This window comes from Pinus tabuliformis, chromosome 4_1 (assembly GCF_031772625.1).
Source record: "Pinus tabuliformis cultivar Carrire ecotype Pingquan chromosome 4_1, CPIR1, whole genome shotgun sequence".
NCBI classification, from domain to species: Eukaryota; Viridiplantae; Streptophyta; class Pinopsida; order Pinales; family Pinaceae; genus Pinus; species Pinus tabuliformis.
The window spans coordinates 997,535,260-997,679,438 of NC_142303.1; positions in this window are offsets into that span (position 1 = coordinate 997,535,260).

The following is a 144,179-nucleotide window of genomic DNA, read 5'->3' on the forward strand; positions in this document are numbered from 1 at the left end:
GCCATGGTAGCCAACGTGGAAGGACGAGGACCTCGGTCAAAGCGCGCTGATCGAGGCCCATGGAGACAGTGCAGGAGGCCAAAGTAGCCCTTGGGAGCCCCGGAATGGGAAAAGGAAGTGATTTTTGATGTGTGATTATAGTCAAACAGGGCCTTGAAGGAAAATCCCAAGCACTCAGTCACGCGGGGGAACCAGAGGACCGCGGGCGGAAAAGGGAAAAAGTGCTAAACACAAATGGCAGGACCCGCGCTCTGGAAACCAGCAGTTTTGATCAGGGCACCCTTCAACGATAAGAGGTTTTGTATGAAAGCATAGTGATTCCATACATCGATCGATGCCTGGCAAGTAGAGGTGAGATGAAACTACCATTGATCATGCGCTATTGGTCGAGCAAGTCAACCGCTCGAAACGTGTGTATGGCGTCCAATCTGGAGGGCTCAGATTGGACGGCTAAGGTCACGCCGGATGGAGGAAGCGGAATCGACAGGGAATTAAGTCGCGTTTTACAGGGATTTGGAATCTGTTTGACCGCCATGGTGGAGAAAGAACGCATCCACAAAGTAACTGAAGAAGCATGCTGGTGCCATTTAGAGGAGGACACGTGGCCACTCCCTGAGGGTTCATGATGACGTCGAACACAATGAACTCCAAGCACAACTATAGAAGGTGAATCAATAGGCGGAAGAGGAACTGAACATGCATTGATTCGAATGGCTAAAGCCATGAACAGAGGAAGAAGACAGTTAGTTGGAAGTCAAGTTAGACGCAGAGAGATAGAAGTCAAGAGACGAAGTGTAACAGTGAACCCTGAGAGGAGGACTGAACACAGTGAACAGTAAAGCAAAGCAGAAGAGATAGAGGACTGAGCTTACCAGAGGCAGCATTGAGCACTAGAGAGCTTGAAGATTCAAGCCTTCTCATAGAGGAATCTGTCCGGACTGAGCATCACATTTGGCTCTTTCCACTGTAGACCAAAAGGTCACAGAGCTGGTAGGAAGAAGAAGAGTCTGTGTACTCCAAGTGGCTTGGGGAATCCAAGAACCACCCTGCCAAGCAAAATCTGCTTCAGGAGAACTGATATTGAGTCTCTGTATTGTAATTTCTCTACTTGAAGACATAATAAAACAAGGCCACCACTCAAAGCTGGACCAGAGACGTAGCCCTGGAGAATAGGGTGAACTCCTTATTAAAATTGTTTGTGTCTTTGTGTTGCTTACTATATTTCTCTGTTGTCTTTCCATTTTATTGTCTGTGTATTGGCAATCTGATCGATCTGTTGCTTCAATAACACAGAACACACACCAGCACATGAGTCTGTAATACCTTAGTTTAATAAATCTTTAACTGAGGTCACTCATAGGGTGAATATCAGATCATATCATCAGCTCACATAGGATGGAAAAATTATTAAAAAAGGGCCACCATGGAGTTATAGCCCAATTTAATGCCATCCAGGCCTTCGAAACCACTTCTCTTCGTATTCATCCTGAGATGCAACAAGTCTTAAACAACCATCTGCAAGTCTTTGACAAGCCTCATGAGCTTCCACCCTCGAGAGGGGAACATGATCATAGCATTACTTTGGTCCTAGGGGCACAACCACCAAATGTGCACCCATATAGATATCCTTTCGCCCAAAACAATGAAATTGAAAAAATCATCAAGGAACTCCTAGAAGTCGGTGTCATTCGTCCTAGCATTAGTCCTTATTCATCGCCTATGGTCATGGTGCTCAAGAAAGATGGGGAATGGCGTATGTGTCCAGACTTCAAGGCCCTCAACAAGTTGACGGTCAAAGATAAATTTCCCATCCCAGTTGTTGATGATTTGCTAGATGAACTAAATGGGGCTCAATTATTTACTAAGCTCAACCTTCGCTCGGGCTATCACCAAATTCACATGAAAGAAGTAGACATTCCAAAGACTACTTTCCGAACTCATGAAGGACATTATGAATTCTTGGTCATGCCATTTGGTCCTTGTAATGCCCCATCCACTTTTCAGAGCCTCATGAATCACCTGCTCAAACCATATCTTAGAAAATTTGTCCTTGTTTTCTTTGATGACATCCTCATCTACAGCCTCACCTGGGAAAAACATCTTCAGCATGTAGATCTGCTCTTGCAACTGCTCCAGAAGCATAAATTATTTGTCAAATTGTCCAAGTGCTCTTTTGGCATGGAAGAAGTTGAGTATTTGGGCCACATTGTGGGGCGCGAAGGTGTCAGGGTGGATCCCAAAAAGATCCAGGCAATGCAGGATTGGCCTCAACCAAAGACCTTGAAGAGTTTGATAGGATTTTTGGGTCTCACCGGCTACTATCTCAAATTTTTCCACAATTATGGTCATATTGCTAGACCCTTCACTCACCTTCTCAAGAAAAATTCATTCCTCTGGAATGATGAAGCGCAACATGCATTTATAGCTCTCAAACATGCCATGTGTTCCACTCCCATATTAGCACTACCTGACTTCACCAAATCTTTTGTGATTGAATGTCATGCTTTAGGTATGGGTATTGGGGTTGTCTTAATGCAGGAAGGTCGACCCTTGGCCTTCACTATCCAACAACTAAGTGGGACAAATATGGCACAATCTACCTATGAGAAGGAGATGATGGCCATCTTACATGCAATGGATACGTGGCGACCATACTTATTGGGGCGGCATTTCCAAATTTGCACAGACCATCAAAGCCTTAAATATTTTTTGGAGCAACGCCTATCCTTGCCACAACAAAATAAATGGATAGCCAAAATGTTGGGATATGATAATGAGATAATTTAAAAGAAAGGTCGCAAAAATTTCATAGCGGTTGCTTTATCATGCCAATTTCAGGGGGAAAGCACCCTGCTAGCAATCTATCTTCCCATTCCATAGTGGATTGAAGAGGCTCGCAAGGAATGTTTTTCACATCCTTCACTCTCCCAACTCATTAATAAATTGCAGGTGGATCCAAATTCCACAGCGGGCTACTCTTGGCAGGATGAGATTCTTCGCTACAAGGAAAAGGTAGTGATATCACCAATATCCACCCTCAAAAGTCGCATTTTGGCAGAGTTGTACTCATCTCCCACTACATGCCATTTAGGCTTTCAGAAGACTTATGCTTGCACTCGATGTTCATTCTTCTGGACAGGCATGAAAAAGAACATTCTTACTTTTGTAGATAAGTGTGATGTGTGTCAGCGCCACAAAGGAGAAACAGTCAAATCCCCAGGCACATTACAACCATTGCCCATCCCTGCCTCAATCTGGATGGAGGTTTCTATGGATTTCATTACTAGTCTTCCGAAGTAAGGCAACAAGTCAATCATCATGGTGGTTGTGGACAGACTCTCTAAGTATGCTCATTTTTGCGCCCTACCCCACCCTTTTACACCAGCTTTGGTGGCTCAATCTTTCATGGACCAGATCTTCAAATTGCATGGCATGCCCACTTCCATTGTGTTCGATTGTGACTCGATCTTCACCAGTAACTTTTGGGAGGAACTCTTTAGGCTACAAGGTACCCAACTACAACTCAATACTTCCTATCATCCCCAAACTGATGGTCAAACTGAAGCAGTCAACAAATGTCTGGAGACCTACCTCAGGTGTTTCACTTCAGAAAAGCAACATCTATGGGTACAGTGGTTACCTCTAGCCGAATGGTGGTATAATACTAACTATCATGCAACCACCAAAATGACTCCATATGAAGCCATTTATGGTCAACTCCCTCCTTCACCTACTTCTTATATCCAGGGATGCTTGAAGGTACAAGCAGTGGATCAACTCCTACAGAACCGTGCAACCATGTTGGCCCACCTCAAAGAGAATCTCCATCAAGCTCAAAATCACATGAAGCAATAGGCAGACCAACATCATTCAAAGCGCAAATTTCAAGAAGGGGATCAGGTATTCTTGAGGCTGCAACCATATAAGCAAACATCACACAAAGACAAGGGTTGTCAGAAATTATCTCCAAAATTCTACGAACCGTATCAAATACTTCAGCGCATCGGAGAAGTAGCCTACAAGCTAGCCTTGCCACCCACTGCAAAAATCCATCCTATCTTCCATGTCTCATGCTTCAAGAAAGTGGTTGGGAAACATTGTAGAGTTCAAACCAGTCTACCGGAATTGGATGAAGAAGGTTCAATCTGGCTCCAACCTGAACAAGTTCTTGACATGCGAGAACGGCACCTGCGCGGTCGCACAATCAAGGAAGTCCTCTTTAAGTGGAAAGACACCTCTCCAGAAGATGCAACCTGGGAACCAGCCACTGTTCTTCAACAGTTTCCGCAGCTTCAGCCTTGAGGACAAGGCTATTTTTATCGGGGAGGGCATGTTAGGGTCCAACCCTAACCCCCTTATTTATGTAATAGGGTCAAGTCATAGTTATAGTTAGTTAAAGAGTCAATAAAGCCCATATTAATAATTGTAAGTGGTTGACCCGCATTTAAAGAAGGGACCACAGTTAGTTGCAAATGGGCCATGGTATTAGATAGATGGTATTAATAAGAACCATGGTACTGACCCATGTTATTGCATGTATGAATTCTATATAAAGGATATAGACTCCCCTTGAGGAGAGTCGTGTCTTATTTTGTAATTGAGGCCAGCTCTATTGGAGGTTTCCCCCTCGAAGAGGCAAGTGAACATTGCTTTCCTTTCTGAATAATAAAATGCATGCTGTTATTTCTTATTGTTCTGTGTTCTGGGTATATTTCTTCACATATTTGGTATTCTAGTATCTTCTCGCAGGTCAAGAGCATAATAGGGGAAAAGGGCAGTAGAAGGCTTTCGATGAGCTAAAGAAGAAGATCAGTGAAGAACCAGTTTTGGCATTACCAAACTTGCAATGGCCCCTTGAAGTGGAGACAAATGTGAGTGGGTATGCTATGGGAGTTGTCTTGATGCAAGGAGGAAGGCTCATTTTCTACCATTCTGAAGTATTTCATGGGGCAGTTCTTAACTACCCTACCTACGATAAGGAGCTTTATTCCATGGTGCAAGCTATGAAAAAGTGGAAGAACTATCTGATGGGAAAGGAGAAAATAATCCACACAGATCATCAGTCGTTACAGTACATGCAGGCCCAAAATAAGCTACAACATACCATGCATTACAAGCGGATGGGGTTTTTATATCAGTTTCATTTGGTGATCAAGTATAATAAGGGCAACACAAACAAGTTGGCTGATATGCTTTCAAGGCCACCTACATCAAAGATGACAGCATTCGAGAATCTTATTCACATGGAGTGATCCAAAAACAACAGAATTGACTATTTTCTCAATTTCTTCAAATATTAACTAAGGTTTATTTTTAAGTGAATTATTAAAGAAAATGGATCTTTATGTGCCTTAAACTTAGAAACTTGAAATCTGAAATCAACCATGAACAGCAGAAATAATAAGCAAACACAACAAATTTGATGACAGATTGCACTACATCTTTGGGTTTGCTTCCAATGGGCATCCGATGTATTGAAAATGCTCATAAAGTCTCTTTACATCAAAATTCTCCATTTTGGAATCTTCTCACATGCATCAATGGCTACTATCAGTTGAAAGGTATCGGCCTCAACTTTCCAACGCAACTTTCAGATTACAAAAAGGCCTAATATTGGCCAAGATATGCCTCAGAAGGCATTTGCAGGCATTGTTAAAAAAAATTACAAAATCACTCCTTCTAACTCCCTTGGCCGATGGTGCGATGGTAAATCCTTTTATAATACCCACGAGCGGTCTCGGGGTCAAACCCGCAAGCCTCTTGGGATTTGTTTGCAACCATATGTATTTACATATCAATTCAAATTTATCGTATGGCTAACATTAGAGTTTAGGTGCATCGACATTTTATATATGGCATGCCATATATATTGTATGGTTTTACATTGAATATAAAACCCGCACCATGGTATAAATTTGGCATATGGTTGAAACAATATAGTTTGATGGTGATATGCCTCGACCATATTTAACATATGGTTTGTAACATATTCAATAGACCAGCGGTAATATATATGAAATCTCCTTGTGGAATATAGTTACAACACATGGTATATGATTAATGGTATGTTTGGAGGCATTGTTGGATGCACGTTAAAACAATATGAGGGTTTGGCGGTCCTGTCGGATATGGCAGGCTCCGCCAACCCTTTCCCACCATTACAACATTACCATTTTTTAAATATAAACTTGTGCCCATCCTTAATAAACTTGACTTGTGGCTTGTTGGTAAGATTTTGGGCCGACAGCCTGAAGGTCACGGGTTTGACCAATGAGGTTCTCGGTGTTGGTTTGAACTGTGGGGTGTGCTACCCTACTACAATGTGCCCTGCTCTAGTGCTCCCACTTGGCCTGCCCTAGCCTCCCTTCTTTACCTATTTGGAAAAAAATTCAAAACGCAATTTCTCCCTCATATAGAGGCCATTGTGAAAATCGAATATACCACCGCAATTAGCACAACAAGCTCTTCGACTTGGCGTTGGTTTCATGAGCATCTGAGACTATTAAATTTTGAGCATTTTGAGGATCCTCCTAGATCATTCCTCCCCACTAGAAGCTTTTGGACCACCAAAAGTTTGGTTTTAGGAAGCTATGAGGTGAGGGCATTGTTCCCTCACCCTTCTGATCTCCATCCACCTTTCTTTGCTTGGATTCATGCCTTTGAGTCCCACTTGAAGATACTTTACATCTCCTCACCTGGAAGTGGGACCTTCCTATCCAAGATGGTATCTTCCTATAACTCACTCATACATTCAGGTGCAAAATCATCTACTGTTGGAATTTGAGAACTTTCCTCTTGATCCATGATCATAGGAGGTTCATACAACTTCAATTTATCAATATTTACAACTAAATATATATGCATGTATGGAGGCAAATTCAAACGAAATGCATTATGCCCAATATTTTCAACAATTTTAAAAGGACCATACCTTATAGGTTTCAACTTTTTACCTTCACCTTTCATCCTTTCTTTGCATATGTATAGCCATACTTGATCACCAACTTGAAAGTGATAATCCATCTGATGCTTGTCATAACGCATTTTGTATTTGGCCTAACTTTTCTCCAATTGATCCTGCATTGCTTCATGAATCTTTTGGATTCTTTGAATGAATTTGATTTCTTTTTTGACATCTCCATGTCCATCCTCCTTAGCTTCTTCACCAAACATAAAGTCCATTGGCGACTTTGGCAAGTATCCATAACATGTTTCAAAAGGAGATCTACTAGTAGAAGAGTGCAAGGCCCGGTTGTAAGCATATTGGACATAATGTAAGGATTCATCCCACAAATTTGGATGTTTTCTAAAATAACCTCTGAGAATATGTACCACTGTTTTGGTCACCACCTCTGTTTTCCCATCGGTTTGTGGATGAAAAGTTGTGCTCTTTTTCAACCTAGTGTCCATGAGTCCCCACAAAGTGGACCAAAACTCCCCCAGAAAACGAGAGTCCCGATCTAAAATTATAGAAGTAGGCAACCCAAAATGAACCCATACATTTTGAAAGAACATATGTGCAATCTGTTCAGCAATAACTTGCTTTTTACATGGAACAAGAATACACACTTTTCTAAATCTATCAACCACAACATACAAATAATCATGCCCCTTTCTAGACATTGGAAGCCCTCCTACAAAATCCATAGATATAGTCTCCCATGGCCGAGAAGGAACTGGAAGTGGCATATACAAACCTAACGTTTTGTTGTTTGGTTTGTTTGTTGAACACATGACACAACCTTTGATGTATTTAGTAATTGTTTCATTCATCTGAGGCCAATAGAAAAACCTTTTTAATTGTGCCATTGTCTTACCTAGACCAAAATGCCTTGAAACACGAGAAGAGTGTGCTTCCTTGATCGTATGCACTCTTTCTCCCTGTGGTATGTACAACTTGCCAAGATGGTACAATAACCTGTCATGAACATGATAATTCACTTCTTCCACCTGAGCACCATGAGTTAGTGATTCATAAACATCCTTAAAATCAATATCTACAGCATATTGTTTTATATAACTTTCATGTGCTAAAGAACTATTTTGTAGAATAACTAAAGCATTCAAAGAAGGTCTCGATAACATATCAGCGACTTTATTGGTGGTACCTTTCTTATATTTGTTTACTAAATGGAATTTTTACAAAAACCCCATCCATCTATAATTTCTAGACTGTTGCAACTTAGTTTGTGATTGAAGGTATTGAAGTGGTTGATGATATGTATGAACCACTATTTCTTTTCCCATTAAATAATGTTTCCATTTTTTAACACTTTCCACTAATGCATACAATTCTTTATCATAAGTTGGATAGTTAGCAATTTCTTTAGAAAATGTTTTTGAATGAAAAAAAAATAGGCTTTCCTTTTTGTAATAATACTGCACCCATTGCATACCATCTAGCATAAGTTTCTATTTCAAATGGTTGTTGAAGGTTTGGCAAAGCCAAGATTATATTTGTAACAATTTTCTTCTTTAAAGTATCAAATTCTTTTCGTTGTTTTCCTCCCCACTATAAGGAGACTTTAGAACTTGTTAAAGCTTGAAGTGGTGATGCAATAAAAGAGAAATGAGAAATAAACTTCCTCTGGTACTGAACTGCACCCAAGAAACTTCTAACTTCCATCACCTTTTGAGGTCTTGGCCACTTAATAATTACATCAATTTTAGTTGGATCTATTTTTAGTTGACCTCCTCCAACTATGTAACCAAGATATACTAAGGAATTTTTTCCAAATTCACATTTAGAGAGTGTGAGATAGAGTTTCTCTTTTTGCAACACATCAAAAACTTGTTTAACATGCTTTACGTGTTCTTCCCAAATTGAAATGAAAATAAGGATATCATCCAGATAGACTATGACAAACTTATCAATAAAAGGAATAAAAACATCATTCATCACTCTCATAAAAGTTGTTGGAGAATTGCATAACCCAAACGGCATAACCAACCATTCATAAAGCCTTTGTCTAGTCTTAAATGCATTTTTCCATATATCAGTCTCTACAATATGAATCTGATGATAACCACTTCTTAAATCCAGTTTTGTAAAATAAACAACCTTCTTTAATTGATCAAGAAAATCATTGATTCTAGGAAGCGAATACTTGTTCTTGATGGTGATTTTATTTAAAGCTCTAAAATCAACACGCATTCTCCAAGTTCGGTCTTTCTTTAGGACTAATATGATTGATGATCCACTTGGAGAAGAACTAGGTCGAATAAAGACTTTATCAACCAATTCCTAAATTTTTTTCTTAATCTCTTCACTCCTTATGACTGACATAAGATACATTCCAATATTTAGAAGAGGGGCATCAGATTGAAGTTGAATCTCATATTGTATTTCTCGTTTTGGAGGTAAACTTTTTGGTTCTTTAAACGATTCTTTATAAGAATCTACTATTTCAACCAATTTGTCCTTAAACTGAGAATCACACCCTTGAAAAGCATCATACTTATCTTTACGTTGTTCTTTAACAATCATGAGAATATACCTTTTACTTGAATTTATTAACCTCTTCATTTGACTGACATTGATTAAATCCAAGTTTGTCTTAGTTTTGTTTGCCCTAACAATGTATTCAATTCCATCTTTATTCTCCTTTCTATGAAATATGGCATCTCTATCATAAAGATATGAACTACCCAACACAACTCCACATATATCCAAAGGAATCACATCTAGCTCAACTTCATCAACAAAATTCGTTGTAATTGGAAACCTTAATCGACATTGTTTTGTGACTTTCATCTGAGTATTTTCTTTCAACCATCCTAAAGGGTATGGTTTTGGATTATACTTAGTTTCCAATCCCAATTTCCTTACTATTTCCTCAAAAATTAGATTTGCTTGGATCCACTATCGAATAATGTGTCTATCTTAGTGTTCTTGGATATGATCCTTATGTGAAACAATTCAACTCTCGTATTTTCTTCAATCACACTATTAGCTTTTGAAGAAGATGTAGAACAAGTAGAACTAGAGCTATTTTCAAAAGGAATACTTGTTAGACCCATAGCGGTAATCTTCTTTTCATCACCAGAGTCAAATCCCAAATCTTGTTGGATTGCAACATTAGCTTTCATTTCATCCTTCTTCTTAAGGAACTTATTTGGTTTAAGTTCAGGATGAAGCTTCCAACATTTGGAGTCATCATGTCCAACCCTTTGACAATGAGTACACGTAGGCCTTTCTCCTTCCTTGTTTGTTTTTGGCGATTTCTTCCCTTTCAACTTATTCTTTCCCTTGCCTTGTTTGAAATCTTTGTTCTTTGAATGCTTGAATGGTGTCTTTGAAAATTTTGACTGAAAAGGTCTGCCACCTAATTCAATATGAATGGCTTATACACACACTTCATCAAAGTCATTTGGATTAAACATAAGGAATGTATGTCGTAAATAAGAATGCAAACTTCCAATATACTTTAACAAGGTTTCTCGTGTGTCTAATGGAACATTAAGTGCTAATTCCTTTTTCGTGAATTCATGTGTAAACTCTTGCACACTCTGTCTTTTACCTTGCCTTAAATGTTGCCAAGCCATTACAGCCTGTTGCATATATCCTAAAGGATAGAATTTCTTTCTAAGAGCTTTAACAAACTTAGACCATGAAGAGATAATTTTACCTTTTTTCTTCAAATTTGATTAAGTTTTACTTTCCCACCAAATAAAATTTGTTCCTCCCATTCTAAGTGTAGCTAACTGAATTTTTGTAGAATCATCAACAACATTTTGAATTCTACAATACACCTCAATTTGTTTTATCCAATTATCTAACTTTTCAGGATTCATTTCACCTTCATATATTGGCAAGTCAAACTTAACATCAAGCTTCAAAAAAGGAGACTTCTTTTGCTTCTTTTGTGAGTCTAAATCTGAACTTGAATGATAAGAGAATAAAGAAGAAGAAGATGAAGATGGAGGAGAAGGAGGTTCATTACCATTAGCTTTTTCCTTACCCTTTTTATCTTTCGTGCCTTTAGAAGATGAAGTTGCATATATTTTCTTCTTATCCTCATAAAGCTATGCAATCATCCTTTGCATATTAAAGAACATTTGTTGATATTTCTCTTCTCCAATGACCTTTGTTTCAGGAGCTTCTCCATCATTTGGCTCTCCCATATTCAACTTTTGAGAGACTTTCCTCTTTCCAATCTCTAGATTTATCTTCTCAATTTTCTCTTCTCCACGTTGCAACCTGGATCTAGTAAACATTCACATTAGCAAACATCCTACTTATACATGATCAACCTGGCTCTGATACCAAAATATGATCCAAAAACAACAGAATTGACTAGTTGCTCAATTTCTTCAAATATTAACTAAGGTTGCTTTTTAAGTGAATTATTAAGGAAAATGGATTTTAATGTGCCTTAAACTTAAAAACTTGAAATCTAAAATCAACCATGAAAAACAAAATTAAGAAGAAAACATAGAAAATTTGATGATAGAATTCGTCCCTCCTAGACTACATCTTCGGGTCTGCTTCCAATGGGTGTCTGATGTATTGAAAATGCTCATAAAGTCTCTTTACATCAAAATTCTCCATTTATAAATCTGCTCATAAGCATTAATGGCTACTATCAGCTGAAAGTGATCGGCCTCAACTTTCCAACGCAACTTTCAAATTACAAAAAGGCCCAATATTGGCCAAGATATGCCTCAGAAGGCATTTGCAGGCACTGTTAAAAATAATTACAAAATCACTCCTTCTAACTCCATTGGCCAATGGCGCAATCGTAAAACCTTTTATATTACCCACGGTTGGTCTCGGGGTCAAACCTGCAGGTCTCCCAAGATTTGTTTGCAACCATATGTATTTCCATAGAAATTCAAATTTATCTTATGGCTAACATTAGATTTTAGGCACATCAGCATTTTATATATGGCATACCATATATATTGTATAGTTTTACATTGAATATAAAACTCGCGGCATGGTATAACTTTGGCATATGGTTGAAACAATATAGTTTGATGGTGATATGCCTTGACCATATTTAACATATGGTTTGTAACATAATTAATAGACCGGCGATGATATATATGAAATATCCCCGTGGCATATAGTTATAACACATGTTATATGGTTAATGCTATGTTTGGAGACATCGTTGGATGAACATTAAAACAATCTAAGGGTTTGGCAAGCCTACTGGATATGGCAGGCTCCACCAACCCTTTCCCACCATTACAACATTACCATTATTTAAATATAAACTCGCGCCCATCCTTAATAAACTTGACTCGTGGCCTATTGGTAAGATTTTGGACTGACAACCCGAAGGTCACAGGTTCAACCCACGAGTTTATTGGTGTTGGTTTGAATGGTGGGGTGCACTACCATGCTGCAACATTCCCTTCTATCATGTTACCACTTGTCCTTCTTTGGCGCTTCCCCTTTTTTACCTGTTTGGAAAAAACTTCAGAACACATTTTCTCCCTCATACGGAGGCCATTTTGGAAACCGAATATACCATCGGAATCAGCGTGAAGACCTCTTCGACTTGGTGCTAGTTTCATGAGCATCTGAGACTTCTAAATTTTGAGAAGTTTGAGGATCCTCCTGGATCATGGAGCCATTCACCCATGATCCATACAGAGAGGCATATTCAGAAGATGAGGACTTCAAGGAGGTGTATCAGCAGTTGTAGAGTCAGAGTCATGTGCACGATGGTGATAGCATTGTTGACTACCATCTCCAGGATAGGTTACTCTACAAGATGGATAAGCTATGTGTTCCTAAAGGTGAGATTTTACAGTTGATTAGAGAGGCTCATACCTCCAAGGTTGCAAGGAACTTTGGTGTAGAGAATATCATCGCTAACTTGCAGAGGTATGTGTATTGGCCCAAGATGCAAGAGAAGGTAGCTAGGTTCATAAGAGGATGCATGCTTTGTTGTATCAGCAAGCCTAGCATCAGGAAACAGGTTTTGTATCATCCCTTACATGTACCCACTTTTCCTTAGGAAAGAATTTCCATGGACTTTGTGGGAGATTTACCGATAACCAGGAAGGGACATGACTACATGTTCATTAGTTGACAAGTTCAGCAAGATGTGTGTTTCGATGCCCTGTAAAAAGACCATCAACAAAAAAGAAGCAGCAAACTTGTTCTTTGGACAGGTCTAGGTACACTTTAGGATACCAAGGAGCATCATTTCAGATAGGTATACAAGATTTCTCAGTGCATTCTAAACTACATTGTGGGAGAAGATGGAAACAAAGTTGAAGAGATCTATGTAGAAATTTTGAATAATAAACACTTATTCACAGAGATTATCCCGATTATACACTATTGCGAAATACATGCAAAATACATAACCTCCTCTACGTTGATCATCAATTTAGCAGCATCAAAAACAATGAAACATCAATCGCATGCGCACATTAACACAGTATGTAAACCGGGGAAAGCATACAGCTGAAAACCCCACACTATCTGTATATTATAATGATTGAGAACATGTAACAATACATAGTATAATACTCCTCACAAGTACTCAGTACTATCTCCACCTGCTACACACAAACTAGCTCAAATCTGATGCCTCAAATCTCCTCCACTGTTTGGCTGCCTCCACTGTGCAATTTTGCATGAGAATGAATGATGAATGGCTGAAGCAAACTCGTATTTACTTTGGCTGATCTAAAATCACGTGAACACAAGCTACAATTGCCTTGGTATTGGCCCACACTGCGCAGTCCTCATTGGCATAACTCAATCCATGCATGTGCAAATCTCATGCACAATTGATAGTCACAACTCACCCTTTCACTTACCTCTAACACCTGTCTCTGTTGAACTGTCCATGCACTAAGTTAACTGATGTATTATTTAGTTTCTTTATGAGTTAATAATTAGTGAATTAATTAATATTTAATTCACACAACTCATCACTAGTGTATTCTTTAGTTAAACTAAAATACAACTAGTTCAACTATGTCAAACTGAACACAACTCCATCAACTCCACATAACTCACATGCATGAGTTCTAAATGAAGTCCTCCATACAATAGCTCAACTAACACATAAGAAACCACGTGATTCCTTCTGTCAGCTACATGTTCCACATCCGTAGCTCGAACTGAAGTGCTCCAAGAGAATAAGATAATGTTTAGAGTCCAAATATTACTAAGGGCTAATAATATTTGACTGTTTCTATTTTTAGCCTGGCAGTCTAAAAATAGACTTTGATCACTCCGTTGTGAACCAAAAATAGAATTCCATCTATTTTTCCCAACATGACCAATCATCCATAAATAGCATCCTGCAACTCATAGACCATGATCCATATGTCTAAAAATAGACTTTGCACCAAAAATAGCCTACGGACCCACTTAGTGAAGGCAACTTCTTTTCACTAAGATCCATCATCTTGTTGCATTTTCAACACTCCCTCTCAACAAGATATGGATTACCTGCAACCCCTATCCTACAACTTTGGAATGTTCTGCATGCAACACATTTACCCGATCCACTTGCTCCAACAACACTTGGAACAAAAACACTCCCAACTAACCACTCTGTTGGGCTAGGAACATACTCTGATGGTGAAGCTCTACCTGCTACTGACAAGTGCTCCCTCTCTGACATCTACGCTACTACAATATCTCCATGCATCTCGCACCATTGCACACCTCTCTGTGCCACCTAGCACTATGCAAAACACTTGTGCCTCTCGCATTGCTGCAGCCTGCTAGCTATGCGCTGCATGGGATTCCCTTCACTGTCGCTCTCTCTCCCGCTCCATCTGCATCTGTCTCTACCCAATCAACCAGTTCTTGCTACTCCACATCGGGGCTCCCGTAGCAAGGTCTCATCCAAGAGGTTGGGTACCTCAAGGATCCTACCCCTCCTCCTTGGGACAATCAATCCACATCACCCCACCTCCTACCTGGAGGTATGGCTGCATGCAATCCCTCAGCCCACCTAGCTCGAAGTTTCCCCCTACTAGAGGTCTCTAGATGAGTAGATGTCTCTACTCGATCTCCACTCATCTCCCCCTGTTGTGGCTGCTCCACAACCTCCTGAAGTTGCTGCACCAATCGTGGCTCCTCCACAATTGTCTGAGACTTCTTCTGGCTCTGCATGTTGAGAGGTAATATACTCTCCCTCTCAACCACCAAGTCTCCATTAGTTGCTTTGCTGCTCAAGGATTTGCATGCATCTACATGCAACTAATAAAGGTTCCTGACTCGAACTCCTATCTTCTGAGTTTCTCTAGTTGTCTTGCTGCACAGGAAAGCCTTTCCCTTGCTGAAAACAACATCATATCCCTTGTCTTCTAACATCGCCAAAGAGATAAGATTCTTCTTCAATCCTGGAACATGCATCACTTCCTTCAATCTGAAGGGTTTACCAGACTCCCTCTCAAAGGAAATGAGACCGATACCGGTCGCACTGTATCTACCATCATCGCTCATCTCGATGTGCACTCCAAGATCTTTCTCATCCAGATCAAAAAACAAATCTCGATCTCCTATCATGTGAGAAGAACCATACCGATCCCATCACACTTGATACCAAGCATGCGATCAGCGAAAAATCCAGCTCAAACTGCGAGGCTAAGGACTCTCCCGCTGCAGATCCAACAGCTTGCTTATTTTTCTTCTTCTACGGACAATCTATGGCATCTCCATTCTCAACTTTGATGTTTCTGAGTTTATCCCTAAGCCCCATTCCACCAGCTCAAAACTCAACCGCTTCTGATCTAAAATTCGTGAGAACAAAGTATTTCTTGTACAGAGATCCACTGTATGGGCATTCACCGGATATCTCACCTTCCAAAAGAAGGATGAATCCAGAAGCTACTTGGCCCGATTACAGACTCTTCCTGAAGAAATAAAATGTAAACACTTTCTGAATAATAGATCTGATGATCAATCCCGCTTTGATATCCTGTAGAACTTTTTCTACAAATCAACCAGCTCTGATACCATGTAGAAATTTTCTACAAATCAGATAGCTCTGATACCATGTAGAAATTTTGAATAATAAACACTTATTCATAGAGATTATCCCGATTATACACTATTGTGGAATACATGCATTACATAACCTCCTCTACGTTGATCATCAATTTAGCAGCATCAAAAACAATGAAACATCAATCGCATGCGCACATTAACACAGTATGTAACCCGGGGAAAGCATACAGCTGAAAACCCCACACTATCTATATATTATAATGATTGAGAACATGTAACAATACATAGTACAATACTCCTCACAAGTACTCAGTACTATCTCCACCTGCTACACACAAACTAGCTCAAATCTGATGCCTCAAATCTCCTCCACTGTTTGCCTGCCTCCACTGTGCAATCCTGCATGAGAATGAATGATGAATGGCTGAAGAAAACTCGTATTTACTTTGGCTGATCCAAAATCACGTGAGCGCAAGCTACAATTGCCTTGGTATTGGCCCACACTGTGCAATCCTCATTGGCATAACTCAATCCATGCATGTGCAAATCTCATGCACAACTGATAGTCACAACTCACCCTTTCACTTACCTCTAACACCTGTCTCTGTTGAACTGTCCATGCACTAAGTTAACTGATGTATTCTTTAGTTTCTTTATGAGTTAATAATTAGTGAATTAATTAATATTTAATTCACACAACTCATCACTAGTGTATTCTTTAGTTAGACTAAAATACAACTAGTTCAACTAAGTCAAACTGAACACAACTCCATCAACTCCACATCCAACTCCACAGAACTCACATGCATGAGTTCTAACTGAAGTCCTCCATGCAATAGCTCAACTAACACATAAGAAACCACGTGATTCCTTCTGTCAGTTGCATGTGCCACATCCGTAGCTCAAACTGAAGTGCTCCAAGAGAATAACATAATGTTTAGAGTCCAAATATTACTAAGGGCTAATAATATTTGACTGTTTATATTTTTAGCCTGGCAGTCTAAAAATAGACTTTGATCACTCCGTTGTGAACCAAAATTAGAATTCCATCTATTTTTCCCAACATGACCAATCATCCATAAACAGCATCCTGCAACTCATAGACCATGATCCATATGTCAAAAAATAGACTTTGCGCCAAAAATAGCCTGCGGGCCCACTTAGTGAAGGCGACTTCTTTTCACTAAGATCCATCATCTTGTTGCATTTTCAACACTCCCTCTCAACAAGATATGGATTATCTGCAACCCCTATCCTACAACTCTGGAATGTTCTGCATGCAACACATTTACCCGATCCACTTGCTCCAACAACACTTGGAACAAAAACACTCCCAACTGACCACTCTGTTGGGCTAGGAGCATACTCTAATGCTAAAGCTCTACCTGCTGCTGACAAGTGCTCCCTCTCTGACATCTACGCTACTGCAACATCTCCATGCATCTCGCACCATTGCACACCTCTCTGTGCCACCTAGCACTATGCAAAACACTTGTGCCTCTCGCATTGCTGCAGCCTGCTAGCTATGCGATGTCCTGGGATTCCCTGCACTGCCACTCCATCTGCATCTGTCTCTACCCAATCAGCCAGTTCTTGCTACTCCACATCAGGGCTCCCGTAGCAAGGTCTCATCCAAGAGGTTGGGTACCTCAAGGATCCTGCCCCTCCTCCTTGGGACGATCAATCCACATCACCCCACCTCCTACCTGGAGGTATGGCTGCATGCGATCCCTCAACCCACCTGGCTCGAAGTTTCCCCCTACTGGAGGTCTCTAGCTGAGTAGATGTCTCTACTCAATCTCCACTCAGCTCCCCCTGTAGTGACTTCTCCACAACCTCCTGAAGCTGCGGCACCAATCGTGGCTCCTCCACAATTTTCAGAGACTTCTTCTGGCTCTGCATGTTGAGAGGTAATATACTCTCCCTCTCAAGCACCAAGTCTCCATCAGTTTCCTTGCTGCTCAAGGCTTTGCATGCATCTACATGCAACTAATAAAGGTTCCTGACTCAAACCCCTATCTTCCGGGTTTCTCCAGTTGTCTTATTGCGCAGGAAAGCCTTTCCCTTGCTGAAAACAACATCATATCCCTTGTCTTCTAACATCGCCACAGAGATAAGATTCTTCTTCAATCCTGGAACATGCATCACTTCCTTCAATCTGAAGGGTTTACCAGACTCCCTCTCAAAGGAAATGGTACCGATACCGGTCGCACTGTATCTACCATCATCGCTCATCTCGATGTGCACTCCAAGATCTTTCTCATCCATATCAGAAAACAAATCTCGATCTCCTGTCATGTGAGAATACGCACCACTTTCCAAGAACCATACCGATCCCATCACACTTGATACCAAGCATGCGATCAGCGAAAAATCCAGCTCAAACTGCGAGGCTAAGGCCTCTCCCGCTGCAGATCCAACAGCTTGCTTATTTTTCTTCTTCTGCGGACAATCTATGGCATCTCCATTCTCAGCTTTGATGTTTCTGAGTTTATCCTTGAGCGCCATTCCACCAGCTCAAAACTCAACTGCTTCTGATCTAAAATTCGTGAGAACAAAGTATTTCTTGTACAGAGATCGATTGTATGGGCATTCATCGGATATCTCACCTTCCAAAAGAAGGATGAATCCAAAAGCTACCTGGCCCAATTACAGACTCTGCCTGAAGAAATAAATTGTAAACACTTTCTGAATAATAGATTTGATGATCAATCCCACTTTGATATCCTGTAGAACTTTTGCTACAAATCAACCAGCGCTGATACCATGTAGAAATTTTCTACAAATCAGATAGCTCTGATACCATGTAGAAATTTTCTACAAATCAGATAGCTCTGATACCATGAAGAAATTTTGAATAATAAACAATTCTTCACAGAGATTATCCCGATTATACACTATTGTGGAATACATGCATAATACATAACCTCCTCTACCTTGATCATCAATTTAGCAGCATCAAAAACAATGAAACATCAATCGCATGCGCACATTAACACAGTATGTAACCCGGGGAAAGCATACAGCTAAAAACCCCACACTATCTGTATATTATAATGATTGAGAACATGTAACAATACATAGTACAATACTCCTCACAAGTACTCAGTACTATCTCCACCTGCTACACACAAACTAGTTCAGATCTGATGCCTCAAATCTCCTCCACTATTTGGCTGCCTCCACTGCGCAATCCTGCATGAGAATGAATGATGAATGGCTGAAGCAAACTCGTATTTACTTTGGTTGATCCAAAATCATGTGAGCACAAGCTAAAATTTCCTTGGTATTGGCCCACACTGTGCAGTCCTCATTGGCATAACTCAATCCATGCATGTGAAAATCTCATGCACAACTCATAGTCACAACTCACCCTTTCACTTACCTCTAACACCTGTCTCTGTTGAACTGTCCATGCACTAAGTTAACTGATGTATTCTTTAGTTTCTTTATGAGTTAATAATTAGTGAATTAATTAATATTTAATTCACACAACTCATCACTAGTGTATTCTTTAGTTAAACTAAAATACAACTAGTTCAACTAAGTCAAACTGAACAAAACTCCATCAACTCCACATCCAACTCCACATAACTCACATGCATGAGTTCTATCTGAAGTCCTCCATGCAATAGCTCAACTAACACATAAGAAACCACGTGATTCCTTCTGTCAGCTGCATGTGCCACATCCGTAGCTCAAACTGAAGTGCTCCAAGAGAATAATATAATGTTTAGAGTCCAAATATTACTAAGGGCTAATAATATTTGACTATTTCTATTTTTAGCCTGGCAGTCTAAAAATAGACTTTGATCACTCCGTTGTGAACCAAAAATAGAAGTCCATCTATTTTTCCCAACATGACCAATCATCCATAAACAGCATCCTGCAACTCATAGACCATGATCCATATGTCTAAAAATAGACTTTGCGCCAAAAATAGCCTGCGGGCCCACTTAGTGAAGGCAACTTCTTTTCACTAAGATCCATCATCTTGTTGCATTTTCAACAATCTACAGCATTCCATCCACACACAGATGGGAAGACAGAAGTAGTCAACAATACTTTGGTACAGCTTATGAGGGGTTACAACCAGAAGAATCCGAAGACCTAGGATGAAAATATGGTATATATACAGCATTCTTATAACAGAGCGATCCACACTTGTACAAAAAAGTCCCCATTTGAAACTTGTTTAGGATATTTTCCACCTTCACCTTTGGATATTACATATGGGCAACAAGGAGGAGTGAAGGAAGACATTACAGGACATGCTTTGAGGGCTGAAAAAATTATAGAGAAGATCAAGCATATCCATCTACAGGTACAAGAAACATTGCAGAAGTCACAGGTGAAGTATAAGGTCAGGCATGATCAACACAGAACAGAGAAATCATTCAAGGTGGGATACAGAGTATGGCTACAATTGAACAAGGAGAGGTTGCAGGGGCCTGGTAAGAAAATCAAGTCTCTAAGGTATGGTCCCTTTGAGATACTGGAAAAGGTGGGTGATAATGCCGATCGACTTAGTTTACCACCATATATGCACATTTACTCAGATGTAGTTGTAGATAATTTGAAACTCTATGAGCCTTCCATGCTAGATCAGGAAGAGGAATAGGTCCTACCTTCTATGGAGGATTTGGCACTAGACACTCAAGTAGAGTTGAAAAAAGATACAATTTTGCAAAAGAGGTCCAGAACTACAAGACAACGGCAATAAGACTTTGGCAGATTGGGTTGAAGGGACAACTTCCAGGCAAAGCTAAATGGTACATTAGAGAGAAGGTGGAGGGAAAATTTCCTCACCTCATTTAGTAAAATATTTTGGGGACCAAAAGCCTCCCAAAATGGGTAGGTGTGATCCAAATTGGATCATTATATTGTTTTTCATCCATCTCGATGCATTTCGAGTGGAAAAAGTGGAGGAATCAACTCACGCGACCATTTTTACTGGTGGGGCCCAGTTTGGCAAAACGGGGTCTGAAACCTTTCGAGAGCATTATGAGGCATCAAACAATGTTTTTTGGGGGTAAAAATTTATTTCTTAAGTGCACCACCTTTTCATTTTACTATACACACATAAATATTTCCAACGACAAACAAATCACGTCAATCAGAGTTCATATGTAAAACTTATGCCACTCAGAAGTTGACCATCATGTTTTCACACATATAGTTCGGGAGGATGTCACGTCAGCCCCCATTATTCATGGAAAATGGGCTACCCATGTGTTTGTGATGTAAAATACTCTATAAGATTTTATTTTGTAACTCTAGTTAAGAGTTGATGTAGTCAAACTTAACCACTAGTAGGCTATCGGGTTGTGTTATAACTGGCCCACTAGGAGGAAGAGGCATTCCATTCTTTCGAGAGAATTTTGTTCCACAGTTGAGAAAATATAGCTAGGAGATATAGGAGGTAGAGCACATAGAGAGGATTTGTGCATTGTAGCAGCCCACGGGCCACAAACATTACTTTTTTGTATCTGCAACCATATTTCCATATAGAGAAAGAGAGTGAAGCAGCCTCACCTTCCACTAGGGTTTTCTCTCGAAAGGGTTTCCCAGAGAGCATATCTTGTGTATTATATGTGTGTGGCCTTATTTTGTTGTTCTCTAATTTTCTTCTTGATTTACTTTTACATGCCTGCACTAATTAGAGTTAATTTTACAGATCTAGAAATTAAATAAAATTGTAATAGTGTAGAATCTCATATTTTTAATATAATATTATCATATCTGTTGTACAAACTATCGAGTGGAATATCCACGACATTTTACGGATCACTAGTGTAAGTAGATAACAGTACAATTTAAGTAAACAATCATGAATATTTTCCCCTTAGTCTGAACAACAGGTTTTTAGTCCGGAGATATTATTTCTCTCTACCTAGTAAAATATTAATAAGTCTTTATGTTACTTCTCTAACCATTTTGTCTAACCACAGTTTCCAATTTAAAAATAAAACTCACTATTTCATTCAATTCACACTACAATATTTATATATAGTATTCGTACTAAAGAATTACCATTCCCTTCTATAATCCAAGTGTGTAATTTTCATTCAACAACCTTACATAATTTACTCATTCCAAAATAATGACAGAAGCAATATAGGTTCTGGAAAAATTGAAATACTTATCTATTTAGGTGTAGGTTGCTAGGGATTCCATAGGGAATAAATATCACTCCTCCCAACCAATTAAAATGGAAATCACATCCAATTTTCCCCCCAATCCAATTTTTCACTCCCATAACAGTTGATTGACAATGACATAGCAAGGTATGTTCAAGGGCATCAAGACTAAACAAGTCCAGCCTAGGAACTCACAGACTCACAAGTATGTCTTAGGGTTTCTACTAGCCACCAACCAACTCAAGAATATCTTAACTGGTAGTGTCCTTCCTTACCTTAACAAAGTCATGTTCAAGGTACCAGTTCTCTCTTCTTCCTTCTTAGATGCCTCAAGTTCTCTCTCATACCCTCCTTCGCTTCTTTTCCCAATTGAGATGATTTATCTATAGGGAAGGAAGTAATTGTCCTCTAACTATATGGCAAGTGAAAACTTTTTCATTTACTGTATTTTCCCTGTGAATTCTAAGACTTGCCATAACCTTTTTAGAATAAAATTTTAAACATTAAATTTTTCCACTATGCTTTCCACTTAGCCCATGATTTACTAAGTCTATGCAGTAAGAGTAAATAAAAATTTATTTTTTGTTGAAGGATATTACACTCTGGATTTATCAAGCCTTTAGAGGGATCAAATCTCTTGAGATGCATACCTCTTTTAGAGTGAAACGAGATTTGAAATCTCTAGGATTGGTAGATCTGGATTTGAGATGAATCTAGGCTAGTTTTTAGTAATTTTAAACCTAATTTAAGTTTTTGATTAAGATTTTTAATTTTGATTATGTTTGAAGTTTTTATAAATAAAAATTTAATAGAAAATTGTAATTATAATTAATGTTTTAATCTAAAGTAGGATATGAAACAAATTTTTTATTTTTTTTTTTTTTTACATCAAGTTACAATTTTTAATCCCCAATCGGGGTGCAAGTCAGCCCTAGTGGGCTTGTACATGCACAGAGATTAATGTGGCTCATTAAGAGCGTCACATCCACCCTCCGCATGCATCCAAAACATGGAGCGATGGCGGAAAGCATGTGAGGGTTAATGCATGAGGGTGGCAGCATGTTAAGGACATTTGGAGAGGGAAATACTTTGTTTGGATTGTTGAGGAGAGTAGTGTGGGTGCTCACGCTCCTATGGAACTGGTGTGCAAGGGGAATTTGGACAGACGGAGACAAATGGCATCCTCAGCAACTGGTAGTGATTCCTAGCATCTAATTGGCCTTAACTATGTAATTTTACTTAGAATGGAGCAGTGTATTTAGTATCAGGTTGCGGAGTTGAATGTGTCTGGGCCATGGGGTGACAGTTTCTGGAAGGGCCAGAGACATGGCCTCGCTGGGTTCCAGGTCAGGTTTGTGTCCATAGTTATGCCCGTCCCAGTGTCAGTAGAGTTCGGGATATGCTTGTCTCTCATGGGTGAATGCCAGGTCAAGATGGTAGAAAGTAGGGAAGGTGTAAATTCCCCTCCCACGAGTCTGGAAGAGCTAACAAGGGGTTGGATCTACAAAGAATTGGGGGGGGGGTTCAAATTTCCTCAGCATAGAAAGAGCTAGGGGTTCAAGGAAACCCAAATATACCCTCTAGTGGCAGAGGGGCGAAGGTAGAGAATCCTTGTTGGTCAAGTTATGGGGTAGTCTAGTCCTGTGGACTTGAATTTCTTGGGTCGGGAACCTTTGTTTGGATGTAATTCATCTCAGGTATTGGTGGTGGGTTTGGAATGGCGTCGAGCAATTGAAGTCAATTATGGACAAAGGGATCTCAACTCCCACAACCTGGGCATCCTGTATGGGGTCGTTTAGCAAGGGGTTCGATGGGTTATGGGCTCAGTCCCATAGCCAGCACGAATCCCCTAACAATTCCTATTACTATGTTTGGTTGATGAAGTCAATTATTGTTGGAAATTGTTTCTATACTACTGATGGCATGGTACTAGTTGGCATGGCTAGTTCATTCATGCTTTACACTCGGCAGAGAAAGGCATGTAAAAATAGTGGCACTATAATCTTATGGTGGCATACAATTACTTGCAGTCAGTGGAGTGGATTCCTTACTCAGCTAGTGTTGTTTGAATTTGAAGCAGGTCTGAAGTGTGGGCGTGACATCTCGCAGTGTAGAGCACGCAAATTGTGGCCCTAGGTTGGTGGAAATCTGGGGGTGAGGGAAAAAGAAAAGCAATTAACAGGAAATGGCAGAAAAATGGCTCAAGTGAAGGGAACAAAGAACAACGGCAGTGGAAGCTGAGGATAAGGGAGGTAGAGAAAGGCAGCCCCGTCGCCAAGAAGCCAACCTAATTCTTCTAGTGGGGCGGCTGGGATGGGACAAGGGCACAAGTCATCCTAGTGTATAAGTGGCGAAGTAGCCCAAGCTTACCATGCCAGCAACTCCAACCCGGTTAGGCAGCTGATTGCAGAGTGTGAAGAAGAAATTTGGCAGACCGTGGAAGACTTGGATCTCGACATGGATGATTGGCAAGCAGTGGCCCTGGATCTAGGCCATACTCATAACTCAAAATAAGCAGACAGTGTGTCTGTCTAGATGATGAAGAGAATCTCGGTGAAAGCTCTAGAAAATTCCCTTTTGACATGCATGCAGCCCCTCAGGGGCATTCGAATTTCATCAAAGAATGGCAAAAAATTCAGTTCCAACTGTAACAATAGAGTGGTCCATTGAGTTGAATTGAGCAGCACATCCCTTGCATACCCCACTCAAAGTTACCTGGTTCTACTGTGAAGGACCTCGCTTCGGTGGATTATGCTGATGATAAACAGTGATAGTGCACCCATGTTTTCATTTTGAATGCTTCAGTCCTATATTTATAGACTTATTATCAGTTATGTTTATCGTTATTTAGAGAATAGAAAGGATAAAGACTCTCAGGTATATATAGCTTGGTTGGACAGACTTAGTATTTTGTGCTTATGGATGGCATATTTTGTAGTTAAGTGGCCAACAAACCTAGTTTCCCACTGGGCAGGTTGAAGCCACTTAACTCTCAAACATATGGATGTAACCTACTTTCTTTCCGAAAATTAATAGAAAGGTACCACCAAGCTTACAAACAAAACAATTACAATTTTTAAACGATAAAATATTTTTATTGAATCCTTTATTCAATTGTATACAATTTTATCACTTTTGAAATCCCACATATTATTATTATTATTATTATTATTATTATTATTATGATTAGTGAAGGTCCCTCACAATAATAATTTTTAAAATCACACAAGCAAAAATTAAAAAAAATCACAAAAAAAAATATTTGGGACACTATTATATTATTATTATTATTATTATTAAATTTTATTTAATAGTGAAGGTCCCTCACAATAAGCATCTTAAAAGTACATAAGTGATCCAGGTGGATATTGGTGGCCACCTGCCAAGTCCACCTGGACCCCCACCATTGTCTTTCTCAGCATTTTCAGTTTCCTTAATTGTAGCACAACTTACTATTTTTAGCAGTTTTTCGGGTCCTGAACTTCCGGAGCCGTTTTGAGGCCCTAAACGACGTTTTTTGGGGAATCCGGGGGCAACATGGGTCCATAGAATGGATCGATGTTGCCCGTTCCAACAATGATAGTGCTCGGATAGATATTTCTAATGAGCTATTGTACGCGTCAAACGGAGATCATATGCCAAAGTTACGACCCCGGGAAGTTGATGTACCAATTTACCCCAAACGGGGCCCACAGTTTGGCGTTTCATCTCCTAGGGTTAGGTTTTGGAATGTTAAGGGTTTTTCCATTGTTTCTCAACAATAAATAGGCCTTCGAGCCTCATTGTAACACAGTTCAGAGGCATGTAGCCACCACATCTCTTCTCAGAGATAAGCTACCATCGCCCTAGCTGGTTTATTTCCATTTCTGGTTGTAAGCATATTTCAGTATTTTCCATTAATGAAATGAAGTATTATTTCCGCTGCACCTTTGTGTATATGGTTATCTCTGTAATTTGTTGCGTTCCTGTTTAAATCCGGATCAGTGGTATCAGAGCGGTCTGCTTTTTCTCTATTTTTCTTTGCATGTCCCCAACAAGGTCGGGATATAAGGAGTTAGGGTTTGAACTGGTTGAACCTTTGCAAGACCAGCCTCGCAAATCCCGACGGCCTCCTATGGCGAACGAGAAGAAAGACGAGGGGGCGGGAGATCCCATCAAAATCTTTCTCGAAGAAGCCCTCGAGCGACAACGGAACGCGATGATGGACAGCTTTGCCCAGATCCTTCAGCGGCTACCCAGAAGCGGCGCATCGGCTTCCAGCAGCTCCTCTGGAAACGCCACACCCTTTAAGGTACAAGTTAATTTTGAAATCCCCATATTCGAGGGTCAGATAGACGCCGATGCCGTAGATAAATGGTTAAATCTGCTAGAGGGTTATTTTTCTGTTCATGAATTTTCGAGTCGGGAAAAGATTGTTTTTGCTCTTCTCAAAGCAGCCCCCCACGTCAAGGACTGGTGGGAAACCTACTACGAGCAGAAGGATGAAAGTACTGGCTCACTATTTTCAGCCGCACCCACCTGGGATTCGTTCCGGGATGCCATCAAGGAGCAGTACTACCCTGTCGGAAGCTATGAGGATGAATACATAAAGTGGACCACGCTGCGGCAGGGAAGGGACCAAGACGTGCCGGAGTTCACCAATCTTTTCCATACCCTTCGCACAAAGTTGGGTATCAAGGATTCGGAGCAACATTTGATACTCAAATACCGTGGCTGCCTGCACAAGTACATCCAGGAAGAAATACAATTCCTAAACATCCCCTCGCTCGGCGCAGCATACTGATACGCCGTCAAGGTCGAGCAGAAGTTTAAACAAAAGAAGCGAGACTTTGGATCTGCGAATCCAAAGCAGGGGAAAGGTGCCCCTAAACCACAGAACAAAGGACAGAGCCAAGGCGGGACAGCCCAAGACAACCAGCCGAAGCTGCAAGCAAAGAACAACGCCGCGAAGCCGAGAAAGGACACTGGAAAATGGTGCGAGTTCCATAAGAGCTCCACTCACAACACAAGTGAGTGTCGGGCCAAGCAATCACTGGTGGCTGAGCTAAAGGTTTCAGAATCAGATGCATGTTCTGACTCTGAGTCAGAACCCGATAAGGGGTATGAAAAAGGGAAGCAGATCATTGATGCGGATTCCAGCGCCATTGTTGCTACCGCAAAGATCCAGAAAAATGAACCCGAAGATCCAGAGGAGGAGGAGCGTCTCTTCCATTCCCAGATGTGGGTAAAGGGCTCCCCGATACAGTTCATTGTCGATAGCGGGAGTCAAAAGAACCTCATTTCGGCAGAGGTCGTGAAGCGGTTGGGCTTACCGACCATAGCACATCCACAACCATACACCATTGGGTGGCTTCACCAAGGGCGAGATCTTCGTGTGAGTCAGCAGTGTCGCCTTCCATACAACATCAATCCCTTCACGGATGAGGTATTGTGTGACATTGCTCCCCTTGAAGTTTGTGATGTATTACTAGGACAACCATACTTGTGGAAGCGACATGCTGTGTATGAATCAAGGCCCCGTGCTGTTATTATTACATTGGGAAATAAGTTGTTCAGGATACCAGAGGTAGCACCACCTGCCGCCATCTCTTTGATTACTGCAAAACAATGCAGTAAGATCATTTCCAAAACCAGGAAATTTGTTTTCCTGATGATACGCCCTCAAGGGAAGAAGAAGACAGTGGCCGCGGCCTCCAAACAGGGTCCCTCTGCACGACAGCTACAGATGGACAAGATTGTGGAGGAGTACGAAGACATCTTCACCTCCCCGGCAGGGGTTCCTCTGCACTGTCAAGTCAAGCACTCCATCGATCTGACCCCAGGTGCGTCACTACCCAATGGGCCAATTTATCGGCGCTCCGTTCTGGAGAACAATGAAATCAAGAGGCAGATTCAGGAGCTCCTGCAGAAAGGTCACATCCGTCCGAGTTCATCGCCCAGTGGGAGCCCGATCGTGTTGGTACAGAAGAAGGATGGGACGTGGAGACTCTGTATTGACTATCGGGCGCTGAACAAGATCACTGTCCGTAATAGGTACCCGATCCCGCGGATTGATGACCTCCTAGACCAACTAAAGGGGGCGAAATATTTCAGCAAGATCGATCTGAAGTCAGGATATCACTAGGTACCAATCGAACCCTCAGATGTGTGGAAGACTGCCTTCAAATCCAAGGAGGGCCTCTTCGAATGGTTGGTCATGCCTTTCGGATTGACAAATGCTCCTGCAACCTTTATGAGGCTAATGGATGACATCTTGCGGCCATTCACCAACTCCTTTGTAGTAGTATACTTGGATGACATTCTGATCTTCAGCCAGAGTTGGGAAGAGCACCTCCACCACATCCGACAGGTTCTCCAAACACTGCGGCAACACAAGCTATGTGCCAATTTGGAGAAATGCACTTTTGGCATGACCCAGGTTCAGTATCTGGGATACATCATTGATGAACAGGGGGTGCATGTCGATCCAGCCAAGGTCCAAGTCATTCGGGATTGGCCCTCTCCAACCACTCTAACAGAGCTCCGCAGCTTTCTAGGTCTTGCCAACTTCTACCGTAGGTTTGTGCTGGGGTTTTCTCATATTTCTTGGCCCTTGAGTCAAGTCACCAAGGGAGGGGCGAAAGCAAAATTCTTTTGGTCTGAATCTCAACATAAGGCATTCAGGGAGTTGAAGGATCGCCTCTGCATGGCACCAGTGCTCGCGTTACCAGATTTACAACAACCATTTGAGGTCGAGACAGATGCCTCTGACTATGCTATTGGGGCAGTCCTTACTCAACATGGACATCCAGTGGCATATCACAGTGAAACGCTTTCAGACACAGTCCGGAAGTACCCCACTTATGATAAAGAGATGTATTCCATTGTACAGGCCTGCCGACAATGGAAGCATTACATTTTGGGGAAGGAAACGGTCATCCACACAGACCACCGACCCCTGCAGTTCATACAGACCCAAGGGAAATTGCAGAATGATCGCCATCAGAAGTGGTCTACATACCTGCAACAGTTTCACTTGAATATCAAGTATAAAAAAGGCAGCACCAATAATGTTGCAGATTGCCTCAGTCGACCACCGATCATGGCGCTGACCACCGTGCTCAACTCTTGTGGGCACGAGACTTCTGATTGGCCACTTCTCTACAAAAGCGACCCAGAATTCGGCCACACATACCAGACACTCTTGGAGGGTCGGCATGTTGCAGATTTTCACCTCCAGGATGCCCTATTATGCCACCTCGGTCACCTTTGTGTTCCTTCAAGCGAGCGTGCCAAGATGATTTGGGAAGCGCACTACAGTCGGGTTGCTGGGCATTTCGGGGTCGAGAAAACAGTGGCAGTACTGCAAAATTATTTCTATTGGCCAAATCTTCGACAGGATGTTGGGAAGTACATCCGATCATGTACTGCCTGTGCCATTGCCAAACCGACCATTAAGAAGCATGGCCTCTATACCCCGTTGCCTACCCCTAGTCGACCTTGGGAATCCATCTCCATGGATTACATGTCAGGCCTTCCTTCCACTAAGCATGGAAATGACTGTGTTTTTGTGGTCGTCGACAGGTTCTCGAAGATGGCCATTATGGTGGCCTGCAAGAAGAATATCACAGCAGAAGCCACTGCTAAACTCTTCTTTGAACGAGTGTGGGTGCACTTTGGGATCCCACAGTCTATCATCTCAGATCGGAACAGTCGGTTTCTCAGCACATTTTGGTCCAGTCTCTGGTCAATGCTGGACACCAAACTCACGAAGTCCACAGCCTTCCATCCTCAAACTGATGGCCAGACAGAGGTTGTCAATAGGATGATTGTGCACATTCTGCGCATGTATAACTCAAAGCATCCACGCACATGGGATGAGAGCCTCCCCTATGTTCAGCACAGCTACAACCGAGCTCTTCACAGCTCCACTGGCCATAGCCCTTTTCAGGTGGGTTTGGGATTCCAGCCACTATGCCCCATTGATGTGGCCATGCCACTTGCAGCTACTCACATGAATTCAGCTCATGTCCAGTCCGAAACAGATAAGGCCACCAGCTTCATTGAGCGCATCCAACATATTCGCCAGCAGGTCCATGACATTCTTGAGAAATCAAATGCCAAGTACAAGCAGCGACATGATCAACATCGGGTGCCACACATGTTTCAGTTGGGCGACAAAGTCTGGTTGCATTTGCAAAAGGAACGCCTTACTGGAGCCTATCGGAAATTGAGACCACTCCGATATGGTCCTTACACCATTACTAAGGCTATGGGAGACAATGCATTTGAGCTCAGCATTCCCCCATTCCTTGGCCTGCACCCAGTGTTCAATGTGGACCGCCTTCGGCCATACTTTCCACCATTGCTAGACACATCCGACATTGCAGAACAGCTCAAACCCACAGAATTAAATCCAGATTGCATGGAACAAGCTGCAACTGATCGAATCATGGACACACAGATCAAGAACACACGCCAACAGAATATCCAACTGTATCGAGTTGTCAAAGCAGGCCAACTCCTTCAGCAGGGCAAGTGGCTCACCAGGGAACAAGTTCAACAGAAGTTTCCTCATCTCATGGAGGAGCTCAACGCAATGGGGACCATTGCTTCCTAAGGGGGGAGGAATGATCCAGGTGGATATTGGTGGCCACCTGCCAAGTCCACCTGGACCCCCACCATTGTCTTTCTCAGCATTTTCAGTTTCCTTAATTGTAGCACAACTTACTATTTTTAGCAGTTTTTCGGGTCCTGAACTTCCGGAGCCGTTTTGAGGCCCTAAACGACGTTTTTTGGGGAATCCAGGGGCAACATGGGTCCATGGACCGATGTTGCCCGTTCCAACAATGATAGTGCTCGGATAGATCTTTCTAATGAGCTATTATACGCGTCAAACGGAGATCATATGCCAAAGTTACGACCCCAGGAAGTTGATGTACCAATTTACCCCAAACGGGGCCCACAGTTTGGCGTTTCATCTCCTAGGGTTAGGTTTTGGAATGTTAAGGGTTTTTCCATTGTTTCTCAACAATAAATAGGCCTTCGAGCCTCATTGTAACACAGTTCAGAGGCATGTAGCCACCACATCTCTTCTCAGAGATAAGCTACCATCGCCCTAGCTGGTTTATTTCCATTTCTGGTTGTAAGCATATTTCAGTATTTTCCATTAATGAAATGAAGTATTATTTCCGCTGCATCTTTGTGTATATGGTTATCTCTGTAATTTGTTGTGTTCCTGTTTAAATCCGGATCAATAAGAAAAATCTGTGTGTGTGTGTGTGTATGTATGTGTGTGTGTGTGTGTGTGTGTATTCTTTAAATGTGACTTTTTGGAAAGTTTTACGATTTATTTTCTAATCTAATTTGTCTAGGATCTGGTAAGGATTCATTGAAATCACAAGTTGGATAGGTGAACTCTTCATAATCAAAGTTCCGAAGGGGTTTCTGAGGGTGGTGAATCCATATATGTAGTCAAAAAACCAGTTTAAAAAACACAAATCAAGATTTGTCCACAAATTTTTTTTGTCGGATTTTAATCAGAAATCGGCTAGAAATCCCAAAAAAGATGCACTTAAAGAGTAGCACTAAAAAAAATATTTAGGAGATTGTAAATGTTCACTCTTCAAAAAGGTATTTCTATTTTTTTCATGGAAAAAATATGTTAGGAACTCAAAGATATATAAAATGTGACTCAAATATTAATTAGTTACATTAAAAAATACAAAAAATATTTTTCCAAAATTGAAACACTGTGAAATAAATTACATGATGGAGCTCCCATAACATTTCCTTTTAAAATTATAATTTTAGTATTAAAATAAGGCGTAAACTTATAAAGGAAATAGACTTTCTCACCAGAATTTTGTAAAACAATTTCAAGAAAGAATGTGACTAATTCTTTTTAACATTATAATTTTAGTATTAAAATAATGTGTAATCTAACTTATAAAGGAAATAGACTTTCTCACCAGAATTTCGTAAAACAATATCAAGAAAGAATGTGACTTTTTGTTGTTTAGAATGCATTTTTGAATGCATAAATGGATTTAGCACCTTGAAAAACACCCTAACTCACTAGAATTATGCATACTAAACAACTTAAACTTAAGTTTAATAAAGTGTAATCTAACTTATAAAGGAAATAGAATTTCCCACCAGAATTTGGTAAAACAATTTCAAGAAAGAATGTGACTTTTTGTCATTTACAATGTATTTTTGAATGCATAAATGTATTTAGCACCTTGAAAAACACCCTAAAACACTAAAATTATGCATATTAAACAACTTAAACTTAAGTTTTTAAAAATCTTTACGAGATTTAGATGAAAATTAACCAAAAAACATATCATAAAAAAAATAATTTTATTTATAAATTAAACTACGCTTTAAAATCATATAAATTAAATATATTAAATAAAATTAAATATTTAAAAAAAAAAACAAAACAAAACAAAAATAATTATTAAAAAATCAACACATTTTTTCACAAAGTATTTTTTAAATTATATATTAAAATTCACAAAACTGCTATAAATTTTTAAAAATCTATTTAAAAAATATATAAGATGTCAAAATTTTACCACTCTACTTTACTTTAAAAGTGAAACACATTTTTATAAATTTATCCACATTGGATTTTCTTAAATAAATTAAGAGCTTGAACTTTAAAGTGGGACACACTTTTATAAATTGACCCGAATTGAAACTTATTAATGGATAAATTAGGGACTTAAGCTTTGAGAAGGCCCTCTCCTTTAAGAGTTACATAAATTTCCAATCCTATTTTCATAAATAATTATAGTTTTTTTATTTGCATTTAGTTGGGAGTTGCTTTATTATCCTTGCCATAGGGTAGGGTATAACATATTCAAAATGTGTTGATCTTTTAATTAAATTTATGTTGACGAAAAATTTGTGAAAAGCATATAAAGTGGACATTAGAATTTATAAATAATTTATTTTTTACAATTATTAAATTAAATTTACTTAATTTTTTATTGGTGCAAAAGAGAGGGACTCTTATTTAGTAATCATTACTTCAGATTCCTTATTAAATAATGACAACTCATTTGTACCATATAGAAAATGATAAGTGACATGACATGTTATTGTAAATATTTTTTATAACTATTTACAAATAAATAAATATATCTTTCAATAACTACCTATTTAAATATGCATAAACTTTATATACATTAGACTTTATTGCTTCTTATTATGAATTTAATCTTTAGTACAATTTAAAAAGTTATATAAAGTATAAAAAATCTAATAAAGTATTTATTGAATCTGCAATGTGTGAAATCATCTCATTGATTACAAGGCACTTAATTTTCATTGTCATCATTCGAACATATGGTTTCTATGAATTAGGTTCCCAACATCGAGATGGATTTCAGTCTTTCGAGGTAGTCAATTTGCTAATTAAATGCTCTTCGGTGGCTCTATTCTCCATTGGGGTGTTAATATATTATCCATTGTAGCATTTTAATATTGTCCATTTGTCATTAATATATTCTAGCAGTGATAGCATACATTAGTCTAATCGCAAAGGTGGAAAACTGGAACAATGATAGCCCATATGATAGTCTTATGGTGATGACTACAATACAGATAGCCCATCTCCATGTCATTACATTATCTTTATTGTGAATCAGGTTCCGAGCATCGAGATGGATTTCATATGCAACCTATCTTTCCGGGTAATCTGCGATTAAATGCATATCAGGTTTTACACTCTTCCACCTTTCCTTAATGGAAATCACTAGAAGAACAGAGGTAGCAGAAACCTATGGCTAAAGAACTCATGTAGCACGTAGCGGAGGTAACAGAACTGGCATTGAGCGATATCACCCGAAAATAGAGGTAGCAGGAGCTGGAAAGAACATTTGTAGCATTTGTGCAACTGATTGAAGGTATGGCTTGCTACGGTATTTGTACTTTTGTTTTCTCTCTGGTTTTCTTCTATTCAGTTTGCTCATTGTAACTTTCTTTCCTCTGTGTTGTTGTGTCTGTTGTTCACTTTTCTCTGGTTTTCTTTTGTTTCCTCTCTGGTTTTCTTTTGTTTAGTTTGCTTATTGTAACTTTCTTTACTTTGTGTTGTTGTGTTTGTTGTTCACTTATAGAGTGGATAACTCACTCCCACCACCAGTGTTGTAGAATGCACACATTACTTATATGTAATTAGAACACTAGGGCTATAAAATTCACATCGGTTATCTGCAATTAGGGTTTTTCTCGAGTGTGATTGTAAACATCTACTATTTTGCATTGCTGATGAAAAAACCAAACGTATTCCGAATAATTTTCGGTCGGCGGTCACTAAATCCAGGTTGGGCTCATATATTTTAGCGAAACTCTAAAATTTCCTAAATGTTATTGAACTGTACTTTAAATTCCTCAAATTCCACTCTGAAACTTTAAGTTGTGATAAACAATGTGGAACACATTGGGCTTAGATATTTTGGTGGAATTCTAAAATTTCTCGAATGCCATTGAACTTTCCTTTAATTCTCAAATTTCACTTTGAAATTTTATGTTGAGATAAGCAATGTGGAAATGGAAATCACCGTCATTCGAATCCGGGCTCAGACATTTTCCTAAAATTTCTACAATGCCATTGAACCCTCTGTGTTAACATTGAACCAAGCTACTTTTATTCTCATTGAGTTTTAAAATTTCTCTAAAATATGAACTAAACAATGTTGGAGATATGAGTATAGGTTTGGGTGGTATTGTCAGTTATCACGTTTTCACACAGTAAATAAAGTATAATACCAGATGATAAATACCCACTATGATAGTTTGTTGACTTAGGGCTTTGATGTCATTATAGTTCACTGTCTAACCCTAAATATCAACCTTTAGTGAACAAACGGATCATGTTCTCAATTATTGCTTTTGGTATGGGGAAATGTTGTTTTAGATGCATGGGGAGTTGGGAACTCAAACTTCATATTATGGCGGTATAGCCCACGTTAACATGGGGACTACCAAATTCGACCAATTTATACACACAGTCAACTCTCTATGCCGAAGCAGGGTGTGAACCCCTAATTATGATTGTGGGGATGTCTCAATTTCTGGATGATTGTGGGGATTTTATTTTCTCTTTTTTGGGTAAATTATACATATGGAGTGCTTTGAGACATGCTCTGTTGATTTTCTGCCAAGTTCGAGTCTCGAGGGGTAGCTATTTCAACAGAATTTCCTAAGTCATGCTCCTAGCCTCATCCCCTTGAAACTAATGCCTAATGGCAATGGGCGTCTATCTCTCTATCTCACTCACTCGTTTGACTCTGGAGGAGTGTCTATTTCAGCAGAATCGTGTCTCATCCCTTTTGAAACTCATACCTAACAGGTGGGGAAGACCATAATGATAATGTAACCTGGTGGGCAGTTAACATTATCTCGATATTCCATTGCCTTTTGTCTATGTGTTAGGTCTATTATGTTTTTCAACATTGTCACCACCTTTCAAAAAATGGAGAAACTACTAGAGATAAATATGGAAAAATTGAAAATACAGTTTATGTCCAAAGAATGGTTCCATAACACCTTTTAATTTTTTTCTCCCAAAGGTTCCATTGATATTGAGAGTTGCAGAGGAGATTCAGTCAAGGATTTCAGAGATGTTTTGGTTATTTTTTTCTCTATTATATACCATCATCAGAAAAGTATCATCAAAGAAAATAAATTATCTAAAATTTTCATTTTAATTTTAAGTTATAGTGTTTAAGGCACACAGTCTTCAAGTGTTCACCATTTCCCAATGACTCTGTTAAAGAAAATGACCCGTTAAATCATAAACGGTGGCACTGGAAAAAGGATTTAAGCGGTATTGCTCTCCCACTAAACTTGCAGTACTAGATTTTTTTACTTCTCCTTTTGTTCCATTCTTGGTAATGTCAAACAATATTGTGTTATGTTGTATGCGTAGTTGCAGATTAAGGAACTAACTGATGCTACTTCAATTAAAGATGTTGCTAGCCAATTGCTTGCCACTTGAGAAATATCACTTGAAAACACTCACTCTTCTTTCAATAATAGATCAATAAGTCACCACAATATCATGTACCCCTAGTTAATTTATGTGATTAGAGTATTTTCACCTTATGAAACAGTGCTTAGGAACCAGTGACCTTTAAGTACATGTAAGCACAAGTAATGAAAGACCACTAACAACAGTTCAAATAAGAAGCAAATTGACTGTAGATATAATGCAAGTGGATTTAAAATAGGGAGAAGTCAAGGGTTAGTATCAGCACATGCAATGCAATCAATCATTAGAGGCTGCCTTTTAAGCTGTCAAATGCAAGGTATAAGAGACAAGCAGAAAATTTCAGGAGTGTAAAGAATGCACCAGCTCCTAAAAGTACCACTGTCAAGGTGAGATAAGCCTACTCCAGCTTACCAATCAGCCTGGGTCAATCAACTGTAACTAAATTTAGATTAGTGAAAGAATTAGTAAGTTAGTAGATTAGTTTTCCCTTTTAAATCACGAGATAGAGGATGCCAAGGGACCAAAATCCCAAGCTTCCCAAAAGAAAGATTTGCTTCTATTAATCAAGTTACAAATGAAGAAGCCTCTTAGACAGAAAGAAGGTTATTCTTCTTTAAGAAGATTTACAATGACCATGACAGAGATCTCCCTGGGAAGCAAAACTGATTCAACTGTAATCTGATCTCAAAATCTTTCAAGAAATTCAGTGGATCAACCTTCAATTACTCTCAGCCTTCATCAATGATGAATATAGTCTAGAATGCTTACGACCTATGTGAGAAAGAGGCCTTCGAGGGCCACAACAAATAGGGAGAGTGGACCTTCCAGGAGGAACTTTTTAGCTTCTGCAGAACACAAATGATATGCAAAAATGATGCAAGGATTTCTGCATAAAATCAGTACAGGTTAGTTGATAATTTTGACAGTGAAATTGAGGTCTCTTCAAATCCAAATGAGATGACCAATAAGAAATGACACAAACACTACAAAGAACTAATCCAAACCCTTTACAGCAACTCCAGAAAATGATCACAAATTTTTAGTTAAATCTTATTCTGATTCAGGGGTAATTTTTTATTAATTTATCACGCCTTTTTCATCAGAGAAGGAAAATATAAATGGAGCTCATAGCTTTGAGAGGAATAACTCAAAATCAGACAGAGATTAGACTCACGGTTACCCCAGGAGGTGGGATTGGATGGGGAAAGAAACATTCTGAAAGTTTGCCAATCCATAAGACTACTTTGAGAAAAATGCAAGCTTAATAAAAAGAATGAATTTAACAAACTCAAGCACAAAGAACCTCAGCTATTAATGTACATAGGACAACAATTTATGAAGATTTGATATCATATAGTCACATGCCCAAGTCATATCCAAGTTTTCCACAGCTATCTTCAATTGGCATACTTGACAATTTTAGAATTTTAATAACAGCAAGGTAATCATTTATCTATCATATTCTTCACATGGCAATATTGCTCTTGAGAAGCCCTGTCAAGGAGTGGAATCAAATATTGATGTTTCTCACACTCTTGGCATTGCCACAATTACTAGTTTCTGATTCTTGATATTGAAACCATCAAGCATGTTGAAAATGAGCATCTCCAGAATAACTCAAGCATGCATACAGCATAACACAATCTTATTTAACATTATCAAGAATGGAACAAAAGGAGAAGTCAAAAAATCTAGTACTGTAAGTTTAGTGGGAAAGCAATACCACTTAAATCCTTTTTCCAGTGCCACCGTTTATGATTTAACGGGTCAGTTTCTTTAACAGAGTCATTGGGCAATGGCGAACACTTGAAGACTATGTGCCTTAAACACTATAACTTAAAATTAAACTGAAAATTTTAGATAGTTTATTTCCTTTGATGATACTTTTCTGATGATGGTATCTAAGTGAGACAAAAATAACCAAAACATCTATGAAATCCTTGAGTGAATCTCCTCTGCAACTCTCAATATCGGTGGAACCTTTGGGAGAACAAAATTACAAGGCGTTATGGAACCATTCTTTGGACATAAATTGTATTTTCAATTTTTCCATATTTATCTCCTGTAGTTTCTTTATTTCCTGAAGGAAATGAATTCCAAGGCATATTGACATTTTCATTAAACTTTTATGCATCAAGAATTTTCATTATCAATTGAACTCCATGGCATATGTTTTCTCCAAGCCAATCAATTCCATGGCATATTGAAATTTTCATTAAATTTTTATGCATCAGGCATCTTCATTATCAATTGAACTCCATGGCATACATTTTTTCCAATCCAATCAATTCCATGGCATATTGACATTTTCATTAAATTTTTTAAATTTCATGCAGGCCAATCAATTCCATGGTATATTGACATTTTCATTAGATTTTAAAAAAAAATCTCAGCCAATAAATTCCACAGCATATTCTGTGGTAGCATTAAAATAAATCATATCATATTTGATCAAAAAAATGCTTTGGGCATTTTCAGGATCGATTGAACTCCATGGCATATTCCATGATAACATCAAAATAAAGCCAATTTTGTTTGACCTTTCAGTTGTTCACCTATAAACCAGAAAAATACTTCCAGGCTCTGTTTATATTGTTTTTTTGCATGCAACTTTTTATTGTGGACTATTGATGAAGGAGAATTGCCATTTAGTAGAAATAGAATGACTTTGCAATCTTAATCAAATTTGTGTCATTTATATGTGCACCTACATCTGTCTGTGCAAGTTTCAGTAAGCAAGAATAATCATTACACCAAACATTATGATAATAGGGAAGACCAATTCTTATTTATTAGTGCTTCCTTTATTGGAAAAAAAATCTTTCTGTGCCTGGCTTAAAATTGTAAAAAGTAAAATATGTCGTAGGATTTGGATATCCTGCTATTATTTTACATAGAAATACTCACACAAATTAAATTAAAGAAAAAACAGAGGCAGGCAAAGCAAGAAAGCATACTCTCCAAGTCACTAATAAGTTGAGCATTAAGAAAACCCAAGTTACCACTTACCAGTAAGCCTAACATAAAACAGAGGAAAGCCAAGCAAGAAAACATACTCTTCAGGTCACTAATAAGTTGTGAATTAAGAAAACCTAAGTTACCAGTCACTAGTAAACCTGACATTCAGGGACTTAGAAAACAACCTAGTTGCAGTTAGATGTTCTACATGTTTGCGTAGTTGCAATAAAAAAAGTACCATGACAAAAGAACACATTATGCTATATGCATCCCCGCTGCAAGATTAAAAGCCATAAGGACTACAGAACTTGAATCTTCGCTCAATTCACCAATGTTGAGCACATCTTGATGATGTGCTTGATACATCTTAAGCTTATTCTTGTATTGAGAGTACACCACATACTTCATTTTTTTCCTACTTAATTGATATATTTAATCTTCTTTCCAGTAACAAAGTTTACTCATTTGTTTAAACTTTCTCAAAACATATTGAATATCTTATGAAAATTTATTATGCAATACTCAATGAGTAACTTGTTCATATTTATCGTCATAAGAAAAATGACCATTGATTTGTGTTTATAACTTGCACTCGCTCAATCTTAGTGGTTCGTTTTTGGAACTTACTAGGTGATTGGAGTATTGAATTCACGGTGTAGCGAAGCTTGTAGTGAGTGAAATCACCAGAAAAATAGGGGTAGCAGGAAGTGGTTGCGAAAGAACATTTATAGTATCTGTGCAGTTGATTGAAGGTATGGCTTTTTGCAATATTTGTACTTTTATCTTCTCTCTGGTTTCCTTTTGTGAAATTTCCTCATTGTAACTTTTTTCCTGTATGTTGTTGTGTGTGTTTTAGATTTTAAGATGAATATGTCTCATGCTATAAATGTTTATACATTTATTTAGGTTAATTCACTAGATTTTAATTTGCTTTTGGTTAGCAATGGATAGTATCGTTCAATGACAAGAAGAGATGGTAGGAAGATTGTAGTTCCAGTTTCCGTCTCCCTGCTTTCAGTCTAGATGATTATGGTGGCAAAGATTGCTTCTCTATTGTAAATGGTCTATGTTTTATTGTTGCATAAACAAATTCATACATTAATGTATCCTTATTTAATATTTCGGAATGAAGAATTTTTCCGATGTCTATTAAAATCCCGCAACAAATGGGAAGTCATAGAATGATTTTTAACGTACCTGTTACCACATGAATTGTCACCAAATAGTGCAAGACATGCATCTGAAAGCAATTTTGTGGAACTTGGAAAATAAACCAGTATCATCTTAATTTATCTTACCACTCTTCAGGATGGTCCAAGATCGCTACAGGGGCTTCCCTGTAAAAAATTTCTCTTCTATGGCCTATTGTGCCCAACAACAAAAGGGATTGTTGATCCAAATCTTACAATCAAATATAATATGATGATGATCTGTTCTAGTCAAGTTGAAAATAAATAAAATCAATATAAAAAAAAAAAAAAATCGAACTCACCAAGAACAGATATATATTCATGGCCTACACATTATGTGTAATCACGTTGTTACAAAGTCTTGCTTTAGGCAATTTAGAACCATCTCACTTAATGTTAGGTCCCTATACTACTAATTTAACCCCTTATTGTTATTAGTACAACCCCCTTATTATATTGTTGTAGCCATGTATTCCCCATATTGTTATTATTGTGCCCCATAGAAGCCCACTATTGTTATTATTGTGCCCTTACATTATTATTGTTATGTCGGCTCTGATTATATTATGACCCCTTAGACTCCTATATATAGAAAGGAGGTCTTGTCATTTGTATCATCAAAGAATTGTTCATTTGTATAATGTAAAGGAGGTTTCCCCCTCAAAGAGGCTTATTTATAAGGCGTTGATCTATCTTTTCTATTTTTTTGTGAGCTGGTTTCATAACATTTGGTGTCAGAGCTATGGATTCTAGGGTTTCGCTGGCCCAAACAGGTCATCGTGGCATTTTCGCTATAACGTTTTTGATACGAAGTTTCAGAATATACAAAAAAAATCATTTGAGAAGAAATCAGTTTGAACCTCGCACCCAAATTTCAGATCTTTTTGCGCTATATTTTCGGAGATATGATTTGAGGAAGTTAGGGTTTTTGAAAGCTCTAGAATTTCATCTAAAACAGGTCATCGTGAAATTTTTGCTATAACTCTTTCGCTACGAAGTTTCAGAAGCAAAAAGAAAAACCCAGTTGAGATGAAATCGGTGTGAACCTCGACTCCAAATTTTAGATCCTGTCTCGCTATATTGTCGAAGATATAATATAAGGAAGTTATGCTTTTTGTAGACCCCCGAATTACATTCCAAACAGGTCACCTTGGGAAAACCGTCATAACTTTTGTTCTGAGCATCAGATTGAAATTTCGTAAGAAGTTTCAAAAATATGATTGCCTGTAGTTTTCTGTAAATCAGTTTCAGGTACTAAGGTCGAAACAGTGATACGTGGCACGTTGTACAAGTTCGCTCTACTCAACTAGTCTATAATCATGTCACTGTGGGAGATTTGGCATAACTCTTTCATGGATAATCAAATTCTGATCAGACTTGCAGGGTTAGAAAGAGAACTCAAAGAGATACCTCAAGAAGCAATTTCAAAACTTGGAGATTTGAAATTACAGAGTTACAGGAATTTCAAGATCGAGCTCCTGAAATCAAGAAAAGGCGATATGAGGAAGTTTGATGGAAAGGATCTAGTAAATTGGATACTACAGATGGAGCAATATTTTGATCTACATGATGTACCACTGTTACAAAAGGTATGTATTGCATCTTCATATTTAGAACCGGATCAATTTTTATGGTATAAAGGGCTTTGTTCTCATAAACAACTTGTTACGTGGTCAATTTTCACGAAGGAAATGATAGCACATTATGAGGATACAAAGAGCAACACCTTCTTTAGAGCAACACCACAACAATTGGAAGAAAAAAGAGAAAAAGGGCTTTGTTACAAAGTGCAAAGCAAAATTATGGCAACAAGGAATTCTACCCCTCACAACTATAAAGATGGAAGTGTTGTTTCTCCTAGCCTTTGACAACCTACAAGGGTTACACCACAACAATTGGAAGAAAAAAGAGAAAAAAGGCTTTGTTACAATTGTGATAACAAATACATTAAAGGTCATAAGTGTGCTAAGAAGAAATTATTTTACGTTGATTGTGGAGAGGAGGAAGAAAAGGATCAAGAAATGTCAAAAGAAGAGTATATACACCAGGAACCAACCCCAAAGAAATAAGAAATGAATCTGACCATATCTTGTAAAGCATTGGAAAGAATTACCACTCCCAAAACTCTCAAGATAGAAGGACATATCAAAAAGAAAAAGGTTCAAGAAGTGAAAGATCACATCGAGAAAGAAGAAATGAATCTGACCATATCTTGTAATGCATTGGATGGAATTACCACTCCTCAAACTATCAATATAGAAGGACATATAAAGAAGAAAAATGTTCAAGAATTGAAAGATCACATCAAGTCTCAAGAAATCAATCCGACCATATCTTGTAATGCATTGGAAGAAATTACCACTCCTCAAACTATCAAGATAGAAGGACATATCAGGAAGAAAAAGCTAAGAGTGTTGATTGATTCGGGCAGTACCCATAATTTTATTGATTGTAAGATAGCCAAGGAATTGAATTACTTCCTATATCCAGCATCGGAGTGTCAAGCGATGGTTGCAAGTGGAGGAACTATAAATTGCTCTGGAAAGTGCCATAATATCAAGCTATCCATGGGAGAATATGTATTGAATAGCCCAATGCTTTCCATTCCAATGGGTGGTGCGAATGTTTTACTAGGAGTCTAATGGCTACAATCTTTGGGTACGATAGCTTTTAATTTTCAAGAACTTTTCTTGAAATTTTTTTGGGAAGAAAAGGAAGTTGAATTGAGGGGTATAGAAGGATAACCTAGAAAGGTAATCAACTCTAACAGCATGACAAAGCTTCTAAATAAAGAACAACAGGGTGTAATTGCACAATTATGTTCACTAGAGGATCCCACATCGAAATCATGTATTTCTCCAGATCTCCAAAACGTTTTGGACAATCATTCCAAGGTATTTGAGACTCCCAAAGGCCTCCCACCTATTCGTGATCATGATCATGCTATTCATTTAATTCCATGAAGTGTTCCTCCAAACATCAGGCCTTAGATATATCCATATTCCCAAAGGAGTGGGAACTCATTCAAAATTTGCAGAGGATCCCAGTTCAAACAGTATTGCGAGAACTTGACAAGGAAGGAAAAATCATATTGGAACCTGAAGCAGTCACAGAACCGAGAAATCGAAAGCTACGAAATAGATCAATTTCAGAGTATCTCATCAAGTGGAAGAACTTACCCACTAAAGATTCCACATGGAATGACAAGAATTTATACAGAAGCATCAAGAACTACTCAAGCGTTGAGGACAACACTTTTTGAAGGACAGGGGCATGTTAGGTCCCTATACTACTAGTGTAACCCCTTATTGTTATTAGTACAACCCCCTTATTATATTGTTGTGCCCATGTAGTCCCAATATTGTTATTATTGTGCCCCATAGAAGCCCACTATTGTTATTATTGTGCCCTTACATTATTATTGTTATGTCGGCTCTAATTATATTATGACCCCTTAGACTCCTATATATAGAAAGGAGGTCTTGTCATTTGTATCATCCAAGAATTGTTCATTTGTGTAATGTAAAGGAGGTTGCCCCCTCGAAGAGCCTTATTTCTCAAGCGTTGATCTATCTTTTCTATCTTTTTGTGAGCTGGTTTCATGACACTTAACTTGTATTTATTGTCAACAACATCGTTTCTCTTCTTGATAGTTTGCTAGAGTACATGGATTTTGTGATTTCCTCATCATCTTCCTTTCTTTATGTTCCTTCATGCTTTCGTTGTATGTCATAAGCTATTGGTTCGACGTATAGAAACTTATATGGCAACTTCATTGTTTTCTTTTGCGGAGTCTCCTTACAAATACGTGGGAGAACAATGTAAACTTTGAAACAGGAACTCTGGCCAAAAAACCCCGAAAAAACATCAAAAACAGTGCTAAAAACGAAAAGTGTTGATGCTGGAATAACACCTTCTTTTTTTCTTGGGTAAATTTTCAACATGTTTTAAAAATGGCAGCAAAAACCAATTTCTTGCGCAAAAATTATCCAAAAAACACCCTCAAAACGAAAAGTGTTAATGCTGGGAAAACGCTTTTTTTTTTCAAAAGTAAAATTTCAACATTTCGAAATAATGGCATAAAATATTTTATCATAACCCTAAAAAACATTAAATTTAAAAAAAAAATAATGAAAACATAAAATAAAATAAAAATAAAAATAATTAAAACAATGAAAAAACACAAAACAAAAAAACAAAAAAGTTAAAAATAAATAAATAAATAACAAAACATAAATTAAAATATGTACTTAAAAAAAAAAAACAAAACAAAAAACAAAAAACAAAAAAAAAAAAAACAAAATTAATGGTAAGAATTAAAAAATAAATAAATAAATAAATTATCTTGTAAACCATTAAAAAAAAGAAGAAGAAGAAAAAAAAAATTAAAATTAAAAACAAACTAGATTAAAAAAATAATAATAATAATAATAAAATTAAAAAAAAAAATTAACAAAATTAAAAAAAATAAATAAAAACTACTCAAATTAAAATTAAAATGTTGATTACTTAAAAAAACAAATATAAAAATATATATATAAGACAAAAATAAAAAAAAATGTTAAAAAAAAATTATCTCACAAACCATAAAAGAATTTGGAAAAAACAAAAAAACAAAATATACATATAATTAAGTAAGTAAAAATAGAGAAATAAAAATAAAAAAAAAACAAAATAAAAACAAAACAAAACATTAGCAAAAAAAGAGGGAAAAAAATAAATAATTAATTAAATAAAATTAAAATTAAAATTAATTTAAAACAAACTAGTTTAAAAAAAAATAGAAAATTTAACGGAAAAAAATTTAAAAACTAGTAAAATTAATATTTAAAACAAAAAAAGGAAAAAAGAAAAACTAAGAAGTAATTTTTTTTTATTAAACCTAAATTTTTTATTTAAAAAAATAAATAAATAAATTTAAATTTAAAATTTTTTTTTAAACAATCTTTTTTTTCTTTTTTTCTTTCTTTTTTTTTCTTTTTTCTTAATTATAATTTTTTTTAATTTAAAATTACAAATCATTAAAAATATTTTAATTTTTTTTAAACAAATTTAATTTTTTAATTAAAACTTTAAAAAATTATTAAATAAATTAAAATTAAAATTAAAAAAATATCGGTTTTTAACAGTTTTTTATTTAAAATATATATATATATATATATATATATATATATATACATTCTGTGGCCCTCTGCCCACAGCCACGCCACGACGGGCAGCCGGGGAGCGGAGGGCCATGAATTTTTATTTTTATTTTTTTTAACAAAAAATAAAAATAAAATAAAATAAAAAATTGTTTTCAAAAAAATAATAATAATAATAATAATAAATTTTTTTCATTAAAAAAAAGATTGTTTAAAAAAAAATTAATTTAGTTCTTTTTTTTAAATAAAAATTTTAGGTTTATTAAAATTTTAAAAAAAAAATTAACAAAACAAACAAACAAAAATACGCAATTTTTTTTTTTTGAAAAAGCATATATTTTACGCCATTTTCATATTTTTTTTGGTTTTTTTTTTTTTTTAATTTGAGTTTATTTTTGTTTTTTTAATATTAATTTTACTAGTTTTTTTTTTTTCCAAATTCTTTTAGGGTTTATGAGATAAAAAAATTTTAACATTTTTTATTTTTGTCTTTTTTATATATTTTTTTATATTTGTTTTTTAGAAACAATTATTTCATGTGGATTGAAAATTTAATTAACGATGTATAAATATGTAAAATATCGAAAATGCAAAATATCGGCCTTCTTCTTTAAATACGCAAAACAATAAAAACCTCACTACAAAAAAAATAAAAACAAGAAAATATGAAGAAGACCACTTCCAAAATTATTAAATTTACAAAATAATTATTTACATTTCATACATTAGAAAATTTAAGGTCAAAAAGTAAGCCTTTTAAAAAAAGGATTTGATGCCGAATAACCACTTTTTTAAATCAGCATGAAAATCACTACCATTCTAAAACGCAATGTACATAATAATAAATAAATAAAAGTGCCAAAAACTATGCTCTAAAAAAACGTGTGTTCTGCATCACCCCTTTTCAAAATCGGGTCACTTTTTTGCTATCTCTACAAAACGAGTAACAGTATCAGTTCCCATTTCAAAGTTTACGTCGATGGAGTAAGAATGTCAAGTTATTTGCACGTTCTATTCCACTTTTCTCCTGCTTCTGTTTCATTACAAATACAACTTCCCTATCTTGTTCCAAATTCCCCAATCTTGCAACAACAAGACAATTGCATCTAGCTAGCCAATTTCAACAAAAAAATTCACGAAATAACAATATAAACATGTATGAAATAATTGATGTTGATAGTTACAAACCAAAAAAACAATGTGACAATGATGCGATTATTGATGATGTCTTGAACACCAACAACCTTTTTATGTTGGATTGTGTTATATTCTTTCCACGACTAGCCCACGTAGTTAACCGGAGGGTTAGAAGGGGGCGGAGCGCCCCCTTCGTTGCGCTGATTGCATAGCAGGGGGAGTCACAGGGGGTTTGAGGGGTGCAGGTAACCCCACTCTATGGGGTCTGGGGCAACGCCCCGGAAAATTTTGGTTTTGGACCCTATATTAGGTTGGGCGAACCTAACTATGGCTTTGTACATGTTTTTCACACATGGTTTTGGACGTGATGGTTTTCAGTCGATAGTTTTGGACGCGATGGTTTTCGTTCCATGGTATTGGATGCTTCGGCATGTATACATATGTATTGTAACATTGAAAGGAACATAATGAAAAATCAAGCTAGTAGTTCCAGTTTTGGGATCCAGGGGAAAATATTTGTGTATATGTGTTTTATGTGTTATTCTCTCGCATTGTTTATTTTCTGTGTTTTTAGAATTCGTATGCAAGTAATTTCTGTACAGGGTTAAAACCTACATTTGGTATCGGAGTTGTTTTGGCTTCAAGGGGACTCTTTTGTTGTTGAGGAGTTTCGCTTAGGCCTATGGTAGACCCTGTTCAGTGGGAGATCTGTAGGATCGATTCTAGTGGTGAAAGAGGATGGTGAGCATTGGAAAGATAAAGAGATAGAAATTTAATGGTCAGAGTTTTGAGTTATGGAAACTCTAGATGGAGGATCTGTTGGTGGATAAAGATCAGTGGGTCGCGGTAGATCTAGGTACCAAACCAACGGGAGTGTCCGATGAAGAATGGAGGAAGTTGGATCAGAAGGCTAAGAGCACAATACAATTGTGTGTCTCAGATTCAGTATTGCTGAGTGTATCAGGGGAAGCTACGGCAAAGGCTTTGTGGGACAAGTTAGGGACTTTGTACCACTCTAAGTATCTGGTGAATAAATTGTTCCTGTGGAAAATGTTGTATAACCTGAGGATGAAAGATGGAGACTTAGTGATAGAGCATCTGAATGCATTTAAGATTGTGGTAAGTCAATTATTGTCTGTTGATATTAAAATATCAGATGAAGACAAGTGCATCAGTTTGTTGTGTTCTCTACCAGATTCGTGGGATAGTCTGGTTATTGCAATAGGTAGCAACTACTTTGCAGTTTGATGAAATAGTCTCATCCTTGCTAACGAACGAGATGAGACGGAAAAATATGGAGAGCAAGAATGGTGATGTCTTGTCTGTACAAGGACAGTCCCAGAACAGAAACAAAAATAAGTCATCGAGTGGGAGATCTAAATCTCCAAGAAAACCTGTAAAGGTGGTGTGTTGAAAATGCTGAAAGGAAGGGCACTACAAAAGAGATTGTAAATCTAAAGCTCCTGACAAAGAAAAGGGATATGATGATGCTCCTTCTGCAGAGGCGAAAACCACCTCAGATGAAGGTCGAGATGTGTACTTGACTTCTTCAAGTACACATGTAGATCATGAGGAATGGTTGATTGACTCAGGTGCATCCTTTCACTTCACTCCCCATAGAGAGTAGTTCTACGATTATGAGAAATATGATGGTGGTGATGTCTTCTTGAGGGATGACAAGAAGGCTATAATCGTTGGTCGCACAAAAGTAAAGTTGAAGTTGCAAGGTGGAAGGGTTAGAACACTTCCGGGTGTTCTGCATATTCCTGCATTGGCGAGAATTCTGATTCCTGTAAGCAAGTTGAATGATGCAGGTGTAAAAACAGTGTTCGAAAAGGATACCTGCAAAATGGTTCAGGGAGCACTGGTATTGATGTGAGGAGTTCGAATTGGAACTCTATACAAGCTGCAAGGTAGCACTGCTATTGATGGGTACAATAGTTCTGTGGTTCCTGAAAGTGGAGTAGAAAATTTAGTGGTCTCTGGGGAGAAGACCATGTTGTGGCATCAAATACTTTAACATATTGGAGATAAGGGCCTTCGAATACTTCATGGTAAAGGTATGGTAGAAGGTATGAGTAATAGCTCTCTGGATTTTGATTTCTGTGAAAATTGTGTATATGGGAAACAGAATCGGGTGAGTTTCCCCTATGGTGGTAAGAGGACGAAACATATATTAGATCTTGTGCACAATGATGTGTTTGGACCTATGAAGGTTCCATCACAGGGTAATTCTGTGTACTATGTATCATTTATAGATGACTTCTCAAGGAATACATGGATATATTTCCTTAAGAAGAAATCTAAAGTCTTTGACAGGTTTAAAGAATTTAAGGCTCTGGTGGAAAACTAGACAGAGAGGAAGATAAAGGTGTTGAGGACAGATAACGATGGAAAGTTTTGCAGTAAGGAATTTGAAGAATTCTGTAAGAAGTGTGGTATAGCATGGAAGAAGACTACTCCATATACACATCATAAAAATGGAGTTACAGAAAGAATGAACAAGACATTGATGGAAAGGGCAAGAAGCATGCTCAATGGTGTCAGGTTAGGACAAGAATTCTGGGCAGAGGCGGTGGAGACTGCATGTTACCTAGTCAACAGATCACCTTCATCAACATTGGAAGATAAGACTCCACAAGAGGTATGGACTGGTAAGAAACCTTCTCTTTCACATATGAGGGTATTTGGATGTGATGCATATGTACATGTTCCAAAGGAGAAAAGAACCAAATTGGATAGTAAATCTGAAAAGTGCATCTTTATTGGATATAAGGATGGTTTAAAGGGTTATAAGCTTTGGAACCCAGTAATAAGGAAGGTTGTGTATAGCCGAGATGTGGTGTTCAAAGAGGTAAAATATGTTATTAAACATGAATTCCAACCAAAGGAACCTGAGAAGATAGGGTTTGAGCTAAAGGAGGAAGAATCAGACTCTACAGCAGAGAAGGAATCAGAAGATGAAGAGCCACAAACTCCGAGTGTGAGAAGATCCGTTCGAGAAAGAAGGCAGCCAAAAAGTTATAGTCCATTTGCTTTCTGTTCAAATTTTGCTTTATCTATTATTGATGATGATTCCAGAACTGTGAAGGAAGTAGTAGATTCAGAGGATGGAAAACTCTGGAAAGAGGCCATGGTTGATGAAATGGCATATTTGCACGAAAATGAGGCTTGAGATCTGGTGGAGTTGTCGACTGGAAGGAAACCCATTGGCAGCAAATGGGTGTTCAAGAAGAAGACAAATGTAGAAGGAAAGGTGGAGAAATACAAAGCTCAGTTGGCAGCAAAAGGTTATTCCCAGGTGCCGGGAATTGATTTTGGTGATATTTTTTTTCCTGTTGCCAAGGTAACTTCTATTTTATTACTTTTATCTGTTGCTACTGCTTTTCATTTTGAAGTAAAACAGATGGATGTGAAGACAACATTTCTTCACGAGGATCTGGAAGAGGAGATCTACATGAAGCAACTTGAAGGCTTTGCGGTGAAGGGTAAGAAAGAACTGGTATGCAAGTTAAAGAAGTCTTTGTATGGGTTAAAATAGTCACCAAGGATGTGGTATCAGAAATTTGATACATTTATACGGGGACTTGGCTTCACTAGAAGCACAGCAGATCACTGTGTGTATTTTAAATTAATTGGTGACCGTGTTATTTATCTGGGCTTGTATGTTGATGATATGTTGCTGGTTGGAAATGACAAATAAATTATCCAGGATTTGAAGACCCATTTGTCCTCCAAATTCGACATGAAATATCTTGGTGCTGCAAACTATATTTTGGGCATGGAAATTAAAATAGATCGGACAAAGAGGAAGCTCTGGTTAAACCAGAGGAAGTATGTCGAGACAATATTGCAGAGGTTTAATATGTAGGATAGTAAACCGGTGAAGGTTCCTATTCCTGTAAGTGTAAAGTTATCTGCTAAATAGTGTCCCAAGACAGAAGAAGAGGAAGAGGACATGTCCCATGTTCCATATGCAAGTGCAGTCGGTAGCCTGATGTATGCGATGGTCTATACTAGACTAGACATTGCACATGCAGTGGGAGTATTGAGCAGGTTTATGTCAAAACCAGGGAAGGAGCAATGGACAGCAGTGAAGTGGGTTTTCAGGTATTTGCATGGCACTAGTGATTACGATTTGTGCTACCAAGGAAGACCAAGATTGGACAGAGTGTTGGATATTCATGGCTTTGTTGATGCAGACTGGGTTGGAGATCTGGATCAAAGAAGATCTATAAGTGGGTATGTGTTTAACCTATTTGGAGGTGCAGTGAGTTGGATGAGTAAGAAACAATTTGTAGTGGAACTATCAACTACAAAGGCAGAATACATGGCATCCACTCATGCAAGAAAGGAAGCAGTTTGGTTGCAGAGATTGTGTTCAAGTATGGGGTTAGTACAAGGAGCTATAAGGATAGACTATGACAGTCAAAGTGCAATTTTCTTGGCAAAGAACCCTGCATATCATTCAAAGACAAAGCACATTGATGTTCAGTATCACTTTGTGAGGGATATGATAGAAGACAAAAAGGTGTTGTTGGTAAAGGTGGACACTTTGAAGAATACTGCAGATGCATTGACAAAATTTGTGAGTTATAAGAAGTTCTCTTGGTATACAGAAACAATGGGCGTTGCAAGGCTGGATAAATGACTAAGCTCTCTTGTGGCCCCCTGTGGAAAGAAAACAACAAGTGGGAGAATGTTGGGTTGTGTTATATTCTTTCCACGACTAGCCCATGTAGTTAACCGGGGGGTTAGAAGGGGGGCGGAGCCCCCCCCTTCGTTGCGCCGATTGCGTAGCGAGGGGGTCACAGGGGGTTTGAGGGGTGCAGGTAACCCCACTCTATGGGGTTTGGGGCATTGCCCTGGAAAATTTTGGTTTTGGACCCTATATTAGGTTGGGCGGACCTACCTATGGTTTTGTGCAAGCTTTTGGCACATGGTTTTGGACGTGATGGTTTTCAGTCCATGGTTTTGGACGCGATTGTTTTCGGTCCATGGTTTTGGACGCGATTGTTTTCGGTCCATGGTATTGGATGCTTCGGCATGTATAAATGTGTATTGTAACATTGAAAGGAACATAATGAAAAATCACGCTGGTAGTTCTGGTTTTGGGATCCAAGAGAAAATCTCTGTGTATTTGTGTTTTATGTGTTATGCTCTCGCATTGTTTATTTTCTGTGTTTTTAGAATTCGTATGCAGGTAATTTATGTACGAGGTTAAAACCTACATTTTAGATTTGAAGCATTTTCATACAGTCCAGTCGATTGTCTTTTCAATGCAATTGAAGTCCTTTTGCTTTTTTGATATACGTCAACAGAATTGCGAAATTGCACAATAGACCACTTCCTGATGTGCCTTGAACAAGGTCACATAGAAGCACCGGAATCATTCAATTACAAGCTAGCACTTGATATCCTGTATCAGCTTCATGGGATTTGTGACATCGAAACATATTTGTGAAGAATGCATCTTATGTCTTCAAATGGTCCTATTGAGAATGAACGAGGACTATGGGGAGACACATTTTGCATACGCTGGCTAGCAAAATGGTTGAATTTATCAATAGGAATTTGGTCATTAACAAAAAAAAAAGGTATTTGTTATTCAATTCAAACAAAACGACAAATCCATTGCATATATTGTTCCATGATGAGAACCCCTTTAATGGGCACTATGAACCATTGTTGTACAAAAAAATAGCTCAATCAATTGTAATATGCAATGAATACCTTTCTCCTCCCTGCAAAGATCTACAAACCTATTGGGAAATAATGAATGATAAAATGCAAGGCCATAGATTGCATAAAGCAACAAACACTATATCCATTTGTGGAGATAGCATGTTCTTTGCACTTTGTCATTTGATTGCACCTGACTTTGATGTAGAATCCTTAAGACTTTACATTGTGCAGTCATTCTGCAATTCGATCATGTGCAATGCAAACACTACATTGCATTGTCTACAAAAATATCTATCAAAAGATGTCATAAAAAACTCAAAAAAAAAAGTTGCAAATTGGAAAACATACCTTATCAATATGGCAATGCCATTTGAAAAAGGTGGAATAGAAGGCGGGCCATTTTGTTTGCAATGGGCAGCAATATTATTCAAAGTAAACATACAGGAATGGTCCTTTGTAACTAGGAGCATTGTCAATTACTACCAATGCAACAACTTTTCAAGTCAAACATACAATATAGTGTCATTTGAAATAGATGCATTTCACACCCATTACACACCTTTGTCAATAGATGGACATAACAACAGAAGCAATGTACATTGTCAAATTCTTCCAATAGAAACAACGTCATTGCACACGCAACATGGACCTATGTCAAAAAATGCACATGTGCATGAAGACAAATTGCAATATGGTATTACGCCAATGACAGAAGATAGAAATAATAGGGTCAATGTACGTATATTAAAACAACTATCACGATTATAGACAAAATATATATATATATATATATATAATTATGCAAACAAAAATCACAGAATAAACTTCATTGCTTACCCAAGAAAAACCATATAACAATTTACCTAGCCAACATAGAGGACACACCTGAGCAAAAATTTCCAATATGTAAATAATTGCAGTTTCACAAGAATATGGAGAGGATTGGAAAAGACTTCGAACAAATATATGTAAATTTATCTAAAAACCATAGAAATGTGCCTAAGAAAGTAATTTGAAAGGTTTGTAAAACAACACTTCGAAATGGAAAATTGCCACAATTTGTTGTACCTGAGAACATTAGGCGAAACAAACCATTGCCAATTGTAGCCACACTCTCAGAACTTGAAGAACGTCTTGTAGCATTAAGAATTGCATTTGCACAAATAAGACAATGGAGCTACAAACGATCACAAATGAGTTTAAGAGGATCGATCATCAATGTTCCTGTCCAAACAGACATCGTTCAAATTGCACTGCCATAATATATGGAAAACACAACAACAGGGGTTGTTACATTGAAAAGACAATTGGAATATAAAAATGCATTTCAAACAAGAAAAGTCCATGTGCATATTTTCATGACAGCATTGAAGGAACTATGTTCTCGACACCTTTATATAGTTGAAAACATACACATAAATAAAAATTGGGATAACATCCTACAATCAACTACCTCAAACACTCCAATTGAAAATAGTGACATTGAAGACAAAGATCAAACAAGTAGTGATTCAGAAAATGAAATGCCAACTGAAACATTGGTGCACGGATACATAGGATCCCAATGCATCCATGATTTACAAGACAAGTTGATTGAACTTGCTCCACCTGAAGGCCAACGTCCCCTTGGAATTTTCAAAGACAAATATGCAAAAGAAATGAACTTTCAAACCCTCTTTTTTGGAGACCCACGTGATGGTGACATTGTAGAAAGATTCCGCTACCAAAAAATTACACAATGGTAGTTAATGCACCATAGTGGTGACCTCTCTTACCACATAGCAAATTTGTTTTTCAAAACGTTGCGAATAATAATTGAAAAAGTCCTTGCATGCATTTCAATAAGAATCAGAAAAGGGAAATTAAAAGGAAGAAAGTTACTAGCAAAAGACGTTAAATATAAACCAAACTTGGACAATATTCTTAAAAGTGACATTGGTTACATTGATTTTAAGCACATAAGAATTCTTCATGATTACCTAAAACAAATAAAGAAAAATATATTTGCCATGATACGTCAACAAGGCCCTCCAACGTTCTTCGTCACATTTACAAGTGTTGAACATCAATGGGCTCCATTGGTCAATACATTGACCAAATTACATAGCAAGAGGAAAAAAAGAAAACATATTGAAACAATAGAAGACTATAACATCAACTATCTCATAAGAAAGAATCCAGTAACTTGTACTTGTTATTATAGGCATAGAATTAATGCCTTAAAAAAAATGATATCTGAAGAAAAAACATTCTTCGGAGAGATAGTTGATTACTACTTTGTAACTGAATTTCAAAATAGAGGAAGCGAACATGAACATGGATTATTATGGGTAAAAAATGCACCAATATATGGAGTCAATAGTAATTCTGACAGTCGAAACTTCGTTGACAATTACTTGACTTGTATCACAGATCATCTTGATCCAGATCTTGCAAAAATACAACCACCATACAAGAAGTTGCAAAAAGAGGAAAAACTCACATTGCAGATACAACTTCCCAATGCCACCAATGAGAAGCACAAAAGTTCTTGAACCAATTGCGTTGGTAGATGAGACATTAAATGAAAAAGCAAAATTCATATATAACATCTTGGAAAAGAGACAATATAATAGCAACAACACATTTGATGAGTTTTTGGATGAATTGCATTTAACTGAAACTGATTACATATTGGCAATACAAATTACATTGAAGCAACCAATGATTTTATTGCAACGAAAACCCTCGCACACTTGGAATTATAGATTTTCCACGAACATTCCAAAGCTATGGAATGCAAATATTGATGCCCAATTTGTCCTTAATGCATATGCAGTTGCATCATATTGCACTTCTTACATGACAAAAGTTGACAAATCAATGAAAAATGCATTTAAAAGGATAAGAAGAGAACATGAAAAGAGCAAGTTGAATGTTATTGAAATGATATGCTCATTGGGAAATTATTTCCTTAATCACCAACAGATCTCAGCTCAACAAGCAATGCATATAACACTTTCTCTTTCATTGAATCATAGTTCACGAGAATGCATATTCATAAACACAACGCCAATGGACAAACGTACATTTATCCTCAAACCATCGTTCCTGCTAAAACAGGAAGATGACAACTCTGAAAATGTCATTTGTAGTTCCATTATTGATTATTATATCAATCGACCTAATGTTATTAAACATATATGCCTTGCTGAATTTGCTTCAATGTACAAAAAAAATGGCACACCCATTTTGAAAAAAAAAAACAAAAACAAAAAAAACAAAAAACAAAACAAAACAAAACAAAACAAAACAAAACAAAACAACAAAATAAAACAAAACAAAAAAAACAAAAGTCATACGATTCGTGAAATACAAAAAACACATTGACTATGAAAACTATTGTAGAGAAAAGCTTCTACTATATGTGCCATTTGAAAAAAGTGAAAGTACATTGATAAAAAACTTGTCATAATGGGAAGTTTCTTATATGTTTGACAACAAAATAAAAACAAATGAGTCCAATTTCACTTCTAATATCAACCCATTATGGGGTAATTTAGAAAATGCCATTCAAGTCATCAAAAATAGCACCATAGATGCCATTGATACAATGAAAAAGCAAAGAACCACCGAAAAAATTAGCGAAAAATATGAGTTGGAAATAGATTTACAACATTCCCATCACCATGAAAGAAAAATACAACTAAATATCATATTCTAGTTATCAGAGCATCCATTTTTGCTCACAAATTCAAAATATTGTAGATTAAGAATAATGTTGAATAGAGAACAACAAGCAATTACCAAAGACATTGAAATGAAGAAGCGTATGGACATGTACAAAGCACTATATTTATTCTTGACTGGAGGAGCTGGAACTAGCAAAACATTCACAACAAAAGTAATCTTCCAAATGCTCATGCAACTTTATGATGCACATCATTCAACTAATCCTTTGAAACCAAAGGGTTTGATACTAGCATACACAGGCAAAGTTGCATATAATGCAAGTGGTACAATAGTCCACTCTACACTGCTTATGCCTTTTAACAAGTCTTCCCCCACACCGCTTAGCAATGAAACATTAGATGCACTCGGAAAACTTTACCAAGAATTGAGACTAGTTTTCATTGATGAGGTTTCCCTACTTGGAAGTTGATTTTGCATTGATGATCGATTGAGGAAAATAAAACATGTCCAAACAAAATATTTCAAAAATGTCGATATCATTTTTTATGGTGATCTCTATCAAGCACAACCTATACAAGATTCCTTGATATTCGAACTACCTATTCTCAACAAACAACCAGTCCCATATGAATTTTGGCAAGAAAATGTAAAGTGCTATGAATTGCATATTACAATGCGTCAAACAGATGAGCAATTCATCTCAATATTGAATAGAATGTGAACAAACACTCAAACAGAAGATGATTTGCAATATTTGAACAGAAATTGTGTTAGACCTACACCTATAGACCCTACTTTCCCTTATCTTTTTTATAAAAATAAAGATGTCACTTTGCACAGCAATAAAATGTTGTCAATTTTTCTTGGAGACGAGATTTTTATCAATGCAATTGATCAAGAAGAAGAAAACCATGGCAATTTCCCTTCCCATTTACATACAACAACATTGCCTTCACATATAGTTGTAAAATTAAACATGTTAGTTGAGATATATGCTGGAAATTACGACTCACAAGATGGCCTTGTCAATGGAGCAGATGGAATCATTAAAGGTTATAGAAAAACAAATGAAATTGATATCATATGGATCAACTTCTTCGATGCAAACATAGGGCATTGCCAAGCAAAAAAATTGGCTCACTTCTATAGTCAAGGCATTTCCAAAGATTGGATCCCCATATTGCGAATAGCAAAACCAATAACAGCGCAAGCAAAAACAGGCTATATCAAAATACGAAAACAATTTCCTATTCAATTGGCATGTGCTCGAACAATCCATAGATCACAAGGCCTTACTCTAGACAACCTTGCATTTGATCCTACTGGAATACAAACTCATGGATTAGTCTATACAGCCTTGTCTCATGTTAGAAACATGCAATCCTTGTTCCTATTAAAACCACTAAAGAAAGAAAATTTCAAATTCAAGCAGAAAATAGCAGTTGAAATGGACCATCTACGAAAATTTGCAAAATGGGAACTAGATTACAATTATCAATATTTGCATAGACATTTATGCACATCAATTTTCTCTCTAAACACTCGCAACCTAGAAACTTATATCAATGATGTCCTCAATGACTATGATCTAATGGACGTTGATATTTTTTGTTTACAGGAAACACATTTGAAACAATAAATATTACAACAAAAGTTCAAAACATTTAATTGCATATCAAGCCATTATAAATATGGATTGCTCACATGTTTTAAACAAAATATAAGAATTGTTGAGCATATGCAATTTCAAGAAGACAACATAGAATCATTGATGACAAATATCATTCTACATGGAATGCAAATTACAATTGCTAATGTTTATGCAACACCCTATGCCACATTGCCCAATATAGTAGATATTCTTGAAAAAACATTTTGCAATATATCTATTAGTAAACCAATAATCACCGTAGGAGATTTCAATGTTAAAATGTGTGAACATAACACTAGAACAAAGATAGTAAAAGACTATATGCATAGCCACAACCTCCATTTCCTACTAGATACAAATAGCTATGTGCACACATCACACATTGATCATGTATGGTCTAACATAACAAACAACTACAAGATTTACAAGATAGATACATATTGGTCAGATCATGACACAATATATCTCATAATGGACCATGTACATGTAGATGAATCACAAAACACATTGAACTCTTTCCATATCTGCAATTAATATCATTTTCTTTCCCCTTTTATTGTCATTGAAACTTAACCATTCGTTACTCTTCTTTTGCAAGCATCTATTGTATCCATATCCAAAGAAACTACTAATGCAATTTCCTTTTCTCTTATACAGCTAAAATGGATCAAAGCTCCAACGACCAAAAACGCAGAAGGCAAGTATATACATATACTATTCAAAATATCAATTCACCAAATATATATATATATATATCAATTCACCAAATATATATATATATATATATATATAATTGCTTTTCATGTCTCCAATATCACTAGTTCCATTTTCCACTCATTATCATTTGCAATGAAACAAATACCTTGTAGCCTTGAACAACAAATCAACACAACATTGGAGCAAGAAAAACAACTAACAAAAGAAGCAACAAGGCAAGTCAAGCCATGCCCATCACTTATTTGCACTTGTCACATTGTAATATACACATCAACATTGTTTCTTTGTAATTGACTCTAATTTGCTTCATATGTACACAGTTCAAATGCACCATCGACAATTCCAATATCAATTGAAGAATTGAACATCCGCAAAACTCGAAAATTATTCCATGGTGATGTAATGGTTGTCTACAACACATTTCTTGACAAAGCACAAAAAAATCGTCAAATATTGCATGCAGATCTAACTAATCAGCAGGGATTGATGATAGTCACATTGGTTGTTCCAAATGAACTCATCGAAAAACATAATCAAAAGATCTTGCCAGGAAAAGGAATTGCAGTGACAAATTTCCAGATTCTACCAAAAACAAATTATGATCGTGGTGACTGTGATCGCATTTTGTTATTAGACAACACAAGCACTGTAGAAAACATCAGCCCAATCTGTACAGAATACAAATTTGTTCCAAATGCAACAATAAAACAATTGGGAGAAAGCATAGAAACATTCCAATAGCAACAGTTGCAGCACTTGTAACAACAGCTCAAAAAGTTGGCATGCAATATACATTGCAAATTAAAGATGGAAGTTCTCAAGATGATATGGCCTCAGTAAGATGCTCTGCCTTACACCATTCACCCATAAGCTTTATGAATCTTTATTTATTTCCTTTATGCAATAACATGATTTCTTCTTTTTGTCCTTTATGTCACAGCTGCAACTATTTGAAAACTTGTTGCCTATCTACAATGAAATTGAACAGAGACTACAAAATGGAGAAATGTTGATTATGCTCTTCAAAAACATAACAAAAAGAAAAGACCTCAAGGAAAAAACATTCTGTACAACACAGGCCACATTCATCACAAATTTGAATACTGAAATAGAACAAGATCTCAGAAAACTAATTGACAGACAAAACCAGGTACGTACATATACAATAATCTGTTTATTTTTAATTACACAATTACTTATTTTCCATTATACATTTACTCACTAGTTTTCTTTTCTAGCAGGTGCAAGGAACACTGTTGGTTGCAAATGCATATTCCACACCATTTGAACCTGTGTGTGCACTTTGCAGTTTCCCAATCTCATCAACTGTAATGATAGAAGACATGTCAACATTTTGCACTAAATGCAAACAAAATACTTCGCTTCTCTTTTTGCATTGTATCAACTGCATTATAAGAACTCCTGATAACAACACATTACGATGTTGCCTTAGAAACAGACTAGTTTTAAAGCAGTTGTTGCCAACATTAGCCCAAATGTCTTACCAAGAATATTTGAAAAAAAAAAAAAACAACAACAACAACAACAATTTATGTGCCATGCAATCTCCAAGTTCAAGGTATCTTCACTCTAAATGGTGACAATGAGATTTTAGATACTGAACACAGCAACAAGCAAAAGAAAATCTCAACTAGCAAGTTTTCCATCTCTCCCTAGGTAACAACTTCATTCTTTGACTTTCAATCTTTAGTCATATAAAAAAATTCTTCAATTTTTTTATTTCTACAAGCATAATAAGTATTTTGTATTATCTCTCTTATTGCAGGGTTGGCCATTGTTCAAAAATAAGACTCCATGATATCACAGAACTTAACGGCCCAATGCTGAAAGGAAAATGAACATGATAGTGAAAAATTCCAAGTTTTTTTGTTCCAAATTTGATAAAACAATAGAAATGCTTTTACTGATACTATGTCAATCAAAAAGGTCTACTTTTTTTCTACATTGATATTACTAAAAAATCATTTATTGTTGGAAATAATACTGAGAGGAGGGTGAATCAGTATTTTCATATCAATAATTTAATTTCCCAAACAGATTTATATACGCTATTTCATCTAAGTGAACTAGCGTGTACACGCGACTATACTTAAAACAAACATCGTATAAGCAGAGAACTTTTGTTTTAGACAGTTTATCATGTATTGAAATTTAACCAGTATATCAGAGATTTATTAGACAGTGCAGTAAAATCAAAAAAAGCATCACACATACGAAACACATATGAACACCAAGATATAAAGTGGAAACCCAATGTGGGAAAGAACCACCTACTACTGTCGTCTCTGTCTTATTTTAATAATAAGAAAATTTGTTTACAATCTTGTACTGGTGCAAGACTTATACTAGTACGCAGGCACCCAGCTGCAGAAGGCTGCAACCTTCTCTCGTTCTCTAGCTTCTACTGGAAGGGAGCTACAACCCCCTAGCTCTTGTACTAGCCAATATGTTTACTAGTATGTAGGTGCCGATCTACAAAAGGTTGCGACCTTCTTTCTTCCTCTAGTGACCATGTTTCATGAATTTTCAAACTAGATACTCCTGGAACACAACACCACAATTTGAAGGCCACATTTCATTCAATTTTCATACTGGACCCATCAACAACGTCATAACTGCAATACAATCATCAAGTACATCTGCATCAACTAATCACTGAAACTCAATCATCATAACCTGAATCTGATCATTCAGAACACCGTCACTAGAATACAGTCACCAGAACCCAACGCAGAACCCATAACTCTGCAACAGCAAACAGAGACAACTGAAACATACTTCATAAGGTATACGCTACTTCCCTGTGTTGAACTAGCATGTATACGCGCCTTTATCAAATCCAACTAGTGTACACATCTGTAAATATTAATTCATAATTTTGCAGCTATTCTAGACTTCAGTTATACCCAAATCATAACATTTACATAATAACACATGCATCGGTATTCAGATCTAGACTATACATGATCAAACCATATAATGATAATCCATTTCAAGCCTTAAGATATCGATCCATCATAGATCTTATCCCTCATCAACCGCTAAGGTTCATCCTTGGTTCAGATCAAGCAAAGCACCATAAGCCAATAACCTGCATACTAGATCTCACACTTCATCAGATATTCGATATTTGCACACTTTGGCCTAATGATCTTCTCCTCCTTATATAGTTTTAGGCCTTTCTCAATACCATGGATCAAAACCACTTAGGACCAATACCTTGGACCAAATACCTAGGGTCAATACCTCAGACCAAATACTTTGGACCAATACCATGGATCAAAATACCTTGGACCAAATACCTCGGACCAAAAACTTAGTTTTCCAACATATACGCGCTTTTCCTTCTGTGAAAGTGTGTGTGTACGTATATGCTACTTGTGTTCAGGGAACCTGCGTATATACACAGCTTGGTCAAGGTGAACCTATGTATACCTCTCTTTCTTCATTCTTTATAGTCTGATCTGTAATTCTTTGTTGTTGACATGTTGCGCCGTGATCTTTCATCTGAGTGAGTTGCCATCAAGAACAACACATGTATCATAATGCCAACAATCTCCCCCTTTGAACTTGATGGCAACAACAACACCAAGTCACTCTCCCCCTTTGATATCAAGGGCAAAGGGTGGTCCAAGATAATTTCTCCCTTTGACATACATTATGTTGGTCATGCTCCCCCTGAGTACATGCTGAAATGTACTGAAAACCGTCCATACTCTTCCTGAGTACAAGCAGAGTCTGCAAAAAAAATATTTCCTAAAAGAATAACATGACTCTATAACTCAACTATGTGAGGATGACCTTCCTATCACCAATGACTCATACATACATCCATCTCCCAACCAAGTGGAGATATACTAAATTTGACTCATCCACTGAACCAAGTGGGGATATACCAATTGTTTATACAAGACAGAAACAAGAAATATTACATCATCTATCCAAGAGGACTCATATCACTTCCTAGACTTTTACATGACTTGAGTAACAAATGGTATAAATATCTGAAGCCATAGCTGGACTCAGCAACCATAATGCCAACAATGCTGAATGTACGTGAAGGCTAATGCTCCCCCTGAACCTGTGCTACCTGTGCATTGTTAACAGGTCAATGATCAAGGCATCTTTGTCAGTCAGATAAAATTAATGAACAAAGCATATAGACATTAATCATCAATATCAGTCAGAGCACCCATATCAGATCCTGCCCCACTATTTTTCTTGTCTGAAACACATATACGCTCCTTTACCCATAGAAACCCGCGTGTGTACGCAACTCTACTTCATGAAACACGCGTATAATAGCCTTTTTCTGAAAAATTGGATTTAACAGCAGGATGATGCAGCAACTACTCCCAGCTTTTGTCTGAGATATTCAAATGTCTCTCTGGGCAGTGGTTTAGTGAATATATCAGCAACCTATTCTTTGGAGGGAACATACTCCAATTTGACCTTTTGTTCAAGCACTTGTTCACATAGAAAATGGTATTTGATGGGTATGTGCTTGGTCTTGGAGTGCATGACTGGATTCTTTGAAATACTGATGGCACTTGTATTATCACATAGAATGGAGATGGGTGGAGTGCATGTGATCTGAATGTCTTGCAAGGTTTGCATCATCCAAAGTAGTTGTGTGCAACAAGATGTAGTAGCCACATATTATGCTTCAGCTATAGATAGCGCAATTGAACTTTGTTTCTTACTGAACCAAAACACTAACCTAGAACCCATCTAGAATGCACCACCACTAGTGATTTTTCTGTCATCAACACTTCCTTCCCAATTTGCATTTGTATATGCATGAAGAGTGAGATTTGTATCTCTAGGATACCATAAACCAAAGTTCTGTGTTCCTTGAAGATATTTGAAAATTATTTTGACTGCCTAAAGGTGTGATTCCTTTGGATTTGCTTGGAATCTTCCATCTATTCCTACTGCATGCATGATGTCAGGTCGGGTACCTGTTAGATAAAGCAGACCGCCAATCATGGATCTGTAAGTTAGTTGATGTACTGTTGTTGATTCATCATTTGAGCTGAGACTGCATCCTGTTACCATTGGGGTACATACAGGTTTAGAATCTTCCATGTCGTACCTTTTCAAGATCTATTTGAGATATTTGGTTTGTAAAAGAAAAATACCATCTTTATTTTGTTGAACTTATAGACCAAGAAAATAAGTAAGTTCACCAAGCAAGGACATTTCAAATTCTTGCTGCATTACTGAAGCAAAATTATGACTCATGGATTTTTCATTGCTACCAAAAATGATATCATCAACATAAACAACAATAATTACCAATTTATCAGTGTCAATCATTGTATATAGATTGCTATCTGTTGAACCTTTTGAAAAACCTTGTTGATGTAGATATTTGTCAAGACGGTAATACCAGGCCCTTGGAGCCTATTTCAGACCATAGAGAGCCTTTTTGAGTCTGCATACAAGTTTTGCATCATTTCCAAGAATGAATCCTTCTGGTTGTTCAATATAAACTTCTTCTTCTAAATCTCCATTAAGGAAAGAAGATTTTAAATCCATTTGGTATACTTTGGATTTCTGAAAGCTAGAAAGAGAAAAAAAACATCCTTATGGCATCAAGTCTAGCAATAGGTGCAAAAGTTTCTTCAAAATCTATACCTTCTTGTTGAGAATACCCTTTACAAACAAGTTTGGCCTTGTTTCTAATGACTTCTCCATTTTCATTCAGCTTGTTTTTGAATATCCATTTAGTTCCTATAATATTTTTATCATGAGGTCTAGGAACTAACTACCAAGTATTATTCTTTTCAATTTGTTCAAGTTCTTCATTCATGGCCTTGACCCAACATTCATATGTGCATGCTTCATTTACATTTTGAGGTTTGGTGGAGAATAGTAATGATAGATAGCTTGAGATTTCTGTAATAGTTCTTCTTTTCTGTACACCTGCCTTTTTTCCCCTAAAATTTGAGTTTTTGGATGATTTTTCTGAACATAACTGGACGGAGCCTTTTCTTCTATTGTTATCTCTTCTTCTGGTGCTTCATTGGTTTCTTCTTCAATATCATCATGATTTGATGTGGGAAAATACTCCCGATTTTCTTCATTGTCATAATCCTCTATTTTTGTTTGTTTTGGAATTATGCATGCTTCATCAACTACAACCTCAATACTTTCAACAATTTTCCCGAGTCTTTTATTATAACATTTATATCCTTTACTTTAGGAAGAGTAACCAAGAAGAATACCTTCATCTGCTCTGGGCTCAAACTTACCAAGTTTTTCATCGGTCCTTTTGATATAACATTTGCTTCCAAAAACTTTAAAGTATTTTACAGTAGGAGTCTTACCATACCAAAGTTCATGTGGAGTTTGAGTGCTATTTACCCGAACATTTGCTTGGTTGAGAATAGTTACGGCAGCGAATGCAACTTCACCCCAGAAGATTGCAGGAGTTCTAGATTCATCTAGCATAGCTTAAGAAATTTGTTGAACAGTTGTTCATTCTTTGTACCACTCCATTTTGCTTAGGAGTCCTTGCGATGGAGAATTGCCTTTTTATTCCATGTTGTTCACAAAAGTCAAAGAATTCATCCGAGGTAAATTCCCCTCCTCGATTAGATCTAAGGCATTTGATTTTTCGATCTGATTCATTTTCAACCAAAGCTTTGAAGGCTTGGAACTTTTCAAATGCTTCATCTTTATGCTTTAGCAGACCTATCCAACACATTCTGGAAAAATCATCAATGAATAAAATAAAGTTTTCTTCTCCACGAGGTGACTTTTTCCTTGATGGTTAACATAAATCAGTATGAACAAGTTCAAGAGGCTTACTAGCTTACCCTCCTCTTTCAATGAAGTGAGATCTGGTTTGCTTACCGAATTGACATGGTTTGCGTATTGTATTTTCAAGGATGTTGATATTTGGAAGATCATGAACAGCCTTGAATCTGCATGCTTTTCTTATTTGAGAAAATATTAGATGTCCCAATCTTCTATGCCACATCCAGTTTTCATCATTTTTGCTTAGATAACATTGTTGTTGTCCACCCTTGAGTATGTATAAGTTGTTTGGTGTTCTTTTACCTTTGATCACGGTCTCCCCTGTATCAAGTTCACGAACAACACATTCGTTTGATCGAAACACCATTTCATTTCCTTGATCACACTTTGACTGACACTCAATAGGTTATGCTTTAAACCATCTAAATACATAACATTTCCAGCTTTAACCTTTTCTTTCAAGAAAACAGATCCTTTACCTTTATGATAGCAAGAGTGTCGTTTCCCAATGAGACATTCTTTTCCTTTTGTAAGGCATTATATGAGTGAAGTTTTTCTTTGTCACCTGTCATGTGTTTTAAGCATCCATTGTCGATGTACCACTGATTTTCTTGTCCTTATGCATACAAGGCTATACCACATCTTTCTGTTTGAGATTCTTTCCTTCTCCATATCTTGGGATTTAATGGAGTTTGCTCCTTTTGAGATGATTGCCGAAATTTTCTCCTGCATTTAGATTCTTCATGACCAAAGTTGTTACAGATTGAGCATTCTATTTCATTTTCAAGAAGAGAAAAGTTATTATAGGAAATTTTCTTGACCCATGTTACATTCCTTTGATTTCGTGTTTCTCTAGTCATGATGGTTTTATAAGAAACACATTGAGCAGCTTTGTGTCCAAAATTATGACATGAAAACATTTCCCATTAAAGAAGTTCCTGCAACTATCGAATCTATTGACTTGGTGATTGTAGTTTCTATTGAGATTCATCTTTGAAGAAAATTGTGTATGATTTACCTGAGATTGGTTGTGGCTTCTATTCATCCTTGGAATAAATTGAGTCTGATTTACCTGGTGATCTCCTTTATGCCTTTACTGGCGATTGTCATATTGTTCACTAGTCTTTGCTGCATCAAAATAGCTTTTAGTGGAAGTTGACGGCTTCTGTGATTGAGATGCTTCTTCAATATATTCAAGACCTATCTTTATCAAAGGAGAACGCTGCACTTTGATAATTTCATCTAAGGTTTCTGATCTTTTAGCAAATCTAAGATTGAGAGATTTTGTTTTCTCAAGATCCTTGCTTATACCCATAATTTCACATTCTAGTTTTTCATTGTGTTTTTCTTTTTCAGTAAGTTGGTATGTCAAGGTATCTATAATCATATTCTTTTCTTCTAAACAGATTTTGAGTTTATAAATTTCTTCATGAAGGTCGTCTTCTTCTAAAGCATCCCAAAATTATCATCATCATAAGCCATTAGAAGTCTATAGTCATTACTATTTTCATCTTCATCACTATTTGATAAACCATTACTATCTTCATGAGTATAGTATCTTCTTTTATTTACAACTTGTTTTCTCTTCCATTTTGCATATTCCTTCCCTTTTTCATATTTATCTTTATGAGGACATTTGGCAACATAATGACCGACTCTGCCACAAGCAAAGCATTTGAAGAGTAGCTTACCTCTAAATCTTCCAGAACCCCGTTGAAGCTTCTTAACAAAGTTTACCTCATCCTCTTCTTCTGAAATATGCCCTGATTCGTTGTGTTCTTCATTTCATTTTGCTTAAGCTTTAAATGCAACTTATCTCATATCTAATGGACCTCCTTTTCTCATCTCAAAGGCAGTTAAGATTCCGTGAAGTTGTGTCATAGTGATAGTCTGCAGATCCTGTTTTTCTTCTATGGTGGACACTTTTGATTCAAATTTAGCAGACAAGGATATCAAAACTTTCTCAACTAAGGTAACCTCCTTTATATCTTCACCATATTCTTCATACAATTAACAACCTCATTTGTACGTAAGAAGTAACTATCTATACTTTCATCATTGTGCATCTTAAGAGTTTCATACTGAATTCTGAGAGTTTGAAGTTTAGCATGTTTTACCTGAGAGTCTCCTTCGTAGCTAAGAATGATTTTGTCCCATATTTATTTCGCTGATTTGAGATGCATGACTTTGACAAACTTTGATTGTGACAGATTTCCCAATAAAGTATTGGCAGCTCTGGCATTGGTTTCATATTGCTTCTTACCTGTCGTATCTGTAGGAATTGTTGTCGAAAATGTATATCCTCCTTCCACAATTTCCCATACATCCATTCCAAGTGATTGTAGATAGGTTGTGGTTCTTATTTTCCAATAAACAAAGTTTATCCCATCAAAGATTGGCGATCTGATGGATCCCACACTTTCTTGATTACTCATGATGATGGATCTCCCTTCAAGAGATCAAGCTTCTTCTGAAGTACCTACTCTGATACCAATTGTTGGAAATAATACTGAGAGGGGTGAATCAGTATTATCGTATCAATAATTTAATTTCTCAAACATATTTATATACGCTACTTCAGCTAAGTGAACTAGCGTGTACACGTGACTATACTTAAAACAACCATCATATAAGCAGAGAACTTTTGATTTAGACAGTTTATCATGTATTGAACTTTAACCAATATATCAAAGATTTATTAGACAGTGCAGTAAAAGCAGAATAAAGCATCACACATAAGCAACACACATGAACACCAAGATATAAGGTGGAAACCCAATGTGGGTAAAAACCACCTGTTGTTGTCGTATCTGTCTTATTTTAATAATAAGAAAATCTGTTTACAATCTTGTACTGGTGTAGACTTATACCAGTACGCAGACACCCACCTGCAAAATGCTGCAACCTTCTCTCGTTCTCTAGCTTCTACTATAAGGGAGCTACAACCCCCTAGCTCTTGTACTAGCCGATATGTTTACTAGTACATAGGTGCTGACCTACAGAAGGTTACGACCTTCTTTCTTCCTCCAGGGACCATGTTTCATGAATTTTCAGACTGGATACTCCTGGAACACAACACCACAATCTGAAGGCCATGTTTCATTCAATTTTCATACTGGACCCATCAACAACATCATAACTGCAATACAATCATCAAGTACATATGCATCAACCAATCACTGAAACTCAATCATCATAACCTGAATCTGATCATTCAGAACATTGTCACCAGAATACAGTCACCAGAACCCAAAGCAGAACCCAGAACTCTGCAACAGCAAACAGAAACAACTGAAACATACTTCATAAGGTATACGCTACTTCCCTGTGTCAAACCAACATGTATACACGCTTTTATCAAAGCCAACCAGCATACACATCTGTAAATATTAATTCATAATTTTGTAGCTATTCCAGACTTCAGTTATACCCAGATCATAACATTTACAGAATAACACATGCGTCAGTATTCAGATCTAGACTATACATGATCAAACCATATAATGATAATTCATTTCAAGCCTCAAGATCCCAATCCATCTTTAGATCTTATCCCTCATCAACTGCTAAGGTTCATCCTTGGTTCAGATCAAGCAAAGCACCATAAGCCAATAACCTGCATACTAGATCTCACACCATCAGATATTCGATACTTGCACACTTTGGCCTAATGATCTTCTCCTCCTTATATAGTTTTAGGCCTTTCTCAATATCATGGATCGAAACCACTTAGGACCAATACCTTGGACCAAATACCTAGGGTCAATACCTCAAACCGAATACCTTGGACCAATACCATGGATCAAAATACCTTGGACCAAATACCTCAGACCAAAAAATTAGTTTTCCAACATCTACGCGCCTTTCCTTATGTGAAAGTGTGTGTGTACGTATACACTACTTGTGTTCAAGGAACCTGCGTGTATACACAGCTTGGTCAAGGTGAACCTACGTATACCTCTCTTTCTTCATTCTTTGTAGTCTGATCTGTAATTCTTTGCTGTTGACATGCTGCATAGTGATCTTTCATTTGAGTGAGTTGCCATCAAGAACAACACCTGTATCATAATGCCAACATTTATAACTTCTTCATTACATATATGTTTTGAAAATTTCTAGTTTCAATTTGGTGTCTATAAATGATAGTTGTCTGCATTTTCCTGTTTTGTGTTATGTTTTGTAAACTAAATAAAAACATGTTGCCTATAATCTTATTTTGATTTTTAATGCTACTATTGAACTACACCCTACTGCTTCTACACTTTAGTTTTTTGAAATTACCTAAAATATGGCATCATAATGCTCCGTAAAGGTTGATTATTCAATGCTTGTGGCTTTTATTTTTCCTAGAGAAGAAGCAATCACATCATAAACATTGACCAACCTTTTGCAACTTCCACATTTGTAGACGCCCTTGAAGTTAGCTTCATTGATTTTAAATGCAAACTTTGAAGAAATGATTTATAAATCATCCCCACATACAACAATGAAAACTAGGCATTGTTCTGTCCAGAGTCCAAGATCAACCAAGTCCACAAGTAAACCACCAAGCGTACATAACTGGTATCATCACAGTTACGAGAGAAAAACATAGTAGCGTCAAAAATACATTATTAAAAATAATACTTGATTTAGTGATAGCTCTATTTGTTTCAGCTTTATTTTGGTTTTAAACTTTCAAGTTCAACTCTGTTTTTGAGTTCAAAACAGATTTTTGTTCGAATTTGTGGCATGTTTCTCTTTCTATAATGAATGCCTAATAGGTAGATGAGCAGAGTATTGTGATTGATAGCTCGGACACAAACTTGTTTAACTTCTTCCTGTCTAGCTCTTCTTTAGCAATTTAATGTTGCTTTATTTTAATTGTTAGTGTGGGAAAATGGCCATTTTGGTTGTGATCTTAATAGCCAAATCTGATCTGAAAGTAAAATCTTTTGCCAAATTTAAAGGTGTGCTCACATTGGGAAAAGTTGCATAACAACAGTGATTCCATAAAAAGGTAATGTTGATCAACTTGATCACATCCCACATGCTTTTGCTAAACCGTCGGATCATCCACTTGTTCCTAATCATAATCCAATATTTTAACTAGAATGTGGATAAAAAAACTATCATAAATATATCCAGTATCTTGACAGTTTTTAGCATGCGATTGGTAGTGTCATAATCGCATTAAGTTTATCACTCATGTTTCATCACAAATTATTTGAGCAAAAAAATGTACTGTGTGATGTAATTTGTCTTCTGAATGGGGCCCTTTATTTTTAGATCTCGACTCCATATGTCACCAGGTATTGCTAGCCTCTTCATTGCATGGAAAAGGCATGTTTTATCCCTTCACTGCCAATCGTATTCAAGTTTTCTAAAATAAACCATGCAACCTCTTCCATGTGGTCAAGCATACACTCCCACATTATCCCATTGCATTATTTTGGGGTAGACTTGTTGCTCACTTTTGTTTTCAGATCTCATGTATGAAATCTTTTTTTATCTTCTGTATACTTTTCTAATTATCTGCATCCTTCATTTAGATATATTTTTTGTTTTTGAAAATGCTTCATTTTTTTTATAAAATTAATTCCATGTACATTAAGAACAACATATCTAGATGCCACAACACTCTTGCACCAAATTCCCCTACATACATAAGAAAGGATGGCTAGCATATTTGCCTTAGCTCCAACTGAAAAAGGGGTTGTATCATTCTGAAAATGGCCTTTTTGGCTGTGATCTTAATAGCCAAATCTGATATGAAAGTAAAAGCTTTTGCCAAATTGGGAAAAGTTGCATAACAATGGTGATTCCATAAAAAGGAAATGTTGATCAACCTGATCACATCCCACATGCTTTTGCTAAACCGTCGGATCATCCACTTGTTCCTAATCATAATCCAGTATTTTAACTGGAATGTGGCGAAAAAATCTATCACAAGAATATCCAGTATCTTGACAGTTTGTAGCATGCGATCAGCAGTATCATAATCACATTAAGTTTATCACTCATGTTTAATCAGAAATGATTTGAGAAAAATTTGTATTGTGTGATGTAATTTTTCTTCTGAATGGGGCCCTTAATTTTTAGATCTTGGCTCCATATGTCACCAGGTATTGCTAGCCTCTTCATTGCATGGAAAAGGCATGTTTTATCCTTTCACTGCCAATCATATTCAAGCTTTCTAAAATAAACCATGGAACCTCTTCCATGTGGTCAACCATACACTCCCACATTATCCCATTGCATTATTTTGGGGTAGATTTGTTGCTTACCTTTGTTTTCAGATCTCATTTATGAAATATTTTTTTTTTTATCTTTTGCATAATTTTCTAATTATCTGTATCCTTCATTTATATATATTTTTTTGTTTTTGAAAATGCAACTGTTATAATCAGTTTCGTGGAAGGACTGAAATCAAGAGCTAAACCAGCAAATCTTAATAGTTTCTTCAACAATAGATTTTAAATTTCCAAGTTTGGCTTTCTACCAAACCTATTAATATTGTTATTGTTGGCTTGTTGGGGCCTGACCGAGGTTCGGAGTTAATTTAGCCAAACAAATCCCTACACTACTGGCCCTTTCGGCATCAGCCCGCAGTGTGTAGGCTCAAGTCTCACCCGAAGCAATATGGGGGGATGCTAGAACCGAGTTTCCACACCCTTGAGATGTCTGAGGTGTTGATTTAGTCCAACTGTGCCTACCTTAGCGCAGGTCACTTCGCACAATATTCTATCATGTGATACCTTCGTGATCTGTTAGGATTGCCTTTCACGCAGCCCTAACCAGGGGCTGAGATGTTTTTGCACTGCTAGGGCAGTGATTTGCGCTATTTCCCCAAGTTACACTGCGTATCTTACTTATCTTCTTACAAATGTTAGTTAACTTCACATAAACAGATACTTTATCTTACATTCACTTAATCAACACAATCATGTATGTTTGCGCACCATATAAACAATAGAAATGCAATTTATACCCAATATATTCAATGCAGAAAACAGGAAATGGTTACACAGAATTGATATGAAAACTTCTCTTTATTAATGCTTCAATGGCTACAGACTCGACTCACCCTGCACACTCAACTGCAGGGGTCCACGCACTCAACTATGGGCTACTACGCCTCTTCGTACTCAGCTGCAGAGCCTTCTCCTACTCTACGACCCAACGACTCAACTCTACACTTCAAATAAGACTCAATTCTTCATCCTTAGATCACTACTTAGATTGTTTTACAACTTAGAGCTTCGCTCTATTTATACAATCCCATGGTCTGCGAACCATGGGTAGATCTCTAAAGCTGACATTACATTAAAAATTTGAGGGTGGAAAACCCTATGACTCATTTACAACTTCGGACTCCATGCCCACAAAATCCGGAGTCTTTACATCAGATTTACATCTTTTGACTAAAACCTGGGCTTTAAGCCCAAAAACTTTCCTTGGGCGATCCCACGCCCAATAGGGCCCTAACACAAACATTGTGACTTGCCCTTGAGTCACTCTGTCGGTGTAGAGATCTTCGCACGTAAACCTCCCAACTCTGCCCGGATTGCTGCAAGATTGACAGCACACTTAGCGACTGCCTGCTGCAATTCCTGGACGCAATGTTTAGAGGCCGCGATAACTGAATTTCTACCCTGCACCTGTTCCTGTGTTCCTTGCATATGCACAAGCTTTGCTTCAATCAAGGTGGTAATGATGAAAGCCTCATCAATCCATGGTTGTACGCGCACCTTCAAGACAACTTCCTTATGTCGCACAGTGTCTACCTGCTCCTTAAGCACTTTTTCCTGCTGCATAAGCACAAGCCTCTGTGTAAGGGCCATCGTCTGTGTGGTCCCTTTTATTTCATCGTACTGTTGTTGTAGCTCGCACACCTCTATTTCTAAGTGTTGTATGTTCGGGTCCTCCTACAGAGTGGTGAGGACCTTGAACGACTCTTCAAATAATTTGGTGCAGTCCTTCATTGCACTGTTGATCTCTGTTATTCCTGTTGTAATGGAGTTGGCGCGCTGCTCTTTCACCTCTAGCGGAGTTCAAGGTTGCACCTTCAATTAAAGCTCAGCTATCTAAAGGTTCAGCTCCAGCTGAACCTTAGCCCTCTCTTCTTTTGCCTCACGCACCCCTGCTGCTAGTCTCCGGATGTCTGCCTCTGCTAGTGCCTCTACTAGGATGGCCAACTCATGGACCATCTAGCAGGCTTCTTCAACCACCTGCACTAGCTGCCTATTCTGTGTCACAACCTCATCGTGCTACAGGCTCAGTTGTTCAATATTAATTCATCGCTCGCCCATCACTTGGAGCGCGCGACCCTCCCTGGCCCGCATTTCTGTAGTCACTCCATCCTATAGAACATAGAGAGTCTCCCGAGGGAGCGCAGCCATGTTTATCCCAACTCCTTTCAGCGCATTGATCATAGGCCTGTCAGCTTCATTTTCTATAACCAGTGCCCCCTTTAGCAGCACTATAGTGTTGGTCATGTGGGCATGCAGCATTTCCTCAGCCGCGACCGTGCCTACTGTGAAGCTGGTCGTCAAAGTACCAGCTTGAGGAGTGCGTACCTGCAACTCCTGTATCTGTGCCCGGAGGGCCCCCAACACCATCTGATTTTCCTCTGCGAACTGCTGAAGGGCCCCCACGGTGACGTCCCGAACCGTCTCCCCTATATCATGTAGATCCCCCTCAGTGAGGGTGATCAGGTTGAAAGAAGTCTTTGAGGTCTTTGAATTCTTCCACGGCCCCACCTGCTCTCTCGAGTGTTGTCACTTCAGCTGTGTGGACATTGTCTGTGGGTCCGTGCCACCTTCCTCTGTGTCTCTCTCCTGTTCAGGCGAAGGCAACTTCTGGCCCCCGCGCTCCTTCTATTTTGCCTTCTGTTGTTCTATTTCTACCTTCGTAGCGTCCCCCGCCTCCTATGCCTTTTTTGTTGCTGCTTCGTTCCTTCTCTTCTCTGCCAATTGCGTCATCTGCAGTTTTTCCTCCTCCTTCTTCCTCTGTGCAACAGACTTCTCTAATTCCACCGCGGAGTTGGCAATAGCGCGCCACTTCGGCGGCCACAACTCAAGCACAACGAATATGACATCGTCCATGGCCAGGTAAGGGAGTTCCTTCCATTTCTTCGTGGGGTCCTTGCGCACCCTGATATATACATGATGGAAGTTCATCTTGACTATTGTAGATAGTGGGCGATAACCGCGACTTGTGGTTAATACCCATTCTGATATTCATCTCCATAAACACCCAGAATATCTTGATGTCTATGATCCTCTGCGCATCTTTAGTTGCCCACAGTGAAGCGTACTTCGTTGCCTTCAGAAGATACTGCGCAATCGTGGGGAACTAGTTGTCCTCAAGCAATTCCTAAGCCACCAGCATTATGGATAGCAGAAGCCATGCATAGTGGAGAGTCTTCCCCTGTTCCTGTGCCTCGCAACAATTTTCTAGGAACTCCCAGCGCAAGTAATCCTCCTAGTTAAATTGGACCCCCTCTGCACACTGCGCGGCAAGTGCAACCACTGGCATGGGCACCTCATCCGTGCGGCACTTCCGCATAACCTTCCTAGCCAGTATCTGCGTCGCGACTCTGACCGCATTATTGTTGATACTAGAGATCGTGTACCCTCTCTTCTTCTTCTCCAGCTTGAATTTTTTCTTCATGGCCTCCGCGATGGCAAAATCGTTACTCTTACTCTCTGAAATATTCGTTGGGTACTCCCCCTTGCAAGGGAGTTAGGTAATTATGTGGATTAGGTGGTCCGTGATGGGGATGGGCTCCTCCAGCCATAAACACCCATCATGCACCAAGCAGAGCAACTACCTGATGACAAATATAGTAACTGGGGCGCGATGGTAATGCGGCACCCAAAGTAGTTTTAACAACCCTGCTTTCTCTACTCCTCGCAACCACTTATGCAGCTCCAACTGTATGACTCCTACCGCTGTGTTTTTCTTTGGCTGCATTAGCTGCGTGGTTGCCAAATGTGGGAATTTCTCGTGGTCTGCGAGATCCCAGTCTTCAAATTTTAGAACTGGCACCCGTCCTGAGTGTGCTCAATCAAAAATGATGTCATCGGGGAGCAGCGAAGCCTGCAGAGAGCTCTTGCTCTCATCTAGGTCCTTGGGCACCCGTGCTTTCCCTTTCCGCGGAGGAACATACATGGGCAGCTTGGTCGGAGTGTCCGCACCCTAAGTTTCTTCCTCCATTTCTTTTTCCTCCTCCTCTTCTACCAGGATTTCCTCAAGGTCTTCCTCCTCCTCATCGACTTCCAAATTAATCACCTTCCCCTTTTCTTCCATGGTCAGTTTAGTTCTCAGCGAGTTTCTAAGGGACATGCACACCGAAACCATAAGCTGCTTGTCTTTCTTAGGTCTCGGGATGTGCGGTGATTTAGGGATTTTCGTGACTATCCTAGCACTTTCTAGGGCATCTCCTATCGTCATGGCCTGTGCGGCCTCTTCAGCAGTCATCTCTCCAATATCCATGGCTTCCTCTGGCGCAGCCATACTATTGTTCCACAAATCTCTCAATGGTTCAGGTAAGTGCTCAAATAATGCCTTCAACTTCAAGAGATCGAACAGATCAGGGTTCCTAAATGTCTAAACGCGTAATAGCTCAATTCTCAAATGGCCAAGTGTTGTTTGTTGGGCAGCACTTTGCAATTTATAATGCCTTTTGAATTCGAATTCGACCTTTCCCCCCAAATCCGGTTCATTAGTGCTCCCTTGGCGGTAGATTTTCCAAAATCTAGCCCATAAAGTTCACCTTAAATGCCTGTCATCCGCTCCATTTGGTCTCAAACCAAGCATCACATCATGAATAGTGATTGTAATGGTCACTTTCCAGCCAACCCGCGCGGCAGTGCAGCTACCCTTGCGTTGTTGCGGACCTTGTGACACTTCACTCCTACGCGTAGTCCTGTCATCGCACAGCTCCCAACCAGAGTAGTTTATAGTCCCGCGCCTCCTTTCAGCTGCCTAGAGTGCTAAGACTGTGCTTCTCGTGGCTAGTCAAACGGTCGAGCCACGTGTATACAGCTTCAACCGACTACCGTTTACTTTTCTTAGGAAGTGTTCACCATTTAACTTCACCAACTGCATCGCACTGCCATCTCTGATCTCCTTAATAACATACAGTCCAATCCAATGCATCAAAATGATAAACTCTCAGCAGTAGTCCCTGTTAGCCTTGGAGGTGTTTGGCCCAAAAATAGACCCAAGACACTCCCAAAGTCTCCAAATTTTGCTTAAAATCATGCCAAAATATCCAAGTATGCCCCAAAATTCTTCAAAATCCTCTTAAGGATCATTCGAAGTCAAAACCGTAGCGTGCCAAGAGCCCTTGGAAGGGCAGAAATACATTATTAGGAGGTTAAATTACTTCAAAATCATGAAAAAACCCTTATCGCAGGCTTAAAACTCAAGAACACATAAATGCCGTTGGATCTGGCTGATCAACGGCCCAGATCTAAGCAGAAAATTGCAAATCGGCGATCCCAGGCAATTGCAATTCGAGCTGGACACCGTCGATCAGCGATCGTCGATGATCGCTATCGGCGGGTCGCATCAGCGGAGGTTGTGTAGAAATAGAGATCACCAATTCAACATGGACCGACGATCACGCACACAGATCGACGGCCCACATCCCATCCGTGGATTGCAATCGAGAAAACCCAAGGGGCGCAACCTTTACATGTATATGTGAGTGATAACGATGAAGCCCGAACCCAAAAGGGTTCGGGAATGAAATTTTATAATCTTTCAAATCCGCCAAAACCCATTTTTTAATAGTTTTGTGTATTTTCGTTGTTTAAACGATATACGAAGGAAGCCTGAGGCAGTGCGGTAGCAATGGAACTCGGAACCAATGGGTTTCCGGAATGAAAATATATCATCTTTGAAATTCGCGGAAAGCCATTTTTCAATGTTTCTTCACAGTTTTTATGTATTTACAAAATACAAAGGGAATCATAGAACAAGCCGAGTGCGACAGGTGACAGTGACCCAAGGGCAGACTCGATAGAGTAGAAAGACATGGACTTTTTAAAGTCCGGAAAAGCAGAGATTGGCGGGTTTTTTTTGCTACATGCAACGTTTTTCTCTGTTTAACAGAGAAACGACAATTCTAAATATTCAAAGGGAGACAGAGACCAGAAAGGAAATAACAAAGGCTGGAAGGGGAATAGAAAGAGCCACAGCACGCGCAGCTCACCCCTAAACCGACAAAGCAGTCATGGAGTATCAACAGACAGCACAGCTTGCCCGATGCAGAAAGATCGGGGAGCATAGACAGCGCATCAATAGCCCAGACAGTGCAGCAAACTACCCAAAATATCTGAAGGCAGTTACTCTGCTGTCAGAAGAATAATCCTCCAAGCCCATGCTTGCCTATAGAGGGAATCAAAAAGTTAAGGGACAAATTAGACAAGATTAAGACTCTGAGCCTCTCAGAGCTCAAGAGCATTGTAAACAAGTTATAAATAGTTGAAAGTAAGATGTAATAGAGGTTCAACTTCTGGAGAATAATGAGACTCTGCTACTCAAGCTTCTCATCTTCATTCATTAGTAATACAAGCCTTTTTCGTTGTTATATGTTCAATGTCCATTTTCTCTTCTGCTCTAAGCTTGCACTTGAACAGGTGTTCATGTTTCTTTTGTGTCTAATGCGAGATAACTATCATCTTATCCATGCATTGATGAATTATATTTGCAAGCTTCTTTACTACCTGTAGCTAGCCATTCATATGTGGTCATATATGCATCTGCCGGTACAATCAGTGTTCTCTTTTGCTACCTATAGCTAGCCATTCATTTATGTTTATGTATGCATCTGCCGGTATGGTAAGTATTCTCCATCCATTCATTGAATCTACAAACTATTGAGCATTAGTGGTCTAAAGCCTTGTAAGCTGAGGGTGTTCATGCATGTCTTGAGTAAAAACATAGTTGAAATGGTTATCTGGCTTGATCCAAACCATCATTTATTCCAATAGTTCAGAGAACAATATTGAATATTATATGTTACCAAGCATCTCCGAGCTACAACCTAGGAGAGTTTCCTGGAGTGCTAACATAATTGGCACCGTTGTCGGGGAGAGGAAACTGAAGCTCAGCTTCCCTGGGAAACGACATAGATCCAGCTTTGATGATAGACAAAGTCTAGGCACTTTTTTGGTTGTAATCATCTATCTGGCGACTCTATTCGAGGTTGAACCTCTTGGTGACTCCACTTCATAGTTTTGGCTCAGTTTGTGAGGCATACTCGGAGAAATCTCAGAAGCTAGACCCAAGACACTCCCAAAGTCTCCAAATTTTGCTTAAAATCATGCCAAAATATCCAAGTATGCCCCAAAATTCTTCAAAATCCTCTTAAGGATCATTCGAAGTCAAAACCGTAGCGTGCCAAGAGCCCTTGGAAGGGCAGAAATACATTATTAGGAGGTTAAATTACTTCAAAATCATGAAAAAACCCTTATCGCAGGCTTAAAACTCAAGAACACATAAATGCCGTTGGATCTGGCTGATCAACGGCCCAGATCTAAGCAGAAAATTGCAAATCGGCGATCCCAGGCAATGGCAATTCGAGCTGGACACCGTCGATCAGCGATCGTCGATGATCGCTATCGGCGGGTCGCATCAGCGGAGGTTGTGTAGAAATAGAGATCACCAATTCAACATGGACCGACGATCACGCGCACAGATCGACGGCCCACATCCCATCCGTGGATTGCAATCGAGAAAACCCAAGGGGCGCAACCTTTACGATGAAGCCCGAACCCAAAAGGGTTCGGGAATGAAATTTTATAATCTTTCAAATCCGCCAAAACCCATTTTTTAATAGTTTTGTGTATTTTCGTTGTTTAAACGAAATACGAAGGAAGCCTGAGGCAGTGCGGTAGCGATGGAACTCGGAACCAATGGGTTTCCGAAATGAAAATATATCATATTTGAAATTCGTGGAAAGCCATTTTTCAATGTTTTTTCACAGTTTTTATGTATTTACAAAATACAAAGGGAATCATAGAACAGGCCAAGTGCGACAGGTGACAGTGACCCAAGGGGAGACCCGATAGAGTAGAAAGACATGGACTTTTTAAAGTCCGGAAAAGCAGAGATTGGCGGGTTTTTTTTGCTACATGCAACGTTTTTCTCTGTTTAACAGAGAAACGACAATTCTAAATATTCAAAGGGAGACAGAGACCAGAAAGGAAATAACAAAGGCTGGAAGGGGAATAGAAAGAGCCACAGCACGCGCAGCTCACCCCTAAACCGACAAAGCAGTCATGGAGTATCAACAGACAGCACAGCTTGCCCGATGCAGAAAGATCGGGGAGCATAGACAGCGCATCAATAGCCCAGACAGTGCAGCAAACTACCCAAAATATCTGAAGGCAGTTACTCTGCTGTCAGAAGAATAATCCTCCAAGCCCATGCTTGCCTATAGAGGGAATCAAAAAGTTAAGGGACAAATTAGACAAGATTAAGACTCTGAGCCTCTCAGAGCTCAAGAGCATTGTAAACAAGTTATAAATAGTTGAAAGTAAGATGTAATAGAGGTTCAACTTCTGGAGAATAATGAGACTCTGCTACTCAAGCTTCTCATCTTCATTCATTAGTAATACAAGCCTTTTTCGTTGTTATATGTTCAATGTCCATTTTCTCTTCTGCTCTAAGCTTGCACTTGAACAGGTGTTCATGTTTCTTTTGTGTCTAATGCCAGATAACTATCATCTTATCTTTGCATTGATGAATTATATTTGCAAGCTTCTTTACTACCTGTAGCTAGCCATTCATATGTGGTCATATATGCATCTGCCGGTACAATCAGTATTCTCTTTTGCTACCTATAGCTAGCCATTCATTTATGTTTATGTATGCATCTGCCGGTATGGTCAGTATTCTCCATCCATTCATTGAATCTACAAACTATTGAGCATTAGTGGTCTAAAGCCTTGTAAGCTGAGGGTGTTCATGCATGTCTTGAGTAAAAACATAGTTGAAATGGTTATCTGGCTTGATCCAAACCATCATTTATTCCAATAGTTCAGAGAACAATATTGAATATTATATGTTACCAAGCATCTCCGAGCTACAACCTAGGAGAGTTTCCTGGAGTGCTAACATAATTGGCACCATTGTCGGGGAGAGGAAACTGAAGCTCAGCTTCCCTGGGAAACGACATAGATCCAGCTTTGATGATAGACAAAGTCTAGGCACTTTTTTGGTTGTAATCATCTATCTGGCGACTCTATTGGAGGTTGAACCTCTTGGTGACTCCACTTCATAGTTTTGGCTCAGTTTGTGAGGCATACTCGGAGAAATCCTCAGAAGCTACAAGCTGACCCAGTACCTGACCCTGAAAAAATCATCAAAGAGAGAAAGGTATTGCAGAAAGGAGCATCAGGTTCAGGTAAACCTAAACAATCTTCTATATCTCTTCAAGAAAGGCTTGTAATAGAACAAATACATGTTGAGAGTATAGCATCTAATACTAGCAGTGAAGAAAAACTCTCAGAGATTCATAAAGCTCCTTATTCTTTAGGTTCTCCTTTTGTTGTAAGCCCAAAGGAAACCTCACCTCCTATCCATCATACTCCTTTAGTCTTATCAATCACTCCTCAGCCCTCTATCATAAAGACTGCCAATACTCTTTTAGCCACCACAGTTATGGCAGGTCCACAAGCACCTACCAAAATGGAAAGAATCATAGATGCTAGGTATGGACCTCTAATACTACCCACTCCTTTGAATGTTATGCCTACTGGAGAATATCATAAGTATATGCCTAAGTTCATTGGAACTGAAGGTGTTTCAGATAATGAACATCTTGAGTCATTCTATAACTATGTTGATAACCTGAACATTAGTAAAGATGATGTCTGGATGAGAGTCTTTGTCCAAAGCCTAGATGGAGAGGCTAGAAAATGGTTCAAGGAACTGGCCCCAGCATCTATAGAAAATATTGAGGCCTTAGATGATGCATTCCTAAAGCATTGGGGGGGTAAGAAGGATCTCCTTTACTACCACACTGAGTTTGGGAACTTACAGAGGGAAAATGGTGAGTTGTTGTCTGATTTTAATAAGAGATTTAACCGCATGTACAGCAAGATACCAGCTGAAGTAAAACCCACCACTACCTCTACTAGACTCATCTGTGCCAATGCCTTCAATTCTAACTTATGTTTACTATTTAGGGAGAGGCGATGTGCTTCTTTGGCTAATATGCAAGATGCAGCCCTGGAAGTAGAATCAAACATCATGGTTGCGGAGAAGCTCAAGGGAAATGTTGATAGAAGAAGACAGAGGGGCGAGCCTTCATCATCTTCAGATCCCAAGATCGATAAAATGGCCAAGATGATAGAGTCATTAGCCTCTGAATTTTCCAAATTAAAGGTTGAGCAGCATTCTGGGAAAGGAAGGGTTCCTAATACCTTTGCTCCTCCATATCCAAATCCATATAGAAGGGAAAAAGAGCAGTATGAAGAAGATGATGAGATCCATTGTATGGAAGACAAAGGCAACGCCACTTTTTTAGCCAAAGATGCCTATGAGAAGTCATTATTCAATGAGCAGATCAGCCAAGAGTGGGGTGATGAAGCTGTTCTGCAAACTGAAGATCAGCAAAGATATAATCTGAGGTTGAAGAAATAATGTCAAGAAGAATCTTGTTCATAAAGTTGTTGTCCCTGCAGAACAGCAAGCTAATAAGCAAAAGCAACCAGTGGTTGATCCTATCATCCTCAAAGCTCCAGCCATAGAGGTAAGAGGCCTTGACAAGTCCCCTTTTCTTTCAGTGTTCAATCAGAAGTTCAGAAGATAAGAATACCTATGCCTTTGATTGAACCAATGAAGAATGAGTCCTTCAAGAAATCTATCCTTGAGGCTCCTGAGCCTAATGCCATCTAAGCTTCCACTGACTATGTAAATATGCAAGATGACCAACCAGCTATTATTCTTAGCCCAATGATTGAAAATGTGAAGACGGATCCCCATCATTCTATGTCTCTCTGACTATCCATGATAAAATCCTTCATAATTGCCTTCTAGACACTGGAGCCGGCCATAATTCAATGTCCAAGGCTATCATGTATAAGCTCGGTCTTGACATTACCAAGCCTTATCAATTGGCCTCTACGCCACTTAAAAAACCAGTTTTCCAGATCACAGAGGAAGAAGGACCACAGATTTGGGACATGTTCTTTGATGGGGCTTGTTCTAAGGAAGCTACAGGAACAGGTGAATTCCTTGTGTCCCTCACACAAGAATGCATTGATTCATCTTTTATATTAACTTTTCAGGTCACGAATGACACAACAGAGTATGAAGCAGATCTTATCATTCAGAAGGTGTAAAAAACCTTCCAAGAAAAACATCCAAGGCTGAAAGCATACAGAGATGAGGTGAAATATAGACCATCTCTGCCTGATAATACCAAAAGCTAGAAAAATTTTGAAGTAGGTGATCAAATCAATAGGCTTTTGCAAGTCTTTGATGTTTTTGCTGATATGCACATTGACCAAGGGAAAGAAACCTTGGATAGAAAGGTAAAATGGGTCAATTTTCAATTTGGTGACTGTTTTCTCAAAGGGGATACATCAAAGGAAGGATATGTTTTTGATGGCCCAGTCAATGGGTTGTTCTTCGAAATTTATTTCAGTTAAGGCTTTTAAGCCTTGGTATTGTAAATATGTTGTTTTCAAGCTTTTATTTCATGCTAAATAGACTCCATGCCCAATGCAACACTAGGAGGAAGATTTGATCTTGTTTTTTACAGGAAAGGCATTGTTTTGTAGTTCTTGAAACCTCACAGGGAGGCTTTCATCCCCAAAAGGAGCCAGTGTTAGCCTTGGAGGCGTTTGGCCCAAAAATGGACCCAAGACACTCCCAAAGTCTCCAAAGTTTGCTTAAAATCATGCGAGAAGATCCAAGTATGCCCCAAAAGTCTTCAAAATCCTCTTAAGGATCATTCAAAATCAAAACCGTAGCATGCCAAGAGCCCTTGGAAGGGAAGAAATACACTATCGAGAGGCTAAATTACTTCAAAATCATGAAAAAACCCTTATCGCAGGCTTAAAACTCAAGAACACACAGCTGTCGTTAGATCTGGCCGATCAATGGCGTAGATCTAAGTGGCAAATTGCAAATCGGTGGTCCCAGGTAGTGGCAATTGGAGCTGGACACCACCGATCAGCAATCATCGATAATCGCTATCAGCAGGTCGCATCGGCAGAAGCATCCGTGGAGGTATCGATGCAGGTTGTGTGGAATAAGCGATAGCAATCACTGATTCAATGTGGAACGTTGATCATGCGTGCAAATTGGCGGCCCACATCGCATCAGCAGATCGCAATCGGTAAAACCCAAGGGGTTCAGCCTTTACATGTATATGTGAGCGATAGCGATAAAGCCCAGACCCGAAAGGGTTCGGGAATGAAATTTTATAATCTTTCAAATCCGCCAAAGCCCATTTTTTAATAGTTTTGTGTATTTTCGTTGTTTAAACGAAATACGAAGGAAGCCTGAGGAAGTGCGGTAGCGATGGAACCCGAACCCGATGGGTTTCCGAAATGAAAATATATCATATTTGAAATCTACGGAAAGTCGTTTTTCAATGTTTTTCACAGTTTTTATGTATTTACAAAATACAAAGAGAACCATATAACAGGCCGAGTGCGACATGCGACAGCGACCCAAGGGCAGACCCGATAGAGCAAAAAGCCATGTTTAAGGACTTTTTAAAGTTCGGAAAAGCAGAGATTGGCGGGTTTTTTGCTATATGCAGCGTTTTTCTCTGTTTAACAGAGAAATGGTAGTTCTAAATATTCAAAGGGAGACAGAGACCAGAAAGGAAATAACAAAGGCCAGAAGGGGAATAGAAAGAGCCACAGCACGTGTAGCTCACCCCTAAACCGACAAAGTAATCATGGAGCATCAACAGACAGCGCAGCTCGCCCGAAAAGAAAGATCAGGGAGCATAGAAAGCGCATCAATAGCCCAGACGGCACAACAAGCTACCCAAAATATCTGAAGGCAGTTACTATGTTGTCAGAAGAATAATCCTCCAACCCCATGCTTGCTTATAAAGGGAATCAAACAGTTAAGGGACAGATCAGACAAGATTAAGACTCCAAGCCTCTCAAAGCTCAAGAGCATTGTAACAGGCTATAAATAGCTGAAAGTAAGATGTAATAGAGGTTCAACTTCTGGATACTAATGAGACTTTGCTACTCAAGCTTCTCATCTTCATTCATTAGTAATACAAGCTTCTTTTGATGTTATATTGTCAATGTCCATTTTCTCTTCTACTTTAAGCTTGCACTTGAATAGGTTGTTCATGTTTCTTTTGTGTCTAATGTCAGATAACTGTCATCTTATCTCTGCGTTGATGAATTATATTTGCAATCTTCTTTACTGTCTGTAGCTAGCCATTCATATGTGGTCATATATGCATCTGCCGGTACAGTCAGTATTCTCTTTTTCTACCTATAGCTAGCCATTCATTTATGTTTATGTATGCATATGTCGGTATGGTAAGTATTCTCCATCCATTCATTAAATCTACAAACTATTGAGCATTAGTGGTCTAAAGCCTTGTAAGTTGAGGGTGTTCATGCATGTCTTGAGTAAAAACATAGTTGAAATGGTTACCTGGCTTGATCCAAACCATCATTTATTCCAATAGTTCAAAGAACAATATTAAAGATTATATGTTACCATGCATCTCCGAGCTGCAATCTAGGAGAGTTTCCTGGAGTGCTAACAGTCCCCAAGTCCGTCAACGTAATCGAGCTCATCCTGCTCTATCACCACGGTCTTTTTATCAATAAAGTCCTTCTTTATTCCTTCCTCAAGCTTCTTGACTTCTGCTTCTGCCATGGCGTTCGTCTCCCTCAACCGAACTCTTTCATTCATGAGTTCTTGGAGCCTAAGATCACCCTGGTGGATCTCTTCATCGAGTCCCAACCGTTCTTCTTCGGGCTCTTCCAACTGCGCGAGCCTTTCTTCCAGGGCTCCGCTTTTCGTTACCCCTGTGAGCTCCACTATGTGCAGACTAGACACGATAGAATCCATAGGCATTACAGCTTCTACTCCATCGACCAGTGGAAAAGGCATATGTCCAGGTACGCGCAAGTTCCAATCACTTCCCTACGCGTTGCATACCTTGTTCAGCGCGTTGCACATCTTGTCAAATGCTTCCGCATGGATAACTTTCTACGTGATTTTTCTTCCCACATACTGTCTATCCAACCTTAAGAGCCAACTGCACATCTATCCCCCAACACACACTTATTGACCATACCTCTCAACACGAAGTTCATGTGCATCCACGTAGGTTGTTTTCCATATGCCTGCATCCACCTAGCTAGATGTGTGTGCGGATCATCCTGCCCATTGTATTTATCTGTCAATTGCACTTTAGGCTTCCCAAACCGTGTGCGCATCATCCTCCTACATTCATGCCAGTCATCAAAGCTCCCTTTGTGCGTACCCCACCACCTCGTGGACGTAGCGCATAGTACCCATCTCAAGGCCTGGAAGCGTTACTTTTCCGGAACCTCCCATTCAAATTTATCCAAGAAGGTATCTACCTCACTTAACCCATCATAAGTAGGCATATCTCTCACTTCTGTCGATACACAGCGCAGTGATCTCGTTGTCATATTACAGTTCAGCACGGTTGCTTTGTGTAACCGATTCTGCCACCGCTCTATCTCTTCATCCGAATCTGAAGTACAGGAGCACTCGCGCTCCCATGAGATCCATCCATCCGCGGTGAGATTTACCCAGTCTTGCTCTCGCGCATTTATTTTGTAGATGCAGTCCAAGTCATCATCGCTTTCATAGTCGTGCACTGGCTCTGTATAGCACGATCCTTTAGTAGGGTCCAAGGGTATAACTACGCGCAAAGACTTCTTCTCAAAAATCATCTTGCACTTCTTTAGATTAATCACCCTGTTCATGTCAGTGGCCCAATCAATTCCTAAGAGCGCAGGGTAGGGATTGTTGTCATCAACAATTTATATCACTTCAAAGTATGTTAGCGTGCTAACTCCTTTAATATCCACTATAATTCCTTGCAATCTCCCCATGGGTATTATCTTCTGTTGGTTCACCATTCGCAGCTAAATAGGATACCATTGCAGCGTAGGTCTCCCCATGCTCTCCTATGTCTGCTTCGGCAGAACGTTTGCATCTGATCCTAAATCCAGAGTTACTTGGCCTATCTCATATTCTCCAATTTGCATGGTTAACCTCATTTCCCTCCCCGTCCTCGTCTTATGCTTTCCAATCTTCCGGACTACACACAGTTCTCCTAGCACAGTCCCAGCACATCCGTTAATGAGTTCCTACAATCCTTTTACAGCCTTATTGTCGCGCAGTAACTTCATGCATGTTTCCAGGAATATCGTAAGCATAGATGGGTCCATCTCCGGCTCCAGTCTATCTTTGCTTCCTGAAGTGGAGGCATCAGCGAAGCTCTTCTTAGCTTCCATAAAGGTTTCTCGAGCGTGCTCCAAATAAAACTCCGCTTCTTTCGCCGAAGCTTTGCGAACCTAAGTAATATCTTCTGCTTGTTTGCCTTTGTCATCTCCCGCCACAATTTCACTTCGGAGCACAATGTTCATATTAGAATCTTCGTCGCGCGGCTCAGACCTCATCATCTGCAGGTTCTAAGTCAGGGGAGGTGATAGCGCTCCCTTGTCACGTATCCTAGCTATCAGCATAGGACAATCTTCTGTCTCGTGATCAAACAAGGTACAATACAAACACGATGGATGCATTGGGTTTGTACAATCACGGGCATAATGTCCTAGCCTTTCGTAATTGTAGCATATCAGCTGTATGTGACCTCTTCCAGGTCCTCCTCCACCTCGGTCGCGTCCGCGCCCCTAAAATCCTGCTCACGCCACTCCTATGTTCTAGTATAGGGGCTGCGTTTTGGCCTGAACTCTGTAGGTGGGAGTTATATCCATCATCAGTTCATAACTTCTACAAGTGCGCTCATCATGTCCCACCGACCTATAGAAATTACAGAACAACTATTGTAAATTCTGTGTGTACTTTTGTAACAAATGGCAGTTGTTTGTAGCATGCTTTCCACCTATTTGACAAATCACACACCACAAAGCAAGCATCGTGTTAGGTCCTGCTTGTGCTTCCAACCTTAACGACATCGGTCCTCCTCTCATGAGGTAATTCACGAACACCGGGCAGTGGTCCTTATCATGACCCTGACCCTTACATTTTATGCACCACACCTCTCCGCGCACTTCTGGTCGAGATGTCTTGTCCTGTTTCAGACTCTGCATCTCAAGGCATAAGTTTTTCAACTTTACATGGATATCCTGAACTCCCAAGTTATGATCTTGCATTGGGGTCTCATGAAGCCTCATCGCGATCTCTAAGATCTCTACCTGAGTCGTTAACTTCTTCTGCGACAGCGCGCTCCTCAAATGTGGCATTAGCGATTCTACAAACCATTTGTGGTGTTGTCCATCCGTCATATTCATATTAGCTTTGCAAATTGTACACTTCAGCCTTTGATCCAGCTCCCCAGGAGTCTCGCCTAGTAGCGTTGTGATCTCTTTGAATCCAATGATCGACTGTGCTTCTGACTTTGGCCTGTTAAATTCCTTATTTAGCGCAATTTGGATATCCGCGATTCCCGCATTCGGATTGTCATTAGAATGCTTAATATACCAGGTCAACACGTGATCCTACAAAGAGCTGACCAACGTCGTTTTCTTTATATTTTCATCTGTAACTCCATGCGCTTCCCATACGGCTCTTACCTGTTGGGTTGTGTTATATTCTTTCCACGACTAACCTACGTAGTGAACCAGGAGGTTAGAGGGGGAGCTTAGCCCCCCCTTCGTTGCGCCGATTGCGCAGTAGGAGGGTCACGGAGGGGGGAAGTAGCCCCCCCTGTCCCGAGGGTTTGAGGGGGGTGGGTAGCCCCCCTCTACAGGGTTTGGGGCAGCGCCCCGGGAAAAAGAAAATTGGACCCTATATTAGGCTGGGCGGACCTACCTATGGTTTTCAATCCATGGTATTGGATGCCTTAACATGTATAAATATGTATTGTAACATTGAAAGGAACATAATAAAAAATCAAGCTGGTAGTCCCGGTTTTGGGATCCAGGGGAAAATATCTGTGTATATGTGTTTTATGTGTTATGCTCTCGCATTGTTTATTTTCTATGTTTTAGAATTCGTATGCAGGTAATTTATGAACGGGGTTAAAACCTACATTACCACGAACCAAAATTGGTCTAGAGCTTCATTTCCCAATCCCTTGAACACAGGCAACTTTATTGTGCTTTCTGTATTGAATTACAGTGGTGGCGGAGGCGGTACGGGTGAAGATGGAGGTGATGGTGGTGAAGTTGGTGGCAGTGTGGGTGGAGGTGGTATGCATGGAATCCTCTGCCTTATCAAATGGATCTCACTTCGCTAAGAGACCTTCACGAGCTCTTCCTCGTCCCCTCGCGGAGGTGAAATCAAAGGGCTATTCTCTGGTCCCTCACTTCCTTTGTTCCTGTAGGTTTTTCCACTTCACGTAGCTCTAAACATCAAGGTAATTGCATAACCCTCTTTTCACACAATAACATTTTAATCCAAGTATTCAGAGACTTTACGTACTTACCTCGCGGTCCTTTGAGGAAGCGTCGCTCTGCCTCGCTATAGCTGACTGAAGTGTCTACCGCGAACTCAGTAATGAATCCTCCTATAATCCGATCGACCCAATGATCAACAACACACACGATCTTATCTTCCGATGCTTCCAATCTGCGCACCAACACTAGGATCCACACAATAGGACCATTGAGCTTCCACCTTCCTTGGTTGTCTGCTAGCTTCGTGATCCACTTGTACAGCTCAGCAGGGAAAGATGCAAAAAAGATTTCATGGATCTCTGTGTATAGGTGGCAGTCTAACCACTCTTCTTTTGTCAGCCACAGATTCCTATTCTCTTGCACCGCGAACTCGTGAATTCTCCTGTCCAACCAACCTTCAATTTCCTTCTTACTTGGATTCCAATGATACGACATCAGACATCACTATGCAGATTCTGGTCCCGGCAATGGAACCATTTGTTGGCTTTTTGGGGCCTAACCCAGGTTCGGAGTTAATTTAGCCAAACAAATCCCTACACTACTAGCCCTTTCGGAATCAGCCTGCGGTGTGCACACTAAAGTCTCACCCGAAGTAGTATGGGGGGATGCTGGAACCAAGCTTCCACACCCTTGATATGTCTGAGGTATCGGTTTAGTTCAATTGTGCCTACCTTCGCACAGGTCACTTCGTGCACTATTCTATCCTGTGATACCTTCGCGATCTATTAGGATCGCCTTTCGCGCAACCCTAACTAGGGGCTGAGATGTTCTCGCGCTGCTAGGGCAGCGATCTGCGCTATTTCCCCAAGTTACTCTATGTATCTTACTTATCTTCTTACAAATGTTAGTTAACTTTACATAAACAGATAATTTATCTTACATTCACTTAATCAACACAATCATGTATGTTTCGCGCACCATATAAACAGTAGAAATGCAATCTATACCCAATATATTCAATGCAGAAAACAGGAAATGATTATACAGAATTGATACGAAAACTTCTCTTTATTAATGCTTCAACGATTACAGACTTGACTCACCCTGCGCACTCAGCTGCAAACTACTAGGCCTTTGCGCACTTAGCTACAGAGCCTTCTCCTACTCTACAACCCAACGACTCGACTCTACTCTTCAGATAAGACTCAATTCTTCATCCTTAGATCAATTTTTAGATTGTTTTACAACTTAGAGCCTCGCTCTATTTATACAAGCCCATGGTCCGTTGACCATGGGTAGATCTCTAAAGCCAACATTACATTACGAAATTGAGGGCGAACAACCCTATGACTCATTTACAACTTCACACTCCACACCCACAAAATGCGGAGTCTTTACATTAGATTTACATCTTTTGACTAAAACCTAGGCTTTAAGACCAAAAACTTTCCTTGGGGGATCCCACACCCAATAGCTATGTAGTCAATCATTAAGTGGCACTAAATTTATTGCCTGAAGCTATCCATTCTCGAGCAGAAACAAGTACTCCCATTCAGTATTTCTGTCTAGTTTGTTAGAATTTGGTTATTGTATGGCAATCCATTCATTCATTAATTCAATTTGGTTTAATTCAAGGCATATAGTTTAGCAGAATGCATTTTCGAACTTTGTGAGCTATGATGCTCTTGGGAAAAGTTCATTCTTTTATGGAGATCAGTTTTGGAAGGAGTACATTTGGTTGTAATCTTAAGTAGGCAATTCACCAGATAGACCATGTAACAAAAGTTATTAATAGATAGAAGTTACTTATTCTGCTATCAGAATAGGATATATTGTATAGGAGGGGCAAGATTCAACGTCTAATTTTGGATCAAACATTAGAAATAGACATATCCTAAGAGTTGTGTATAAGCTCGTATTGGCATTGTAATAATCTACAATTCATATATGATTGAGGAGATGTTTTGTAACTGTGCGACTGTTGTATCATCTTATATTTTCTACATCTATTAAACTGAGTGTTTTCTAGATCTGGATGACTAATAAATCAAGTTGAGATCTATCTGTTACAGTGCAAGGCAAGCTGTTATTTTATTTACTTGTATCTAGGGTAGGCAAATAATCTGTGCCCCATTGGATTGTGGAGCCCTATAGAGCATTGATTGTCAAACATCATTATTTGCCTACTTTATCCTTTAAAATGGTGGTGGTTCGTGAAAAATAATATTTTGCGATTTTTCTTTGGTCGGGAAGGAATATAAAAGAACTTGTCAATTTGAAGCCTCCTGCTATTTTTAGAATTTCCAAGGATCCTGGTACGATATATATTAAACTTTTATAATTTTTGTTGACAAAGCATGGAGGAAAAATAAAGGATCTAGGTATGCAATGTTCTGTAATAACATTTCACTTCGTATTTTCAAAAAATACATATAAATCCAGGCATGAAATCCAACTAAACATAAACGTGAGAATTGAAAAACTTGGGACATGAAAATTAAGCATGAAATCCAACTAGACATTGATGTGAGATTGAAACACTTGGAACATGAAAAAATAATGTGACTATTGAATTTTAAAGTTTAGATTTGAAATCCAGAAGTATTTGGTGTAAGTATGCTACTTCTACTTGGTTAAGTAAAATTTGAAGGAATTTTTTATTTAAAAAAATATTAATAATTATCAATATGAAAAAACAACATTATAATCTTGCTTTCAATTTATAAATGCATTTAATTTAATATAAAGCATTGAGTTAAATACATTGTATGCTCTAATCATAACAGTCATTGGTTCACTTCTTTTAGTGTTTTTTACTCCAATTTAGCCATATGTATACAAATCAAGAATTTAGCCCTTGTTCAAATCTGCTAATTAGTACAATAATTAAACTAGGCGGCAAGGAAAACAGGTTGATTCCTAACCCAAGATTGTGAAAAGACATGTGCGGAATATGATTGCTCAAGTGTTATTATTAGATTAATGCGTGCTTATGATATGATTTGGGGATTTTTAATAGTTACATCACTAGTTCACAATTTTTAGCCTTGTTTTATCTATTTTATTAATGAGGGAAATTTTGAAAATATGAATGTAAAAGGAAAAAAAATATTATTAATATCAACTCTAAAAATACTAATAAGATAATGTTAATCATTAAAACAAATAATAGTAAAGAAATAAAATAATTTTTTTTTTAAATATTTCCACCTTATTTTTGATAGATTTTTCCAAGTTTTAATTGTAGGTATATTAGTTGAATATAAAATTTATAAACACATTGTGAGATCAACTAGAAATGGAAAAAATATATATAATAAACTTTGGTTGAAATGTTGATTGGATAAAGGTTAAATTGCCACTCGTGAATTGTTTTGAAGCTTTCGGATAAACTTATAAGCATGTTTCTTTTGTATAAATTAATGTGGTAGAAAGAGATGATTTCATGACTCGAGGAAAACCTATGTGGTTTATGGGACACTTGGTGAGCTATTAATGTCATGACCTGAGGAGGACCCACATGGTTTATAGGCACCAATGTTTTTCTTCCCGAAAAGAAGCTCACTTCAGTCGTACTCAATTTGGATTATATGTCTCTCCACTCTTTCTTTAAATCAAGTCATTAACTAAATTTTATAATTAATTAATTTTATATGAATGGTAAATATTTTTATAATTAATTAATTCTATATGAATGGTAAATATTTTTATTTTTTCAGAAGGAAAAAATCACGAGTATATTAATAAGAGTAAATCAGTATATAAGTATATTTAAATATGTAAAAGACACAAATATAGTGTTTAAATATAAGGTCATTTTCATGATTGAATTAATATGTTTTGAGTTTATGAAATGTGGTCTATTTTATTTATTCAAGTTGTTTTTAGTTATGCTGGAGAGCTGATGTGAGTGAGAGCAAGGTCTCATTACCTCATTTCGAGTTATTGTATAATGGTACGAAAGTGGTTCCTTGCCCGGGAAACATCCACTTATATTGTTGTATTCAATTTGGACTACATGTCGTTCCACTTTCTTCTTTAAATTAAGTCATTAACTGAATTTTATAATTAATTAATTTTACATCAATTGCAAATATATTCAAACATGCCATAGATACAAATATGGTGTCCAAGTACATGGTTATTGTCACGAATGAATTAGTATGTTTTGAGTTTATGAAATGTGGCATGTTTTATTTATTTAAGTTGATTCTTGGCTATAGGAAAACATCCACTTATATTGTTATTCAAAGAATTTAATAGATTGTTTCATGAACATCGAGACTATCAATAAATATAAATATGTAATTTATGTAAATTCTAATTCAAGTGGATGGTGTACTTTTTCGTTAGATAATTTATTGATTTGCATTTGATTATGAATTTACTTTTTAGTTTGGAGACTTTTTCTACACATAGAGTGTCAACATCTCACAAACTTATTTACCTCAAATTGATAATACAATGTAATAGGATTTATACATATAAATTGACTAACAATAATTAGTGTAATTAACCCAAAAAACTACTTTAAAAAATCATTAAATTTATAATAAGGGAAAAAATATTTTCCCACCATGAAAAAAATCCAACAATGATAATAAAAAAAAAAGCAATAAAGTAGCTATAAAATTGATTATCATATTTATATAATTTGAAAATTGATCACTTTTTTAACCACCGAAATTAAAAAACCACTTTTTGCAGTCACCAAATTTATAATGAAAATAAGAACCACCTCGCCACCCATATAAAGAAAGGAAAAAGTTTATAATGATGGGAAAAAAACACACACACACTAATGGACAATATATGTACAATTTGGTTAGTGAAACAACTTTCAAGAGTATTGAAATTTATAATAAAATAAAGATGACATTTTAACCATTGGTGAAAAAAATGATAACGGTTAAAAAGTAATAGATTAGTAAAAGTGGTTGTTTTATTATAAGGAAAATATCTTTATATTTCATAGGAAAATTATAGATGTTTAAGCTTTTAAGTTACTATTCAAAAACAAGATGACTCTAAGCCATTAAAAAATATAAAAAGCAAACTCAAAATTAAATAAACACTAATACTGGGAAAGTAGCCACGAAAGTTATACTTGAAGTTTTTTCAAATTTGAGAAATAGTCATTTTTTCAACTAACAAAATAAAAGAACCACTTTCAACAATTTCTAAATTTACATTAAAAACAAAAGCCATTTTCCAACCATTATAAATAAAAAATATATGGAAATAGTGGGAAAGAAAGATATAGAAAATTGATTGGGCAAAGAAAAATATGGAAACTTATGCATTTAGTAGCTGACACGCAGCCATAGCAGCCTCACGCAACAGCTCGCAGCAGCCCTAAACGCAACAAGCTCACGCAGCTGCCCTAAGTGGCCTCCTGCTGCTAAGGATCGATCAACATGGAATCATCAGAGGACGAAGAGCCTCCCTCAGATAACTAGCGAGAAAATGAAGGAACAGCAAAAGCTTTTACCTCTCTCATTTCTGCAATGGGTTCGGCAAAGATCTGACCATCAATCACCAAGTTTGTTAAAAGATTGGAAGACATCCTAGAAATATCCAGCTCTTCCTCATAAAGCAACACTCTCCCTGGCAGAACGTGGATTAGTTGGGCAGTTTACAGGGTTATGGCCATCGCCCAGAACGATACAAAAATGGGTAGAAAGGAACTGGTATGCAACAATAAAAGGAAAAATCTCAATCAAGTTCTGTGGAAGAGGATACTACACCTTCCACTTTGAAACCAAGGAGGATCGAGATCTAATATTTAGGAATGGCCCGTACTTTACGGATACAAGGGGTTTGTATCTAAACAGATGGACGCCGGATTTCGACCCAGAAATGGATATACCCAATGCCGTTCTCGTTTGGGTCAGATTTCTGCATCTTCCCCTCCACTGTTGGGGAGACGATTCAGTTAAAGCCATAGGAAATGCAGTTGGGAAATACACAGACAGGTGTGAGCCAAAGGAAAACATGCACGCATGCGCCAGAATCTGTGTAGACGTGGATCTAGGAAAAGGGCTTCCAGAAGCCATCAAAATCAAAGTGGATCAATGGACACATATACAACAGCTGGACTATGAAAAAATCCCCTTCAAATGCAAGGTATGTCATGAATATGGTCATTTTGCTAATAGATGTACAAAAAAAAAGATAACGAAAAAGAAAAGATTGAAGACCCAGAAAACAAATGGGAACAGGTCAAAAGAAAGAAGGCAGTCCATATACAACCAAATCCTTCTTCTATGCAGCCCTCCATATCCTTTGAGCTCCATCCTCTACCACCAAAAGCTAACAACAATTCTCTTGCTAGCCTCAATCCTTTTGAGCCACTGGATCCCTCTGTCCCCCCATCCCCCAGACCCAAATCCAGGTCTAGTTTCAAATCCCCTCATCGCACTCCCTCTCCCTCCCCCCCATCCCCTCTGGCCCCAACCACCCAAATCTTACCCCCCCCCCCCCCCCCCCGCTCAGTAGACAAAATCCTATCTAGAAAGCAGTCAAAGGAAGCTCTCCCAAATGTAGAAAATAAAAAATAAAAAAAAAACAAGAAGAAAGACAAATAAAGAGCTGAGGGATGAAGCAGAAGCAAAGGAAATGGCATTAGGAACGCAGCAACCTATGGAAACCTTCTTAGGAAGGAACACAAGAAACAACGAAAAAAGTCAACAAAGAGGGAAAGGAGCCATGCACCACCCAACAAGCAAATAATGATAATGGTTTCCTGGAATTGCCGAGGATTGGGATCATCCGTCAAAGAAAATGCCACAAGAGACATTATGGCAAAAGAAAACCTAGACATCCTTATGATTCAGGAGACAAAAACAAATAGCCAAGAAACTGAAAATATCAACAAAAAAACAGCACTAGATACAAACGGATCTAATGCAAATTAGTACAAAAGAGAAGTATAGTGTCATCAATATATATGCCCCAAACCACTACAAGGAAAAAGAGCGATGTTGGGCCACCATAAAAGAAGCACTAAAAGAAATGCAAATAGGAAAAATAATTCTAGGAGGAGACTTAAATTTGGTAAGAAGTATAGAAGAAAATTTTGGAGGCATATATCACACAGACCCATCCAGGGATGCACTAGAAGAAATAATGGGACATCATAGTCTTTTAGACATCCCCCCAAGCAACGAGAAATACACCTGGAGCAATAAAAGAGTGGGAAAAAGCAACATAAAGGAAATTTTGGACAGAATCCTGATACAAGAAAACATAGCAGCAGCGTACAGTGCCATTAAAACAAAAATCATTCACACCACGGCATCCGACCATAAACTGGTGGTAGTGGTCATGGGCAAAATGGAAAATCAAGGACCGCTCCCATTTAGATACAGCTCAATTGGGGACAACAATATAGAAATCAATGAATTAATTAAGGAAGCATGGGAGCAAAGAGTATCAAGATCACCACAATATATTTGGGAGACAAAATTAAAAAATGCAAGAATCAAGTTAAAGGAATGGGCAAGAGCAAATGAAAAAAAAAAAAAAATTACAGCAGAGAATGGACAACATGCAAATTGAAAAATAAGGCAGAGAAGAAGGCAAGCAAGATTATATAAGAGAAAAGGAAATCTTTTGGGAAATATACAGGGAAAACATGAAAGAAGAAGAAGAGGTTGGACTGAAATCCAGAAGCCTATGGCTCAAAGCAGGGGATAAAAATACATCCTTTTTCCATAACTCAATGAAGATTAGAAGAGCAAGAAATCAAATAGAAAAAATAAATCAAGAGGTCAAAGGTGCAGAGGAATTAAAAAAAACAGCCCACAAGCACTTTAAAATTCACTGTCAGCAAAAGAAGAAATGGCTGAATATGAAGATTTCCTTCAGCACACAAAAAAAAAGAGATCAAAATGCATAAATGTGTAAAGAAATTACAGAAGAAGAGGTAGTGGCGGCTATATGGAGCCTGCATCCGAATAAATCCCCAAGGCCCGATATATTTACAATAGCATTCTTCAGATCTCATTGGTATACAATCAGAAAAGGTTTCTTAAGAATGGTGAAGAATGTTTTCAAAAAAAAAATAGGAAGCAACACAAAATCCTCCTACCTCGCCCTAGTCCCAAAGGAGTCAAATCCCTCCACCTTCAACAAGTATCGCCCTATATCTTTGTGCAATTCCTCTTATAAGATAATAAAAAAAATAATTGCAAATAGAATCAAGGAAGTGCTACCAATAATCATATCTGAAAATCAAGGAGGATTTGTGCCCAACAGGCAAATCATAGATAATGTAATTATTGTACAGGAAGTTGTACACTCTAGTATGCTAAGGCAAGAAAAAGGCATAATAATTAAATTAGATATGGAAAATGCATTTAACAGGGTCAGCCATCCATATCTCATGGTTGTTCTTCAGAAACTGGGTTTCTCCAGAGAAATAATAGAAGTCATCCAGGCATGCATCTCCACCCCTTGGATTGCCCCCCTCATAAATGGAAGGCCAAGTGAATTTTTTCAAAGCACAAGAGAACTCAGGCAAGGATGCCCTCTCTCACCCTTCTTATATATTATAATGGCTGAAACTCTAAGTAGAGCTTAGGAAAAACAAAGAAAAGAAAAACAATCAACCACTCTCTTTTTGCGGATGACACCCTGCTGCTAGGAGGGGCATCAACAATAATAGCAAGAAGGTTAAAAAAAAAATAGATGATTTTTTACAGGTTTTAGGTGGGCTTTTGAATAACACAAAATGCAGAATATATGGATGGAACACCCCCCCCCCTAGAATCATGCAAAGGATTTCACAAATATTAGAAATCCAAGTATAGGAAAAATGAACCCATTTCTTTTACCTGGGACTTCCAATCTCAAAAGAGAACATGAAGGCAAAAATATGGACTAAGCAGATTGAAAAAATGAAAAACAAAATTCAGAGCTGGGGTATGATGTGGTTAAATTTGGCAGGAAGGGTTATTTTAATCAAAGCACTCCTTGCAACACTACCTATCTACCAATATGCAATAATCATGGCCCCAACAAGTGCACACAAACAAATGGAGTTAATCTTAAGAAGCATCTATGGCGGGGGGGAAACAAGAAAATAAAAAATTCAGCTTGGTGAGGTGGGAGCAAGTAGTGCTACCTTATGAACAAGGAGGCCTTTCTATACGGATACATGGACTCATGAACGCAGCCCTGGGAATGAAGATAGTATGGAGATTGATCACAAGAAAAGAGAGTTGGTGGAAAAAAACTCTCATCGCAAAATACATGGTTCAAGGGAAAGATTGCTCAATGGAAATATCCCAACAAGACAATGTACTCAAGCTTGGAAGCTAGTAAAAAAAAACAATTCCTCTAATGAGTAGCTACATCTCTAAAACCCCAGGCAAATGAAAAGAAATATCGATATGGGAGGATAGAATCGTGGGAAAAGAACCACTGAAGACTCATCCAGAAATAGAAGGCATCCAAGAGTGGATGAAAGGAAAAGGTATTAACACTCTATTCTCAATTTCTCTATGGAACCAAAAGGATTGGCAATACTAGAAACTCTCAACAATACCTACAAATCTAGAAGGGCAATGGAGCAAAATTAGGCAGCACCAATCAACTATGATGAAGAAGATGGATACCTCTGGGATCCTAGTGGTGGGCATTACACAGTCAAGACGGGATAGAAAATCCTACAAGAACAACCAAACCAACAAGATTGGTACCCTTGGAAAATAGCCTGGAAATCTGAAAGCTTACCTAAGATCAAAATGTTCATCTGGACTCTTTTAAAAGGGAAGGTATTAACCAGTGAAAACTTTTTAAAAAAAAGGTTTCCAAGGACCATCAAGATCTCCATTATGCCAACAGGCTGAAGAAAACATTCAACATTTATTTCAAGAATGCATTTTTCCCAAAGAATGTTGGCAACAGCTTATAAGCCCCTTGGAAATAAGAATAAATTTTGAAAATCCATTCCCGAATTTTCTACAAACAGTAGAGAAGGTCTATCCATATACAACAAAGAAGAAAGTCACTATTCAAAGAATATGGAAATGCATCCCAGCAGTACTATGCTGGCAAATTTGGTTGACAAGAAATAAGTGCATCTTCAAAAACCAAACTCCAAGAATAGGGAAAACTCTATCAAAAACGTGGGGATTAACTTCTGAAATCCTCAACGTTAAAGGAACAGCACCAACAGATCACAACATTCTACAACAAGAAGAGCGAGATTGGCTCAGCAAAGCCATAATAAATAACAATGGACAAAAAGGACAGAGGAAAGCAAACTCATGAAATATCTAGAAAATAAGAATGAGTGAAGAGGAACTAGAAATTTGGGAAAAAAAAATCAGAACAGATATTGCCTCTACTTTGATGGGGCCTCAAAGCATAATCCGGGAAAGGCATGGGCAGGGGGATTAATCCTTGATCCTAATGGGAGAGAAATTGTCACATATGAATGGGGACTTGGACAAATCTCAAATAATAAGGTTGAAGAAGACAACCTGTTGATGGGATCAAGAATGATCAAAAAAGGAGAAATACAAAATCCTATAATAATAGGAGACTCAGCCATAATGATAGAGGCAACGGCACGAAATAAAAGCCCAAGTAATGAATTCATGAACAAAATTCTCAGAAGAATCAAGAAGAACCTTGAAGACTCTGGCGATGTAATCTTCAGACATGTCTTGAGAACACATAATCAATAGGCAGATTATTATGCAAATCAAGCAATGGAAAAAATTGAAGGGAATATTCATGAAAATCGGGAGGAATATCACAACTCAGTCCCATAATAATCAGCAAAAGATCATAAGTATGAGGATCCCCAAAAATAAGGAACAAAGCACAATGATAAAAGAAACAAAAAATAAATCAATAGTCAAAAATCATCAAAGGACACTCCACTGCAGACAAAGGAAGAAAGTCACGAGAATGCAATGGAAACAACTCAGTAGTTCAGAAATTCGCATGAGTATAGGAAGGCAGCAAGATTACAATCTTGGTTACGAGAATCGTGCTACAGACCACCCCATCGAAGGCAGTCATTGGAGTTCTCAGAAATGCTATAAAAGCATAAGGGAATCAAATATTTCAAGCAAGCGTTTCATGCAAATTTGTGCTCACACAGTGTTTCTCTGCTCCCCAGTTCAGCGATCAGGGCCATCGCCCTCTCCAATCCCTTTGCACAAATCTATTACCTTCCCTGCCTCTCTGCGAATTAATTCGCATGGAGCGGAGTATTCATATCGCATCGATGGATTGTTAAAGGGGAGCGAGAGTCGTCCGATCAATAGATCGACAGATCTAACGGTCATCGCATGGGGAAGGCACGCAGAAGATAGCTAGCGAAAAGGTGGTTTTTATACAGGAAATGGTATTTCGGGCAAGCAAAAAGTAGTAAGTGGTAAATCGGATTGGGCACCTGATTTCATTAACTGCTCGACACGTAGCAAGCTGAGGAGAGAGGACAAAACAGCTTTTCAGGCGGGTAACCACTGTGCAAGTGGTCCACCCGAAATCACTGTCAGTCGTCGGATCCAGTGGCGATGATCAACGGTGGAGGATCGCTGATCATTTTTTTGACCGAGTGAAGTCACTACCATTGGATCTAAAATCAGATCAACGGTGGAGAGTTAGATTCGACGGAGTAATGGACGGCAGAGATCAGAGCGGCATAGGGAAATGCGATGAAGTACGAACCGTCGGATCAGAGACTGGCAGGGAATGGATGTGCCGATATGCGATGGGCCGATACTCTGATGGTCGATGAAGTACCAATCAGAGATCGAAGAATACAAAGGAGGAGCGCTCCCACGGAATGCATTAAGCAGAACTCGACCTTAGTTCTATTATGTCACATTCAGAATAGCAGCCAGGAAAGCATAGAACAAAAGAAGCGTGGACAACAACAATGAAGGAAGTAGAAGCTCAGGAAAAATCAGACTCAGGAAGCATGGCGATGCAGAAAGAAGAGATCATGGATCTAAAAACCAAATGCAAGCATCCAAAAGAAGCAGTGGCATACTTCAAAAATAACACAATGAGAAATGAAGGAGAGAACTCAGTCAATTACAACAAGAAGAACCGGCCAACTCAGGAACAATTAGCCTACAAGCCCTGAAGAAGTTACTGTGAATCTATGATTTGTAAATTTGCTTTCCTAGTAGGTCAGTTTGTTAGGCAGTATTCAAGAATAGTCATAAAAATTCATGAAATTTTGAACTCAAGCATAGGAGATGGGACTGCGCTCCCATCTCATTGCTCAGTTTACTATCATGCTATAGTCGATTGTAATAGGAGCTTGCTCCAACACAGCTTTTGGTAATATATCAACTACCCGACCTTGTTAAAATATATATATATATATATATATATATGGAAATAATGGGAAAGCAATATATAGAAAATTGATTTGATACCTAATATTTTATTAAGATAGATATTGATCACTTTTCCAACCAACAAAATAGAAAATCCACTTTCACCTATGACCAAATTTACAGTAAAAAGAAGAATAGTTTTAAGGCCATTGATGAAAAAGAAAAATCCAACAATGATGAAAAATAATATATTAACAATTTATTTTGAACATTTCTTATATATAAATATTGGTATAAAAAAATCTGAAAATTATGAAAAAGTAATAGATCAATCTAGATCCATCTTAACTCTAGATCTACCAAAGGTCGAAGGATCAAATCCCTCGAGATGGAAATATTTTAAGATGCAAAGAGTTTTGATCTTTCTCATCCCTTGGTAGATGGATCTAGGCGGGTATAATTCCCCCTTTAAATAGGCTATCTTCCACACTAATACCATGGATAATAACATGAGTTCTCATAATCATGGAGCTCAAAACCATGGGTAACTTGACAAAGTCAAATTTACCTTAACTACTCAACAAAAATTAATAAAGAAAAATAATAACTTAGAATTTTTTTTAACATAGGGTTATTTTTATTTTATTTTGAGAGAGTTAAAATGTTTATATTACATTATATTAATCTTTTTATTTATTTTTATTTTTACTTTTATTTTTATGTATTTTGACCAAGTCAAAACGTTTACAAGACAGGACAAGGCATTACAACATTTCTTGCATATTGGGCTGGAGAGCACCTCTAAACACAACTAGATAAAAAAGCGATTACAATATTTATCCAATTTAAGAAATGGTCCTTTTTTTACTAGAAATATTAAAAAACCACTTTTAATCATTAAGAAATTTATAATGAAAATCAAGACCACTTTCTAACCCATATAAGGAACAAAAAAAAAAAGCTCATGAGAATGGAAAAGAAAAAAGTTATGGATAATATTTGTTAATTTAGTTATTTGAATCACTTTCAAAAATTATGAAATTTACAATAAAAATAAAGACCACATTCTAACCATTATTTTACGAGAAATTATATTTGATATCAATAATATACATGTTACAACAAATCTCATCGTGTCACTTGAGGGAATAAACTTGGATGGAGGGAATAACAAGAATTCCTCCAAACAACTCAAAATAAACATAAATGACAATTAGTTAGACAACCCATATTTGAAATTTATCCAATTTGGAAATTGATCCATGTTTATGATTGAAATTTATCTCCAATTTGGAAATTAATTCATGTTTATGATTGAAATTTATCCAATTCGGAAATTGATTCATGTTCCCCTAGTAAAATATAAGAACCGTTTTCAAGAATCACCATAACATTTTGCAATTTTAATCTTTTCCCTTTTTCCATCAATAGAATTAGGCCAAACAATATTTGACAAGATTGTAATTTTGAATTGATGAAATTGTTATTTTTACTGTAAAAAACATATTTGACAAGATTGTAATTTTGAATTGATAAAATTGTTATTTTATTGTAAAAAAGGTTCAATGCCCTAGAATATCCCTATTACAATAAGATTGTGCAATGTTAACATAGAATATTTGCAATTACAATTATTCTAGTCATACTTAATATGTTGATTATATTGATTTCCTTTCCCATTATTTTTGCTAAACAAAATTCAAATCCTGAATTTAAATTTTAAGTTATTCTTTTAATATATAAAAGAATAACTTATTCTTTTAATATAAAGGAATAACTTATTCTTTTAATATATAAAGAATAAGGAGGCAGATGGCCTATTCAAAATTACATTGCACTTGGATCCAAAGGTAATGATAATTTCAGGTCTTCTCGGGTGCTTTCTAGATAAGCCTTAGTGTTTATTCTCTTTTTTAATTTCCAACTAGGGCAACGAATTATTAACGGATTTTTTTGCTATTATGTGATGATTGCACTGAGAAGTCTATATTAGAGTCTTTTATGAGAGAGATGTATAATTCCTTTGGGGTTAACCTTAAGTTGACATGTGTATCATTTTAAATAAAAATAAAATATTCTCTTGATAAAAAAAGATGCCGTTTATGATAAAAACAAAAATTAACTTATATGTTTGGTTAAATTTAATTAAAATCGTTATAAAACATCAATAATCTCACTTATCTCACTTTCGCTCTCTTCTATAAATAACATATTTCCATGTCCATGTGGAGTAACATAATTTTATATCAAATTTAAAGAGAGATAAAGTAATTAAAAGTTCAAAAAAAAATTATATTTTCATTTGAAGTGTGAGAAAAATGTATTATTCTTATTATTTTAAAAATATTTCAATATTTAAACTTAAATAGACTATTTGAATATCTATATTAACTAATTTATTTCAAAATGGACTTCATAAAGTAAAAAGAAGATCATTTTAATTTTGATTATAATAAATTATTTTGTTGTTCAATTAAAATAAGTAATTGAAAATAAGAAATATTCAGTTACTTCTTAATAAAAGTAATAAGAGGGAGATGTGTAATTCATTCAGTTCTTACTATAAATAAATATGTGCCATTTAAAATTATAATAATAATAATTAAAAAAATTAATGTAGTTAATAAAAAACTAGCGCAACCATATAAATTATATGGTTGTAAATGATATCAATCCATAGTAAGTATCAAAACATTTAGTTCATTATACATCTCAAGTTGCTAAAATTAATAATAATAATTATTATTATTATTATTAAATTCTAAGTTTATTTAAAACTAGGATAAATCTGTGTGAACTTTGAATCTACCAAGTGTTTAGAGAGATCAAATCTCTTTTCACTATAAAAGAGGTTTGTACGTCAAGATATTTGATCCCTCTTGGGGATTGGTAGATCGAGAATTAAGATAGATCTAGGCTAGTTTAATTTCCCCCTTTAAATAAGTCATATTCCACATGAATACCATGGGACATTTTTTTAATTATTATTTTATTTTTATAGAGGTATGTTTATTTTATTATTTTTATTTTTATTTTATTTTGAGTGAGTTAAAATGTTTACACACTAAATTACAACATATGTATCATATTGCGCTGGAGAAGGCCTCTCAACCCAACAATTATTATTACTATTATTATTATTAATGATAAAAAATCAATATATAAGTTAATCATATATACATTAAAAGAAAAAAGAAAAATATTTGACAACATTCTTAACCATGTAGATTCACCTCCACTTTATTATGGAGATTCTTAATGTGTGTACGCTTTCTTACAATGCCATGGCTTATCCATACCACATGCCCAAAGAGCCATAACTCATCTCATATGGCACTTGTTTATATGACATTTTTTTAAATTAATGAATTCAATTAAAAGGGAAAAATGCATCACTTGTTTGGAAATAAATTTCAAAGTTTGATTTGTGTATACTGCTTAAAATATTTTATGGAGGTTAAATCCCTACCATTCATCTAATAATTATTGATAATTAAATCAAAATTTTAGAAGTCTTATTCCAAAATAAACATGCTTATTGGCATAAATATTTCAATATCCAGGGTTAAGTAATATTAGCATGTATTTAAAATATATTAATAAAAAAAACCATTTGAATATAAAATATTTGATTTCAATGCCCGTGCTAAAAAAAAGATTTCAACTATAATTATGTAAAAAAAATAATGTATGTGTAGTATAAAGTAGTACAAACAAAAAATAAAACAAAAGAATAAATGAATAATTCTTATAGTTAAAACATTTCAACTAGCCTCACTATTCTATGTTTTGGTCCATTTTCGATATATTTAAGTTGTGTAGTTTGCGCAATCCAAGTTTTTAAGGAGATTTTCAAGTCATTGAATCAATTTATGCATTCAAAAATATAATAACTAGTATATATCAATCTTAACCATGGATCTATCAAGTATTGAGAAGGATTGAATATATGGAGGAACATGCATTTTTTTAAGTGTTGCACTCTAAAAGAGATTTGTACTTCAAGAAATTTTATCTATCTACAAGTTTAATAGATTTGTGGTTAAGATAGATCTATATGAATAATGTTGAAAACATAAATGAAGATAAAGATTACTCCTTTTTTTTGTATTATAAATAAATGTTTCTCACTAATGCAGCGGATGCAAGGGCATTGTAAAATCAATTGATCGAGAGGTAAAAATATTTTACGAAAAGAGTTGTTTCCACAATGTGTGGATTTTTAAAATAAGAATTTGCTTTTAATTATCATGTTATTCATTATATTAAGCTAAATTTTTGTAATTAGTTTAACAATGCCCAAATTGGTCCATTTGATCCTATTTCCATGGATCTAGAGCGACCTATATTGATCCTATTTCCATGAATCTAGAGCGACCTATATTAATGTAGAGAGAGAGTATGTGGCGAGGGCATTTTTTCCAAACAAATATTGTAACCAGTCCTCCTACAATTGTTTTGTTTAATTGATCTCACACACATATATATTGCAGGGTCTATGTTATACCCAGACTTTGTTTGAATCCCCGTGACCAGAGTTAGAGACAGGTCATCACTTAAGACCTGTGCAAGTGATAACCGGAGCTAAGTCGGCGTATATAAGTGTAGGAAACAATACCTAGTTTTTTAAAGTTAGATGGGAGTTTGTTTATGGACAAAGGACGGGAGGAAGAGTCAACTTTACATCAACAAGAATCTGTTAAAAGACCACTTTAGGGGTGATGTGCCCTGAAGGGTCTTCCCCAGAAAGTCGAAGGGAGATCACATAAGGGAACAGCCGGGATGACTTGGCGTCAAGCTGACGTGTGAAGGTTGGCCAATACGGGGAGCGTCGAGGTGACATGGAAGCCTATTGCGTGGAATGAGAGGAGTCAAGTGGGGTCGTGAGTGTTGTTGACTCCTCCCAAAAGAATAAGATGTATGCGCTTTTAAAAGAGTCAAGGACAGCCTTTGGCAGAAGCTGGGGACGATAGTTAATGAGAAAAATTATGTTTGTCGGAGTTTGTCTACCGGAACATTCCATTTGCAAGCATCTTGGGACCAACAAGAAAAAATTGCATGCCAAATAAAAAGTGCAAGGGACTTGGTCACGAGGGTTGGTTGTGTTATAACAAAAGGAAGGAAAGTGGCAAATATCGAGAGCTTATAGAGATTGGGTCGCGCCAATATATGATATATAACGTGCTTGGTTTCGATGTCTATGAAAAAGGTTCGAGCAAAATGATTTTATTATAAGGTAAGTCTCTCCTTCCCTATATATATATGATGTTATGGATATTTAAAATTAGTTTGAGATGCAGTGGTTCTAGATTTCGAATATTTGGGGTAAAAAGGGGTGAAATCCACCAACACAACAAATTTTGAAAAATTTAAGGTCTGCACCAATTGGTATCAGAGTAGATTCTACATCTGCTTCAGGAACAACTAATTGACCATGGCGCACAGAATTGTTCGAGGTGCCAGAGGAGGCCAAAGAGGACAAAGGCATATAATCAATGTTGAAGTGATGAGAGCTATACAACAATTGGAGAAAAGAATGACACCCATGGAAACTAGTAAACAGAGAGAACATGAAGTTGGAGATGTAAGTGAGGAAGAAGAAGAATCTCCAGAGGAAGAAGTAGTTGAAGATCCTGTAGAAGCCAGAATATTGAAGGCAGTTCTAGGATTTGTTACGAAGGAAAATCCTGATAAATCTTCGTACACAGGTAACATGAATCTAGAGGAGATCATAGACTAGATTGTAGAGATGGATAAGTTCTTTGAGACTGAAGAGATGGATGAGGAGAAGAAAGTCAATTTTATTGTCACAAAATTGAAGGGACATACAACTTTATGGTGGGATGGTGTGCAGGCTAAGAGAACAAGGAAGAACAAGCAGAAGATTAAGAGTTGGGACAGAATGGAAGTGAAGCTCAAAGGCAAGTTCTTGCCAAAGGATTATCAGCACACGGAAGAGTCTATAGAGAACACAACCAGATATATCAATGGTCTCAGGTTGGACATCCAAGATGAAATCAGTGTGTTATTTCCCAGAACATTATAGGAGGCATACCAACTAGCTTTGAAGGCTGAGGAGAAGCTTGCAAGGAAGCAGTCTAGCAAAGGAAAAAGTATTGCTAGAGGAAGAGGACAACAATCAAGTAGAGGAAGATCTACAACACAAAAGGAAGGAGCTAGTAGCTCAAGTCCACAATGACAATAAGAGGGAGACTTCAAAGTCCAAAGATCTATTTCCAGAGGATGAAGAAGAGGCAAAGGAAGAGAGATTCATTGCTACAGGTGTGGCAAGCTTGGACATATGGCATATGAATGTCTAGAAAATAGATATGTGGGTCATAGTAGTGTTGTTATTGTTGCCCCAGCAGAAGAAAGGTAACCAAAGGTACAGGAGGCAGAGAATATACCAGACACAGGGGAATCTCCATTGCTTAAGAAATTTTGGTTGAAACCAGAGAAGGAAGTTGTTGAACTAGCTTAGAGGAAGGTGTTATTCCAGATTGTTTACAAATTCCAAGGGAAATGTTGCAAGGTGGTGATCGATAGTGGTAACATAGACAACTTGGTGTCTATAGAAGTGGTGGAGAAGTTGAAAATAAATAAGATGAAGCATCCAACACCTTATAAGGTGTCATGGCTTCAAAAGGGTCATCAATTCTTGGTGAATGAACAGTGTAAAGTGGAGTCGCAAATAGGCAGTTATAAGGATAATATTTGTGTGATATCATGCCCATGGATGTGTGCCATATTATATTAGGTAAACCATGGAAATTTGATAGAGGTGGTGTCAATTATGGGAAGAAGAGCACCTATAAATTCTAGAAGTATGGCATTAATCATACTTTGTTTCCTTTGTAAGAAGAGGGGACATCAAAGAATAACGATTCAGAGGCATTGTTGTTGAGTGAAAAAAACATTTTTGCAACCTATGGAGGATAATGAGATGAGTTTTGCTTTGGTTTGTAAACCTAGGGTAATATTTAATTCCACTACTATAAATGATTTTCCTTTTGAGATTCAAGATATGCTGAATGAATATAGTGATTTTATAGTGTATGACTTTCCCAATGAGTTGCCACCTGTGAAGAGTATAAGTCACCATATTGATTTGATACTGAGAGCAAGTCTACCAAATAAAGTTGCATATAGAATGACCCCTCGAAAGAATGAAGAAATTAGAAAGCAAGTGCAGGAGCTGAACCATTAGATAAAGGGCTAATCAGAGAGAGTCTTAGTCCATGTGTAGTGCCAACAATGTTGATCCCTAAGAAAGGTGGAGGTTGGTGCCTGTGTACAGACTACAAAGAAATGAATAAGATCACAATCAAGTACATATTTCCTTTACCTCGTATAGATGATTTGTTGGATTGTTTGAGTGGTGCTAGTTGTTTATCTAAGATTTATTTGAAGAGTGGGTACCATTAGATCAGGATTAGAGAGGGAGATGAGTGGAAGACAACCTTTAAAACCAATGATGGATTGTATGAATGGCTAGTCATGCCATTTGGGTTTTCCAATGCACCCAGTACCTTTATGAGATTGATGAATGAGGTGTTAAAGGAGTTCATAGGGAAATTTGTAATTGTGTATTCATATGACATTTTGGTTTACAGCCAGTTCAAAGAAGAGCACTTGGGACATTTGAACTACGTATTGAAATATTTGCAGCAAGAGAAATTGCTCATTAATTTGAAGAAATGTTCATTCCTAAAGACAAATTTTGTGTACCTAGGATTTTTCATATCCAAGGATGGTTTGAAAACGAATCCTAAGAAGCTAAGATCAATCATTTATTGGCCCTCTCCTAAATGTATTTTTGAATTTAGAAGTTTTCATGGTTTGGCTACTTTTTATAGGAAACTCATTAGGAATTTTAGCAGGATGAGTGCTCGAATTGTGGAGACAATAAAGAAAAATAAACAACCATTCCAGTGAAATAATGAAGCAGATAAAAACTTTCAGTTATTGAAGAAGAAGATCATTGAACAATTTTTGTTGATTTTTTCCAAATTTCAGCAAGCCTTTCCGAGTAAAGTGTGATTCCAATGGAGAAGCGATTGGTGATGTGTTAAGTCAAGAGGATAATCCCATAGCCTATTTCAATGAGAAGTTGAATGAGTCTAGAAGGAAGTATACTTCTTATGACAAGGAGTTTTATGTTGTGGTACAAGATTTAAAGAAATGGAGGCATTATTTAATGTCTAAAGAGTTTGTTTTGTATACAGATAATCATGCTCTACAGTACATTATGTAACAACCTAAATTAAGTCAAAAGCATGTCAAGTGGATTGAATATCTCCAAAATTTCACTTTTGTTTTGAAGCATATTAGTGGCCAAGCTAATAAAATTATTGATGCATTGAGCAGGAGGAATTTGATTATGCAAGAAATTCAAGTCCAGATCATGGGGTTTGACTTCATGAAGGAGTTGTATGAGGAAGATGTGGATTTTAAGGAGGCTTATAAAGCTTGTAAAAACCCAACAATCCAAGATAGAAGTTTGTGGCTTGATTACATGCTTCAAGAAGGATTATTGTTTAAAAACAATAAACTTTGTGTTCCAAAATGTTCGATGAGGGAGAATTGATCAAAGAAAAGCATAGTAGAGGTCTTGTAGGACACTTTGGCCATGATAAGGCTTATGAGCAGTTGAAACATTTTTACTATTAGCCAAAGATGAGGACTGATGTGCAGAAGTTTATGAGTAGTTATAGAATTTTCCAGCATGCAAAAGGGAAGAGCCATAATACAAGGTTGTATACACCATTAACAATTCCAAACATACCATGGGATTTGGTAAGCATGGACTTTGAATTAGGTTTTCCAAAAAATCATAAGGGCAATAATGAAATCTTTGTTGTAGTGGACAAATTTTCAAAGTTTACCCATTCCATGTTTTGAAACTAGTGACACTACTCATGTTGCTCACTTGTTCTTTAAAAATGAAGTGAGACTGTATGGAGTGCCCAAGAGTATTGTTTCAGATAGGATACCAGATTCTTGGAACATTTCTGGATGACTTTATGGAAGAATTTAGGAACTAAATTGAGCTTTAATTCATCCTTTCACCTTAAGACTGATGGGAAGACTAAGGTAGTTAATAGGAGTTTGGGGAATATCTTAAGAAGCTTGGTTGGATACCATCCCAAACAGTGGGATCAGGTACTTTCCCAAGCTGAATTTTCCTATAATGATTCTCCAAACAAAAGCACTAGTCAGAGTCCTTTTCAGATTATGTATGGGATGCATCTAAGAGGAGTGTATGAAATTAAAAACTTGGGATCAGAGTAAAGGAGTGCAACAAGAGAAGACTTTGTTGTAGTTATGTAGAAGATCCATTAATAGGTGAAACAAAAGCTACAAGAGAGAGGCCTCAAATAGAAGACTAATGTAGATCTCAAGAGGAGAGAATAGAGCTTTGAAGTGGGAGACTTAGTATTGGCACATTTGAGGAAAGAAATATTTCCTAAAGGAGAGTATAATAAACTAAAATTAAAGAAAATTGGTCCTTGTAAGATCCTTAGGAAATTTTCAACCAATGCTTATGAGATAGAGTTGCCACCAGGGATTGGCATCTCTCCCATATTCAATGTTGCAGATCTATATAAGTATCATCCAGGAGAAGAGGTACAGACAACAGATGACAGTGGATACAAAAAATTCAGTGGCAGAAGTAGTTACCAGCAGCAAAGCCTTTGCAATCAAAGAGGATTTTAGACAAAAGATTGATAAAGAAGATTGGGGACAAGGAATACTTTGAGTATTTGGTCGAGTGGAAGGACCATCCAATGGATGATGCAACTTGGATGTCTTCCACATTATTAAAAAAGTGACAGAAATTTTTAAGACCTCATGGGCAAGCAACCCATGAATTCTTTGTTCCTTGGAAGTATGATCCAAGGGCATCCGAAAAATCCATTGACCAAGAGGTCAAAATGTTTAACCAAAGGAGTTGGTTCCACGATGTGTGGATTGTTACGATAGAGTTTGTTTTTAATTTGCCATTAATTCTTTATATTTAGCTAAATTGTTGTAATTAGTTTGATAATCCCCAAATTGGTCCATTTGATCCTATTTCCATGGATCTGGAGCAACTCGTAGTAATGTTTTTATCTATTGATTGATTTAATAATAATAATTAGAGAGAGAGAGAGAGAGTGGTCAAACATTGAAATTTCATTACACAAAGTATGACAACTTGGATTGTGATGCAAATATGGACATTGCAATATGAATTATCTATGTTTTTTTCTTCAATGCAAGATTTGCCTACAATCTTTCAATATATCTAATCCTTTTGGAATGACAACATAGCCTTATTTTTTCTTAATTTATTACAAAGTGTACAAGGTTCCTAATTTCGAGAATATGAAGTTTGGTTGTTTAGACATCCTAATTGAAGTTGTAAAAGTTTAAGACTAATTATCACACATCCATAGAAATTTGGAAGTGAATTAGGGTTGGGATTCTTAAGTTGTTTGTACCAGAATTTTAAATCACATAGACTTCCTATGCATTGGATTGAAATTGAGCAACAAAAAAAAAAGATCACACGTCTATTGGATTAAGGCAATGTAGCAAAACATATGAAATCATATATAAAATGTATTTAAACAAAGCAACATAAAAATCAAGATTGTATATGTATTTGACTTCAATAGAGCGATAAAAAATTCAAGGGTGTATATACATTGGATTGAAATAGAAAATTAAAATAAAGATCAAATTGCACATTTATTAGATTTAAAATTGAGCAACAAAAAAATCAAGTAATTAACAATAAAACCATTGTCTCAATCATCGTTATGCCATAACACTTCAAATCTCTCTAATAATGACATTACAGAGAAATCAATTTCAATAATTCAAACAAAATAAAGAATATATTTGGCTACTATAAAACAGATAGTAGAGGCAAGAAATTATATTCAAAACAATGCAAAATCAACAATAAATCAATTGCTATAGGACCTAGCCCTTTGACAGGGACTAAGAAGGAATAGCCATTTTGTAACATATTCACTTGTTTTTTTGTTTTTTTAACCAAAACTAAAAAACATTATATTGATAAAATTTGTGTAACGTTACATCAGAGGTACAAAATTTGGCTGGAATGCTTATCAACCATCCATTGTACATAGTGCTAGGAATATTGACGTAGCTTTAAAACCAAAAAGAGTACATTATAGATCTAGATAGTATATGCTCGGCAAAAGACCCCTAAAATTAGGCAAACCAAAACTTCCATCCAGCCTATACATTGAATAGAAGATTGTCCTTCCTCTTGGGAGGTAAATTGCTCTATAGTAGGAGTTGAGACATTTAGATCCAAAAAGAAAAGCACATTGTCATTAATAGAGTCAAATATAGACAGAGAGTAGTGAATATCTACTATGGTTGCAACTCAAATATGTCCACCCATTACTATTAAACAAAATCTAGTTTAAAATTTCAAAATAAAATGAACATATAAGATAACGTTGTTTGAGTTTTTTGGAGATACTTGTGTAGAAAATTTGAAACGTCCTATAAAACAAGGTTGTATAGCTAGCTCTCTCTGCCGCTAAGTTTAATTATTGAACTGTGAAAGGTATAAACTAATTGCCACATCTGAACAAGGGCTACATTGCAGATACTTTCATTAGGGGTGATTGAAAGAGATGTGATCATAATAATGAGCAAAGTATAGGCCTTAGTTTTAAATTTTATATGCGTAAAGCGTTGAATTTGATATTATTTAATATGAATTACAAATATATTTAAATTTTGAAATATCTGTTTTTTAAATAAAATTAGTATTATTTATAATTTATTTTATTTTTTAAATATTAAATAAATTTACAGTTAATATAAATTTATGTTAGTGAAATATGAATTACAAATATATTTAAATTTTAGGATAAATTAATTAATAAAATATTTATTAAATAATAAATAATATGATTTATAATTAGATTTTATATATATATATATATTCTTTATTTAGATTTAATTTTTAAATGTTAACTTGAAATAAATTTATGTAGATGAAATATGAATTATAAATTTATATAATTATTAAAAATAATATTTAGTTATCTAATGTCCACCAATTTTCTTTCATTAAATTGTGATAAATATTATAAATTTAACTGTAAAACAATTATGACAACTTTGAATAATATATTATTATTGTTAAAATATAACTAACTTACTAGTTACTACCCCGAAATGAAATAAACAAATGTTATGCAGATTGAATATTGAATGGCCATAGATTGTGATCACATTATTATATTGAAATTATTGACCATGAGTTGATGGGAACAAAGGAGTCAGCAACTATAAAAGTAATGATAGTGAAATAAGGCTCAAGCTTTGAGCGTGAGCCTTATTTCACTCACTCGACTGAAGAAGGACGGGGGCTGGGGCATATTACACATGAAGTCATTCGGTATGGCCCTCCTTTGCAAGACTTTGCACAGAGGCATTTTCGGCGACGGCATATGGAGTTCAATCATCAAGCAAAAATATTTGAAAGGCAGGCCGATTGCTTACTGGCTCAGAAGACAGTCTCTCGGTTCAAAAAGAGGGTCTGCCATATGGCGCAGCCTTAGAAAGATCCAGGTGCTCTTTATGTCTTTTTTAAAATGGTCCTTTTTTTCTGGTTCACACATCCTGCTTGGTATCGACCCGACTGTTCATGGACTTGAATCCTCGCTCACCCCAGAGCTCATATCTTTTTTCCACACGAGGGGGATTTTTACTTGGGATAAATTGATCTGCTCCTGGTCCTCTTCCTCGCCGATCTGGAGGGATGGGGATGACCTTGGTTTGCCCCTTCCTCTTCGGTCCTCTTGGTATGCTGCTATTAATTGTTTCGATAGGAAAGGCTTTTCCCAAACAGGTCTCAAAGATGAAGTAGTTTGGTCGATGGGGACCTCCAAACAGCTCGCGCGCGTCAAAGACATATACGCATCTCTTTCATCCTCTCTCCCGCAGCTGCCTGGTCCCCCTTTTCCTATCAAATTTTGGAAATCTACTGTTCAGCTCAAGGCTCTTTTATTTTCTTGGATGGTTTTCTATAACAGAAACCTCACATGGGAGGTTCTTCAGAGGAAAGGCTGGTCGGGTCCCGGAAGATGCTGCATGTGCTGTCATGCGCCCGAGACAAACATTCATATGTTTTTTCAATGCCCGGCTTCGTTACAAATCTGGTATGATCTTTCCTCTTCATATGGTTTTCCTTACCAGATATTCTTTTCTGTACAGGAAGCTTTCAGGTGGTGGGCGGACCAGCAGCTCACATGGAGATCCTTATTTATTCTCACATGCTGGACCCTGTGGAAATGGCGAAATGCTTGCATTTTCCAGGGGTCCAAGGCTCCTATCTCCTCCGCTCTGATCCATATATCTGCTATGATCGACCCATCTTGATCCTACTTTTTTCTTTTTTCACCATATGCTCTTTGTCTGATCTGTTTCTTTTTATGGACAGCTCCTCTATGATTACATGTTATGGTCTCATATAGATCTATACTTCTCTCTTGGATTGTAGCGATTCTGATCTCTACAGCTCTTATCTTTTTTGGCCTGTCTGTCGGCCAGTTCTATAAGGCTTGTTTGTATTGAATATGATCGCTTCAGCTTTGTCCTTTTTTGACCTGTTTGCTAGCCAGCTCCATATCGCATTATATGTATACGCTGATTATATTTCCTTAATATAATATCATCAAGTTTTTTCCTCTGAAAAAAAAGAAATAAGGCTCAAGCTCTTTGAATGAATCAAAGCGTAGATAAATAAAATTAATTTATTTTTTAAAATAAAAAAAATTTGTTTTGTAAAATCAACTTTACAAATGCTTTGTTTAATTCTTGGTTAGAACAATTTATGGGTCAACGCAAATCTAATGTGTGATACCCTGCCACGATATAGATAATAAGTAAGACATTTCTTATTAATTTAATATTTCCATTAATATCAGTAAAAAAATATGAAACATAAACAATAAAGCATGTTTTCAATTTAAATGACTTACCAAGTGAGTAAATTTTACCTTTACTACTACTCTAGATGTTAATATTATATTTAAAATCAATTTTCAATTGAGAACCATCGAATACTATTTAAAAGAATAAAAATAATTAGAATAGGGGACACCAAAGTGAATCAAGATGGTATGGTTATATTTAAAATCAATTTTCAATTGAGAACCATCGAATACTATTTAAAAGAATAAAAATAATTAGAATAGGGGACACCAAAGTGAATCAAGATGGTATGGTTATATTACTTAAAAAGATATGAGAATTTGTTTTGGGTGGTTCATGAATAATGAATTGGAGAGTTATTAAAAATGATCGATGAATACTTTATTAAAAGGATAGGATTGTTTATTGAGTTAAATGGCAATGGATATATGTTGGGAGGATGTGGTGAAGGAGGTCATGTTATATGTGTTGCTAAATTTGTAAGTGTTTGTGAGTGTGACACTCAACTATCTCTGTAAGTTTTAGTATTTAGGGTTGTGCAAACATAATTGCATTATTAAATATGTATGTTGTCAAATGTCTAAGTGGTTGTAGATGTAAATCTCAATCGTTCTTGCTCATTCCAATACTTTAAAGTGTGCATAGGGGCACACATGTCTTCAATTATGATCACCTCACTTCATGGCTAAACTTATAGAAAGGTATAGGATTGAAGAAATATCCAAGCTCATAAAAATTAGGGGCTCAATCATATTAAGCTCTTTTAAAAAAAAAACTTATATCAATAATTGTGACTAATACATACATCTAAGTCGAATTCAATTTTACGAAATAAGACTAAAGTATTTACTAAAACTAAAATTTCACATATCATTTACTAAAGTATTCTTAATTTTTTGTTTTTGTATTAATCAAGTATAATAATAATATAATCATTTTCTATATACTTTTTTATTGTTTTTTTAGAACAAAGGCCAAGATGACATATTTTTTAAGAGAGGTGAATATATTTATATTATAAAAAGATTGATTTTGCATTAATAGCAAGCATGTCCCAAAAAACTACATGGGAACTGAAACAGTAATAGACCTTCCATAACTTGTTCCCAGTGATCAACTTTGAACCAAAAGAGAGTTAAACAGACTTAACACCATGCTCACTACATAGCCCTTCAAAAGCTCCATGCAATGGATATATCAGGCTTAACAAAAAAAAGAGAACTGAAACCATAAACACATATAGTTTGAAGCACCATAAATACATAAAGACTACATAGTAGGCATAGACCAAAATGAGACAAAAAGTCAGTGCCAAAGCTAATAAATGGAGAGATAGCATGAGAGTTTTCTGGAGATGTTTATCTGTTGGTTCATTAACAACAGTTGGAATGTGCGGTTGCGAGTCAGAGCCAGAATCATAATCAAACAACAACAAGTGTTCCACCTGAGTCATTCTGGCATCTAAGTCATCCAGATTGTACCTTATGTACCATATAATTCTTTTAATCTCCTCCTACCCTACAAATAGTTGATAATGGTCCACTTGTTTGTCATAGATGACCATGTGACGCAAGGTCTCCAATTTCATGTGCAATGCCATTGTATGAAGGAAGTAGAGTCTCCTTTTACGAAATTTTCCCGGATCAAGGATCCACCTGAAGGAGGAACCAAAAATTTTAGAATTTGAAAAGTATGCCTTGTCACCAAATTCTTTAGCTTCCAGTTGGAGGATCTCGTTCCTTACTTCCGGAGGAATGGTGTTGAAATGGTAGGCCACTGAATGCTAGCCAAATAGACCACAATATATGAAGAAGAAGCAGTTGTCGCACCTCCCCGACAACTAGGAAGACTACGTTGAGGTGCTATGATGTTAGATGCTTTAGTTAGAGTGCATCGAGGTGGACAAAAGACAACTAACGCAGTTGAGTAGGACCCTGAGAGCATAAACTCCTCACAAACCAGATGACAGTAGTATGGACAATAGACGAGGTATAAGATGTAGGTTGTGTTGTAGCAATAGGGAAAGGACCATGTAACGATGTCGTCGAGGACCTTAGTGACCACTAAACACACACACCCAGAATCCACCCACCTCTGGTCAAACAAAAGTATATTACCATTTGCATACCAAACACAAAACCTTGATACACTGCCAGCAAATCTAAACACTTGTGTTACTAAATAGAGGTTAAAACCATAACGAAAATGTTCCTGGGTACCATACACCGCAAATGAGGACGGGGAAACTAAACAAAATGTCGACTGAATCAGGTAATTGAGAGGAACCAAACAACAATATAGCGATGAGTTCGAAAGCAAGATCGATCATTGTATTGTCAATAAACAAGATGAAGAACATGGGCACCAACCGCAAACAATCCCCATGCTAGACCCAGACCAAAGCGGACTATGGATGGCATGCATTGGGAAAAGTAAGGAGGGAAAATAGAAATTAGTTAACAGACTTGTCGCCAGTTCACCCAGAAGTAACGGTCGAAGTCTGAGATTAGGTATGAGGAGCATATGGTGGGCATCGATGAACATGAAATAGAAGAACCACCATCCTGTAGCAATGCCACCACATTTATAAAGACAATTCCTTGTCGACAAGTAGCACAAACAAAAACCTAAGTTTGTAGACGAAATCACATAGGAGAGATAGGTGGGCGCATGGGAACACATATGGAAGCCGGCATTTAACATTCCAAACATGTGCTCATTGTTCTCAGATGTTGGCATGAACAAACACGATTGTCAGATGATACTTCACTACAACCCACCTACCCCTCTTTAAATCGACAAGACAATAGCCACTGTGAATGAGCATGAAAACTACAAGGAGGGCACGCATACACCACCACCATACAAGTCATGACGATACCTCTATCGTTAAGTTGTGCCACCCAATCGTCCACTAACACTACATGCATGTTAAGCATGTGCTCTAGCATCCTTCCCCTCCTTAAATTCACCCCCATCAAGGACGGATCCGCACACCTACCACATCGTCTTCGCATTGACATATGAGATGTGCCCAACTACATACTCCTAATCATATTGTATCCACCGATGGGTAATGCCACCACATTTATAAAGAAAATTCCTTGCTTGCGAGTAGCGTAGATGAAAACTTGAGTTTGTAGACGAAATCACATAAGAGAGATAGGTGGGCGCATGGGCACACATATTGAAGCCTTCATTTAAAACTCCAAACATGTTCTCATTTTTCTCATATGTCGCCATGAGAAAACATGACTGTCATAAACTACCAAATGAGGGAATGTCAAACGATACTTCACTACAACCCACCTGCCCCTCTTTAAATCGACAAGTCAATATCCACTGTGAATGAGCGTGAAAACTATAGGGAGGGCACGCATACACAGCGACCAGACAGGTGATGATGATACATCTATCGTCGAGTTGCACCACCCAAACATCCACTAACAATGCATGCATGTCAATCATGTGCTCTAGCATCTTTCCCCTCCTTAAATGCACCCCCATCGGGGACGGATCCACAAATTTTCCACGTCATCTTCGCATTGACATCTGAGATGTTCCCAACTACACACTGCCAATCATATTGTGTCCACTGATGGAGTTTAGGGACAATCTCCTTAGGATCTTCATCAAACCAAGGTGCGTCGTAATGTAGGCCTTGTGTGCTACTGCTCCAGTCCACTAATACACCTGCCAGTCGATTGCCATCTCGTTGTGTGTGATGCGGGATAATTATTTGGAAAAACAATAGAAGTTTTTTAATGTTGTGCATTATATCTATTAGTCTCCAGTTGTGGCATACATGTTCCTCCGATTGGTCATTTAATAATTTCTAGAGGCATTGTATTACAATATGTGAATCTCCATGTACCTGTAAAAAAGTATAACCCTCCCGAATCATTATTTTCAACCCCTTCTCTAAGCCAAGAAATTATGTTATGTTTTTTGTGGATGTTCCACATGAGGAAGTGTAAATACACAAATGTTGAGATGATTCATCTCTAAAAATTCCTCTGTAACCCGCTGGCCTTGGGTTTCCCTTCTACGCCTTGTCAAAACTCACTATTTTGAAGTGTCGTGGAGGTGGGGTAAAACTATTACTATTATTGTACGCCTCAACCAATTATTTCCTGGGATCATGGTGCAAACATGATGTTGGTAGATCTAATTTTTTGAAGATGTACGCCTCCAGCCCTGAAGTTGTGCTTTCTCTCGCTATAAAGGATGATGCCACTAGTGTCTTTTGTATATCCTTGATAATGATATCATGTAGATTATCGACATTCCTTTTGTGTGTTTGAAATATCCTAATATTTTGCTCCTTCAAGAGATTTGACAGGACGAAACCATAAGGGAGTCTCCAAGCTTGTGATGTTGTGGGGTTACCAAACTTGTTGTCTACACAATGCATGACAATTTCTTCAATTGTGTAGGCATGCGACGTGAGATTTGGAGAAATATGCCCTATAATATCCCAGATTTCACATGCAAAAGGGCAGGTTATGAAAATATGATGAGTTGTCTCTTCTGCTTGAGAGCATATTGGAAAAATCAATGACCCTTCGTATCCTTTTCTCCATAGGCAATCCTATGTAAGGTTATTTTAAGGTGGATTCTCTTGTTGATTGATGGCCCCAATGTAACACATCTCATTGTTGTGAGACCCTGATGAGTCGACTCGCTAGTATGACTTGAAAATCCTGCCAGGGATAACTCGCACCACCAGACCAATCTTCTCTGTCCTTCCACTCTCTCCATTCTTGATTCATTGTAGAAGGTTTCCAAAAGTCAGCTATGAGGTTTTCCCTAAGGCGTTGGGACAAAATTAAAATTGGGTGTAGATGCTTAAGCTCATCTAGGCATGGGTATTGTTGTCATGATTCTTCCCAAAAGGTCATTGTTTTTCCATCTTTTATGTCCCAGAACACATGTCGGCGTATAATATCTCTACTTCTAAGGGCCCAATTCCATATAGGTGATCCTTTGATCTGCCCTTTAAAATGGAGTCTCTCTTCCTACGACAAAAAAGGCAGGTACTTTCGTTTCCAGATCTTCTTCCAAATTTGGGGTCCACCCTGTACCCAAAGCCACCATAATTTCATTGCATACGCTTGGTTGATAAGCTGAGGATCTCTGGTACCTAAACCTCACATACAATTTGGGGCTACTAGGGTATCCCATCCAACCAAAGCCCATTTTCGCTCTTTAGCATTTCCCCTCCACAAGAAATTTGCCCACAATGATCGAAATCTAGAGGCAATTAGTGTTGAGATTGGCATGACCGCTAGTTGATAGTTTGGGATGGCTTGTAATACTACTTTAATCAGTGTTATACATCCAAGAAGTTGAGTGGTATTACACTCCAAGTGTTGATCTTTTTTAGAGTCCTCTCTTAAATATCTTCCAAAGAAGCAACTCTACTAATATGATTAACCAGCGGAACCCCCAGGTACTTAGAAGGAAGATGAACTTTTTGAAATCCTAGTATTCGAGTTAATTGTGTCTGTAATATTTCAAGGCAGTTAAAAAATAATATGTTTGTCTTCTCTCTGTTAATCAAAGTCCTCGATACATTAAATTCCTTGATGCATCCATGAAAAGTTTTAGAATTTTCATAAGAATATGTCCCTCTTTCATAGTAGGAAATCCATATAAAATAACATCATCAACATATTGTTGATGTGTGAGAGGAAAAGCAGTGCCATATAATCTCATCCCATGGAGATGCCACAAGTAACGGGAGGTTTGGATAATTCTTTCTAGGCCTTCCATTATGATAATGAATAAAAAAGGAGGTAAAGGGTCTCCTTGTCGTAGTCCTCTTGATGACGAGAATGTATTAGAGGGAGAACCATTTACAAGAATTGAAAAAAAAATTGTTGAAACCAACAAGGAGACCCATCAAATCCACTATTCCAAAAATCCATAAGCACTGAGGACCTGGAAAAAGAAGTTCCAACTAAGATAATCATATGCCTTAGATAGATCAAGTTTAATAATCATACCTGGTCTCTTAGTTGTTCTGAGGGAGTGAATGATCTCTTGCGTTGCAATGATCCCATTAGAAATATGGTGTCCCTTTCAAAACTCATTTTGAGAAGGCGAAATAAGAGTTGGCAGAATGGGTTTCAGTCTATTGACTATAACAGATGAAATGAAATGATTTTATAAATAACATTGCATAGTGCAATAGGACGAAACCCATTAGGGCGCTCTAAATGACCCGATTTGGGAACCAAAGTGAAAAAAGTAGCATTAATATCAGAGTGAATATTCATGTTTTGGTGTGATTCCTCCACTAATTCATGGATTTCCTTACCCAAGAAACTCCAACATGATTGAAAGAAATCCGATGTGTATCCATCAGGGCCTGTCACCTTATTCTTCGACATATTCATAACTACTGTCTCCACCTCTTGAATGGAAATCAGACTCATCAAGGCTATGTTCTGCTCATGCATTACTAACATGGGCATATGTTGGAGCACTGCACTGATAACCTGTTGCCTTTAATAAGAATCCTCTATGAGCAATTCTTGTAGTAGGCTATCAATTCTCGTTCGATGTCCTGGTGTTGTAATTTGATGTCTCCATCCTGAGAAGTAATTGAAACGATTGTGTTACCATGTCATCATTGTATCATAGAGTTGTGGAAGAATTTTGGGTTTCAGTCACCTTCTTTTAACCATTAAACCCTTTATTTATGTATCCACAACTCTTCTTCCTATTTGTGATGTCGTTCCAGTTGGAAGATTTTTATCCCTTCTTTTATCAATTCCTGAGATCTAGTGTTATTCTCTATTGGATTTTTGCCATATTTTGTTCCAAAAGAGTGTTATTCGTCAAAATATTGTCGAATAGTTGCTTATTCTAGTTCTTAATGGTATTCTTCATAGGTTTCAATTTAAGTTGGAATGTGTGAATTTTGGAGGTGCCTATTATATCTATCTCCTTCCACTAGTTGTTGAGGAGATCTATAAATCAAGTGTCTTGGAATCAAAACCTTTCAAAGCGAAAAGGTTGGTTACGAGGACACTCTTTTAAGTCAATTTCTAACCTGAGCGGCCAATGATCTAACCCCATGGAAGGAAAATTAGACACTTCAAATAAGATATCTTTTTGGAGGATTCCTTCGAACAAAGTAATCTGTCTAGGTGGCTTGCTATCTGATGAGGGCCTCCTCCTCTATTATTCCAAGTGAAAAAACCATTTATTGTTGGTATATAAATGACCTTTAATTGGTGCATACAGGCTTCAAATGCCATTAAATTTTGATCTAGTCGGAACACTCCTCCCTTTTTCTCTCATAGTGATTTGATGAGATTAAAATTGCCACCGAAAATCCACATGGAGTCCTTAATATAGTCTATGATATACACAAGTTGTTGAAGGAAGTTGAGTTTCTCCCCTCTAGCTAATGGACCATAAAATGCTATGAGATATACGTAGGGCCTTTGTGCCTATATAGCGGAATTGGCCTGTAAGGGTATGGTAAGTGGCCAACCAATTTTAGAATTGAACTTTTTGAGGGTTCCACCAAATTGCAATACCTCTAGCATTGTGTCTTTCTTTTATCGCCATATATTGGCACCCTATCCAACAGTGTGATGCGACATTAGTCAATCTACATCATTTTTGTTTCTTGTAAAATTACAATTGTCGGCTTATCTTTGTGGATTCATTCCCTAACGTATAGTTTCTTCCCTTTGCTATTTAACCCTCGAATGTTCCATGATAGAACTTTCATTGGGAGGAGGTGGTAGGTTTGATCAACAATTCAGGTAAAGGTGTTAGCTGTCCAGGCAAATCTATGTTGTGTTCCATAGATGGCACTGCCTCCTTATGATTCTTTTTGCCCTTTTTTTAACCTCCTTGGTTAGGTCTTTAAGTAATACATATGTTTCCTTTTTCCATTAAAACATCTCCCAATACTAGTTGATGGGACTGTGTAATTTTAGTTTTCCAAGCAAGATATGCATTCCCATACTGTTCTCATTTGTCATTATTCAGCTTCGCAAGGTCTTGCATTGCCCAGTTGTTGATCAAGCTTACCATATGTAGAGCTTTTTTTGAAAGGGTCTGGTATTCATGAGCAAGTAAAAGGACAACCTCTTTAAAATCCGATGATCCAAAGAAAGGATTATAGTCCTCTAGTTTACGTTTTAGTTCTTGTTTTTCAACCAAATCTTCACCCAAGTTGTCTATCATATTAGTGTCATTGATCTTATGTTCATCTTTGTCCATTGCTTCAAGGATGGAGAAGGAGTTCTTATCCTCTACCGACATAGCATTAGGAGATTATCAAGTCTTCATGTTGTGTCGCCTCGTAGACACCCTTATAAAGACATCGTTTCCTGGAGTAGCACTCCCACTCCCACCTAAATACTTTCTACACTGAGGAAACTCTCGAATTATATGACCATGTTGATGACATAACCGACATCGGAACATACCACGTTCATAATCCAATGCTTGCATCTAGATTTCACCTTGGTAATTCATCTCTATGGATTCTGCCAATGGTTGGGTTATGTTTATATACCCAAAGTCACACAAAGGGCATATTTCGACCTCTCAGCATCACTTCTCAGACTTTGAAAATTTTTCTAAGAGCCTAACCAATGCCTTCCAAGATTCTGGTATCCATAAGTCTGTGGGAAGGGAGTAAATCCTTACCCAGACCAAGGCAACAATAAACTCCTCCTTATTCGGGTTGAAACATGCTTCCCAGTGTCGAATATATAGGCCAACATTATTGTAGAAATATAGGTCCCCTTCAAAAATATGTTCTTTGTAATCTAAAATAGAGAAGATGACTATAAAGAAATCCTTTGGGCCAAGTCTCAAGTTTATTGTAACAACCCTGGTGAAAATTCCATGCAATAAATGTTAAAAATAATATCCACGAATAAATGGGAACCTTATTTCAAGATGAATGTTGGGCAAGAAATCCTAGGGGGTGTTAATTTGGTTGTTTGTGGCTATGGAAATTGCCTAAGGCATTAAAAGGCATTTTGGCACATTTATTTATGGAAATGATTTAAATTAGGAGAAAGGGAGGTGAAAGGTCACAGGTTGCATGTGAGGAGGAAAATGAAGGAAAATAATGGAAAATGAAGAAAATAGAGGCCTCATTCATAAAAAGGCTTCTAAGGCTTAGTGTTGGAACTCTCTCTCATTATTCTCTCTCTCATACTCTTGGATACTTAGAGATTTCTTGGAGCACTCTTGGAGGGTGTGGCATACTTGGATCCTTGGAGCAAGAAGGCAAATGAAGAGCAAGAAAGTGTAAGAAGGCATCGGCATCAGCAACTACATCAGATTTTCTTGCAGGTATCGAGTTGTATGTATGATTTCTTCACTAGCTTTGGTATGCATGGTATATGCATGTGGTTTCTTGGTTGTGATCTTTCATTGGAATGGAGGATTGCCTAGATCGATAGTGGATTGCCTAGCCTTGCCATTACTTGGATAGCCATGGTGATTTTAGGTTTACTTTCATTTCTTGTTTTTGGTTGGTTCTCATGTTTCCTTAGCTTGGGTTGAGTTAGTAGTATTGGAAGCTCTGGTTGAACAAATGCTGTGGAAGCCCTGTAACAACTTGGGTTGAGTTACTAGTTTTGGAAGCCCTGGTTGGAAAAATGCTCTAAGCCTTGGTTGGACAAATGCTCTGGAAGCCCTTGGTGGGTAAAGTTACTAGTCCTGGAAGCCTTGGTTGGACAAACTCTCTGGAAGACCTATATAATTTGTGGGTTGAGTTACTAGTTTTGGAAGCCTTCATTGTACAAACGCTCTAGAAGCCCTGGAAGGCTTGGATGGAGACCAATTCGATGATGGTTTTGGTGATGTCCAACCATGAGGTGGAATCATTGTTTTATGGGTTGAGGTGGATGGCCTCTAGAAGCCCTGGATGAGTTTTGTTTGATGTGTTCTATGATATCCCACATTCATGCTTGGAATATGGCATGGGGGTGAATGGTTGAAGAGAGATTTGGCGCAACCATTTTACAGTCGGGTGGAACGTGGTAGTACCATCTCTGGTTGGTTCATTGCATTCATTAATGAGATATACATTCCCTTGATTTTCATGTGTAAAGGTACTAATGTATTTATGGATTTGATGGCTGATATGTTTATTTTATTTATGTTCCTATTATGTTGGTTATATGCACATTTTATGATAGCAGTTATGTATGACTCTCAACATGTTTTTACTTTTATGTGAATGGATAATGTTTCTATGATCTAATAGATGAAAATGCATCAAATGACATGAGGGAACAATGCTTCATAGTGATTCTCAGATAAGTATGAGATCCCTACACTTAACTCTATTATTTACACCTGTAGGTTACATGTGGATGATATGTTTGACGAATGCCTGTCATGGCTAGTAGGGATCCAGTCAAGGTCTTGAAAAAGTATTTGCTTTAGTACTTTAATTTCCATGTTACTTTACTGATTTGAAGAGATGGATCAGTTTTGGGAAATGTCCTGGCCTCTGAGCTTGAGAAAGTGGCTTAAATCTCGGGGTCGCTAGCACATCACTAACAATTTTGGTCCACATTCGTTGGTAGGCAGGCCCGTGAGAGCAACTTTAGGTTGTTGGTCGCTCCCTTGCCCATATCATGAGAGTGACTATGGCCCAAGAGACATAAAACAACAGTGGGACCCAAGGACAGGCTGTCTGAGTGGCTAACTTGTCTTTTGGTGGGTTCTGTTGATGATGTTGAATGCCTGTATGGTGTGTTTCCGTCGGTTCCACTTTCTTAATGTGACTTAGGAGGTCAAATCATGTCATAGGGCCTCTAATCACATATTTACCCTCGTTGGGCAGTTGCTTGGGTAGATGTGGGAGGAGGGTGTTACATCTACCTCCCCTTTAGGCCACTAGTGATGGTGAATCCATCATTCAAGCTCCCTCTTAGTTGGCTAAATGTCGATGAATTTAAAAATGAAATCATGATCCCTCATCTGCTTTTGATGATCCTCCAAGCATTTAGATGGTATAGTGAATTTAGGATTTGTAGCAACCTTCGGTATACAATTCCCTCTTAGGCTTTGTTTCCATTTATCACCCAGTATTGTCACTTGTGACGACCTAGAAGCATCAACCTTTGGATCAGGAGTATCAAGTGATAGTATACCTTTACTTGCAAGGGTTTTCCGGAAGGATGCAGGTCCCCTCTTTGCCCCTAGGGCCATTGTCAATCAAAATTCATTGAAAGGTTCAGGAATATAAGTATAGGCTTGATCTAAAAGGGTGGGAATGGAGAAGGTTAAACACGAAGGGTAGAATTCCAGTGTTGAGATCTACTGCGAGAATTAGAGCTACACTACCACACCGCCAACCCACTAAATAAATAATATAGTGAATGTTACTAATATTGAGGCTAAGATAACATTCCAAACATTCCAAATGAGAATGTAGAAAATAAACCTATTTGAACACTAATAGGAGTACAATTTTTTTGTTGATTTTTTTAAATTGTGATGAAGATCAAATAACATTCCAATTGAAAATATAAAAATTAAATTTAGTTAAATATTAATAAAATTACAATTAGCTATCCACAACGTCAAAGGAAATTTACTTATCAATTATTCCTAGGGGTTAGGCCAAAGAACCAATAATCAAGATGATATGTATATCCTTTTGCTAGGCCTAATCTTGGAAAAAGATTTGCATATCCAAAATTTGGTAATCTTGGGGGACTCTATTCTAACTATCCAGCATATATGCAAAGGCACTTGGACTAAAGAAAACCACCTCAAACTCCTCCTCCAAAGAATCTCTTGAAACCTTGAATTCTTTCCTTCCAAATCCTTTTATCACATCCTCAGGCACCAGAACACCGACACTGACAAACGTGCTAATTTAGCTTTCCTTCTTAATGTTGGACAAACTGATATCAGTGGTAGCCATGGCTGGGAAAATATGCCATGACCCTCTCGCCTTCTCTTGTCTCATGTCAAAGGTTACAAATCAAAACCCCATTACCTTCAGTCCCCCTCCGCACATTAGGAAATTGGATAAAATTTGTGGGAGCACGTGTCAGGGTAATATGTCTCCCATGAATGATGTATTAGATGCAAGTCATTTAATAAATATCCTCTCACACACTCAGAGTACAAGGGAGCATCAACATTCTGATCTAGGCTCAAACCTCACACTAGACATTGATTATTTCAAAGGTTGTGACAATTATGAATTTTAATGGAGTTTGGAACATATCTACATGTGGGACTATCTCCTAGAATAATATACTTTCATTCTCAAAGCATCCTCTTGTGCTTTGTTGGTTGATTCCCTACCAATGCAGGCCTTATTGCTACTGGGAGTATCCTACATTGTTATGTTTGAGCAAGTTCATCTTCTTTATGGTTGTCTATGGCAATGGGCTCATCCTACATGGTGGTTGTTTCTTCTACTTCTGAGCATCCTCTGGAGGCCGCACTTTCCTCTAATATCATCATATCTTCATGCTCACTCTAGCATACCATTGTCAAATTGAATTTTCAAGTTATTTCCCCTCATTTTAGATTACGTAGTTATGCGGGAATTCTACAAATTTAGATAATTTCTCTCTTATGTCTGGTATTTATCTCGTTGGGCTCATCTTTTATACCTTTGGATTTCGTGGAACCTTTGTGGCTTGGTGCACTTGTCACCTTCCTAATTTTGCCTATGAATTCAGTTTGCCTTGGTGCTATTTGGGCCCGGGTGTCACAATCTCTTGTTTACTCTTAGGGGTGCTTATCTTCTAGACTAAATTGGGTAGGTTCCCTACCTGTAGAGGTTGTGTTGTCTGCTTCAGAGATGCGCTCACCACTCCTCTGGTGTTTGTATCAACTCCTCTCTCTGATCATTCTCCTCTTGTCCTTCATTGCCATTTGCACACCATGCAAGAAGGAAATGAGGTATCTTAGGCCAACAACTTGAGCATGTGAGCTAAATGAGACAAAACTTCTCAAATAGTGGGTATACTGGATTGTAGCAATTTTCCCCCTCAAACTAAATCTCTACAACTCGAAGCAATGTAAATTAATTAAAAGTTGCAACAAAAGACAACGTCCATAAACCTTCGTGAAGAACTTGAACCTTGGAAGGAAAATTGGCCCAACATGAGGACAAAATTGATGCTCGTAGACCATAGATAGAAGAATTCAAGATGCATCGACCAACCAGTGACAGTGAATCCACTAACAATAGTTCCTCCAGTTGGTTTGTGGGCAGACTTCTGTTGGATATTAACCAACTTCCAGAAGATAATCCTCCATCAAATCTTTGATGTATTCACTCCACAAATGTGTTTTGATGCTTGACCAATTTTCTAAAGTTTTTGCATGTAGTCTATTAGCAATAGTCGGTTTCCAATATAGTATTTCTGTAATAACATAAAACTCTTTTCTAGAGGACTAGCAATTAGATGAATTAATGTAACTATTTCCCGAGAAACAAGTATGTCTAAATGCAGATTTTAATAGTAAAACTTTTTTTTGTTTGTTAAAAACAACTAAATTTGAGTATTTCTGAAAAATTTAGTTATTTATGTAAACAAAATAATAATAATTTATAAGATACAATAAATACCATATATATTATATTAGAATCACATATCTAAATATTAATAATTATCCCACGCAACTCAAATTACCATTCTAATAATGATGAATGTATGCCTTTTTTTTTTTTTTTTTAATGTTCATGTGACAATTTGCCTAAAATGCAATAATGTAAACCATTGCGATAAGGAAAAGAAAATTATAGTGGTCTCTAATCACGTGCAACCAACTCCTACTTAAATGTCCTTGAGATTTTAACCACACAACCGACTCACAAATCCAAATTCTTGTCAAATAAAAAACTTCTTCCAAATTCTTTTGGCCTTTACTTATATTATTATAATTTTTAATTACGTTTTATTGTCTAATAATAAGATTTAGAATACCCAACTCCTCTAATCGCGGTTTGAATATGCAATTAAACATATCCATCTATATATTTACCTTAACATACGTTCAAAGAATTAAAGTTGTAATGTTTCTCCAAATTATATATATATATAAAAGTTGGCATATTGTCATTGGTAAAGTTGTACCAATATTTGGAGATGTTTGAACGATATTTGTAACGGCTATGCCGTAAAAAATTCTGCTGGCTACGGCCATATTGTTTGTAAAAATCTGCGGGCTTCGGCCATATTATGATTTCTCTCTAAAAAAAAGTTGTACCAATATGTTGGCATACTCTCTGCATAAGTTTCTAAGGGATTTCGATCAATAACATAGGTATGGAGGCACTCTTGCCATCAAGATTCATTTTCTTTTTATTTTTAAAAAGAGATTATATATATAAAACAAAAAGAATGAGGTTCGAGCCCTTAACCTTGGGCACAAAAACATTTAATTAACTTTGACTTTCCATAATATATTAATCATGGTGCGATATGGTTTCTTTTTAAGATTAAAAAATACGCGTAGTCTAACGAGGCGGAGGAGTTGCCTGGAAAGTTATGGAAATTCCGGTCATATTTAGAGAAAATCTGGCAAGGATTTTTGTAAATCCAAGTTATAGTTGTTAAACTTCAAAATTTTAGGTGTCCTAGACGTTTTTGATGGTGCTGAATGGTGGGCTCCAGTATTGTAGCAATAATGCTACAACTCCTGGAGCTTCCTTCTCTAATTTTATCAACCCGGTAGTTCGTAACAAACTTGGAAGCGACGGTGTTGTATGCACAAGTACTACTCTTGTCGCAGCTGTCACTTGGTCAGCTGGCACAAGTCCGCTAGGGCTCAAGCCAACTTCTATATGTTCTCAGAAGAAGCTTTCTAAATGATGAACGAAGGCTATCTGAAAGGAAATTAACCTACTTTGCAAGAATGAACTGAAAGCCAACCAAACATGGAAACCCTAGTAAACCCTAATCTGACTAGCTTAATCTTTATGATGCAATGGCGGGAATGCAACTTCTAGAAATGATGCCATTACTTCTAGTGAGATGAGATGCATGAATTTAAACTACTTCCACTGAAGAGAACGTGTTTTTGTATTTTTGCTCAAGTGGGTGGAGTTATTATGATTGTGCTTCTTACTGGGTCTTGACTGTGTAGGGGTAGTTCGAAGGGGAGGAAGGATTGGGAACGGTCAGGAGGACTCTGAGAGGTTCCAGGGGATCCCTCACATCATTCCCCAGAAGTCCACAACGTTCAGGTGCTTGGCAACCGTGTTTGCAGGCTTCTACAGGATGTCTGCAGGGGATCCTACAGGAAGCTCGGGATTTCTACAGGAAGTCTGCTAACTTCTATAGGATGTTCTGCAGTCGGAGTTTTGGGTGATGGAGGAGTGAAGGAGCTATATGGGTGGATAGGTAAGATGAAAGAGGAGCTTGAGATGGCCTATGGACAGAGAGATGAGATGGGGAAGGCGTGTGTAAAGCTGGTTGGTCGATAGAAGGGTAGAGTAGTGGAAGGTCAAAAAGATTGAGCAACGTGGGCAGTAGAAGGGTTGGAAGGCAAATGAGCTGAACAGAGGATGCGTAGGTGGCTTAGGCACGGTTTAGAAGAATAAGAACATGATGAAATGGTGTTGCGCAGTGTAAATGAAACAAATCACCCTTATCTTGCATGTAAACGAAAGTTCACCAACCTATTCTAACTGTTTTATTAGGAATCAAAGAACAGCAATGTAAGTTGAAGGGAATTCGTGCATGATGCTGAACCAAAGAGTCATTACTCAAGATATAATCGTATGGACAATTTTGCAACCGAAAACATTACATCAATACTTGCATGCATATGTTAAAACAGTGTTTTTGGCAGTTGGCACAGTCTACACTTCCGGTCCCCAAACAGAGGTGAAAGTGAGCATGCATTCAACTTTTTTGAACTCAACGTAACTTCAATCTCCCTACGCTAATTATGAACTACTGAAACAACTGAATTCATGAAACTAACCTACATAACCAAACCGAAACAATCAACTCAGCAAACTGTGTTTTTCAAGTGCATGTAAAGGAAAGAAATGCAATGATAAAAGAAAGACAAGTAACAATACAAAAAGAAGGAGGTCTATTGCTCTCAGGTTGGGCCCTAACCTGAGAGCTATAGCTCCTCTAAGAACTCAGAATTGAATCCAAATCTTCCTGCCTTTTATTAAAAGATCATAATCATGAGTCTAACAACATGCCAAAATTGGCTTACAAAGAGCAAAAACAGAGCTACAACTCGTGGTTCAAAATCTACAACAAAAGTTCAAGAGTCTCATCGAAGGCTACAGCCTTAATATTTATACATGATGAGGGCCAAGCTGGCCTCCTCAATTAGTGGGGCTTGGCTGTCCAACTAAAAGTAAACTGCTGTTCCTGTAGAATCCGTTGGCTGCCTTCTAGCTCGGTGGTGATAGCTGTTGGAGCTCGGAGTTGGGGTGGAGATCACGAGGAAGGTCATTCAAGGCTGTGGACAACCTCCCTATAAACCCGCAATGCCACCTTGGCTGTCTCCTTGTCTTCATTTGCGTGGTCTTTGCTCCATTTAATGTCAAAGAACCTGAAATCATCATGTATTAGCCACATAGTCATAATGACTGCCCTTCTTCCTACAAATAACACGAATATACTAAGAAATGATGCATAAGTGATAAAAAATGAAGGGTTGAGCGAGGTAAGTAGGCCAAATGAGCCCAAATTGTTACCAAAATTTGGGGCTCATCATCACCCCCCAGCTAAAATATTTGCTCATCCTTGAGCAATTAGTCCAACTCTTCATCCTTCATTGCCTTTACTGCTACCCTTACATCCCAAGCCTCTGTAGTAGTGTCCTCCTTGCTGATATGAAACCCAGCCCTTCTGTTTACCTCTTCCCACTGTTCATTATCATCTGTCTCTATGCTGCCTTCCATCAATCTTAGCAGCAGTGGTGGGCTGAGTTTAAGGCCAATCCAGCTGGCCTGGAGGTTTTGCATGGATTTCTTATAGAGGGCTACCCGTACCAGAGCTTCCCTCATCCAGGTTGGGGTATGGTACTCACGGATTTTCAGACTGTGTGCCAATGTATTCCATCTGCGTGTGCATGCTTGGACAGCGTTGTCACCTAACAGTCTCTCCATGTCCTCAAAATGAGCTATGGCTTGGGCCTGATGATCCATATATCTTAATGAAGCTTGAGGGTCAGTGGACAAATATTGGTGTGCCGAGATTAGTGCAACTGGATCCCCTGGTTCTGGTCTGATGAGCAATGGCTCGTTCAGCTCTCGGTTCATGATTGCTTTGGCTTCTGCTGCTCTTTTGTCCTCATGGTTCAGCCATGAGGCAAATGCCAATAATTGCATATCTCCCAAGGCCGTATTGGGATCCCATGAAACTTCATTAGGCAGGGCCAGATTATGGAGGTAGAACTCCGCCAATTTGGCCCTATCCTCTGATGAGCTAGTACTGCAAACTTTAGTGAATTGCTGCGAGTCTTGGAGCTGAGCGATACCTCTTTGCGCCAAGGTATTGATTTGGAATTGCAGCCATTGGTCTTTCAAGTACAAGCCATAGGATTTGGCTGGCTGTCTGCATTGGATAGCATCCATGGCCCAGCTGGCCATGCAGGCCAATTGTGCCTCTTTCTGCTGTAGCTATTCTCTGAGAGCTTGCACCTCAATTTGTGCTTGTTGTTCTGCTTCCTGTAGAAGTGTGGTTGGCTCCCCAAGACCGGTGTTCAGTTCCTTTTTGCCTTGATGTTCCTCTGTGGTGTCCTTGGAGGATGTACATGTCCCTGCCCTCAACTCCTGTAGCTGCAATCTCAGCTTCTGGTTTTCTTCCTGTAGGAACACGCGTTGGCAATTTGCCACGTGTTTGGCCATGGACAATTCACTTCTGGCCTCCTTGAGCTGCTCCTGTAAGGGACCTATGTCCGCCACACCCTTTGACTTGGTTATTTTCATCCACGTGTGTGTACAGACTCTTTCTTCCTCTAATGCAAAAAACAGTGGCACAGTAAATTTCTGAGGTATGATTTTGCCAGCCTCTAAAAAGTTGTAATATGAACTCAGACTTGGCTGAGGGCTGGGCTCCGGTATGTGCTCTTTCTCCACTTCCTCTGGTGGCTCTACTTCACCCTCCCTTGGTGGTGATAAGGGTGCTTCTCCTTCCATTTTCTCAGTTTCTTTAAGCCTGGCTAAGGTTTCCTGTAGATCATTTTCAGCATCCTGTAGCCGAGCTTTTTCAGTCAATTGGTCTAACTTGCCTTGCCACGTAGTTTTCTTCGAGCTTCCCCTCTCATAGGTGACTGATATCCTCGAGGGGGACCTTTCCTTGGGCAAAGTAGGGGCATCTTCAATGATGATCGGGCTGCTGGACGGAGGTTGTGGCTTGCCCGTCTTTATTCTCACACTTCTTCGAGCTTTAAAGTATAGAGGGGTCTCCCTCTTTCTCTTCTCCTTTGGCTTAGGAGGCGTGCTGAGGGCGGCCAGCACAGCTGCTGCCTCCCTTTCACGAATGTCAGCTTTCTTCTCCTTGGGTTTCACTTTTTCAGGGCTTCCTGTAGAAGACCCTGTTTTAGTCAATTTTGGGCTTCCTGTAGAAGACCCTTTTTCAGTAATTTTCGGGCTTCCTGTAGAAGCCGGTTTCGGCTTTCCTGTAGAAACAGGTGTCGCCGCCTTGGTTTGCTTTGCTGCATGAGTTTTGCTTTTTGACTTAGTTGTGGTCACTGTCAAGGCACTCTTGCTGATGTGGACCTTCTCAGCCTTGTCCACTATGCCTTGTAACCTTTTCTCTCTTGCTGTCAAGATGGGTGTGTCCTCTTTCTCCTTGTCACCCTTTTTCTCTTGTTTCTTCTCTTGCTTTTTCTTCTGCTCTGTGGTCGGGGTCTTTTGGCCTTTTTCTTTCTTCACTGCGGGCATTGACTCTTTCTCCTCACTGCTAGATGAACCGAGCTCTTCGGTTAGCATCTTTATGTCCCCGTCCTTTGTCAAATTTCTGAAGGCTTCCCATGAGAGAGGAACCTTGTATGTGTGGAGCGCATCCTCCACGAGGAGTTTGATCAGTCCATGGTGGGCTACCTGGTCTGGTGTGCCTTCTTCCAGCTTGGTTGCACACTCAATCAGAGACTGTAGTAGAAAGTAAGGGAGACTGAGTTTGTTTTCTACAGGTAGATCCATCTGGTGCCGTAATTCAGTGAGTAACCGAAAGTGGTACCGGTATACAATGCTAAAACGGCCTTCGTAGGTGATGTACTTCATAATTTGCAGGCTAACTTCATTCCACGGTGGCAGTAAACTGGTTCTACGAACCTCATTTTTGTCTTCTGAGAATTTCTCCTCTGGTGGAAAGAACTCTTTCTTAGATGGTTGGCCCAATTTCCTTTCTTCTTTATCCCATGGTAATCCCATTGGGAGCTCCGTAACTCGACTGATGAATTGTGGGGTGAGTTTGAGGCTCAGACCCCTGAAGGTAACGATGGCCAACGTTTTAGATTTCGGCCTCAGAGCTTGCAAAAACTCTTCTGCCACTTCGTCGTCATAGCCCTGCAATTTGTCACAGAAGGATATCCATTGTGCTCGTGTGAAGAGCTCCACCACCTCAGGATTTTCTCTTAACTTTGTTGAATCGGTGGGTTCCCTTCTAATGAACCCACCCGGCATGGTGAAAAACTGCTGTGTTAGCTGGAGGTGGCAAATGGGGAAGAAATTCGGTCTACTGGGACAGAGCGTAGGATTACGCCTCTGTCATGCACATAATTCACAAAGCTTACCCCCTGAGAACCTTTAACACAGCCAACTACACTGACATCCTGTAGGACGACAGTTCATGCACGGCAGACAACAATTGCAACAATTTTCTACGACCAGACTGTAGACGACGATTCTGCCACCTTCAAAAACCAATTGCATGGAGAGTTCAGGCTTACCTTTTTAATCCGCCACCTTTTGACGTGAGGAACCCGACTTCCTGTAGAAACAGCTTTCCTGTAGGAGCAGCGCGCGATTTCCGGGGGATACTGCAGTGGGTCTGCGCTCTTGGTGTTGCTTCACAGGCGTTATGATGGCCAAAGACTCGGAGTATCGGGCTACAGAGGGATCCGGATGATCACTCGAGTCGCAAACGGTGAATGATAAATGCATGGGGTGGCAATCTAGCCGATTAGATTTGAATCGGCGGAATCCGTGGCGCGGGGGTGAGTTGTCCCTGCCGGACCGTTGGACGATGTCATCCCATCATTTGCCTGCGAGTTCCCTTACTGCCGCATCATTCCCCGCAGATCCGCCGCCGCCTCTTCTGTTAAACTCGTTTTTTTCGACGGGATTGTTCTCACGTGTGTACTGCCCGTTTCTTTTGCCACGACCGCCACCCAAACATACGACTAGACCATTAACTGATCGACGTGGCCAGTCGAATGGCCATACAACCACTCAACCCATTCACTTCACACTTGCAAACATTTTTAAAGTAAAATTCATGCAATTCGTTGGAAGAAAGGGTCGAGACACTTACCTGTGCGGCCGCAACGCGATTTTTCGGTCCTTAGACGATGCTGAGTGAATTTATTTGCTGCTGGTGGATTTGCACAGGCCCGGAGGTTCATATTCACTGGCCGCTGACGATGGATTGGATGCTTCGGCTGCATGCGCCCGCGTTTTCATTGTATATGGCAGGCGCTGTGAATGGTGTGCACTCCAGCGGGCTTAACTGTTACGGGACTCCTGCAGGATGTCCTGTAACAGTTTTTTCCTCCTCGGGTGCATGCTGCACGACGAAGGCAATGGCCCCATGATCACGCTCACAGAGCTCATGGATGGCTGGGATGGATATGGTAAGACATCTCAGCGTTTTTTCATCTTAAAAATTGCTTTCTCTTGATAACTCAATGATCTGCTTTGATGGTGCAGGTAACTTCATTGCATGTCGACAGGGATGGTAGAAAGAGGTGACAGCAATGTATAAGGGTGCCAATAGTAGCTTGCATGCGTCCAAACCGACCCTTGGTCGTTAGATCTCCTCATAAAATGAATTCTGGGCCGTCCCGAACTTCTACAGGAAGTTTCCTGTAGAAATACAGAACTTCCTGTAGAAAGTTTGCGTTTCCTGTAGAAAGTTTGCACCTTCCTGTAGAAAGTCTGCATTTTCCTGTAGAAGACTCAAGCCATGATGAAATTGTGCACATACCTTGGAGGAAATGAGTATTCTTGGAGGAGGTGTTGGTGAGGTCTCCTGGAAGCATGATAAGGATCTTTGGCTTTGCGTTAAGAGTCCTCCTCACCTTCATAGAACACCTGCAACCTGCATGCATTTTCACATTATAAACTTGTTGTCCCTATCTTTTTGCTTATTGTCTTATTTTCTCTTTTCTCTTTTCTCTTTTCTCTTTTCTCTTTTCTTTTTGTCTCTTTTTTTCTTTTCTTTTCTTTTTTTTTTTTTTTTTTTTTTTTTGAAAAATAGCAGGGGCGCCTCAATGAGGTTTTCACCCTTGCCATCTGCCTTAAACGCCTCAGAGAGGTTTTCACTCAAGGATCTTTTTTAAATCTCTTTTTTTTTTTGAAAGACAATAGGGGCGCTTCAATGAGGTTTTCACCCCTACCACCTGCCTTGGGAGCCTCAGAAAGGTTTTCACCCAAGGATCTTTATTATTTATTATTATTATTTTTTTTATTTTTTTTATCTTTCAGGGTATGCCCAAAGCAGGGGCAGAACCCTTCTCTATGACCAACACTGATTTCTCCATAGTTTTGATGAACTCTTGTCTTGAGAGAGGTTTCCTGTAGATCTTCAATCGATGCCCATTGACAAGCATGGGGATGGCTTCTTCATCAATGGTTCGAATAAGAACAGATCCATTGTCATGCCATTTTTCCACTGCATATGGTCCTAGCCATCTGGTTCTCAGCTTCCCCTTGAAATCTTTGTATCTGGAGTCATACAACAAGGCCCAATCTCCCGGCTGAAATTGCTTGTCATGGAGGTGTTGGTCATGCCACACCTTTCTCTGAAGTTGAACCACTTCTGAGTGAAGGAGGGCCTGCATCCGGTGCTCGTCCAGTCCATTCAGCTGCAATAACCTTTCTTGTTGTGCATGGCTGAGATCTAGATCTAGCTGAGCTGCCATCCTCAAAGTGTTGTATTCAAACTCAATGGACAGCAAAGCTTTCTTCCCATAGACCAGCTCATAAGGTGTGAAGCCGGTGGTGGTCTTCCATGTGGTGTTGTAAGCCCATGTGGCCTCAACCAGGCGATCTGCCCAATCTTTCCTACTGCTGCTCACCACCGTAGTCAAAATCCCTTCCAATGCTCTGTTGGTGACTTCCACTTGCCCATTTGCCTGTGGATGATAGGGGGTGGAAGTCCTATGCTTGATTTTGTGGTGAGCTAGCAGGTCTTCAATCAAGTTGGATGTGAACTGGCTCCCTTGATCGGTGACCAGCTCTCTTGGGTAGCCAAATTTGTAGAAGATGTTCTCCCTTAAGAACTCAGCCACCTTTTCTTCTGTTGCTACCTTGATTGCTTTAGTCTCTGCCCACTTTGTCAGGCAGTCAGTGCACACAATGATGTAAGACCTTTGCCTCGAAGGAGGGTTGATTGGACCCACAAAATCCATACCCCACTTCTTAAATGGCTCAAGAGTCACTTGAGGTTGGAGAGGCATCTCATCCCTTGGAGTCGGTTTCCCCATTCTTTGGCATCGGTCACATTGGCTGATATATCTTCTGACATCTTGATGAAGTGTGGGCCAATAGTAGCCTGCCTGCAGGATTTTGGAGGCAGTCCTCTTTGCTGCAAAATGTCCTCCACAAGGCCCATCATGACAGGTGAGGAGGATATCAAAGACTTCCTCCTCCCTTACACAACGCCTTAAGATCTGATCAGGGCCAAGCTTGAACAGATTACCCCTGATCCAAGTAAACGAGGCACTTTTTCTGATGATTCTGCTCTTCTCTCTTGAAGATAGGTGCGGAGGGAACTGTGCTGAAACAAGGTAGTTTGCTATATCAGCAAACCATGGAGAGAGTACTGAGATAGCAAACAGATGTTCATCGGGCATCTGGTCATCCACTATTCCATCCTCATCTGCAGACAAATCCAATCTAGATAAAAAGTCAGCAACAACATTTTCTTTACCTGGTTTGTCAACAATGGTCAAATCAAACTGCTGCAACAAAAGTAACCATCTAATAATACGAGCATTCACATCTGGTTTATTCATTAAATATCTAATTGCAACATGATCCGTATGTACAAAGGTTTGATAGCCAGTGATATAATGTCGGAACTTGTTCAGTGCATGGACCACAGCCAAGAATTCTTTCTCGGTTACGGTGTAATTCAGTTCGGCTTTGGACAAGTTTTTGCTAACAAAGTAAATGGCATATGGAATTTTTTGTTCAACTTGTCCTAAAGCTACCCCTATGGCTTTGTTTGAGGCATCAATGTGGATGTGGAAAGGTAGGGCCCAGTTTGGACCTCTCAGGATTGGGGCTAACACCAACTTGTCCTTTAATTCATTCAAAGCCCTCTGACAATCGTCAGTCCATTTAAACTCCACATCTTTTGCCAACAAGCCAAACAATGGCGAGGCTAGCTTGCTGAAGTCTTTAATGAATCTCCGGTAATACCCTGCTAACCCTAAGAAACTCCGGACATCCCTTACCTTTTGGGGAGGTGGAACCTTCTTGATGAGAGCAATTTTGTTAGGATCCACTTGTAACCCTTGGCAAGAAATGGTATGGCCTAGCACAGTCCCTTCAGTCATCAGGAATTCACATTTTTCAGGACTAAGGGACGGGTTCATCTCAATGCATTTGGTTAGGACCTTTCCTAGATTGGACAATGCTTCCTGGAAGTTGGACCCATAAGGAGTGAAGTCATCCATATAGATTTCCACCGCATCATGGACCAGCTCCGAGAAGATGCTCAAGACAGCTCTCTGGAAGGTAGCAGGAGCATTGCATAGCCCAAAGGGAAGAACTCGGTAGGCAAAGGTACCCCAAGGACAAGTGAAGGTGGTCTTATCTTGGTCTTCCGGGCTGATTTGGATTTGGTTGTACCGTTAAACCCATCCAGGAAAGAGAAAAACTTCTTTCCTGCCAGTCCATCCAACACTTGATCTATGAAAGGTAGAGGGAAATGGTCTTTCTTGGTAGCTTTGTTCAGTTCTCGGTTGTCCACACAGATTCTCCATTTCCCATTTTTCTTGGGAACCAACACCAGAGGGGACACCCATTCACTATCTAAGATGGGGTAAATGAATCTGGCATCCAACAGTTTTTGCAATTCTTCCTTGACAATGTCCTTAAGGGCTGGATTCATTCTCCTCTGAGGTTGCCTAACCGGTTTACAACCCTCTTTGATGTATATGTGATGGGTACAGACCGAGGGATGGACTCCTTTCATCTCCTTATAGCTCCAAGCAAAAGCATCTAGGTGACTGGCCAACAGGTTACATATCTCCTTTTCCTGGGAAGGAGATAGGGAGGAGCTGATCTTTAACGTTCTCTCAGGGCCGAACTCCACATTCTTGACTCTGGGAGTGATAGGGTTGGTGGCACAAAGGTCCACTAAGGTGCTGGCTTGGGCATCCTCCACCAATTTCTCTAAGGATAGTGCACTGGAAGGTGGATTCTGGATCAAAGTCTCAATCAAGTCATCCTCGGTTGGGGGGTCTCTTCTGGTGGTATCTAGGGTGCACAAAGGTGCTGAGTACACCTCATCCTCCTCTCCTTCCTCCAACCACAGTGGTAAGTCATGCTCTAAGGAGGGTTGGGCAGGAGGATATAGGACTAGCTGCTTGGACATAGGACCGTTTTTGATGGTCATGTTTCCTGCACGGCAACTTATGTAAGCATCTGCAGTGGCTAACCAAGGCCTTCCCAAAATGAGAGGATATCCAGTAAGCTTTGCCTTTGGTTGCAGAACCAAGAAATCTACAGGGTATTCCCAAGAGTCGACAGAGACCAAGACATCCTCCACAATCCCTTCGGGAGTCACAGTGGAGCGATCTGCTAGTTGCAGTACTGTCGAGGTCTTCCTCAAGGAACCCTGAAGATTGAGTTTGAGCATGGTATCCCTGGTCATCACATTAATGGCAACCCCCAAATCAATCAAGGTGTGAGGTATGATGGTGCCATTGATGTGGACATCTACTACAGGACTCCCAGGATCTAGGTACTTTGGGCAGATGACTTGTCCTAACATAAGGTCAAACAGTTGTCCTAAGACATTGATGGTTGAAGCATCTCTCTTTCGCCTGCCTGGGTGTTTAAAACACTTTTCCTTAACCAGTTTGTTGTATATTGGCACATCCTTGATGGCTTGGAGGAGTGGTATTTTCACACACAACTGCTTGAGCTCTCCCAGAAGCTCATCCTCCTCTGGGTTGGGTTGTGTGGTGGCTGTTAGTCTCTCAGGAAATGGTGGAATAGCCTTTGGTTCACTTTCCTGTTTGTCCTCCTCATCCTCTGGGAGAGGAGGTTGGCGATCCGGAAGAGTCTTTCCAGATCGAAGATTGATCTCCTGGATCTCCACAGCATAGGTAGGGCATGATGTTTCCCCAGTGTATACCTGTTGGGCCTGTCTATTGTTGGGGTTCGGGTTCGGTTGAGCAGGCATTTGAGGTTGCCTTGGAGGAGCAGGAGGTAATGGTTGAGGTTGAACTGGTGGTGGAGGCAAAATGACGGGAGGAGTGTTGTACTGGGGCCTCCACCCCGACTGAGGTGCATTCCACTGAGGCTGTGGCTGGGCATGTGAATGATATGAATGAGTAGTGGGCTGAGTAGGGTACTGAGGTGGATAAGACCATGGAGGAGGCATAGACCAGGAAGGATGAGCAGGGGGACCCCAGGAAGGCATAGGAGTCGATTGGTTGGGGCTGTAATAAGCTTGGGGTGCCCCTTGCATCCCCTGCTGGTAAGGTCTAGGTCCTTGTGGCCTCATTTGGTTAAGGAAATAGAGAGGTTCAGTGGGAGCTTCTGTCCCTTGGTACATAGCTTTAAGCCCAGGTAAGGTTGGACATTGATTTGTGGGATGGTCCTCCTCACAAACGAAGCACACTTCGACCGAATGCAATGGGCATTCGTTCTTAGGGTGTCTCCTTGTACATCTAGGGCAGAAGATAGCCAAGGCCCTCTCAGCTTCTTCCTTCTTCTGCTGGATCCTGAATGTGTCCAGTTGCATGGCGATGGTCTGTCTCACCTCACTCTTAAGATCTTCTAATTGATTTGCAAACTCATGCTTGGAGAAAGGAATACCAGCTGAGAGAGGGTTTCCTCTACCTCGTTTCCGGGCTGCCCTAGAGTGGTTTTTGAACACAGTCTTGATGTCCTCATAAGGCAGCTGGTAAATATCTCCCCCAGCTAACATGTGAAGGGTATCTAAAAGGTCTTCAGGGACTCCTCGGAGCAGGACCAACTTGAGGGATTCAGGGTCAAGTGTGCACCTGGCCCGCTTATAGCTAAGTTGGAACCTCTCCTCATAATCCTCTAAGGACTCATCATTTTCCATGGTCATCCGAAAGATTTCTCCCTTGGTTTCCTTGGACCTACAGTAGTCCCGGTACTTGGTATTGAAAGCTTGCTGCATCTGAGCCCAAGTGGTGATACTATTCCCAGGTAAGCCCATGAACCAGCGTAATGCTGCATCCTTAAGAGTGGAAGGGAAGAGTTTCAGCTTCTGCTCATCTTCAGTATAGTCATAGGTTCTACAAAGGACAACAAACTCAAACAGGAAGGTATCAGGATCTTCAGTAGTCAGTCCATGGAAGTGAGGTAGAGCGGAGGGACTAATGTTTTTCATTTTCATGTCTCCATTGGTTTCTCGGATGGGGAAGGCACCTTCTATTCACTCATCTTCTCCTCTATTGTCAGCCATAGCCTCAGATGGGATGGTCTCTAATTCTTCTTCTGCTATAGGATCTTCGTATATCTCAGGAGGTTCACCTATAGGTTCTTCTGGGTCACTGTCACCGAAGAAGAGAGAAGGGTGACTCAGTGATGTGGTGGGGGTGTTGGGTAGGAATTTGCCTGTTTTATCTCAGTTCCTACGAGGCATGAAATGGAAAGACTTTTTGATTGCTTTTGTTTTTTTTCTTTGGTACCTGCAAAACTGAAACAGATTGATCTACAACTAACTATCTTGCTGGAATAAAAATGCAGAATTGAAATGAAAGCAGGAAAGGACTAATCTACTTCGCTCAAATGGAATTGCAGGAATGGAAATGCTAGTCTACGCTTGTAGAATTGAAAGGCTAATCTATGCTTGCAAAATTGAAATTGCGGAATTGAAATGCTAATCTATGAAAGCAGGAAATGTCTATGCTACTTTTGCAGAATGGAAATGAAATAAACTACTTGGCAGAAGGCAAGAGTAAGAAAATAGAAGAAAAGAAACAATTACTAATACTCTGACGCTTCCCCGGCAACGGCGCCAAAAAGATGGTGGGCTCCAGTATTGTAGCAATAATGCTACAACTCCTGGAGCTTCCTTCTCTAATTTTATCAACCCGGTAGTTCGTAACAAACTTGGAAGCGACGGTGCTGTATGCACAAGTACTAGCTCTTGTCGCAGCTGTCACTTGGTCAGCTGGCACAAGTCCGCTAGGGCTTAAGCCAACTTCTATATGTTCTCAGAAGAAGCTTTCTAAATGATGAACGAAGGCTATCTCAAAGGAAATTAACCTACTTTGCAAGAATGAACTGAAAGCCAACCATACATGGAAACCCTAGTAAACCCTAATCTGACTAGCTTAATCTTTATGATGCAATGGTGGGAATGCAACTTCTAGAAATGATGCCATTACTTCTAGTGAGATGAGATGCATGAATTTAAACTACTTCCACTGAAGAGAACATGTTTTTGTATTTTTGCTCAAGTGGGTGGAGTTATTATGATTGTGCTTCTTACTGGGTCTTGACTGTTCAGGGGTAGTTCGAAGGGGAGGAAGGCTTGGGAATGGTCAGGAGGACTCTGAGAGGTTCCAGGGGATCCCTCACATCATTCCCCAGAAGTCCACAACGTTCAGGTGCTTGGCAACCGTGTTTGCAGGCTTCTACAGGATGTCTGCAGGGGATCCTACAGGAAGCTCGGGATTTCTACAGGAAGTCTGCTAACTTCTACAGGATGTTCTGCAGTCGGAGTTTTGGGTGATGGAGGAGTGAAGGAGTTGTATGGGTGGATAGGTAAGATGAAAGAGGAGCTTGAGATGGCCTATGGACAGAGAGATGAGATGGGGAAGGCGTGTGTAAAGCTGGTTGGTCGATAGAAGGGTAGAGTAGTGGAAGGTCAAAAAGATTGAGCAACGTGGGCAGTAGAAGGGTTGGAAGGCAAATGAGCTGAACAGAGGATGCGTAGGTGGCTTAGGCACGGTTTAGAAGAATAAGAACACGATGAAATGGTGCTGCGCAGTGTAAATGAAACAAATCACCCTTATCTTGCATGTAAACGAAAGTTCACCAACCTATTCTAACTGTTTTATTAGGAATCAAAGAACAGCAATGTAAGTTGAAGGGAATTCGTGCATGATGCTGAACCAAAGAGTCTTTACTCAAGATATAATCGTATGGACAATTCTGCAACCAAAAACATTACATCAATACTTGCATGCATATGTTAAAACAGTGTTTTTGGCAGTTGGCACGGTCTACACTTCTGGTCCCCAAACAGAGGTGAAAGTGAGCATGCATTCAACTTTTTTGAACTCAACGTAACTTCAATCTCCCTACGCTAATTATGAACTACTGAAACAACTGCATTCATGAAACTAACCTACATAACCAAACCGAAACAATCAACTCAGCAAACTGTGTTTTTCAAGTGCATGTAAAGGAAAGAAATGCAATGATAAAAGAAAGACAAGTAACAATACAAAAAGAAGGAGGTCTATTGCTCTCAGGTTGGGCCCTAACCTGAGAGCTATAGCTCCTCTAAGAACTCAGAATTGAATCCAAATCTTCCTGCCTTTTATTAAAAGATCATAATCATGAGTCTAACAACATGCCAAAATTGGCTTACAAAGAGCAAAAACAGAGCTACAACTCGTGGTTCAAAATCTACAACAAAAGTTCAAGAGTCTCATCGAAGGCTACAGTATTAATATTTATACATGATGAGGGCCAAGCTGGCCTCCTCAATTAGTGGGGCTTGGCTGTCCAACTAAAAGTAAACTGTTGTTCCTGTAGAATTCGTTGGCTGCCTTCTAGCTCGGTGGTGATAGCTGTTGGAGCTCGGAGTTGGGGTGGAGATCACGAGGAAGGTCATTCAAGGTTGTGGACAACCTCCCTATAAACCCGCAATGCCACCTTGGCTGTCTCCTCATCTTCATTTGTGTGGTCTTTGCTCCATTTAATGTCAAAAAACCTGAAATCATCATGTATTAG